General features: G+C 33.6%; 10 protein-coding genes and 1 pseudogene across 10 annotated transcripts; 4 read left to right on the top strand and 7 right to left on the bottom strand.

Moving 5' to 3' along the window:
* Window positions 1-42,522: 42,522 nt before the first annotated feature.
* LOC120332169 (pseudouridine-5'-phosphatase-like) lies at window positions 42,523-45,468 on the bottom strand. The gene is made up of 5 exons (XM_039399361.2): window positions 45,333-45,468; window positions 44,671-44,889; window positions 44,400-44,459; window positions 43,717-43,892; window positions 42,523-42,850 (listed from the first exon to the last, which is right to left on the bottom strand). Exons 1-5 carry the CDS (start codon window positions 45,391-45,393, stop codon window positions 42,665-42,667), a joined length of 702 nt encoding a protein of 233 aa, XP_039255295.2. The 5' UTR covers window positions 45,394-45,468; the 3' UTR covers window positions 42,523-42,664.
* On the bottom strand, window positions 45,454-49,263 carry LOC120332168 (polypeptide N-acetylgalactosaminyltransferase 4-like). The gene has a single exon (XM_039399360.2). The coding sequence runs from the start codon at window positions 49,202-49,204 to the stop codon at window positions 47,480-47,482; it is 1,725 nt and encodes a 574-aa protein (XP_039255294.2). The 5' UTR covers window positions 49,205-49,263; the 3' UTR covers window positions 45,454-47,479.
* A 21,563-nt stretch (window positions 49,264-70,826) lies between these two features.
* On the top strand, window positions 70,827-78,381 carry LOC144431182 (uncharacterized). Its single transcript, XM_078119001.1, has one exon. It carries the CDS (start codon window positions 71,718-71,720, stop codon window positions 77,046-77,048), a length of 5,331 nt encoding a protein of 1,776 aa, XP_077975127.1. The 5' UTR covers window positions 70,827-71,717; the 3' UTR covers window positions 77,049-78,381.
* Window positions 77,115-77,915, top strand: LOC144431220 (uncharacterized). The gene has a single exon (XM_078119055.1). The coding sequence runs from the start codon at window positions 77,115-77,117 to the stop codon at window positions 77,913-77,915; it is 801 nt and encodes a 266-aa protein (XP_077975181.1).
* A 2,020-nt stretch (window positions 78,382-80,401) lies between the features above and the next one.
* On the bottom strand, window positions 80,402-87,591 carry LOC120332376 (nuclear distribution protein nudE-like 1). Its single transcript, XM_039399610.2, has 9 exons — window positions 87,427-87,591; window positions 87,029-87,182; window positions 86,680-86,828; window positions 86,092-86,228; window positions 85,264-85,337; window positions 84,725-84,845; window positions 82,796-82,896; window positions 82,411-82,535; window positions 80,402-81,916 (listed from the first exon to the last, which is right to left on the bottom strand). Exons 1-9 carry the CDS (start codon window positions 87,537-87,539, stop codon window positions 81,850-81,852), a joined length of 1,041 nt encoding a protein of 346 aa, XP_039255544.1. The 5' UTR covers window positions 87,540-87,591; the 3' UTR covers window positions 80,402-81,849.
* Window positions 87,592-99,900: 12,309 nt separating this feature from the next.
* Window positions 99,901-101,064, bottom strand: LOC144431198 (uncharacterized). Its single transcript, XM_078119029.1, has 2 exons — window positions 100,676-101,064; window positions 99,901-100,262 (listed from the first exon to the last, which is right to left on the bottom strand). The coding sequence occupies exons 1-2, from the start codon at window positions 100,844-100,846 to the stop codon at window positions 100,071-100,073; spliced, it is 363 nt and encodes a 120-aa protein (XP_077975155.1). The 5' UTR covers window positions 100,847-101,064; the 3' UTR covers window positions 99,901-100,070.
* A 4,126-nt stretch (window positions 101,065-105,190) lies between these two features.
* On the bottom strand, window positions 105,191-109,088 carry LOC120333104 (TLC domain-containing protein 4-B-like). Its single transcript, XM_039400454.2, has 7 exons — window positions 108,855-109,088; window positions 108,402-108,488; window positions 107,981-108,039; window positions 107,421-107,515; window positions 106,712-106,785; window positions 106,353-106,505; window positions 105,191-105,823 (listed from the first exon to the last, which is right to left on the bottom strand). Exons 1-7 carry the CDS (start codon window positions 109,043-109,045, stop codon window positions 105,697-105,699), a joined length of 786 nt encoding a protein of 261 aa, XP_039256388.2. The 5' UTR covers window positions 109,046-109,088; the 3' UTR covers window positions 105,191-105,696.
* A 3,239-nt stretch (window positions 109,089-112,327) lies between these two features.
* On the bottom strand, window positions 112,328-114,356 carry LOC120332726 (uncharacterized). Its single transcript, XM_039400036.2, has 6 exons — window positions 114,186-114,356; window positions 113,768-113,895; window positions 113,616-113,683; window positions 113,228-113,299; window positions 113,078-113,161; window positions 112,328-112,803 (listed from the first exon to the last, which is right to left on the bottom strand). The coding sequence occupies exons 1-6, from the start codon at window positions 114,318-114,320 to the stop codon at window positions 112,658-112,660; spliced, it is 633 nt and encodes a 210-aa protein (XP_039255970.2). The 5' UTR covers window positions 114,321-114,356; the 3' UTR covers window positions 112,328-112,657.
* Window positions 114,357-115,826: 1,470 nt separating this feature from the next.
* LOC120332945 (uncharacterized) lies at window positions 115,827-118,137 on the bottom strand. The gene is made up of 6 exons (XM_039400295.2): window positions 117,976-118,137; window positions 117,482-117,609; window positions 117,329-117,396; window positions 116,931-117,002; window positions 116,769-116,852; window positions 115,827-116,485 (listed from the first exon to the last, which is right to left on the bottom strand). Exons 1-6 carry the CDS (start codon window positions 118,108-118,110, stop codon window positions 116,340-116,342), a joined length of 633 nt encoding a protein of 210 aa, XP_039256229.2. The 5' UTR covers window positions 118,111-118,137; the 3' UTR covers window positions 115,827-116,339.
* Window positions 118,138-124,596: 6,459 nt separating this feature from the next.
* LOC120332972 (polypeptide N-acetylgalactosaminyltransferase 4-like) lies at window positions 124,597-126,896 on the top strand (annotated as a pseudogene).
* Window positions 126,897-133,819: 6,923 nt separating this feature from the next.
* Window positions 133,820-135,677, top strand: LOC120332974 (polypeptide N-acetylgalactosaminyltransferase 4-like). Its single transcript, XM_039400321.2, has one exon. It carries the CDS (start codon window positions 133,820-133,822, stop codon window positions 135,533-135,535), a length of 1,716 nt encoding a protein of 571 aa, XP_039256255.2. The 3' UTR covers window positions 135,536-135,677.
* The last annotated feature ends 3,571 nt before the right edge of the window (window positions 135,678-139,248 follow it).

Consider the following 139,248-nt stretch of genomic DNA (forward strand, 5'->3'; position numbering starts at 1 on the left):
GATGCGTGCAATGAATGATTGAAAAATTCGGGAAATGCTGAGATATTGTGAATTGCAGCTCTTTCGCAAATGTTCCAAATATTCATTCTCAATTTATGATGTTTAAGTTTGCATATTATCTTTAAATTGTTAAATTGTATAAAACATGTGTTTTCATTTATTGAAGTAGGGTTCAATGAAAAATCGAAAAATTTGAGAAAAAGCTGATATGTGTGAAATCCAGCTGTTTCACAAATGTTCCACATCTTCAATGACATTCTGTTAAAAACCTATGGTCGTAGCCATTGCGAGCTGTAATATATTCCATCCTTTCATACTTTACCGTTGTCAATAGAACCATACCATCAATCTGATAATTTTTCAATATAAAATTATTTATATTGACTTGTTTGAATTGTTGAAGTAGCGCGCAATGAAAAATCGAAAAATTTGAGAAAAAGCTGATAAGTTGTGGAAACAGCTCTTTCGCAAATGTTCCAAATCTTCATTGGCATTTCACCGTAAAACCTTTTACGTTTATATACGTTACTGTCAGAAACCTATCAAATCCAATAATTAATATCTAATAAGTTATCATAAAACTATGTAAGAGATAATTGTTTTGATATGATATCACAAAACTTTCACGATTTTTGATCAAACTGATATGAAGTTTTGTAAGTTAGAGAGTTAAGGAGAAAGAATTAGAAACTCATTTTTAAATAATTGATATCCAAATCAAACAAAAAAAAGTTTGGGTTACTGTTTACTGTCACTAAAATTTTAAAAAAATTCATAAATTAACATTTTATCGCATTTTTAACAAATTAATGATTTTAATTTTGGAGATGCGTGCAATGAATGATCGAAAAATTTGGGAAAGCTGAGAGATTGTGAATTGCAGATCTTTCGCAAATGTTCCAAATATTCATTGACAATTTATGATGTTAAAGGTTGTATATTATTCTCAAATTGTACAAAACATATCTTTTCATTTATTGAAGTAGGGTTCATTGAAAAACCGAAAAACTTGAGAAAAAGCTGATATGTGTGAAATCCAGCTGTTTAGCAAATGTTCCACATCTTCAATGACATTCTGTTAAAAACCTGTGGTCGTTGCCATTGCGTGCTCTAATATATTCCATCTTTTCAAACTTTACCGTTGTCAATAGAATCATACAATCAATCTGATAATTTTTCAATATAAAATTATTTATATTGACTTGTTTGAATTGCTGAAGTAGCGCGCAATGAAAAATCGAAAAATATGGGAAAAAGCTGATAAGTTGTGGAATCCAGCTCTTTCGCAAATGTTCCAAGTCTTCATTGGCATTCTACTGTAAAACATTTCAAGTTTATATACCTTACTTTCAGTTACCTATCAAATCTTATCATTACTATTTAATTAGTAATCATAAAATTATATGAGAGATAATTTGAACAATGATTTTAAAATTTGGAGATGCGTGCAATGAATGATCGAAAAATTTGGGAAAGGGTGAGATATTGTGAATTGCAGCTATTTCGCAAATATTCATTGACAATTTATGATGTTACAGGTTGCATATTATCTTTAAATTGTATAAAACATGTGTTTTCATTTATTGAAGAAGGGTTCAATGAAAAATCGAAAAATTTGATAAAAAGCTGATATGATATAAAAGCTGATCACTAAAATTTAAAAAAAATTCATAAATTAACATTTTATCGCATAAATAACAAAACAATCATTTTAAAATTTGGAGATGCGTGCAGTGAATGATCGAAAAATTTGGGAAAAGATGAGATATTGTGAATTGCAGCTCTTTCGCAAATGTTCCAAATATTCATTGACAATTTATGATGTTTAAGTTTGCATATTATCTTTAAATTGTATAAAACATGTGTTTTCATTTATTGAAGTAGGGTTCAATGAAAAATCGAAAAATTTGAGAAAAAGCTGATATGTGTGAAATCCAGCTGTTTCACAAATGTTCCACATCTTCAATGACATTCTGTTAAAAACCTATGGTCGTAGCCATTGCGTGCTGTAATATATTCCATCCTTTCATACTTTACCGTTGTCAATAGAACCATACCATCAATCTGATAATTTTTCAATATAAAATTATTTATATTGACTTGTTTGAATTGTTGAAGTAGCGCGCAATGAAAAATCGAAAAATTTGAGAAAAAGCTGATAAGTTGTGGAAACAGCTCTTTCGCAAATGTTCCAAATCTTCATTGGCATTTCACCGTAAAACCTTTTACGTTTATATACGTTACTGTCAGAAACCTATCAAATCTAATAATTAATATCTAATAAGTTATCATAAAACTATGTAAGAGATAATTGTTTTGATATGATATCACAAAACTTTCACGATTTTTGATCAAACTGATATGTAGTTTTGTAAGTTAGAGAGTTAAGAAGAAAGAATTATAAACTCATTTTTAAATAATTGATATGCAAATCAAACAAAAAAAATTTGGTTTACTGTTTACTGTCACTGAAATTTTAAAAAAATTCATAAATTAACATTTTATCGCATTTTTAACAAATTAATGATTTTAATTTTGGAGATGCGTGCAATGAATGATCGAAAAATTTAGGAAAGCTGAGAGATTGTGAATTGCAGATCTTTCGCAAATGTTCCAAATATTCATTGACAATTTATGATGTTAAAGGTTGTATATTATTCTCAAATTGTACAAAACATATCTTTTCATTTATTGAAGTAGGGTTCATTGAAAAACCGAAAAACTTGAGAAAAAGCTGATATGTGTGAAATCCAGCTGTTTAGCAAATGTTCCACATCTTCAATGACATTCTGTTAAAAACCTATGGTCGTTGCCATTGCGTGCTCTAATACATTCCATCTTTTCATACTTTACCGTTGTCAATAGAACCATACAATCATTCTGATAATTTTTCAATATAAAATTATTTATATTGACTTGTTTGAATTGCTGAAGTAGCGCGCAATGAAAAATCGAAAAATATGGGAAAAAGCTGCTAAGTTGTGGAATCCAGCTCTTTCGCAAATGTTCCAAGTCTTCATTGGCATTCCACCGCAAAACCTTTTACGTTTATATACGTTACTGTCAGAAACCTATCAAATCTAATAATTAATATCTAATAAGTTATCATAAAATTATGTAAGAGATAATTGTTTTGATATGATATCACAAAACTTTCACGATATTTGATCAAACTGATATGTAGATTTAGAGAAAGAATTAGAAACTCATTTTTAAATAATTGATATGCAAATCAAGCAAAAAAAAGTTTGGGTTACTGTTTACTGTCACTAAAATTTTAAAAAAATTCATAAATTAACATTTTATCGCATTTTTTAACAAATTAATGATTTTAATTTTGGAGATGCGTGCAATGAATGATCGAAAAATTCGGGAAAGCTGAGAGATTGTGAATTGCAGATCTTTCGCAAATGTTCTGAATATTCATTGACAATTTATGATGTTAAAGGTTGTATATTATTCTCAAATTGTACAAAACATATCTTTTCATTTATTGAAGTAGGGTTCATTGAAAAACCGAAAAACTTTAGAAAAAGCTGATATGTGTGAAATCCAGCTGTTTCGCAAATGTTCCACATCTTCAATGACATTCTGTTAAAAACCTATGGTCGTTGCCATTGCGTGCTCTAATATATTCCATCTTTTCATACTTTACCGTTGTCAATAGAACCATACAATCAATCTGATAATTTTTCAACAAAAAATTATATATATTGACCTGTTTGAGTTGTTAAAGTAGCGCGCAATGAAAAATCGAAAAGTTGTGGAAACAGCGCTTTCGCAAATGTTCGAAATCTTCATTGTCATTCCACCGTAAAACCCTTTACGTTTATATACGTTACTGTGAAAAAACCTATCAAATCTAATAATTAATATCTAATAAGTTATCATAAAATTATGTAAGAGATAATTGTTTCGATATGATATCACAAAACTTTCACGATTTTTGATCAAACTGATATGTAGTTTTGTAAGTTAGAGAGTTAAGGAGAAAGAATTAGAAACTCATTTTTTAATAATTGATATGCAAATCAAACAAAAAAAAGTTTGGGTTACTGTTTACTGTCACTAAAATTTTAAAAAAATTCATAAATTAACATTTTATCGCATTTTTAACAAATTAATGATTTTAATTTTGGAGATGCGTGCAATGAAAGATCGAAAAATTTGGGAAAGCTGAGAGATTGTGAATTGCAGATCTTTCGCAAATGTTCCAAATATTCATTGACAATTTATGATGTTAAAGGTTGTATATTATTCTCAAATTGTACAAAACATATCTTTTCATTTATTGAAGTAGGGTTCATTGAAAAACCGAAAAACTTGAGAAAAAGCTGATATGTGTGAAATCCAGCTGTTTAGCAAATGTTCCACATCTTCAATGACATTCTGTTAAAAACCTATGGTCGTTGCCATTGCGTGCTCTAATATATTCCATCTTTTCATACTTTACCGTTGTCAATAGAATCATACAATCAATCTGATAATTTTTCAATATAAAATTATTCATATTGACTTGTTTGAATTGCTGAAGTAGCGCGCAATGAAAAATCGAAAAATATGGGAAAAAGCTGATAAGTTGTGGAATCCAGCTCTTTCGCAAATGTTCCAAGTCTTCATTGGCATTCCACCGCAAAACCTTTTACGTTTATATACGTTACTGTCAGAAACCTATCAAATCTAATAATTAATATCTAATAAGTTATCATAAAATTATGTAAGAGATAATTGTTTTGATATGATATCACAAAACTTTCACGATATTTGATCAAACTGATATGTAGATTTAGAGAAAGAATTAGAAACTCATTTTTAAATAATTGATATGCAAATCAAGCAAAAAAAAGTTTGGGTTACTGTTTACTGTCACTAAAATTTTAAAAAAATTCATAAATTAACATTTTATCGCATTTTTTAACAAATTAATGATTTTAATTTTGGAGATGCGTGCAATGAATGATCGAAAAATTTGGGAAAGCTGAGAGATTGTGAATTGCAGATCTTTCGCAAATGTTCCAAATATTCATTGACAATTTATGATGTTAAAGGTTGTATATTATTCTCAAATTGTACAAAACATATCTTTTCATTTATTGAAGTAGGGTTCATTGAAAAACCGAAAAACTTGAGAAAAAGCTGATATGTGTGAAATCCAGCTCTTTCGCAAATGTTCCAAGTCTTCATTGGCATTGCACCGTAAAACCTTTTACGTTTATATACGTTACTGTCAGATACCTATCAAATCTAATCATTACTATCTAATAAGTTATCATAAAATTATGTGACAGATAATTGTTTTGATATGATATCACAAAACTTTTTCAAAACACGATTTTTGATCAAACTGATATGTAGTTATTTAAGTTAGAGAGATAAGGGGAAAGAATTAGAACCCCATTTTTAAATAATTTATATGCAAATCAAACAAAAAAATTTGGATTACTGTTAACTGTCACTAAAAATTAGAAAAAATTCATAAATTAACATTTTATCGCATAATTAACAAAACAATGATTTTAAATTTGAAGATGCGTGCAATGAATGATCGAAAAATTCGGGAAAAGCTGAGATATTGTGGATTGCAACCTTTTCGAAAATGTTCCAAATATTCATTGACAATTTATGATGTTGAAGGTTGCATATTATATTTAAATTGTATAAAACATGTGTTTTCATTCATTGAAGTAGGGTTCAATGAAAAATCGGAAAATTTGAGAAAAAGCTGATATGTGTGAAATCCAGCTGTTTCGCAAATGTTCCAAGTTTTCCTTGGCATTCCACCGTTAAACCTTTTACGTTTTTATACGTTATTGTCAGATACCTATCAAACCTAATAATTAATATATGATAGGTTATCTAATAATTTTAAAACAATTCATAAATTAACATTTTATCGCATAATTAACAAAACAATGATATTAAAATTTGGAGATGCGTGCAATGAATGATTAAAAAATTCGGGAAATGCTGAGATATTGTGAATTGCAGCTCTTTCGCAAATTTACCAAATATTCATTGACAATTTATGATGTTAAAGGTTGTATATTATTCTCAAATTGTACAAAACATATCTTTTCATTTATTGAAGTAGGGTTCAATGAAAAATCGAAAAATTTGAGAAAAAGCTGATATGTGTGAAATCCAGCTGTTTCGCAAATGTTCCACATCATCAATGACATTCTGTTAAAAATCCATAGTCGTTGCCATTGCGTGCTGTAATATATTGCATCTTTTCGTACTAGACCGTTGACAATAGAACCATACAATCAATCTGATAATTTTTCAATATAAAATTATATATATTGACTTGTTTGGATTGTTGAAGTAGCGCGCAATGAAAAATTGAAAAATTTGAGAAATAGCTGATAAGTTGTGGAATCCAGCACTTCGCAAATGTTCCAAGTCTTCATTGGCATTCTACTGTAAAACATTTCAAGTTTATATACCTTACTTTCAGTTACCTATCAAATCTTATCATTACTATTTAATTAGTAATCATAAAATTATATGAGAGATAATTTAAACAATGATTTTAAAATTTGCGTGCAATGAATGATCGAAAAATTTGGGAAAGGCTGAGATATTGTGAATTGCAGCTATTTCGCAAATGTTCCAAATATTCATTGACAATTTATGATGTCTAAGTTTGCATATTATCTTTAAATTGTATAAAACATGTGTTTTCATTTATTGAAGAAGGGTTCAATGAAAAATCGAAAAATTTGATAAAAAGCTGATATGATATAAAAGCTGATCACTAAAATTTAAAAAAATTCATAAATTAACATTTTATCGCATAAATAACAAAACAATGATTTTAAAATTTGAAGATGCGTGCAGTGAATGATCGAAAAATTTGGGAAAAGCTGAGATATTGTGAATTGCAGCTCTTTCGCAAATGTTCCAAATATTCATTGACAATTTATGATGTTTAAGTTTGCATATTATCTTTAAATTGTATAAAACATGTGTTTTCATTTATTGAAGTAGGGTTCAATGAAAAATCGAAAAATTTGAGAAAAAGCTGATATGTGTGAAATCCAGCTGTTTCACAAATGTTCCACATCGTCAATGATATTCTGTTAAAAACCTATGGTCGTAGCCATTGCGTGCTGTAATATATTCCATCCTTTCATACTTTACCGTTGTCAATAGAACCATACCATCAATCTGATAATTTTTCAATATAAAATTATTTATATTGACTTGTTTGAATTGTTGAAGTAGCGCGCAATGAAAAATCGAAAAATTTGAGAAAAAGCTGATAAGTTGTGGAAACAGCTCTTTCGCAAATGTTCCAAATCTTCATTGGCATTTCACCGTAAAACCTTTTACGTTTATATACGTTACTGTCAGAAACCTATCAAATCTAATAATTAATATTTAATAAGTTATCATAAAATTATGTAAGAGATAATTGTTTTGATATGATATCACAAAACTTTCACGATATTTGATCAAACTGATATGTAGTTTTAGAGAAAGAATTAGAAACTCATTTTTAAATAATTGATATGCAAATCAAACAAAAAAAAGTTTGGGTTACTGTTTACTGTCACTAAAATTTTAAAAAAATTCATAAATTAACATTTTATCGCATTTTTAACAAATTAATGATTTTAATTTTGGAGATGCGTGCAATGAATGATCGAAAAATTTGGGAAAGCTGAGAGATTGTGAATTGCAGATCTTTCGCAAATGTTCCAAATATTCATTGACAATTTTTGATGTTAAAGGTTGTATATTATACTCAAATTGTACAAAACATATCTTTCGCAAATGTTCCAAATATTCATTGACAGTTTATGATGTTAAAGGTTGTATATTATACTCAAATTGTACAAAACATATCTTTTCATTCATTTCCAGCTGTTTAGCAAATGTTCCACATCTTCAATGACATTCTGTTGAAAACCTATGGTCCTTGCCATTGCGTGCTCTAATATATTCCATCTTTTCATACTTTACCGTTGTCAATAGAACCATACAATCAATCTGATAATTTTTCAACAAAAAATTATATATATTGACTTGTTTGAGTTGTTAAAGTAGCGCGCAATGAAAAATCGAAATGTTTGAGAAAAAGCTGATAAGTTGTGGAATCCAGCTCTTCCGCAAATGTTCCAGGTCTTCATTGGCATTCCTCCGTAAAACCTTTTACGTTTATATACGTTACTGTCAGAAACCTATCAAATCTAATAATTAATATCTAATAAGTTATCGTAAAATTATGTAAGATATAATTGTTTTGATATGATATCACAAAACTTTCACGATTTTTAATCAAACTGATATGTAGTTTTGTAAGTTAGAGAGTTAAGGAGAAAGAATTAGAAACTCATTTTTAAATAATTGATATGCAAATCAAACGAAAAAAAGTTTGGGTTACTGTTTACTGTCACTAAAATTTTAAAAAAATTCATAAATTAACATTTTATCGCATAATTAACAAATTAATGATTTTAATTTTGGAGATGATGATCGAAAAATTCGGGAAAGCTGAGAGATTGTGAATTGCAGATCTTTCGCAAATGTTCCGAATATTCATTGACAATTTATGATGTTAAAGGTTGTATATTATTCTCAAATTGTACAAAACATATCTTTTCATTTATTGAAGTAGGGTTCATTGAAAAACCGAAAAACTTTAGAAAAAGCTGATATGTGTGAAATCCAGCTGTTTCGCAAATGTTCCACATCTTCAATGACATTCTGTTAAAAACCTATGGTCGTTGCCATTGCGTGCTCTAATATATTTCATCTTTTCATACTTTACCGTTGTCAATAGAACCATACAATCAATCTGATAATTTTTCATCAAAAAATTATATATATTGACCTGTTTGAGTTGTTAAAGTAGCGCGCAATGAAAAATCGAAAAGTTGTGGAAACAGCGCTTTCGCAAATGTTCGAAATCTTCATTGTCATTCCACCGTAAAACCTTTTACGTTTATATACGTTACTGTGAGAAACCTATCAAATCTAATAATTAATATCTAATAAGTTATCATAAAATTATGTAAGAGATAATTGTTTCGATATGATATCACAAAACTTTCACGATTTTTGATCAAACTGATATGTAGTTTTGTAAGTTAGAGAGTTAAAGAGAAAGAATTAGAAACTCATTTTTTAATAATTGATATGCAAATCAAACGAAAAAAAGTTTGGGTTACTGTTTACTGTCACTAAAATTTTAAAAAAATTCATAAATTAACATTTTATCGCATAATTAACAAATTAATGATTTTAAATTTGGAGTTGCGTGCAATGAATGATCGAAAAATTCGGGAAAAGCTGAGATATTGTGGATTGCAACCTTTTCGAAAATGTTCCAAATATTCATTGACAATTTATGATGTTGAAGGTTGCATATTATATTTAAATTGTATAAAACATGTGTTTTCATTCATTGAAGTAGGGTTCAATGAAAAATCGAAAAATTTGAGAAAAAGCTGATATGTGTGAAATCAAGTTGTTTTGCAAATGTTCCACATCTTCAATGACATTCTGTTAAAAACCTATGGTCGTTGCCATTGCGTGCTGTAATATATTCCATATACAAACAATCTGATAATTTTTCAATATAAAATTATTTATATTGACTTGTTTGAATTGCTGAAGTAGCGCGCATTGAAAAATCGAAAAATATGAGAAAAAGCTGCTAAGTTGTGGAATCCAGCTCTTTCGCAAATGTTCCAAGTCTTCATTGGCATTCCACCGCAAAACCTTTTACGTTTATATACATTACTGTCAGAAACCTATCAAATCTAATAATTAATATCTAATAAGTTATCATAAAATTATGTAGGAGATAATTGTTTTGATATGATATCACAAAACTTTCACGATATTTGATCAAACTGATATGTAGTTTTAGAGAAAGAATTAGAAACTCATTTTTAAATAATTGATATGCAAATCAAGCAAAAAAATTGTTGGGTTACTGTTTACTGTCACTGAAATTTTAAAAAAATTTATAAATTAACATTTTATCGCATAATTAACAAATTAATGATTTTAATTTTGGAGATGCGTGCAATGAATGATCGAAAAATTCGGGAAAGCTGAGAGATTGTGAATTGCAGATCTTTCGCAAATGTTCCGAATATTCATTGACAATTTATGATGTTAAAGGTTGTATATTATTCTCAAATTGTACAAAACATATCTTTTCATTTATTGAAGTAGGGTTCATTGAAAAACCGAAAAACTTTAGAAAAAGCTGATATGTGTGAAATCCAGCTGTTTCGCAAATGTTCCACATCTTCAATGACATTCTGTTAAAAACCTATGGTCGTTGCCATTGCGTGCTCTAATATATACCATCTTTTCATACTTTACCGTTGTCAATAGAACCATACAATCAATCTGATAATTTTTCAACAAAAAATTATATATATTGACCTGTTTGAGTTGTTAAAGTAGCGCGCAATGAAAAATCGAAAAGTTGTGGAAACAGCGCTTTCGCAAATGTTCGAAATCTTCATTGTCATTCCACCGTAAAACCTTTTACGTTTATATACGTTACTGTGAGAAACCTATCAAATCTAATAATTAATATCTAATAAGTTATCATAAAATTATATAAGATATAATTGTTTTGATATGATATCACAAAACTTTCACGATTTTTGATCAAACTGATATGTAGTTTTGTAAGTTAGAGAGTTAAGGAGAAAGAATTAGAAACTCATTTTTTAATAATTGATATGCAAATCAAACGAAAAAAAGTTTGGGTTACTGTTTACTGTCACTAAAATTTTAAAAAAATTCATAAATTAACATGTTATCGCATAATTAACAAATTAATGATTTTAAATTTGGAGTTGCGTGCAATGAATGATCGAAAAATTCGGGAAAAGCTGAGATATTGTGGATTGCAACCTTTTCGAAAATGTTCCAAATATTCATTGACAATTTATGATGTTGAAGGTTGCATATTATATTTAAATTGTAGAAAACATGTGTTTTCATTCATTGAAGTAGGGTTCAATGAAAAATCGAAAAATTTGAGAAAAAGCTGATATGTATGAAATCAAGTTGTTTTGCAAATGTTCCACATCTTCAATGACATTCTGTTAAAAACCTATGGTCGTTGCCATTGCGTGCTGTAATATATTCCATATACAAACAATCTGATAATTTTTCAATATAAAATTATTTATATTGACTTGTTTGAATTGCTGAAGTAGCGCGCATTGAAAAATCGAAAAATATGAGAAAAAGCTGCTACGTTGTGGAATCCAGCTCTTTCGCAAATGTTCCAAGTCTTCATTGGCATTCCACCGCAAAACCTTTTACGTTTATATACGTTACTGTCAGAAACCTATCAAATCTAATAATTAATATCTAATAAGTTATCATAAAATTATGTAGGAGATAATTGTTTTGATATGATATCACAAAACTTTCACGATATTTGATCAAACTGATATGTAGTTTTAGAGAAAGAATTAGAAACTCATTTTTAAATAATTGATATGCAAATCAAGCAAAAAAATGTTTGGGTTACCGTTTACTGTCACTGAAATTTTAAAAAAATTTATAAATTAACATTTTATCGCATAATTAACAAATTAATGATTTTAATTTTGGAGATGCGTGCAATGAATGATCGAAAAATTCGGGAAAGCTGAGATATTGTGAATTGCGGATCTTTCGCAAATGTTCCAAATATTCATTGACAATTTATGATGTTAAAGGTTGTATATTATACTCAAATTGTACAAAACATATCTTTCGCAAATGTTCCAAATATTCATTGACAATTTATGATGTTAAAGGTTGTATATTATACTCAAATTGTACAAAACATATCTTTTCATTAATTTCCAGCTGTTTAGCAAATGTTCCACATCTTCAATGACATTCTGTTAAAAACCTATGGTCCTTGCCATTGCGTGCTCTAATATATTCCATCTTTTCATACTTTACCGTTGTCAACAGAACCATACAATCAATCTGATAATTTTTCAACAAAAAATTATATATATTGAAATTGTTTGAGTTGTTAAAGTAGCGCGCAATGAAAAATCGAAATGTTTGAGAAAAAGCTGATAAGTTGTGGAATCCAGCTCTTCCGCAAATGTTCCAAGTCTTCATTGGCATTCCTCCGTAAAACCTTTTACATTTATATACGTTACTGTCAGAAACCTATCAAATCTAATAATTAATATCTAATAAGTTATCATAAAATTATGTAAGATATAATTGTTTTGATATGATATCACAAAACTTTCACGATTTTTAATCAAACTGATATGTAGTTTTGTAAGTTAGAGAGTTAAGGAGAAAGAATTAGAAACTCATTTTTAAATAATTGATATGCAAATCAAACGAAAAAAAGTTTGGATTACTGTTTACTGTCAATAAAATTTTAAAAAAATTCATAAATTAACATTTTATCGCATAATTAACAAATTAATGATTTTAATTTTGGAGATGCGTGCAATGAATGATCGAAAAATTCGGGAAAGCTGAGAGATTGTGAATTGCAGATCTTTCGCAAATGTTCCGAATATTCATTGACAATTTATGATGTTAAAGGTTGTATATTATTCTCAAATTGTACAAAACATATCTTTTCATTTATTGAAGTAGGGTTCATTGAAAAACCGAAAAACTTTAGAAAAAGCTGATATGTGTGAAATCCAGCTGTTTCGCAAATGTTCCACATCTTCAATGACATTCTGTTAAAAACCTATGGTCGTTGCCATTGCGTGCTCTAATATATTCCATCTTTTCATACTTTACCGTTGTCAATAGAACCATACAATCAATCTGATAATTTTTCAACAAAAAATTATATATATTGACCTGTTTGAGTTGTTAAAGTAGCGCGCAATGAAAAATCGAAAAGTTGTGGAAACAGCGCTTTCGCAAATGTTCGAAATCTTCATTGTCATTCCACCGTAAAACCTTTTACGTTTATATACGTTACTGTCAGAAACCTATCAAATCTAATATTTAATATCTAATAAGTTATCATAAAATTATGTAAGAGATAATTGTTTTGATATGATATCACAAAACTTTCACGATATTTGATCAAACTGATATGTAGTTTTAGAGAAAGAATTAGAAACTCATTTTTAAATAATTGATATGCAAATCAAGCAAAAAAATGTTTGGGTTACTGTTTACTGTCACTAAAATTTTAAAAAAATTTATAAATTAACATTTTATCGCATAATTAACAAATTAATGATTTTAATTTTGGAGATGCGTGCAATGAATGATCGAAAAATTCGGGAAAGCTGAGAGATTGTGAATTGCAGATCTTTCGCAAATGTTCCGAATATTCATTGACAATTTATGATGTTAAAGGTTGTATATTATTCTCAAATTGTACAAAACATATCTTTTCATTTATTGAAGTAGGGTTCATTGAAAAACCGAAAAACTTTAGAAAAAGCTGATATGTGTGAAATCCAGCTGTTTCGCAAATGTTCCACATCTTCAATGACATTCTGTTAAAAACCTATGGTCGTTGCCATTGCGTGCTCTAATATATTCCATCTTTTCATACTTTACCGTTGTCAATAGAACCATACAATCAATCTGATAATTTTTCAACAAAAAATATATATATTGACCTGTTTGAGTTGTTAAAGTAGCGCGCAATGAAAAATCGAAAAGTTGTGGAAACAGCGCTTTCGCAAATGTTCGAAATCTTCATTGTCATTCCACCGTAAAACCTTTTACGTTTATATACGTTACTGTGAGAAACCTATCAAATCTAATAATTAATATCTAATAAGTTATCATAAAATTATATAAGATATAATTGTTTTGATATGATATCACAAAACTTTCACGATTTTTGATCAAACTGATATGTAGTTTTGTAAGTTAGAGAGTTAAGGAGAAAGAATTAGAAACTCATTTTTTAATAATTGATATGCAAATCAAACGAAAAAAAGTTTGGGTTACTGTTTACTGTCACTAAAATTTTAAAAAAATTCATAAATTAACATGTTATCGCATAATTAACAAATTAATGATTTTAAATTTGGAGTTGCGTGCAATGAATGATCGAAAAATTCGGGAAAAGCTGAGATATTGTGGATTGCAACCTTTTCGAAAATGTTCCAAATATTCATTGACAATTTATGATGTTGAAGGTTGCATATTATATTTAAATTGTAGAAAACATGTGTTTTCATTCATTGAAGTAGGGTTCAATGAAAAATCGAAAAATTTGAGAAAAAGCTGATATGTATGAAATCAAGTTGTTTTGCAAATGTTCCACATCTTCAATGACATTCTGTTAAAAACCTATGGTCGTTGCCATTGCGTGCTGTAATATATTCCATATACAAACAATCTGATAATTTTTCAATATAAAATTATTTATATTGACTTGTTTGAATTGCTGAAGTAGCGCGCATTGAAAAATCGAAAAATATGAGAAAAAGCTGCTACGTTGTGGAATCCAGCTCTTTCGCAAATGTTCCAAGTCTTCATTGGCATTCCACCGCAAAACCTTTTACGTTTATATACGTTACTGTCAGAAACCTATCAAATCTAATAATTAATATCTAATAAGTTATCATAAAATTATGTAGGAGATAATTGTTTTGATATGATATCACAAAACTTTCACGATATTTGATCAAACTGATATGTAGTTTTAGAGAAAGAATTAGAAACTCATTTTTAAATAATTGATATGCAAATCAAGCAAAAAAATGTTTGGGTTACCGTTTACTGTCACTGAAATTTTAAAAAAATTTATAAATTAACATTTTATTGCATAATTAACAAATTAATGATTTTAATTTTGGAGATGCGTGCAATGAATGATCGAAAAATTCGGGAAAGCTGAGATATTGTGAATTGCGGATCTTTCGCAAATGTTCCAAATATTCATTGACAATTTATGATGTTAAAGGTTGTATATTATACTCAAATTGTACAAAACATATCTTTCGCAAATGTTCCAAATATTCATTGACAATTTATGATGTTAAAAGTTGTATATTATACTCAAATTGTACAAAACATATCTTTTCATTAATTTCCAGCTGTTTAGCAAATGTTCCACATCTTCAATGACATTCTGTTAAAAACCTGTGGTCCTTGCCATTGCGTGCTCTAATATATTCCATCTTTTCATACTTTACCGTTGTCAACAGAACCATACAATCAATCTGATAATTTTTCAACAAAAAATTATATATATTGAAATTGTTTGAGTTGTTAAAGTAGCGCGCAATGAAAAATCGAAATGTTTGAGAAAAAGCTGATAAGTTGTGGAATCCAGCTCTTCCGCAAATGTTCCAAGTCTTCATTGGCATTCCTCCGTAAAACCTTTTACATTTATATACGTTACTGTCAGAAACCTATCAAATCTAATAATTAATATCTAATAAGTTATCATAAAATTATGTAAGATATAATTGTTTTGATATGATATCACAAAACTTTCACGATTTTTAATCAAACTGATATGTAGTTTTGTAAGTTAGAGAGTTAAGGAGAAAGAATTAGAAACTCATTTTTAAATAATTGATATGCAAATCAAACGAAAAAAAGTTTGGATTACTGTTTACTGTCAATAAAATTTTAAAAAAATTCATAAATTAACATTTTATCGCATAATTAACAAATTAATGATTTTAATTTTGGAGATGCGTGCAATGAATGATCGAAAAATTCGGGAAAACTGAGATATTGTGAATTGCAGATCTTTCGCAAATGTTCCACATCTTCAATGACATTCTGTTAAAAACCTATGGTCGTTGCCATTGCGTGCTCTAATATATTCCATCTTTTCTTACTTTACCGTTGTCAATAGAACCATACAATCAATCTGATAATTTTTCAACAAAAAATTATATATATTGACTTGTTTGAGTTGGTAAAGTAGCGCGCAATGAAAAATCGAAAAATTTGAGAAAAAGCTGATAAGATGTGGAATCCAGCTCTTTCGCAAATGTTCCAAGTCTTCATTGGCATTGCACCGTAAAACCTTTTACGTTTATATACGTTACTGTCAGATACCTATCAAATCTAATCATTACTATCTAATAAGTTATCATAAAATTATGTGACAGATAATTGTTTTGATATGATATCACAAAACTTTTTCAAAACACGATTTTTGATCAAACTGATATGTAGTTATTTACGTTTGAGAGATAAGGGGAAAGAATTAGAACCCCATTTTTAAATAATTGATATGCAAATCAAACAAAAAAGTTTGGATTACTGTTAACTGTCACTAAAAATTAGAAAAAATTCATAAATTAACATTTTATCGCATAATTAACAAAACAATGATTTTAAATTTGAAGATGCGTGCAATGAATGATCGAAAAATTCGGGAAAAGCTGAGATATTGTGGATTGCAACCTTTTCGAAAATGTTCCAAATATTCATTGACAATTTATGATGTTGAAGGTTGCATATTATATTTAAATTGTATAAAACATGTGTTTTCATTCATTGAAGTAGGGTTCAATGAAAAATCGAAAAATTTGAGAAAAAGCTGATATGTGTGAAATCCAGCTGTTTCGCAAATGTTCCAAGTTTTCCTTGGCATTCCACCGTTAAACCTTTTACGTTTTTATACGTTCCTGTCAGATACCTATCAAACCTAATAATTAGTATATAATAGGTTATCTAATAATTTTAAAACAATTCATAAATTAACATTTTATCGCATAATTAACAAAACAATGATATTAAAATTTGGAGATGCGTGCAATGAATGATTGAAAAATTCGGGAAATGCTGAGATATTGTGAATTGCAGCTCTTTCGCAAATGTTCCAAATATTCATTGACAGTTTATGATGTTTAAGGTTGCATAATATCTTTAAATTGTGTAAAACATGTGTTTTCATTTATTGAAGTAGGGTTCAATGAAAAATCGAAAAATTTGAGAAAAAGCTGATATGTGTGAAATCCAGCTGTTTCGCAAATGTTCCACATCTTCTATGACATTCTGTTAAAAATCTATAGTCGTTGCCATTGCGTGCTGTAATATATTCCATCTTTTCATACTTGACCGTTGACAATAGAACCATACAATCAATCTGATAATTTTTCAATATAAAATTATATATTTTGACTTATCTGGATTGTTGAAGTAGCGCGCAATGAAAAATTGAAAAATTTGAGAAATAGCTGATAAGTTGTGGAATCCAGCACTTCGCAAATGTTCCAAGTCTTAATTGGCATTCTACTGTAAAACATTTCAAGTTTATATACCTTACTTTCAGTTACCTATCAAATCTTATCATTACTATCTAATTAGTAATCATAAAATTATATGAGAGATAATTTAAACAATGATTTTAAAATTTGGAGATGCGTGCAATGAATGATCGAAAAATTTGGGAAAGGCTGAGATATTGTGAATTGCAGCTATTTCGCAAATGTTCCAAATATTCATTGACAATTTATGATGTTAAAGGTTGCATATTATCTTTAAATTGTATAAAACATGTGTTTTCATTTATTGAAGAAGGGTTCAATGAAAAATCGAAAAATTTGATAAAAAGCTGATATGATATAAAAGCTGATCACTAAAATTTTAAAAAAATTCATAAATTAACATTTTATCGCATAAATAACAAAACAATGATTTTAAAATTTGAAGATGCGTGCAGTGAATGATCGAAAAATTTGGGAAAAGCTGAGATATTGTGAATTGCAACTCTTTCGCAAATGTTCCAAATATTCATTGACAATTTATGATGTTCAAGTTTGCATATTATCTTTAAACTGTATAAAACATGTGTTTTCATTTATTGAAGTAGGGTTCAATGAAAAATCGAAAAATTTGAGAAAAAGCTGTTATGTGTGAAATCCAGCAGTTTCACAAATGTTCCACATCTTCAATGACATTCTGTTAAAAACCTATGGTCGTAGCCATTGCGTGCTGTAATATATTCCATCCTTTCATACTTTACCGTTGTCAATAGAACCATACCATCAATCTGATAATTTTTCAATATAAAATTATTGATATTGACTTGTTTGAATTGTTGAAGTAGCGCGCAATGAAAAATCGAAAAATTTGAGAAAAAGCTGATAAGTTGTGGAAACAGCTCTTTCGCAAATGTTCCAAATCTTCATTGGCATTCCACCGTAAAACCTTTTACGTTTATATACGTTACTGTCAGAAACCTATCAAATCTAATAATTAATATCTAATAAGTTATCATAAAATTATGTAAGAGATAATTGTTTTGATATGATATCACAAAACTTTCACGATTTTTGATCAAACTGATATGTAGTTTTGTAAGTTAGAGAGTTAAGGAGAAAAAATTAGAAACTCATTTTTAAATAATTGATATGCAAATCAAACAAAAAAAAGTTTGGGTTACTGTTTACTGTCACTAAAATTTTAAAAAAATTCATAAATTAACATTTTATCGCATTTTTAACAAATTAATGATTTTAATTTTGGAGATGCGTGCAATGAATGATCGAAAAATTTGGGAAAGCTGAGAGATTGTGAATTGCAGATCTTTCGCAAATGTTCCAAATATTCATTGACAATTTATGATGTTAAAGGTTGTATATTATTTTCAAATTGTACAAAACATATCTTTTCATTTATTGAAGTAGGGTTCATTGAAAAACCGAAAAATTTGAGAAAAGCTGATATGTGTGAAATCCAGCTGTTTCGCAAATGTTCCACATCTTCAATGACATTCTGTTAAAAATCTATAGTCGTTGCCATTGCGTGCTGTAATATATTCCATCTTTTCATACTTGACCGTTGACAATAGAACCATACAATCAATCTGATAATTTTTCAATATAAAATTATATATATTGACTTGTTTGGATTGTTTGAAGTAGCGCGCAATGAAAAATTGAAAAATTTGAGAAATAGCTGATAAGTTGTGGAATCCAGCACTTCGCAAATGTTCCAAGTCTTCATTGGCATTCTACTGTAAAACAGTTCAAGTTTATATACCTTACTTTCAGTTACCTATCAAATCTTATCATTACTATCTAATTAGTAATCATAAAATTATATGAGAGATAATTTAAACAATGATTTTAAAATTTGGAGATGCGTGCAATGAATGATAGAAAAATTTGGGAAAGGCTGAGATATTGTGAATTGCAGCTATTTCGCAAATGTTCCAAATATTCATTGACAATTTATGATGTTAAAGGTTGCATATTATCTTCAAATTGTATAAAACATGTGTTTTCATTTATTGAAGAAGGGTTCAATGAAAAATCGAAAAATTTGATAAAAAGCTGATATGATATAAAAGCTGATCACTGAAATTTTAAAAAAAATTCATAAATTAACATTTTATCGCATAAATAACAAAACAATGATTTTAAAATTTGGAGATGCGTGCAGTGAATGATCGAAAAATTTGGGAAAAGCTGAGATATTGTGTATTGCAGCTCTTTCGCAAATGTTCCAAATATTCATTGACAATTTATGATTTAAGTTTGCATATTATCTTTAAATTGTATAAAACATGTGTTTTCATTTATTGAAGTAGGGTTCAATGAAAAATCGAAAAATTTGAGAAAAAGCTGATATGTGTGAAATCCAGCTGTTTCACAAATGTTCCACATCTTCAATGACATTCTGTTAAAAACCTATGGTCGTAGCCATTGCGTGCTGTAATATATTCCATCCTTTCATACTTTACCGTTGTCAATAGAACCATACCATCAATCTGATAATTTTTCAATATAAAATTATTTATATTGACTTGTTTGAATTGTTGATGGAGCGCGCAATGAAAAATCGAAAAATTTGAGAAAAAGCTGATAAGTTGTGGAAACAGCTCTTTCGCAAATGTTCCAAATCTTCATTGGCATTTCACCGTAAAACCTTTTACGTTTATATACGTTACTGTCAGAAACCTATCAAATCTAATAATTAATATCTAATAAGTTATCATAAAACTATGTAAGAGATAATTGTTTTGATATGATATCACAAAACTTTCACGATTTTTGATCAAACTGATATGTAGTTTTGTAAGTTAGAGAGTTAAGGAGAAAGAATTAGAAACTCATTTTTAAATAATTGATATGCAAATCAAACGAAAAAAAGTTTGGATTACTGTTTACTGTCAATAAAATTTTAAAAAAATTCATAAATTAACATTTTATCGCATAATTAACAAATTAATGATTTTAATTTTGGAGATGCGTGCAATGAATGATCGAAAAATTCGGGAAAGCTGAGAGATTGTGAATTGCAGATCTTTCGCAAATGTTCCGAATATTCATTGACAATTTATGATGTTAAAGGTTGTATATTATTCTCAAATTGTACAAAACATATCTTTTCATTTATTGAAGTAGGGTTCATTGAAAAACCGAAAAACTTTAGAAAAAGCTGATATGTGTGAAATCCAGCTGTTTCGCAAATGTTCCACATCTTCAATGACATTCTGTTAAAAACCTATGGTCGTTGCCATTGCGTGCTCTAATATATTCCATCTTTTCATACTTTACCGTTGTCAATAGAACCATACAATCAATCTGATAATTTTTCAACAAAAAATTATATATATTGACCTGTTTGAGTTGTTAAAGTAGCGCGCAATGAAAAATCGAAAAGTTGTGGAAACAGCGCTTTCGCAAATGTTCGAAATCTTCATTGTCATTCCACCGTAAAACCTTTTACGTTTATATACGTTACTGTCAGAAACCTATCAAATCTAATATTTAATATCTAATAAGTTATCATAAAATTATGTAAGAGATAATTGTTTTGATATGATATCACAAAACTTTCACGATATTTGATCAAACTGATATGTAGTTTTAGAGAAAGAATTAGAAACTCATTTTTAAATAATTGATATGCAAATCAAGCAAAAAAATGTTTGGGTTACTGTTTACTGTCACTAAAATTTTAAAAAAATTTATAAATTAACATTTTATCGCATAATTAACAAATTAATGATTTTAATTTTGGAGATGCGTGCAATGAATGATCGAAAAATTCGGGAAAGCTGAGAGATTGTGAATTGCAGATCTTTCGCAAATGTTCCGAATATTCATTGACAATTTATGATGTTAAAGGTTGTATATTATTCTCAAATTGTACAAAACATATCTTTTCATTTATTGAAGTAGGGTTCATTGAAAAACCGAAAAACTTTAGAAAAAGCTGATATGTGTGAAATCCAGCTGTTTCGCAAATGTTCCACATCTTCAATGACATTCTGTTAAAAACCTATGGTCGTTGCCATTGCGTGCTCTAATATATTCCATCTTTTCATACTTTACCGTTGTCAATAGAACCATACAATCAATCTGATAATTTTTCAACAAAAAATATATATATTGACCTGTTTGAGTTGTTAAAGTAGCGCGCAATGAAAAATCGAAAAGTTGTGGAAACAGCGCTTTCGCAAATGTTCGAAATCTTCATTGTCATTCCACCGTAAAACCTTTTACGTTTATATACGTTACTGTCAGAAACCTATCAAATCTAATATTTAATATCTAATAAGTTATCATAAAATTATGTAAGAGATAATTGTTTTGATATGATATCACAAAACTTTCACGATATTTGATCAAACTGATATGTAGTTTTAGAGAAAGAATTAGAAACTCATTTTTAAATATTTGATATGCAAATCAAGCAAAAAAATGTTTGGGTTACTGTTTACTGTCACTAAAATTTTAAAAAAATTTATAAATTAACATTTTATCGCATAATTAACAAATTAATGATTTTAATTTTGGAGATGCGTGCAATGAATGATCGAAAAATTCGGGAAAGCTGAGATATTGTGAATTGCAGATCTTTCGCAAATGTTCCACATCTTCAATGACATTCTGTTAGAAACCTATGGTCGTTGCCATTGCGTGCTCTAATATATTCCATCTTTTCTTACTTTACCGTTGTCAATAGAACCATACAATCAATCTGATAATTTTTCAACAAAAAATTATATATATTGACTTGTTTGAGTTGGTAAAGTAGCGCGCAATGAAAAATCGAAAAATTTGAGAAAAAGCTGATAAGATGTGGAATCCAGCTCTTTCGCAAATGTTCCAAGTCTTCATTGGCATTGCACCGTAAAACCTTTTACGTTTATATACGTTACTGTCAGATACCTATCAAATCTAATCATTACTATCTAATAAGTTATCATAAAATTATGTGACAGATAATTGTTTTGATATGATATCACAAAACTTTTTCAAAACACGATTTTTGATCAAACTGATATGTAGTTATTTACGTTTGAGAGATAAGGGGAAAGAATTAGAACCCCATTTTTAAATAATTGATATGCAAATCAAACAAAAAAGTTTGGATTACTGTTAACTGTCACTAAAAATTAGAAAAAATTCATAAATTAACATTTTATCGCATAATTAACAAAACAATGATTTTAAATTTGAAGATGCGTGCAATGAATGATCGAAAAATTCGGGAAAAGCTGAGATATTGTGGATTGCAACCTTTTCGAAAATGTTCCAAATATTCATTGACAATTTATGATGTTGAAGGTTGCATATTATATTTAAATTGTATAAAACATGTGTTTTCATTCATTGAAGTAGGGTTCAATGAAAAATCGAAAAATTTGAGAAAAAGCTGATATGTGTGAAATCCAGCTGTTTCGCAAATGTTCCAAGTTTTCCTTGGCATTCCACCGTTAAACCTTTTACGTTTTTATACGTTCCTGTCAGATACCTATCAAACCTAATAATTAGTATATAATAGGTTATCTAATAATTTTAAAACAATTCATAAATTAACATTTTATCGCATAATTAACAAAACAATGATATTAAAATTTGGAGATGCGTGCAATGAATGATTGAAAAATTCGGGAAATGCTGAGATATTGTGAATTGCAGCTCTTTCGCAAATGTTCCAAATATTCATTGACAGTTTATGATGTTTAAGGTTGCATAATATCTTTAAATTGTGTAAAACATGTGTTTTCATTTATTGAAGTAGGGTTCAATGAAAAATCGAAAAATTTGAGAAAAAGCTGATATGTGTGAAATCCAGCTGTTTCGCAAATGTTCCACATCTTCTATGACATTCTGTTAAAAATCTATAGTCGTTGCCATTGCGTGCTGTAATATATTCCATCTTTTCATACTTGACCGTTGACAATAGAACCATACAATCAATCTGATAATTTTTCAATATAAAATTATATATTTTGACTTATCTGGATTGTTGAAGTAGCGCGCAATGAAAAATTGAAAAATTTGAGAAATAGCTGATAAGTTGTGGAATCCAGCACTTCGCAAATGTTCCAAGTCTTCATTGGCATTCTACTGTAAAACATTTCAAGTTTATATACCTTACTTTCAGTTACCTATCAAATCTTATCATTACTATCTAATTAGTAATCATAAAATTATATGAGAGATAATTTAAACAATGATTTTAAAATTTGGAGATGCGTGCAATGAATGATCGAAAAATTTGGGAAAGGCTGAGATATTGTGAATTGCAGCTATTTCGCAAATGTTCCAAATATTCATTGACAATTTATGATGTTAAAGGTTGCATATTATCTTTAAATTGTATAAAACATGTGTTTTCATTTATTGAAGAAGGGTTCAATGAAAAATCGAAAAATTTGATAAAAAGCTGATATGATATAAAAGCTGATCACTAAAATTTTAAAAAAATTCATAAATTAACATTTTATCGCATAAATAACAAAACAATGATTTTAAAATTTGAAGATGCGTGCAGTGAATGATCGAAAAATTTGGGAAAAGCTGAGATATTGTGAATTGCAACTCTTTCGCAAATGTTCCAAATATTCATTGACAATTTATGATGTTTAAGTTTGCATATTATCTTTAAACTGTATAAAACATGTGTTTTCATTTATTGAAGTAGGGTTCAATGAAAAATCGAAAAATTTGAGAAAAAGCTGTTATGTGTGAAATCCAGCAGTTTCACAAATGTTCCACATCTTCAATGACATTCTGTTAAAAACCTATGGTCGTAGCCATTGCGTGCTGTAATATATTCCATCCTTTCATACTTTACCGTTGTCAATAGAACCATACCATCAATCTGATAATTTTTCAATATAAAATTATTGATATTGACTTGTTTGAATTGTTGAAGTAGCGCGCAATGAAAAATCGAAAAATTTGAGAAAAAGCTGATAAGTTGTGGAAACAGCTCTTTCGCAAATGTTCCAAATCTTCATTGGCATTCCACCGTAAAACCTTTTACGTTTATATACGTTACTGTCAGAAACCTATCAAATCTAATAATTAATATCTAATAAGTTATCATAAAATTATGTAAGAGATAATTGTTTTGATATGATATCACAAAACTTTCACGATTTTTGATCAAACTGATATGTAGTTTTGTAAGTTAGAGAGTTAAGGAGAAAAAATTAGAAACTCATTTTTAAATAATTGATATGCAAATCAAACAAAAAAAAGTTTGGGTTACTGTTTACTGTCACTAAAATTTTAAAAAAATTCATAAATTAACATTTTATCGCATTTTTAACAAATTAATGATTTTAATTTTGGAGATGCGTGCAATGAATGATCGAAAAATTTGGGAAAGCTGAGAGATTGTGAATTGCAGATCTTTCGCAAATGTTCCAAATATTCATTGACAATTTATGATGTTAAAGGTTGTATATTATTCTCAAATTGTACAAAACATATCTTTTCATTTATTGAAGTAGGGTTCATTGAAAAACCGAAAAATTTGAGAAAAGCTGATATGTGTGAAATCCAGCTGTTTCGCAAATGTTCCACATCTTCAATGACATTCTGTTAAAAATCTATAGTCGTTGCCATTGCGTGCTGTAATATATTCCATCTTTTCATACTTGACCGTTGACAATAGAACCATACAATCAATCTGATAATTTTTCAATATAAAATTATATATATTGACTTGTTTGGATTGTTTGAAGTAGCGCGCAATGAAAAATTGAAAAATTTGAGAAATAGCTGATAAGTTGTGGAATCCAGCACTTCGCAAATGTTCCAAGTCTTCATTGGCATTCTACTGTAAAACAGTTCAAGTTTATATACCTTACTTTCAGTTACCTATCAAATCTTATCATTACTATCTAATTAGTAATCATAAAATTATATGAGAGATAATTTAAACAATGATTTTAAAATTTGGAGATGCGTGCAATGAATGATAGAAAAATTTGGGAAAGGCTGAGATATTGTGAATTGCAGCTATTTCGCAAATGTTCCAAATATTCATTGACAATTTATGATGTTAAAGGTTGCATATTATCTTCAAATTGTATAAAACATGTGTTTTCATTTATTGAAGAAGGGTTCAATGAAAAATCGAAAAATTTGATAAAAAGCTGATATGATATAAAAGCTGATCACTGAAATTTTAAAAAAAATTCATAAATTAACATTTTATTGCATAAATAACAAAACAATGATTTTAAAATTTGGAGATGCGTGCAGTGAATGATCGAAAAATTTGGGAAAAGCTGAGATATTGTGTATTGCAGCTCTTTCGCAAATGTTCCAAATATTCATTGACAATTTATGATTTAAGTTTGCATATTATCTTTAAATTGTATAAAACATGTGTTTTCATTTATTGAAGTAGGGTTCAATGAAAAATCGAAAAATTTGAGAAAAAGCTGATATGTGTGAAATCCAGCTGTTTCACAAATGTTCCACATCTTCAATGACATTCTGTTAAAAACCTATGGTCGTAGCCATTGCGTGCTGTAATATATTCCATCCTTTCATACTTTACCGTTGTCAATAGAACCATACCATCAATCTGATAATTTTTCAATATAAAATTATTTATATTGACTTGTTTGAATTGTTGATGGAGCGCGCAATGAAAAATCGAAAAATTTGAGAAAAAGCTGATAAGTTGTGGAAACAGCTCTTTCGCAAATGTTCCAAATCTTCATTGGCATTTCACCGTAAAACCTTTTACGTTTATATACGTTACTGTCAGAAACCTATCAAATCTAATAATTAATATCTAATAAGTTATCATAAAACTATGTAAGAGATAATTGTTTTGATATGATATCACAAAACTTTCACGATTTTTGATCAAACTGATATGTAGTTTTGTAAGTTAGAGAGTTAAGGAGAAAGAATTAGAAACTCATTTTTAAATAATTGATATGCAAATCAAACAAAAAAAAGTTTGGGTTACTGTTTACTGTCACTAAAATTTTAAAAAAATTCATAAATTAACTTTTTATCGCATTTTTAACAAATTAATGATTTTAATTTTGGAGATGCGTGCAATGAATGATCGAAAAATTTGGGAAAGCTGAGAGATTGTGAATTGCAGATCTTTCGCAAATGTTCCAAATATTCATTGACAATTTATGATGTTAAAGGTTGTATATTATTCTCAAATTGTACAAAACATATCTTTTCATTTATTGAAGTAGGGTTCATTGAAAAACCGAAAAACTTGAGAAAAAGCTGATATGTGTGAAATCCAGCTGTTTAGCAAATGTTCCACATCTTCAATGACATTCTGTTAAAAACCTATGGTCGTTGCCATTGCGTGCTCTAATATATTCCATCTTTTCCTACTTTACCGTTGTCAATAGAACCATACATTCAATCTGATAATTTTTCAATATAAAATTATTTATATTGACTTGTTTGAATTGCTGAAGTAGCGCGCAATGAAAAATCGAAAAATATGGGAAAAAGCTGATAAGTTGTGGAATCCAGCTCTTTCGCAAATGTTCCAAGTCTTCATTGGCATTCCACCGCAAAACCTTTTACGTTTATATACGTTACTGTCAGAAACCTATCAAATCTAATAATTAATATCTAATAAGTTATCATAAAATTATGTAAGAGATAATTGTTTTGATATGATATCACAAAACTTTCACGATATTTGATCAAACTGATATGTAGTTTTAGAGAAAGAATTAGAAACTCATTTTTAAATAATTGATATGCAAATCAAGCAAGAAAATGTTTGGGTTACTGTTTACTGTCACTAAAATTTTAAAAAAATTTATAAATTACCATTTTATCGCATAATTAACAAATTAATGATTTTAATTTTGGAGATGCGTGCAATGAATGATCGAAAAAATCGGGAAAGCTGAGATATTGTGAATTGCAGATCTTTCGCAAATGTTCCACATCTTCAATGACATTCTGTTAAAAACCTATGGTCGTTGTCATTGCGTGCTCTATTATATTCCATCTTTTCTTACTTTACCGTTGTCAATAGAGCCATACAATCAATCTGATAATTTTTCAACAAAAAATTATATATATTGACTTGTTTGAGTTGGTAAAGTAGCGCGCAATGAAAAATCGAAAAATTTGAGAAAAAGCTGATAAGATGTGGAATCCAGCTCTTTCGCAACTGTTCCAAGTCTTCATCGGCATTGCACCGTAAAACCTTTTACGTTTATATACGTTACTGTCAGATACCTATCAAATCTAATCATTACTATCTAATAAGTTATCATAAAATTATGTGACAGATAATTGTTTTGATATGATATCACAAAACTTTTTCAAAATACGATTTTTGATCAAACTGATATGTAGTTATTTAAGTTAGAGAGATAAGGGGAAATAATTAGAAACCCATTTTTAAATAATTGATATGCAAATCAAACAAAAAAATTTGGATTACTGTTAACTGTCACTAAAAATTAGAAAAAATTCATAAATTAACATTTTATCGCTTAATTAACAAAACAATGATTTTAAATTTGAAGATGCGTGCAATGAATGATCGAAAAATTCGGGAAAAGCTGAGATATTGTGGATTGCAACCTTTTCGAAAATGTTCCAAATATTCATTGACAATTTATGATGTTGATGATACCTATCAAACCTAATAATTAATATATAATAGGTTATCTAATAATTTTAAAACAATTCATAAATTAACATTTTATCGCATAATTAACAAAACAATGATATTAAAATTTGGAGATGCGTGCAATGAATGATTGAAAAATTCGGGAAATGCTGAGATATTGTGAATTGCAGCTCTTTCGCAAATGTTCCAAATATTCATTGACAGTTTATGATGTTTAAGGTTGCATAATATCTTTAAATTGTATAAAACATGTGTTTTCATTTATTGAAGTAGGGTTCAATGAAAAATCGAAAAATTTGAGAAAAAGCTGATATGTGTGAAATGCAGCTGTCTCGCAAATGTTCCACATCTTCAATGACATTCTGTTGAAAATCTATAGTCGTTGCCATTGCGTGCTGTAATATATTCCATCTTTTCATACTTGACCGTTGACAATAGAACCATACAATCAATCTGATAATTTTTCAATATAAAATTATATATATTGACTTGTTTGAGTTGTTAAAGTAGCGCGCAATGAAAAATCGAAATGTTTGAGAAAAAGCTGATAAGTTGTGGAATCCAGCTCTTCCGCAAATGTTCCAAGTCTTCATTGGCATTCCACCGTAAAACCTTTTACGTTTATATACGTTACTGTCAGAAACCTATCAAATCTAATAATTAATATCTAATAAGTTATCATAAAATTATATAAGATATAATTGTTTTGATATGATATCACAAAACTTTCACGATTTTTAATCAAACTGATATGTAGTTTTGTAAGTTAGAGAGTTAAGGAGAAAGAATTAGAAACTCATTTTTAAATAATTGATATGCAAATCAAACGAAAAAAAGTTTGGGTTACTGTTTACTGTCAATAAAATTTTAAAAAAATTCATAAATTAACATTTTATCGCATAATTAACAAATTAATGATTTTAATTTTGGAGATGCTTGCAATGAATGATCGAAAAATTCGGGAAAGCTGAGAGATTGTGAATTGCAGATCTTTCGCAAATGTTCCGAATATTCATTGACAATTTATGATGTTAAAGGTTGTATATTATTCTCAAATTGTACAAAACATATCTTTTCATTTATTGAAGTAGGGTTCATTGAAAAACCGAAAAACTTTAGAAAAAGCTGATATGTGTGAAATCCAGCTGTTTCGCAAATGTTCCACATCTTCAATGACATTCTGTTAAAAACCTATGGTCGTTGCCATTGCGTGCTCTAATATATTCCATCTTTTCCTACTTTACCGTTGTCAATAGAACCATACAATCAATCTGATAATTTTTCAACAAAAAATTATATATATTGACCTGTTTGAGTTGTTAAAGTAGCGCGCAATGAAAAATCGAAAAGTTGTGGAAACAGCGCTTCCGCAAATGTTCGAAATCTTCATTGTCATTCCACCGTAAAACCTTTTACGTTTATATACGTTACTGTGAGAAACCTATCAAATCTAATAATTAATATCTAATAAGTTATCATAAAATTATGTAAGAGATAATTGTTTTGATATGATATCACAAAACTTTCACGATATTTGATCAAACTGATATGTAGTTTTAGAGAAAGAATTAGAAACTCATTTTTAAATAATTGATATGCAAATCAAGCAAAAAAATGTTTGGGTTACTGTTTACTGTCACTAAAATTTTAAAAAAATTTATAAATTAACATTTTATCGCATAATTAACAAATTAATGATTTTAATTTTGGAGATGCGTGCAATGAATGATCGAAAAATTCGGGAAAGCTGAGATATTGTGAATTGCAGATCTTTCGCAAATGTTCCACATCTTCAATGACATTCTGTTAAAAACCTGTGGTCGTTGCCATTGCGTGCTCTAATATATTCCATCTTTTCTTACATTACCGTTGTCAATAGAACCATACAATCAATCTGATAATTTTTCAACAAAAAATTATATATATTGACTTGTTTGAGTTGGTAAAGTAGCGCGCAATGAAAAATCGAAAAATTTGAGAAAAAGCTGATAAGATGTGGAATCCAGCTCTTTCGCAAATGTTCCAAGTCTTCATTGGCATTGCACCGTAAAACCTTTTACGTTTATATACGTTACTGTCAGATACCTATCAAATCTAATCATTACTATCTAATAAGTTATCATAAAATTATGTGACAGATAATTGTTTTGATATGATATCACAAAACTTTTTCAAAACACGATTTTTGATCAAACTGATATGTAGTTATTTACGTTTGAGAGATAAGGGGAAAGAATTAGAACCCCATTTTTAAATAATTGATATGCAAATCAAACAAAAAAGTTTGGATTACTGTTAACTGTCACTAAAAATTAGAAAAAATTCATAAATTAACATTTTATCGCATAATTAACAAAACAATGATTTTAAATTTGAAGATGCGTGCAATGAATGATCGAAAAATTCGGGAAAAGCTGAGATATTGTGGATTGCAACCTTTTCGAAAATGTTCCAAATATTCATTGACAATTTATGATGTTGAAGGTTGCATATTATATTTAAATTGTATAAAACATGTGTTTTCATTCATTGAAGTAGGGTTCAATGAAAAATCGAAAAATTTGAGAAAAAGCTGATATGTGTGAAATCCAGCTGTTTCGCAAATGTTCCAAGTTTTCCTTGGCATTCCACCGTTAAATCTTTTACGTTTTTATACGTTACTGTCAGATACCTATCAAACCTAATAATTAGTATATAATAGGTTATCTAATAATTTTAAAACAATTCATAAATTAACATTTTATCGCATAATTAACAAAACAATGATATTAAAATTTGGAGATGCGTGCAATGAATGATTGAAAAATTCGGGAAATGCTGAGATATTGTAAATTGCAGCTCTTTCGCAAATGTTCCAAATATTCATTGACAGTTTATGATGTTTAAGGTTGCATAATATCTTTAAATTGTGTAAAACATGTGTTTTCATTTATTGAAGTAGGGTTCAATGAAAAATCGAAAAATTTGAGAAAAAGCTGATATGTGTGAAATCCAGCTGTTTCGCAAATGTTCCACATCTTCTATGACATTCTGTTAAAAATCTATAGTCGTTGCCATTGCGTGCTGTAATATATTTCATCTTTTCATACTTGACCGTTGACAATAGAACCATACAATCAATCTGATAATTTTTCAATATAAAATTATATATATTGACTTATTTGGATTGTTGAAGTAGCGCGCAATGAAAAATTGAAAAATTTGAGAAATAGCTGATAAGTTGTGGAATCCAGCACTTCCCAAATGTTCCAAGTCTTCATTGGCATTCTACTGTAAAACATTTCAAGTGTATATACCTTACTTTCAGTTACCTATCAAATCTTATCATTACTATCTAATTAGTAATCATAAAATTATATGAGAGATAATTTAAACAATGATTTTAAAATTTGGAGATGCGTGCAATGAATGATCGAAAAATTTGGGAAAGGCTGAGATATTGTGAATTGCAGCTATTTCGCAAATGTTCCAAATATTCATTGACAATTTATGATGTTAAAGGTTGCATATTATCTTTAAATTGTATAAAACATGTGTTTTCATTTATTGAAGAAGGGTTCAATAAAAAATCGAAAAATTTGATAAAAAGCTGATATGATATAAAAGCTGATCACTAAAATTTTAAAAAAATTCATAAATTAACATTTTATCGCATAAATAACAAAACAATGATTTTAAAATTTGAAGATGCGTGCAGTGAATGATCGAAAAATTTGGGAAAAGCTGAGATATTGTGAATTGCAGCTCTTTCGCAAATGTTCCAAATATTCATTGACAATTTATGATGTTTAAGTTTGCATATTATCTTTAAACTGTATAAAACATGTGTTTTCATTTATTGAAGTAGGGCTCAATGAAAAATCGAAAAATTTGAGAAAAAGCTGTTATGTGTGAAATCCAGCAGTTTCACAAATGTTCCACATCTTCAATGACATTCTGTTAAAAACCTATGGTCGTAGCCATTACGTGCTGTAATATATTCCATCCTTTCATACTTTACCGTTGTCAATAGAACCATACCATCAATCTGATAATTTTTCAATATAAAATTATTGATATTGACTTGTTTGAATTGTTGAAGTAGCGCGCAAGAAAAATCGAAAAATTTGAGAAAAAGCTGATAAGTTGTGGAAACAGCTCTTTCGCAAATGTTCCAAATCTTCATTGGCATTCCACCGTAAAACCTTTTACGTTTATATACGTTACTGTCAGAAACCTATCAAATCTAATAATTAATATCTAATAAGTTATCATAAAATTATGTAAGAGATAATTGTTTTGATATGATATCACAAAACTTTCACGATTTTTGATCAAACTGATATGTAGTTTTGTAAGTTAGAGAGTTAAAGAGAAAGAATTAGAAACTCATTTTTAAATAATTAATATGCAAATCAAACAAAAAAAAGTTTGGGTTACTGTTTACTGTCACTAAAATTTTAAAAAAATTCATAAATTAACATTTTATCGCATTTTTAACAAATTAATGATTTTAATTTTGGAGATGCGTGCAATGAATGATCGAAAAATTTGGGAAAGCTGAGAGATTGTGAATTGCAGATCTTTCGCAAATGTTCCAAATATTCATTGACAATTTATGATGTTAAAGGTTGTATATTATTCTCAAATTGTACAAAACATATCTTTTCATTTATTGAAGTAGGGTTCATTGAAAAACCGAAAAACTTGAGAAAAAGCTGATATGTGTGAAATCCAGCTGTTTAGCAAATGTTCCACATCTTCAATGACATTCTGTTAAAAACCTATGGTCGTTGCCATTGCGTGCTCTAATATATTCCATCTTTTCATACTTTACCGTTGTCAATAGAACCATACAATCAATCTGATAATTTTTCAATATAAAATTATTTATATTGACTTGTTTGAATTGCTGAAGTAGCGCGCAATGAAAAATCGAAAAATATGGGAAAAAGCTGATAAGTTGTGGAATCCAGCTCTTTCGCAAATGTTCCAAGTCTTCATTGGCATTCCACCGCAAAACCTTTTACGTTTATATACGTTACTGTCGAAAACCTATCAAATCTAATATTTAATATCTAATAAGTTATCATAAAATTATGTAAGAGATAATTGTTTTGATATGATATCACAAAACTTTCACGATATTTGATCAAACTGATATGTAGTTTTAGAGAAAGAATTAGAAACTCATTTTTAAATAATTGATATGCAAATCAAGCAAGAAAATGTTTGGGTTACTGTTTACTGTCACTAAAATTTTAAAAAAATTTATAAATTACCATTTTATCGCATAATTAACAAATTAATGATTTTAATTTTGGAGATGCGTGCAATGAATGATCGAAAAAATCGGGAAAGCTGAGATATTGTGAATTGCAGATCTTTCGCAAATGTTCCACATCTTCAATGACATTCTGTTAAAAACCTATGGTCGTTGTCATTGCGTGCTCTATTATATTCCATCTTTTCTTACTTTACCGTTGTCAATAGAGCCATACAATCAATCTGATAATTTTTCAACAAAAAATTATATATATTGACTTGTTTGAGTTGGTAAAGTAGCGCGCAATGAAAAATCGAAAAATTTGAGAAAAAGCTGATAAGATGTGGAATCCAGCTCTTTCGCAAATGTTCCAAGTCTTCATTGGCATTGCACCGTAAAACCTTTTACGTTTATATACGTTACTGTCAGATACCTATCAAATCTAATCATTACTATCTAATAAGTTATCATAAAATTATGTGACAGATAATTGTTTTGATATGATATCACAAAACTTTTTCAAAATACGATATTTGATCAAACTGATATGTAGTTATTTAAGTTAGAGAGATAAGGGGAAAGAATTAGAACCCCATTTTTAAATAATTTATATGCAAATCAAACAAAAAAATTTGGATTACTGTTAACTGTCACTAAAAATTAGAAAATATTCATAAATTAACATTTTATCGCTTAATTAACAAAACAATGATTTTAAATTTGAAGATGCGTGCAATGAATGATCGAAAAATTCGGGAAAAGCTGAGATATTGTGGATTGCAACCTTTTCGAAAATGTTCCAAATATTCATTGACAATTTATGATGTTGATGATACCTATCAAACCTAATAATTAATATATAATAGGTTATCTAATAATTTTAAAACAATTCATAAATTAACATTTTATCGCATAATTAACAAAACAATGATATTAAAATTTGGAGATGCGTGCAATGAATGATTGAAAAATTCGGGAAATGCTGAGATATTGTGAATTGCAGCTCTTTCGCAAATGTTCCAAATATTCATTGACAGTTTATGATGTTTAAGGTTGCATAATATCTTTAAATTGTATAAAACATGTGTTTTCATTTATTGAAGTAGGGTTCAATGAAAAATCGAAAAATTTGAGAAAAAGCTGATATGTGTGAAATGCAGCTGTCTCGCAAATGTTCCACATCTTCAATGACATTCTGTTGAAAATCTATAGTCGTTGCCATTGCGTGCTGTAATATATTCCATCTTTTCATACTTGACCGTTGACAATAGAACCATACAATCAATCTGATAATTTTTCAATATAAAATTATATATATTGACTTGTTTGAGTTGTTAAAGTAGCGCGCAATGAAAAATCGAAATGTTTGAGAAAAAGCTGATAAGTTGTGGAATCCAGCTCTTCCGCAAATGTTCCAAGTCTTCATTGTCATTCCACCGTAAAACCTTTTACGTTTATATACGTTACTGTCAGAAACCTATCAAATCTAATAATTAATATCTAATAAGTTATCATAAAATTATATAAGATATAATTGTTTTGATATGATATCACAAAACTTTCACGATTTTTGATCAAACTGATATGTAGTTTTGTAAGTTAGAGAGTTATTAAGGAGAAAGAATTAGAAACTCATTTTTAAATAATTGATATGCAAATCAAACGAGAAAAAGTTTGGGTTACTGTTTACTGTCACTAAAATTTTAAAAAAATTCATAAATTAACATTTAATCGCATAATTAACAAATTAATGATTTTAATTTTGGAGATGCGTGCAATGAATGATCGAAAAATTCGGGAAAGCTGAGAGATTGTGAATTGCAGATCTTTCTTTCGCAAATGTTGCGAATATTCATTGACAATTTATGATGTTAAAGGTTGTATATTATTCTCAAATTGTACAAAACATATCTTTTCATTTATTGAAGTAGGGTTCATTGAAAAACCGAAAAACTTGAGAAAAAACTGATATGTGTGAAATCCAGATGTTTCGCAAATGTTCCACATCATCAATGACATTCTGTTAAAAATCTATGGTCGTTGCCTTTGCGTGCTCTAATATATTCCATCTTTTCATACTTTACCGTTGTCAATAGAACCATACAATCAATCTGATAATTTTTCAACAAAAAATTATATATATTGACTTGTTTGAGTTGTTGAAGTAGCGCCCAATGAAAAATTGAAAAATTTGAGAAAAAGCTGATAAGTTGTGGAATCCAGCTCTTCCGCAAATGTTCCAAGTCTTCATTGGCATTCTACTGTAAAACATTTCAAGTTTATATACCTTACTTTCAGTTACCTATCAAGTCTTATAATTACTATCTAATTAGTTATCATAAAATTATATGAGAGATAATTTAAACAATGATTTTAAAATTTGGAGATGCGTGCAATGAATAATCGAAAAATTCGGGAAAGGCTGAGATATTGTGAATTGCAGCTCTTTCGCCAATGTCCCAAATATTCATTGACAATTTATGATGTTTAAGGTTGCATATTATCTTTAAATTGTATAAAACATGTGTTTTCATTTATTGAAAAACGGTACAATGAAAAATCGAAAAATTTGAGAAAAAGCTGATATGATATAAAAGCTGATCACTAAAATTTAAAAAAAAATTCATAAATTAACATTTTATCGCATAATTAACAAAACAATGATTTCAAAATTTGGAGATCCGTGCAATGAACGATCGAAAAATTTGGGAAAAGCTGAAATATTGCGAATTGCAGCTCTTTCGCCAATGTCCCAAATATTCATTGACAATTTATGATGTTTAAGGTTGCATATTATCTTTAAATTGTATAAAACATTTGTTTTCATTTGAGTAGGGTTCAATGAAAAATCGAAAAATTTGAGAAAAGCTGATATGTGTGAAATCCAGCTGTTTCGCAAATGTTCCACATCTTCAATGACATTCTGTTAAAAACCTATGGTCGTTGCCATTTCGTGCTGTAATATATTCCTTTACCGTTGTCAATAAAACCATACAATCAATCTGATAATTTTTCAATATAAAATTATTGATATTGACTTGTTTGAATTGTTGAAGTAGCGCGCAATGAAAAATCGAAAAATTTGAGAAAAAGATAATAAGTTGTGGAATCCAGCTCTTTCGCAAATGTTCCAAGTCTTCATTGGCATTCCACCGTAAACTCTTTTACGTTTCTATACGTTACTGTCAGATACCTATCAAATTTAATAATTAATATCCAATAAGTTATCATAAAATTATGTAAGAGATAATTGTTTTGATATGATATCACAAAACTTTAACAATTTTTGATCAAACTGATATGTAGTTTTGTAAGTTAGAGACTTAAGGAGAAAGAATTAGAAACTCATTTTTAAATAATTGATATGCAAATCAAACAAAAAAAAGTTTGGGTTACTGTTTACTGTCACTAAGATTTGAAAAAAATTCATAAATTAACATTTTATCGCATAATTAACAAATTATTGATTTTAAATTTGGAGATGCGTGCAATGAATGATCGAAAAATTTAGGAAAAGCTGAGATATTGTGAATTGCAGCTCTTTCGCAAATGTTCCAAATATGCATTGACAATTTATGATGTTTAATGTTGCATATTATTTTTAAATTGTATAAAACATGTGTTATCATTTATTGAAGTAGGATTCAATGAAAAATTGAAAAATTTGAGAAAAAGCTGATATGTGTGAAATCCAGCTGTTTCGCAAATGTTCCACATCTTCAATGACATTCTGTTAAAAACCTATGGTCGTTGCCATTGCGTGCTATAATATATTTCATCTTTTCATACTTTACCGTTGTCAATAGAACCATCCAATCAATTTTTCAACAAAAAATTATATATATTGACTTGTTTGAATTGTTGAAAAAGCGCGCAATGAAAAATCGAAAAATTTGAGAAAAAGCTGATAAGTTGTGGAATCCAGCTCTTTCGCAAATGTTCCAAGTCTTCATTGGCATTCCACCGTAAAACCTTTTACGTTTATATACGTTACTGTCAGAAACCTATCAAATCTAATAATTAATATCTAATAAGTTATCATAAAATTATGTAAGAGATAATTGTTTTGATATGGTGACACAAAACTTCACGATTTTTATAAAATGATATGTAGTTCTGTAGGTTAGAGAGACAAGAGCAAAGAATTAGAAACTCAGTTTTTAAATAAAGGATATGCAAAAGGAAAATATAGTTTGGTTACTGTTTACTGTCACTAAAATTTCAAAAAGTTCATAAATTAACATTTTATCGCATAATTAATATTTTTGAAATTTGGAGATGCGTGCAATGAATGATCGAAAAAATTGGGAAAAGCTGAGAAATTGTGAATTGCAGCTCTTTCGCAAATGTTACAATTATTCATTGATATTGTATGATGTTAAAAGTTGCATTAGCACATACTTGACCAATGCCAATTCGTTATTGGAGGGCAAAATTATATTTTTTGTTATCTCAATTTATATCATCATTTATTGAATAAATATTCCACATATTAATTCTATACCATTGTCAACTATTCGTGACAATACAAAATTATATATTAGTATCACTATGCTCTCAATATATATTATCATCAACAATATTTTAATCTTTCATCATAAAATTCAATATATTATTTTTTAAATATTGAACAAGCGCCCAATGAGAAATCGCAAAATTTGAAAAGAGCTAAAAAATTAAGAACCTCTTTCTCAAATTGTCCATATCTTCATTGGCATTACATGTATTGAAAGAATTCATATATTCAAACTTTAACTTTGTCAACTAATCAGGACAAAAAAGTAAAGTTTTTGTTAGCTCGCGATTATTATCTTTAAACTATATAAAACTTTTTCATTTACTGAAGTAGGGTTCAATGAAAATTTGAAAAATTTGAAAAAAAGCGCAAATGTTCCACATCTTCAATGGCATTCTGTTTAAAACCTGTAGTCGTTGCCATTGCGTGCTGTAATTTATTCCATATTTTCATACTTTATCGTTGTCGGTAAAATCATACAATCAATATGATAATTTTTCAACAAAAAATTATCAAAATTGACTTTTTTGAATTGTTGAAGTAGCGCGCAATGAAAAATCGGAAACAAAAATATAGTTTGGTTACTGTTTACTGTCACTAAAATTTTGAAAAGCTCACAAATTAACATTTTATCGCATAATTAACAAAACAATAACTTTACAATTTAGAGATGCGTGCAATGAATGATCGAAAAATTTGGGGAAAAGCGCAAATGTAAACCTGTGGTCGTTGCCATTGCGTGCTGTAATGTATTCCATCTTTTCATACTTTACCGTTGTCAGTGGAATCATACAATCAATTTGACAATTTTTCAACATAAAATGTTCAACGCAAAATGTTTTATAGTAGAATGCCAATAAAAACTTGGAACATTTGCGAAAGAGCTGGATTCCACAACTCATCATCTTTTTCTCTAATTTGTTGATATTTCATTACGCGCTACTTCAAAAATTAAAAAGGGTCAACTTATATAATTGTATGTTGAAAAATAATCATTTGAGAAAGAGCTGAAGTTCTTAGTTTTTTAGCTCATTTTAAATTTTCTATTTTTATATGGCGCTGGTTCCATATGTGACGACTCTTGTTTTATCTGTTAAATGATGTCATGTGATATTGTTTCCATATTTGGTGTTCTGGCATTGGGGACACTGGGGACGTTGTGACACTGTCGATCTGTTGTTTTATTTGTGTCTTGTTGGCGTGTGCTGTGGGTTATCAGGGATGTTTGTTTAGGGTTTTGTGACTGCAGGATGGGGATTTGTTGGAGGTTTCTATGCTAGACAGTAGGCCGATATTATTGTTTTAATACAGTGCCATTGCAGTTATTTTAGCGTCGTATTTTTGGTTGTTGTCAAGGAAATTAGCTATCATCAGTACTGTTCAAAGTGTTTTTATTGTGTATATTCTGTTTTCTTGCATTGTGCGGCCTGGTACTTGTCGCTTTATTGTATGCTTGTCGTTTTGTTTGAGTATTGGGTTGAGATTGTTAATTAATAAATAGAACAAAATAGTATAAATTGAAGTGAATATTGAGAGGAAACTTGACGTCAGATCATATTGGAAGATATTCTGAACTTGGATAATTATTTCATAGACTGCCGGTACGCTAAACATATTTAAAAATAATATATTTAATTTGTATGATAAAATTTTGAAATATTTTTTTTTGGAATGTATGTTGAGAGCATTTTAAAACCAAAATATGATATCGTTTTGTCAAGATTAGTTGACAACGGTAAAGGATGAATAGGTGGAATATTTATTCAGTAAACATTATTCAATATACGGTGATATGAATTGAGATAACTAAAAATATAAATTTGCCTTCCAATAACGAATTGGCAATTGGTCAAGTATGGGCCAATACATCCATTAACATCACACAATGTCAAAGAATATTTGAAACATTTGCAAAAGAGCTGCAATTCACAATTTCTCAGCTTTTTCCAATTTTTTGATCATTCATTGCACGAATCTCCAAATTTTAAAATTATCGTTTTGGTAATTATACGATAAAATGTTAATTTATGAACTTTTTTTTGAATTTTAGTGACAGAAAACAGTAACCAAAATATTTCTTCGGTTTTGTATATCAATTATTTGAAAATGAGTTTCTAATCTTTCACCTTGTCTCTCTTATACAAAACTACATATCAGATTATAGAAAATCGCAAAAGATATGTGATATCATATCAAAACAAGTATCTCTTACATAATTTTATGATAAATTATTAGATAGTAATTATTAGATTTCATAAGTATCTGACAGTACCGTATATACACGTGAAATGTTTTAGTGTAGAAAGCGAATGAAGACTTGGAATACAATATCCGAATCTGAATCTATTTGTAAAAGAGCTGGATTCCAAAACTCATCAGCTTTTTCTCAAATTTTTTTAATTTTTTATTGCGTGCTACTTCAACAATTCAAAAAAGTCAATTTATATAATTTTATGTTGAAAAATTATTATATTGATTGTATGGTTCCATTGACAACGGCAAAGTTTGAAAAGATGGAAAACTTTTCAAGCAAGCAATGGCAACAATAGGTTTTAAACAGAATGTCATTTAAGATGTTGAACATTTGCGAATCAGCTTTTACGGCCACGGAACACTACACTTTTTATCTCGCTTCGCGGAACACCAAAAAATGAACGGGTAAAATTGATAAAGAAAAGCGGTGTAATCTGTAATGTAGCGGTTCCCAATGGGTTCGTCGTGGCGAGTTGCCAACAGAATTGCGTTAAACATACCTAAAATATGATTGAATATTTTACATATATATTTCATTTATTATAAATGTTTTATTGTTTCTTAATTTAAATGCTGTGTATATAAATCAACAAATTCATTTACCTTTCTATGCCGTTTACTTTCCATCACGTAGTGTTTGTCTCTAATGTTACGTTAATGGAGATAGATGTACTTGCTGCAACTTCGCGAGCTGCAGTTCATTTATCTGCTGAATCGAGTTTAGCGAACACGAGTATTTTTTTTCAGCATTTCGAGTAAAACCCGGCGAAAATGGCGGAAGAAGAGTTGACCATTTGCATTTATTATTTAGGCCAAGGGGCGGCAACATACGGCCATCCGGTCCGCGACGATCCGCTGAATTATAGTAACAAAACAGCTGTTTTGACGATTATATTTTTTAAGCAACAGAGTTTATTGTGAGACACGTGTAGACTAAATTATATTATGACCCAACAAGTATATAATCCACAATTACTCGTATGAGCTTTTAAATATAAATGGACAAATGGAAACAAAACGCAGAAAAGTTGATGTTAAGTGAAAAGGGTTCAATGGCTCCGAAAATATTCATTCAAATGGAATTTTTTGAGATGCAATGCAATGAGGCAATAAATCTATATTCTATTCGAGAGATGTATGACTGCTTGATTTTTATTATAAAAAGTATCATTTGTTCGGTTTTCAAATTTCTAAAAATATGTGCGGTCCGCCAATGACTTGCAACCTTTAAAGTGACACAATTCACCTCTTTGCCTAGAAATGAGTGGTTGGACTTTGTCAAAAACTTCCGTCGTTCCATATATCCCTATTTTGGCCAAAAGCTAAACTGAAAATAAGAACCAAAATATTATTGGACACAATGATCGTTTGGACCAAAAGTTTGGGTATTTTGGGTCGTTGTTCTTGAACATAGTTTATTGAAAAGTCGCTTTTCTCTTCGATTACCGGACCAAATGCTCTAAAATTTCCAGTGGTTGAAAATGGAATTTTTTTCTAGAAGGCTATTACTTTCTTTATTTCTAAATTTTGTATGAAATCTGATATTTCGCTGTATTATATTATCCATGAGAAAACTAGCTGTCTGGTTTGATTCTTGCTACGCGAAACTCGAATTTTTTTTTTTGAGGGTAGCGGTAGCGTCAAGGGTAAGGACTGCTTCGCTCTGTGTAATGTGTCCATATATTTGAGCATTTCTTTGTTGTAATTTTAAATGTAATATGATATTTTTTGCACGGAGTAATTGAACTGAATTAGCCTACTGTAATTGATCCAACTCCATTGGAGGTTAATTGTTAATTTAGAAATATTCTAAATACCACTATAATCATATATACACTTTATTAATAAAGAAAGCGAAAATGCCATGTGGCAAACAGAATATAAACTGCGAAGAACAGAATCTCATTAAAATCAATTTGGCGCATATTACTGTGGCCTCACCTTCTCTGCCTTAGGTAGCACTGGACTATACAATTTTAGCTGAAGCGGCAAACGAACCACAAATATACATTGCTATTCAAACAAGGTGTAGAAAAACGATCCATATCGACACTCATTGTCCAACGAGCTAGACTGGCCTCTATCGACAAATGTTCCGAAAATCCCAATTCCTACACCATTATTATAACATCTCCGGCTATTTTTTTTTTTCATGGTGTTCACTCATAAGTCGATTGAAAAGGCGCAGCACGTTTCTGTCTATGGTTATCAAGTCTAGTTATCAAGATATTGATGTAGATGGGCGCGTTCGTTATAAACCTTCTAGGTTTAGCCCATTTCCCGATCTTTCAGTCGCCCTTTTTTTTTATTTGTGTTCTGTGTTGTAGACGAAGGATCGAAATAAAATTGTATTGTATATTTCATGTAATAATTACATAGTATCGGAATCGCTTTTTGAAATACAGGCGTATCGGTATCAACGTTTTTTCGTTGGTATCGGCACATCTATATCTGATGGTGGTTACGTGAAGCACTCTACGGAGGCGAGGAGTACAGAAGTACTATCATACAAAACTACACCCCTACGGGATTCGAACATGCGAACCCACTCAAGGTAATCAGAGATGCGTCGGCGAGCGGATTCCTAACGCTTACACGATGCGCCACAATGCCGAGACAATTTTGAAATCAATTAAAAGTAGTAGATAAAAAGATAAGACACAACAGCAATAAAATTCCCTGCCCGAACGTTAAAAGGAAATTAGATTATTTTACGTATCCATAATATGTATTATGTGCCCAGTTGAGATGAATAAACTAGGAAGTATAGAAAAAAGAGAAAAATAGCCATAAAAAAGTACAGTTTAAAACGCATAATTCATTGCACGAAGTTGCATCTCATTCCCAAAATTTCAAATAGAATCTGGTAAGGAAGGAAGCCCAAAAATGCCCAGATCTAAATCACAAAGAGAATTTAGCACCAATGTTGCTCCCTCGTGATATTCTTCTGGAATGTTGGGATCAGGAACCATAACAACTTGCATACCTGCGGCTACTGCTGCTTTTACACCATTGGGAGCATCTTCAATTACCAGGACCTGAATTGTTGTTATATTGAATAAGTACGGTATACATCGAAAACGAATATCCAAATGTACAGAGGACCACCATTGCATAATCCTTTGGGCAGGGTCGTCCAACCTTTTTGGCCAAAGGGCCACATGTAGTTTACTAATAATTGTGCAGGCCACTTGGCAACACGGCATTATGTTCTAGTTTTGCTACACTGACTACAGCTACAGGTTTATGAAAAAACAAACAATACCCGCACAACAAACTTTCACAATTACTATACCCCTAAAACGTTGTTTCCCATCATTTGATGGGGCGCCATCAGTAGTTATTTCCGAAAGTTTCGCCAAGACGCTCGATATTTCTCATCACAGACCATTGCCTCTAGTCGACTAGCCAACAGACCATTGCCTCTAGTTGATATCTGCTCCCAGTTGGTTTCCATTCAAAATGACACTCATGGCTCGTTTGAAAGGGCTGGAAGAGCGCATTTTAGGAAAATGAACAAATCGTTTGTATCACATCTTTGTATACTACATCACTCGAAAAATAGTTTTACTCAAACTTTTTTATTCAATTCTGAAAAATACAGCGCGGGCCACTCGAAATGCTTCCGCGGGTTGGACGCCCCTGCCGTAGGGTATGACTTTTTTGCACAATCGTCAATTACAGCTCTCAAGTTATAGGCTGTTGACTTTTAAATTGAGAATATATTTCCAAAACTGATGGGATAAGGACTGATTATTATAGAATAGTATCTGGAAGGAAATGCAGGTATAAAAATGAGATCAGAAACAATTCCCAACAAAAATGAACAAACAATTGTCTGGCATTATGACAAGAATCACCGACACCAAAAGGAAGCTTCCTATTTAATTGAGTAATGACTGACCTTATCTGGACTTGGTGGGGTGGGTTGAAATCTGCTGTTACTAACAATGTAGGCATCGGGATGAGGTTTTCCATACTTAACATCCGGGTCATCACCACAAAGTGTTATATGTTCAAATAATGAAAAGAAATCTTTATGATTGGTTGATTTTAGTGAGAAACCATCAGTCCCAGATCCTATTGTAAACAAACATAAGAGATGGTTTAGTGATCATAGTACATACTAAAATATAACATGATCATAACTGTCTATACTTGGTGAATCTTGCCTCTAACTCCTAGACAATACACCGGATATAGAATTGAAAGTACTTTTATGATGTTGAACAATGAATCTTAAAACACCCATGTATGAGGTGGATACAAAATAAACAATGATAGCAGGTTTTATATATTGCAAAATACTACACGGTTTCATTATAAATCAAAGTCTACCCATTGCCTGGACCTTGAAACCAATGCACAACATTATAAATCTCTGAATTAGAGAAGAATTTTTATATTCCAGCAAACTTTCAAACATTTTTAGGAAAAATTTTAATTAAATGAACTTGCAACACTAATACAACAATAGACCTACCTAGGTATTTACAGAAATGATTATAGATTTCACTAAGATCTCTATAATTATCATGCACATGCTGCTCATTTCATAAGTTGATTACTTTATTATAAAAAAATTACCTGTGCATATGGCAATTGGAATATTATGGTGTTTAAAATGTTTCACCAGCTTTTCAACCCCTGTACAGAATGAAAAATTACTTCATTAGTTCACTAGACAATTTTTATTATGATATTGAATATTGACATACCAAATCACTCAACATTGTGACAGAACATGATACAAAATCATTTTTCTGTACAATAACCAAATAATGTTAATTCAAAATTCAATCTAAAATTGTAAAATAGCCTACCAAATATAAACCATGAATTTAGAGGACACTTCTACCTGGTAATAGCTTTGCACTTGGAAATACCTTTGGCATTTCAGCTTTCAATAAACCAAGCCATTCATCTACTGTTATAGGAAGTCCCAGTGTTTCAATGACATATGCTGCAGCCACATGTGGCTTCTTTCCCATTATAGGAAGCTTGATAGACCAGTCATATACCTTTCCATATTTGGCACAAAGTCTTTGATAGACTTCCGTGTATAAATCTTCTGTATCTGAAATTGAAATTTGTGTTAGTGGGTGAGAAATGAATTATAGTATAATAAATTCTGATTTTTCGATTTCTTACAGAACATCACCATTGAAGAATTTGTCTACCATTAACAATAAAAATTAAGAGCATCAAACAACAGGAAAATAAATTCGTTTCCTTGCTTACCTGAACAATGGTCACTTATGAATAGTTTTAATTATCAATGAAATTCCAAATGTGTGCTACTACAATTGTGTAAATTTATTGTATAGAGATGTGGTGATTGCCGGCACACACAATATTGACTATTATTTCATCATATATCATATTCTTATTATCACAATGGTGTTTATATTACCATAAATTTTAAAGATAATATAATTTTCAAACTGGATAACATTAAACAATGAAGTGTACAGTCAAGAAGCTTTCCATAGGAACTAATAGCAAATTGAAGTAACATACTTAGCAACACTCCATCCATATCAAATATAATATGTGTCACAGGTTTATATTCTAATGACATTTTGTTGATTAATAATACACAGATACAAATATCTGTACTGATTTATTAAGATGTTAGAAACTAAAAAAAGACAAAAATACTGCTTATACTAAATATAGATAACATTTATTAAAAGATAACTTCAAAAAATAAAATGATTGCTGCATTTGGTATATAACAGACCTAATTCCGATGGAGTTTACATTTATACAAACACGCATAAACTGATAGTAAATAGTTCTTGATGCAGCAATGACACAAACACATAAATATGTTCTAAATAACTACCTAAACTATAGAAGCTGTACCATTATCAAATTTAAAGATATTTTTGAATTTTAGCAATATGAACGTAAAATTCATTTTGTCTATTTTTTTCCGAATATTAATAATTGTTACCGAACAGTACTAGAGGTTTGAATGGAAAGTTTGAGCTAATATCATCAAATAAGTACCGGTATATGAAAGCAATACCAAAAAGTATGTGCTATCGATTGGATTTCTGCGAACTACCTATTTGAAAATGTTAGAAATAAATACTTTAAAACTCAATCTCATCCATTAACTTTTAGTTAAGTTATCCATAAAAATTTTCAAATAAAACTTCACCACAGCAGAGTTAAAAATTATTTTATCAACTAACATTGCATTTTGAATCAAGCATAATTATTATCAAAGATTTCAAAATAAATACACACGAAGGCAAACAATATTACAAATTATATAGAATATAGTACCGTATTTAAAACAAAATGCTTCGAATTAATATTCAATTAAACACAAAGTGCTACTGCAAATGATAAGGTATATTTTCAACCTGAAAAATTTAATGCAAAGCTGCATTGTCACAGTGCATTATATCTGTGAAGTTGATTAAAGTCAGGTTGACATGACATGCTGGGCAAAAGTATTCAAACTCATAACATATGATTTTACTTATAATCTCATTTTTGTTATTGATCAAACAATGGGTGAATATAAATAGTAAAGTTGTCAAAATCTGGATTAGGTATTTGATAAGCACCCATATTACATATGAAACTTTCAGAGCAGCAATACTTAGAAATTACATTGTTGACATTTTGCTTAAATAAATCCTTTTTTTGTAGATACATAACAAAAAGCATTTGTGTGTACTACATACATACCGGTACTGACAAAATAATATTTATTATGCAGCATTGTCTTGTGTATATTGAACAGAGCAAAAAGCCAAACAGCAGAATAAGTCAAACTAAAATACAGTTAATAATTGTTCATGTTAGATATTGAAATATAAGATATACAGAATAAAAAGCATTCAGCTAAGAATAGGTGAGTTTCGATAAAATACAAAGCATAGAATTTAGAAAATATCAAGTAATAAATAGGCTATACAAAAAAGCCAAAAGCGATGCGGGGTCCTCTGATTTGTAATATAATATGAATAACTGATTTAAAATGTTAAAAATGACAAATCATTTACAAGACCAGAGAGCTGTCATAGGAATGCACAACATCATTTTCATTTTTGTAAATTTTTGTCCATCAATTCTTTCAATCATGAGAAATCACAAATATAAAATCTAGAAAAAATCTTACGCCACTAGGTATATAATGCTCAGTTCCAAAGTTATCCAATTCGTAACTACTTGATATTATTTCAAAAAAGTACAAATTTGAGACCATTGTTTCAAGCCGTTAAATGGTAATTAAAACAGAAAAAAACTAAATCTGAATATAAAGTAATGCACTATTATGATCTAATGGAGTTAATGAACTAGGACCACACACTTGATATGGGCAGTAGCAAACTAGCAATATCCATGATATATTAAGACTGCATTACGATACGATAGCTTAAGATAAGCCTGAACCAAAGATAAAAACAAGCCTCAAAAATAAATATAAAATTCTCAACAATTCCATTGAACTTCAGACAACACTGCATGGAAAACATTGTAAGTTACACAATTCTAGAGAGCTCTAAATGTAAAACAAAAACCCATGCATCCAGAATACCATGCCAAGCTGAAAGAACCTTCTCATTTTGATGTGACATTCTAAGTGACCTGATAGCTTCAGTGCGGTACATGCAATTGACACAATCCTCATGATAAAATTATTTTCACTCCATCCAAAACCACTGTTGAGCTTTACTGTTTTCATCACAATCTCTGATGAAAGTTAATGCATTTTGTCCTTTAACTTCGCCCTCTACGCATTTATTAGTTGCAGGATTCCTGAATAATTCACCATCTTGAATCCATATTTGTAATTCTGGTACTTCTCTGTGATCTTCTACACAATCAAGCATAGTTACACCATCCTCCGATTTCATTGCACTCATGCACATTTCTTTTTCAGAATTAAACCGTATTTCGTGTCTGGATGTATATTCGAAAAATTGATTCCCCCCTTGTCCATGACAGCCATACATTGCTACTTTTCCACCTGTAGGATTTGACGGAGGTGGGGCATAATCCAAACAATATGTATTGAACCCTCTGTTATGAAGAGACCCATAACTTCCTGGCTTGTCTTCAGGGACATGTAAATCTGGATATATATTTTCTAGATACCACTTGAAAGATTTACAATCGAGGTGTTCACGCAAACTTATCCTTTCACTTATGTCCCCATATTTTTCATATTTGGCGGGGGGATTTCTAATGTAAAAATGTTTTTTGTATTCATCCATCCAAACTTCTGCTGCACGAAGTGTGTTGGGCAAAAACTTGGGTCGTGGATAAGGTGCTTGTTTCGGAAAAACATGTCCTACATGAGAACATGGAATTGTTTCTAGCACTCCGCCACACATCCATACCCTGAAAGACAATTCAAGGTTTTCACCACCCCATATTTCCATGCCAGTGTCGTAAGTACCAATGTGCGAAAAATAGGCTTTACTGACAGCAAAGAGTCCACCAGCCATAGTTGGAGATCGAATCGGATCAACAGGTCCTTTCCTACGTTTTCGTTCTGCATATGGAATAGAATGCCATTGAAAAGTTAATCTCCAATCAAACCCACCAATTTGAGGTTCATGACCACCATAGTAATATTGGAATGTATCATAATCAATAGTGTCGATAACTGGAACAACAACTGCCGATTCTTCTTGCATTATTCGTTCAAGTAAAGGTTCAAGCCAACCATCCATGCATTCGCAATGGCAATCCAAGAATGTTAGAACATCCCCTGTAGCATGTGAAGCACCAAGCAAACGAGCTCGCACTAGTCCTTCACGCTTCACAGTTCGTATCAAGCGAACTCTTTCAATATCTTTTAAATACTTTTCTAATTGTTCTTTGAGATACGGTTTGTCACTATAGTCATCCACCAGAATTACTTCCCTCAACAAACCAGCAGGTGAAGAGTGAAGTACACTGAATATTGTACGAATTAGTGTTGTCCATCCTTCATTATAAAAAGCAATAACTACAGAAGTTGTTGGCATATTCCGATAATCAAAAGGAGGACGAGATATACATTGTTCATGTCGAGTATCCTTGATTTTACGATGGAGGGATATTTTTTCACTCACATACTGATTAACAGCATATATCTGAATGCTTTCCTCTTGTTTTTCCCTTTCACCAGGTTCCATCAGTCTTACAGCATGACCTCCTTGTCCTAAAGTTTTTGGGTCGTTTTTTGGTCTTCCCAAGACAGGTTTTTGCATGTCTTTGTACACACTATCAATGATTATCTCGGAACTAGAAGAGTCATCTCCTAGTCTCCTCATTGAATTAGTTTTGGTTCCAAGATAAAGAATGTAAATTATCACAGCAACTACAACAAACAACAGTAACTTGGCTCTTCGGGGTAATTTCCATGAAAAGGTTTTCATGGTCAAATTGGGAAAGTGTGTTAATAAAAATTTAATTAAAAAGATTTCTGTAAAATAGGGAGGTCGATGATTTAGTGATTAGACATAGAAATTTTTAAAAGATCTCAAACAAATAATATTCGTAATAATGGTCCATAAAATCCAATGAAATGTCTATCTGATCTATATAAATTATGATTGCTTAAATCCTAGTCTGGATTTCATTCCCTTTTTCCATGAGAAGTCAGGCGTGCAATCACATATCCCAGCGTGCAAACATAGAAGTCGCGGCGTGCAATCAGTGACCACCAGGGCTGGGAAGCCGGAGCTGGAGTAGTAGCCTGCAGCCATGGAGCTCTGACAATTTGGTGGAGCTGAAGCCAATCTTACAAGGAGTCAGAGACGAGGCTACCAGAAATTTTAGTGGCTCCAGCTCCGAACCATCTTACTATTTTAGAATATTTATAATTTTTTAATGCTTCATACAAATAACAAAATCTATTCTTTTCAGCTCTAAAATTCTCATAATGTTCAATTTATAATATTAAGTTTCAAGTTGAATTCATATATTCAGACCTTCAGATATTCAAAATTAGGAAACAAAAAATGTGTTACACACATGTGTTATCGATACAAGCATGACAAGATCCATCTTGCCAGGCGCCCTTGTTTCAGATACAGAAAGAGTTTGTTTTATTGAACCAAAAGACAGGACATTTTGGAATTGGAGAACTGTCACTTCCACAAAACTGCATTTGGGCAGATATTTCATGGTAATCTGGTAATAGTCACACTTAAAAACCCCAATGGATATGGAGCCGGAGCCCAGCTTCGAAGCAAAAAATGAATCAATCAATCAATTGGAGCTCCGGAGAATGGAGCCAGAGTTTGAATATACTGCGACTCCAGAGGTGGAGTCGTAGCCACTGTGATTTCGATAGCCCCGGTGACCACAACACGCCAACCGTTGGGAGCCCGTGAGAAAACCTACCAAAACCGTGTGAAAACCTCGATTCTTAGTGTGCAACTGACAGAATTGTGCTATTTGAAAAAAATCTTGAATAAATAAGTATTAAATTATTTGATAGGAACATCCCAACAGGGTCTTTGAGCCTTTGACACCCAGTGACGATGCATATTTTTGCATAGGTCAAAGGTCAGTATTATTAATGCTGTAATGGGTGCAAACAGAAAGCAATAAAAGTCAGAAAGTAGCGAAAAGACTCACGTTTCAAGACAGGCCCATCTCAGCATTTAGTTGTTAATCGACATGGGTTTTGGTGTGTTTGTGAAAGTCGAAAGGTGTTTGTGAAAGTCGAAAGATGTCTGGTATCGAATCAGTCAGTTTGCAATATTAGAACTGTAGAACCTGTTACCGGTACGGTACTGTGTTAGCACTGTCAGACTGTTTGTAGGTGGCCGTTCCATTCCACCAGATCCTTACTGCTGTAGCGTACCGTAGCCTACGACCTACCGGTACTGCAGTACTGTCAGATATAATTGCTGAATTGTGATGGTACCGGTACCGGTAGCTGGTGAGAAATAACGAATTTTCGGGCGTCCAAAATGTACGGTACCGTATTTCGCCCGCGTGCATTTTCGGGGAGCACTAGCGTAACCGGCGTCTACAGACAGACAGAGACAGGTAAATGGGCCTGGCACGGAATGTCTAGCTTCATAAAACCTCTCATTGCCATTTTACATGCACACTTACTCTCCGCCGGTACGGTACCGTACACTCAGTAGGAGTACAGGAGTAGGACAATTGCAGTCTTCCGGTCTTGCTGCTTTGTAACGCTACCAACATACGGTACCGGTACTCATAACAAATATTACTGACTCCACCACCAAAGTGACTATAAACTATATATATATGACTATATATAATTATAGTCACTTTGTCCACCACATAAGCAAACCATGTGTCAGTGTGTGGTGAATATAAATAAGACTTGTATAGTTGGCAACTCGGCTGCTTCGCTATGCTTGAGTAATGGACTACGTCATCGTTTTGCGCGTGTTATGTGAGCTGGTAGTTTTTGAAATATTTTTAAAACTGTGAGAAATGTTTAGTAAAATTGATAGTATTTATTAGTTAATTTGATTTTTTGTATATCGAGATGTTTTAATGATTGCATGAAGGGGAACATGTTGAACTATGTTATAGACAAAGGAAATGTTTAATTGCTATGGGGAGGTATTGTCATTATATAATGATGGTTAGACGATCTAAGAGGAAAGTCTGCATGGGACACAAGAGAAATTATCACACCATGCAAAAACACCTGAATATAAATATATAATCACTATTGTCGATTTATTGAATCATTATTTAAATTCAAAATAACTATCAGACATCACGCAATGACTTTGTCGGGTTTTTATTCACTATTCAATACGAAAATAGACAGGCACAATAGAAAAGTAAAAATATAAGAAGCTCAACTATCTTTTTCATAGATATCCGCGTTCCTGCGTCATGAATGGTAATATCGTTAGCTTAAAATTGGGATAGGTAATTCACAAACGGTGGGAGGAAAGTTCAAGGCCGGCGCAAAAGATAAAAATCGGAATAAAATCTTTAACATGTGTCTTTGTCTTTAACATATGTCGTCGATATGCACGCATATATCTCCCAGGAATATAAAGCCAAACATCGATTTTCGCCGTTGTGTAATAATTGGTCCTTGAAAAAAACGAGGACGGGCGGAAATAGCTTACCAATATTAGAATGTCTAGCGTTCTGGATGCCTGTTGTATATATATATACTAAAAATACCCGATATTCGACAATTCGTTAAAAATATTTGAATTATTCGTTTTGATATGATATTCTCTTTTGCCATCCCTTGCAATCTGTAATCACGCCAGTAATCTGGCGAAACGCGTGGGTGTCCAAACACCGATGCAATGAAACTTAATAAAACCTTCATTAAAATTAGTAAATTGCACTACCTCACGCAAGCGTAGCAGAATTCACGAATATTTCATATCTCGAACACAAAAAAAGTTACCTTTATTCGAACAGTTTTTGCGGTCTGAAAAGTCGAATAACCGTTTCGACATAGTAAATGCTATGATTATAGCCATTAGGGTTGCCATCTCTGGATACATTTATTTTCGAATCGAAAATTTTCGAATCGAATCTTCCCAAATCTGATTTCATTAGGCTTTTCTTTATTGCATACGTATGTTTGCTCAAAGTCACAAAAAAGCTCAAATCTAAAAGAGAAAAACTTGAAAATGGAATACGCTATATAGCAAGGATGATAAGGGTTTTTCAGTGAATAAGCCACACTCATGTTGATAATAAATGAAGCACAACCGGTGTTAGCAAAACGATGTAATTTGCCGACGTTTCCAATTTCTATACAGAAAAACTTCATCAGGGCATGATACGGAAAGGACACAAGTGGATATATAGAGAGCAAGAAAAAGAAAAAATATATGAAAAAATTAACATGGCGTCAACTCTAATCTAAAAGGGTGAAGATAATATGTATAAATAAACAAACTAGCGCAAGTTCAAACAAAAAGGGAACAATGATTTATACACAGGTGGAAAAATGTGGTTTCTTTGTCATTCATTGAATTCTTCTCTTCATTTATGTGATAAGATTCGAGAAATAGTCTTCTCCTGCATTGAGTTTCTTTTTCTAGTACCCTGCTGTTTTCCCAGTCGATGCTATGGTTATTAGAAAGGGCGTGTTTCGAAAGGGCCGACTTGTCAACACGCCCTTTCTAATAACCATAGCATCGACTGGGAAAACAGCAGGGTACTAGAAAAAGAAACTCAATACAGGAGAAGACTATATCTCGAATCTTATCACATAAATAAAGAGAAGAATTCGATGAATGACAAAGAAACCACACTTTTTCCGCCTGTGTATAAATCATTGATTGTTTAAATAGACCCCTTTTTGTTTGAACTTGCGCTAGTTTGTTTATTTATACATATTATCTTATCATCACCCTTTTAGATTAGAGTTGACGCCATGATAATTTTTTCATATATTTTTTTCTTTTTCTTGCTCTTTATATATCCACTTGTGGGGGCTCCCGAAGTATGCGAACCAAGATGGCGGACATCGGAATGAAATATGTGTACTAGGTTAGGGTTAGGCCATAATTTTAGGTATAAATACTACGGGAGGCTCTTGGCTAGTCTGATAATAGGACTAAAATAAGGAATCTTGGGAAAAAATTATCGCCTAACCCTAACCTGTTACCCATGTTACATTCCGATGTCCGCCATCTTGGTTCGCATACTTCGGGAGCACGCACTTGTGTCCTTTCCATATCATGCCCTGATGAAGTTTTTCGGTATAGAAATTCGAAACGTCGGCAAATTACATCGTTTTGCTAACACCGGTTGTGCTTCATGTATTATCAACATGAGTTTACCTGGTGGCAATCATTCACTATTAAGCCACACTCATTTCCATCATGATAAAAAAGATGTAGGTCATAGATATCACCAATAAACGCATTGATGAAAAACTTGCTGTTGCAACTTATCTGTGAGTCTTACAATACTGAGTTATTATTGTGGTATACTTGTATGAGGACTGAGGCAATTTGATGGAATTCATATGAGAAAATGAGCAGGGAACAGTTGTACTGTTATGTCATAAACACCGTAACAGCGCTGCTTTCCCTTGTCCCTCACCAGTATGTGTGACTGTGGTATTTCACTTATTGGTATATTGAATTAAGGCGGCCTTATTACCGATTCTTTATCTTCAAAATTTTAGTACAATATTTTATATTTATGCTAGCAGCATAGAGTAATACGACAAAAACATTCTATTTGCATCTGAATTACTACAAGAGAGCTATGCTCAAATATATGGACACGTAGCGCTACCTAGTGGCAATAATTTTTATGACGTCATAGCAAAAAAAGTAATACCCTCCTGGGGAAAATTTTTATCTTTAACCACTGAAAATTTCAAAGCAATTGGTCGAGTAATCAAAGAGAAAAGCGATTTCTTCAAAACGTGTCAAAGAACAACAAGAACAAGAACAACATAACAACAAAACGATCGCTATGTCCACTACGTGTCCAATAAATGGGAAATGCTTGCAAGAATATGATTGAAGACGATAAAATTAACCACGATTAAATTACATCAATTTCGGGAAAAACAATCGTTCACCCGACTACGATTGCGAACAAAAATTTCCATAAATATTAGAGACAATATTATTTGTGACTAACGGCGTTATTGGCTGACTCGGGCTTCATTATTATCGTGGACTACGTTTAATTTCGTAATTCAGAAAGTCCAAATGTGCATAATGCACGCCGCGCTGACGAGCGATGATTGGTCGACGCTTTATCACGATCAAACATGGTCGCTGGGGCTAAAGTAAGACGACATTTGCACAGTATGCTTGGTCTGGTATGAAATCTGGCACGGGTTTATGTAAAACAGTGCACAAGTTGCCATTCTTCAAGTATTATTTACTCCCACCTGTCCGTTATGACATTTGCTAGAAATAATCCGAAATGTTTTATTCCGCTTGTGTCGCGCTAACAAAAATAAAAGTAAAAACCACTTTTTTTGTAACAGCTGAAAAAGACGTGTACGCACTATTCCTTTTTTTTCCCTGATTTCGTTTACCGCCACTCGAGTGGAAGCCTGACAAACGCAAACAAAATAAATATATATTTTAGGATGAGAAACATGATTGTCAATTAACATTGCCGGCCGATGAACTCATTCAGTAATAGTTCTCATCAAATGTACGCGAAATATTTCACTCAGAACAACGTTTAATAAATTAAATTTCAATCAAAATTAAATATTATCTAGACGTCGGTAGCTGATTCTTTACCCAATCATGCCAGGGCGTACAAAACCTTATTCGCAGCACAGGTGTGCTGTTGAAAATTTTCATCAAAATTGTCACGAATTTTTAGGTATACGATCTATTTAAATTCGTGCATAATAGAAACTTGGGACATTTAGTGGAAAACTGAACTCGCAGTTTGGTGGAAATTACGCCACACAATCATCTCGATGGATTCGTAAAAGAGTGTGTTGTGCCGAACTTGAAACAAATGACGGCAGATAAGTAAAAAAGTCAATCACGAAAAATTCGTTTTCATTTATTTCCGTCCCGTTAGTTGGTGTTATTTGGAGTGACGCATAAACGCATTCGGCAGATTTAAAGCCACCGAAAACAACGATTTAACAAACGTTCAATGTTTGTTTTTTTCGGTAAATCGCTCTCTAATTCAGAATCGCGTAAATCTGATTCGAATCGATTCGGAAAAGATGTGATTCGATCCGATTCGTAAATCCAAAAGTGGCATCCCTAATTGCCATCAATATATATATATATATATATGCTCGGGCCTTGCACGGGATTCATAACGTGAAAAGATACGTAAAGCGGTTTATATATGACAACTTTAAAGCTATTTAATGTTTTCATCGATAATAATTTGTTGTAATGAAATACAGTTTGTTTGCTTTTTCCGTTTCTTTCGCAAGTGCCGACAATGACATTATTATATGATTTTGACAACGAGAGAAACATGTCAAAGTGTAACAAAAAAAAAAAGAATTTGGTTGTGCAAAATTGAATATGCCTGTGATTATAGATAATAACAAGGGCGTAACACGGACCGCGAAAGGGCGAGCAAAACCGAAGCGCGTTATCGCGGCCGCCCATTTTTTACAACAATGTGGATCTTTAATTGGCATAGCTCAACCATAATTGTGTCTCGTATTTCGGAAAAGGTGGACGAACCCGATGGTTTACCGAAACATCTGCAAATCTTGGTTACATCGATTGAAGGGAGTTTCGGCCGTTCAGTACTAACAATTGGCTTTTTTGCTGTCATCATTGACGAGGATAATGTTGCTGTCATCAAGTTAGACGACACTCGACTTGGCTAGCGGATACAGGCAAGTAGATGTTGATCCGTCTGACCGGTATGTTAGTCGTTGGTCTGACAGAGCGAAAACTGTTTTGAGCCTCCTTGAGAAAGGACACTTCCAATTTGTAGTCAATGCGCCTGCGATCTTCGAGAGGATGATGGACTGAGTGCTGCTTCGAAACTGAAGCTGAATAAATGTCACTTGTTTCGGCGATCAATTACTTACCTTGGATATGACATATCTTCAGAAAAAGTTCGCAGTGATCCTCACAACATAACAGCTATAGCAGAATAGGAAACGCCTCAATGTGTATCAGATGTTAGATATTTTTCTTGGGAACCGCCATATATTATAGGCGCTTTGTACCTCGTTATGCCACCATAGCATCGCCATTGGTCCGTTTGCCTCGAAATAACGTGAAATTTGAGTGGACTGACGAATGCCAGGAAGCATTTGAATCATTAAGCGTCCTTTGACGTCCGCTTCTATTAAGATTTTTCCATTGGTTCAAGGGGAGTTTATTTTGGACACCGACGCGAGTGGCACTGGGACTGGTGCTGTATTATCACAACTGCAAGGGGGAGAAGAAGATGTTATTGTTTATTTTAGTAGAACTTTTTTAAAAGACGGAATGACGTAACTGTATAGCATAAATGGTTGTTAGATGAATGTGATGTCACCGTATATTGCTATTTCGTAGAGTGTCCCAGAACTGCCAGTCGCCCGTTCACCCTTCAGCTTAAATGCCCACGTTAATGAAGATGCATTAAAAACCTCTATATGTTTTTGTTCGTAAATTTCCACAACACACAGAATACAAATCTTAAAACATTTATCCACACTAGTCTTAAAATGGTTTACATCGTCTTCTCCTTATCGAAAGATATCGGAGTCGTATTTATACGTTGATCATAAATCCAATTAAATGCTGTAAACGTGAGCTCGAGATTCACATTTTAACAGAAACTCCTATTATCTCAATAAGGGTAATTAGGTACATCGTACGGATGGGAACTTAGAGATAATTATTTCAATCAGTGTCAAAGGTCTTGAGAATATAAATTTTAATTTGATAATGACTGGGTGGAACATGTTATGTTTCTTAAACTGGTGTAATTTGATTCCTACGAAAGTCTTTGTTCGAATTTTGGGAAAAATTAACTTTGTCATGATGATTTCAACATGAAATGGAGTACATTTGGGGGTTAGTTGCTATAACTGTACACCGGGAAGGGATTTGTTGGCGGTGGTCCAATCAGTACGTAATTTTCTTCTTTATTTGTGGGGCAGACACTTTTCAGTTCTCACTGATCATGGTGCCTTGAAGTGGCTTTCAAATTTCGGAGAGCCAAAAGGGGAGGTGGCTCGCTGAATTTTTACACTGTTCACATATGAATACAGTATTGAGCATCGGGCAGGGACAAAACATGGTAATGCTGATGGGTTGTCTAGGTAAACAAGACGCTCTAAGCGCCCGGACTGTATATGTCTATATCATTGGGACCTGATATCATATTCCAGCTAATAGCACCTCTTCTCAACTCTGACTTTCTTGCTTACAAACGGGCTTTAACTGGCTGGACACATACACGGATGAAAGGATTCGATCTTGCGTAGCAGAAGACGATCATATGTCTGCAGTAGTTGCCTGGAAGCAACGTTCCCATCATAAACCACAACCACAGGATATATATTCTAACTGGTGATATTTTGTATACCTGGAAGTGGATTGGCTACCTGAAACATTGTTCAGTGCTGATGTTTATCAATTTTGCATTCTTGGTGCATTGAGGCGAGAAACCTTTCAGCATTTACACAGTGCTCGTACCTCTGGACATTTAGGCTCTATCACTGACATGGGCAAACTACGACCCGCGGGCCAAATCCGGCCCGTTGTGTGATTCAATCTTACCCGCTTGATGCTGCCATGAATTTCTGCTTTTAATCAATTCTGCATGCATTACATAGTTGTTGTTATTCAAATCTGTATGGTGCAAGTTGTACTTTAGGTTGTTACACACTTTCATGCTTTGTGGACAATAACAAAACTCTACGTTTACTCGCTCACTTGATTCGACAGCGTGCTTTTTCCACTTTTTTCTTTTGCACGCGCGAATGGGGCTGAATTTCAGTCTGGTGAGGAGATAATACCATGGTACGAGTTGCCCAATCCGGACGGACAAACTTTACGAGTGTCAAGCCTAATCAAATCAACAACCTAAACGGGACATAAACAAATACAAATTTTGTATCGATTTTAATAATAATGTGCCCACTAACCCTGTGGCAGCGGTGGAATTTTTGTATGCGTGTGTGCAGTTATCTGCACATTCAGTGCCCATTCGTTTTTGTGTAGGACCTTGTTGTCGATCGCGATCTATTTCGAAGATTTTAGTCGATCGCGGTCGAAAGCAGGTTGGCGACCCCTGGGCGAGACTATGGGTTACAGCTGTGGTTGTTTCAGTGATACCTTGTGTTTGTTATTTTCATTGTACCCACTCTGTTTTAATTTCATTGGAGTATTTGGTAGTATTAAGATTGTTTGGTATTAAATGCATTAAAATAACATTAGTTGAAGTAAATATTGAGAAGAAGATTGGCATCAGACCATTTTAGACGATTTTTCGAACTGGTAAAATCCATACATATAGACGGGCGATACGCTACACTGTATATACATTGGCCATCAAGTCAACTTCATACAAATACCTTACACAAAACATAAAGTGCATGCTTAAATACTATCATTCAGATAGGAAACCACAATCATGCATGTGTGATAAGAAAGACCCACAAGAAGAAACATGCGCATGAAAAAGTTAAAATGGGAACAGGTATTCACAGAAAATACCATCAAGGTCAGCTGATAATATAAACATAGCCATGCATGTCCCTATACCAGTTTTTGTACTAGACTAGGTCAACTTTACGTCTAATCACTGTAACTGGAAGTTACAGGAACAATAACAATATTATTACAGCAGTCCAATATTCTCATGAAAGCAACAATGTGCAAGTGTGGAGTGTTCCAACTTTTTGTCATCGACCATCACCAGAAGTTTATTTGCCTTGAAGTTTGATATTTAGTTGTTTCAAAATGATCAATACATTGTGATTAATTTCATACAAAAAGGAGAAATACTAGCGTGGTTTACAAACAGTAATTTGTTTTTGAAAAGATTTTTGAACTTCAACGCCTTTAAATTCAAGGGAAGAGAGTTCAGGAATGCTGACTCAGATATTTACTCATCAAAGTTATGAACAAATCAGATTAGAATTACTTCTTCGGTTGGGGGTATTTTTGACAAGTATGCTATGTCGTCAAAGCAGTTCAGTAGCGCATTATTATTGAAGTCGTAAGCTAATGATAATACTTCAAATTACATCAAATCTTTAACCGTGAGTATATAAATTTGTTTTTCTAAGAGAGAGCATTGTACAATTGGGAGATGGTCAGAAATACATTCTACCAAAACAGCACTCTTCATATTATTCTCATATAGCCTACATTTTTTGTCAAGTACATAAAACAACGCAAAAAGTAAACAGACAAATAAAATGCAGAGATAGGCTACCTGGAAGGCGAGCAAAACTTAAAATTAAGTTAAAATACGTACAAGTACGCGCCCACCCACCCAAATAAAAATAATACAAGCACATAAAAAAGTAAACGCGATTTAGAATCAGGCAATACCGGTACTTTTAACGCAATTTAAAATGAGAAAACGCACAGTAACCAAATATAAGAACAGGGGGAATGTACTCACTTAAGACTTGTTATTTGTTAAGATATGTTATTTGTTACGTATAGGCTACATAGGCATGGGTAAACTATGCAGAAAGACACTATAAAAAAAAAACTGAGCAAGCATTGCCTAACTATATGGACCACATATATATATATAAATAAATAGAGTGTGCTTCTCTGTCATTTCTGCGGGATCAATTAAAGAATTTATCGTTTTGACTATAGACTTTTTCCGGGGCGCGTAATACATTTTTATGGTATTTGACAGGAATCAATTATTTGCGTCGATTTTTGTTGCATATTCGCCTGATATTGATTCGTTTCTTATAATAAAGTATGAAACGCTAATAAATCCCATTCCACCATACCGTGCTAATTTTGGCTTTTTTTTTTCAATTTGCGTACGTCGTGGTTGAACAATAGGTCCAATGTATTAGTCAAGAGCGAACATTCATGACCACAGAACATTATCCAAGGGTAGGGTTACCATATTTTCGTGACTTCAAAGTGGAACGCCTCTAAAGACAACGCCCTTTTAGCTGCGATTTTGTAACTTTACATTTTCCGATTTTACTACATTTAGGCCTACATTTAAAGCTATCCCGACTGTCTTCATTGACCATATTGTCATCGAGAATTCATGCGCATAGTCTCGGTCCAAATATGGGGTTCAGTTCGAAAAATAGAAAGGAATTGACGTTAACGATAGCGGTACAAATATTTCGAATTCAGACTAATTAGTATTGGTTTTACACGATACGTTTTCTAACAATGTTAGCGGGAAACAACGAAACAAACGCATTCACCTTCAGTAAGTAGGTTAGCGCTGCACTACACAGAAACAACAGTATTGAGAACATGTTCGTGTACTATGCTGGAGGGCTGAACGACAAAGCGGGACTTTTGGCTGACTTGTCGGGACGGCGGGACAAGACGCTAAAAAACGGGACTGTCCCGCCTAAAGCGGGACGTATGGTAAGCCTACCCAAGGGGAATCGCTTCCCCCTTTACATGTATTTGGCCATATTTTATCGCCTGACTCTATATTTTGCTTAGCGATTTCAATATCATTGATCGTTATTATCTCTCGTTTTGCGTGATCAACTGAAGACTTTCATGAAATTACTCCTGTGGAGATTATTGCAGTTTTACGAGATCAGTCAAAAATAATCTAATTTTATGAAAATTTTGGAATATCTAAATTTGCAACTTGTCAATTTTGAAACCTAAATTTGGCGCCAACCAAGCAGGACAAGGCATAGGTTCATCAAATGCATGCAAATGAAATGTGAAAACAGTGATCCTACTATTTAATCAAAGATATACGAAATTTTCCAAATGAGGTTATTTTCAGTTTAGAATATATATATTCCATATTCAAAAATATTCTTCCAGAGCGTATTCTGAATAGTTTAGTATTCGGTTTTGGCCATCTCGCTGAAATACAAAACTTCATTTCAAAAATACACTATTTTGAAAAAGCATCGTAAGTTAGCTGGATCAAATCAAAAGTAATTTTTGTAAAATCAGTATCAGGTGGAAGCTTTTGGCACCATCTTCTTGACGCTTGGGTGTGATAGAACTAGATTCAAAACGTTGCGCACATATTTGTACTTTATTTGAATAAAACTATAAAGTCAATCCTTGCAAAAGCTCCTTTGGATATTTTATGCCTTTTCCAGTTTGCAACTTCAATAAAAATCTATTAGAGATTGATGAGGTATAGGCTTTTTCGCATGAAGCACTCTTTCTCAGTGACTTTAGCAAAGCTTTAATGGATTTTACATTCTTGCGTAACGGATATTATATCTTGTGATAACGCCATTTTAAGTCATTTTTTGCTGCTCCCAAATGCTGTAATCTGATGCTGATAGAAAATAGATGATAGACAGATAGAAAATGTAGCTTTTAAATCAAGATTATTTGGGAGTACAGTATTGTGTTTTATATAATGCTATATCAGATTATTTTACCAGCTGATGAACTAACTGAATGGGTCAAGCATGGTAGTCACGAGGAAAAAATCGGGTGCTGTTCGAATTTGCATTGACCCTAACCATTTGAAAGCATCTATTTTATATGAGCATTATCCAATGAGACATAATGAAGATATTATTGCAACCATGCCCACAGCTAAATAGTTTGCTTTATTAGATGCCTCATCTGGTTTCTGGCAGAATAGGCTTGATTACAAATGCTCATTGAAAACTACCTTTAATTCACCCTTTGGTAGCTTTGTTTTTTGAGTAGGCCTATGCCATTTGGAATTTCGTCTTGACCCGAAGTATTTGAAAAAACTCAATAGATCAACTTTTTGATAGGCTACCTTGTCGTATTGTTGTTGATAACATTCTCATTTGGAACTAAGAAAAAATTATTTGATCATATTTTGCTCATATACTTGAAAAAGGAGGAAGAGTCAATTTAAAACTGGATTTATCTAAAAGTAAATTTTTGACACGAGAAATTGAAAACACCATCTCCTCAATTACCCAAGCTATTCGTGATATTTCCGAGCCTATTGATAAACATGCTTTGCATCGTTCTATTGGCATGATCAACTTACCTTGCTAATATTTTGCCCAAATTGAGTGAACATACTGCTTATTTACGTGTTTTTTTTTTAAATGATGTTGAGTGGTGTTGTAATGAAAATGAACATAATGATTTTAATTGAAATTTCATGATTGTAACAAAAGTGTAACTTTAACATGTAATGCATCTCAGAAAAGGTTGGAAGCTGCTTGTTTGCATGATAATGTACATATTGCTTAGGTGTCCCATACATTAAACGAGATATGCACCTATTGAGAATAAACTACACGCTGTTGTTTTTGCTTGTGAAAATTTGTAAGGGTTCTCGTGTTCATCTTTTATTATCAATTCAATTGTTAATCTGAAAATCTACAGGAGGCAAACATTTTTATGAAATGAGTAACATGAAAGTACGAGGTATGCATTTTCATGATCGTATCTTTCGGTACCGCCCAGTACGATTTGGACTCCCGTTTTTTTTTTCTGATCGAAAGCTAATTCAACCAAATAATTCGACCCCAGTGAATCAGGGTATAAAATTAGCTCTTGAAAATCGGTCTAATAGCTGAAAAATACGGTAGCCTACTAATTGAAGAGTGGTGATAGTGGATTCAAAAACAGTTATAAAAAATTCGATTTTGGGGATATCGGGATAATCAAATAATTGCTAGTATTTGAATTGATTCAAGATAACTATTTTGCAGAAAACGCATCAAAGCTTAATATCCTTCCTTTTGTAGGACCGACTAATTTTAATTCAAAATCAGCATATCATATCGTGAAAGGGCGTAAGGATGGCGAAATCGAGTCTGGATTCGATTACAGAATCGATTCTCCGCGGAATCGATTCCGATGCAGTGTACGATACGCATCTAAATAAACTTCTAAATTTCATAGTCCCGTTTCTTTGTAGTCACACCTCGTATATGTATTTTTCGCTAGAAGGCTGTTACGTTTATTTATTTCAAAAGTCTCTGTGGGTTCTGAGGGAATCGTTTTTTTTTTTGTGCGATTGAATACCCATACCACTCAGTTTTGTATTTCTTGTCCGTCCACATATTTGAACATAGCTCTCGTGTTTGATTTCATATAGTATTATTTGAGCGGGTATGTTTCTCGGGAAGATATGTCGAGGAATCGAGATTCGGAATCGGAATCGAAAATTTAGGAATCGGATAAGAATCGAATACTTGTAAGGAGACATACTTGAAAGCAGTGACGGCGCGTCAATAGGGCCAACCGGGGCAATGCCCCGGTTGTTTTTTCGGTATAATAAAAAATATTCGAAAAATACCTCAATATCGGTTGCACAGACTGTCTACACTAGCCATATTCTACCGACATGGTTCATTTTTCGCTCGCAAAGCCTTCGCCTAACGTCGACGGGGCGACGCCGATTTTGCCCCGGTTGCTCATTGTATATCGTATTCTCTCTTTTATCTTCCACTCGCCGCGTTTGTCTCGTTTGTTTTCTGTTTCTTTTACTAAATCATCGGGGCTAGCCCCGAAATTATGACGACACAATGCCGGCGTTTCTTACAACAACGTGTTGACATATTCACGCACTCCTTCTCGTTCGTTGGTTGCTTGAAGAGTTGATAGTTTCCTCGCCTTCGTTTTTGTCGCCTGTTTCGCTATTTGAATCAGTTAGAGACCTTTAGTCCATTTGCTTTCGATTTTCCACATTCCTTTTGAGCTCCTCACTTCTTTCCGGCTTCGCATTTCTTAGCCTTAGACCTCATAATGAATAAGGTTGATGCACTACTTCGCACTCCGTTTTCGCAGCTGCCGCTGGAACAAATATTAGAGGTACAACGTCTTGGGCCTTATCAACCAAAAAATTGTTCACTGGAACAATCCCATGACCGAGGAGAGCGTCGGCGTACATTCTGCGCAGAAACTTGGTAGAAAAAACACGAATGGTTGTGTTACAGCGAGGACAAAAATGCACTTTTTTGTTTTTATTGCCTATTTTTTGCTACTGCCCGTGACTCACGTTGGTGTAAATTTGGTTTTAGAAATCTTAAACATCTTTCCGAGCGTGCCAGGGATCATCAATCTTCTATGGAGCATCTGGACAATGCAGTAAAATACCGAACATTCGGAAATGCTAATATTGCAGCACAGTTGGATGAAGGACGCGCGGTTTCTATTCGTCGGCACAATCAAAACGTCGAGAAAAACCGCCATGTTCTCGGTCGATTGATGTTTTGAAGTTAGGATAGGATAGGATTATACATATTTATCCCGGGGGAGAGGAAAGCCGATAAGACGGCTTATCCATATGGCGAACCACGGCCTCTCGTCCGGTTAGCATTCCAAGTCGGGTATGGGATTAGATTTACTGTATTGTTTTGTTTTCGGAAGCATGGACTTGGTGGTGGAGGAAGTTGTAACCGACCAGCGGTTACGTGAACCACCCAACGACGGCGAGGAGTCCAGCAATCCTCTCGCACATTACCATCCCTGCTTGGGATGCGAACCTGCGAACCCACGCAGAGTAGTTAGAGGTGCGGTGGCGAGCGTATTCCTAACGCTTAGCCCGTTGAGCCACACCGCCGCGCCAGTTCATTGGTTGTCACGAGCTGTCCCTCCGTGGGCACGATGAACGGGCTGGCTCTTCTAATAGAGGGGTATTTTTGGATATGGTGGAATACACCGCATCCCTAGATACAGTATTGAGAGATCATCTTGATGCCGCAACTGTTTCGAAAGGGACATCTAAGGATATCCAAAATTATTTGCTCGACTCGACGAATGTATAAAATTTATTTACAACATTTGGCTCTGGAAATTGAGAATTGCCAGTTCCTTTCGATTCAGTCTGACGAGTCAACTGACATCACTTGCGTTTCCCAACTGGCTGTGATTTTTCGGTTTGTGAAAGATGGTAAACCTACCGAGAGATTTCACAGCTTTGTACCAATCGTTGATCGCACGGCTTGCGGGATATCGGCTGTACTGAAAGAAGTGTTACAGCCTTACAACGCGAAGTCAAAATTTATATAAAAGAAGATTTTCCTCATGCGCATTTTTTACATTGTTATGCACACCAATTTAACCTCGTTATTAAAAATATGTATCTTGATACCCCTCTCGTCCGTATATTTTTTGCAAATGTTTCGGGGTTTTCTTCATTTTTTTCCGTTTCGCCGAAGCGCTCTGACCTCCTTCGCCAGATATGTAGCCGCCGTCTCCCAGCTTGTGCACCGCCACGTTGGAACTTCCAATCACGCGTGGTGCAGGGCGTGTCCGAAATTAGGTCTGAGCTCATTGAGTGTTTCAATGGCATGCATTCAGAGCTCTCCGGTTTGGGACGAACGCTCTGTGAGGGAGGCGGCATGTCTAAAGCGTCTGCTAGAAGATGGTGAGTTTTCATTTTTTCTCGCTTTTTTCTCCACAATATTCTATCACGTGGATGTATTATACGGCGCATTGCAGTCAAGGCTAATGGATGGAGCGTCTGTGCAGTCGTGTATTTCAGACTTCTGCGATGCTGTATCTCGTATCCGGGAAACAATAAAATACGACGACACATGGAGTGCTTCTTTACGCGCGGGCAAACAACGCAGCGTTTGATTTTGTCTGCAAAGAAATGCTGTGACATTCTGGTGAATCAAATAGGCGATCGTCTGCGCACTGAACACCTTGCCGCGTTCTCTTTGATGAACCCCAAAAATTTTTCAAAAATTGCACGTCAATTTCCCATCCATTTGTTGGCTACTGTCTCCAAATTTTACCCCATGATAAACGTGGGTAAATTGGAAAATGAATTGCGATGTATATACACCAATCAAACTTTTTTGAACATCACATCAACTTGCGCGCTCTATGGGTTCCTCATAGATAACACTCTAGTAACTACCTTTGCGGCGTCTGCAAAATTTCTGGACATCATTTTGACGACGCCTATTTCTTCCGCCGACGCAGAGCGAACATTCAGCACGCTGAAGCGTATTAAAACGTATCTCAGAAACACAATAAAGCAAGATAGATTAAATTCCTTGGCTGTTTTATCCATTCACAGAGACGGTATTTCTGTGATGCATGACTTTAATCAGCGCGTCATTGAGCATTTTGCTTCCAAGAAACCGCGGCGTGTTGCATATATGTTCAAGCAGTAGAAGTCTAGCAGCATATATATATATATCTATGAGTGAGCGACGCATGTCCTTATCTTTGCATTAACTTTCCTTTCTTCGTAGTAACGTTTTAAACCTTATTTTAGGTTTTGTCTGCTTTCCCGAAGTTTCTGTTAATATGTCATTGTATTTATCTGGGTAAATATAGCCTTTCCTTTTGAAAGAGGTTTCAAAATAAACTATGTCTATATTTATTAATCCCTTGACTTGGACCAGTTTTAACGACACTTTCTTATCGTTAAAAATTGTCGCTTTTGCCGATTGGTTGTTACCGATGGAATGGTTTTTATACTCATAAAATGATGGGAGAACTTACAGCGCTCATCCTGTCCCCGTAGATGGGAGTGACTTGGTCCCGCAGTAGCTTGCCCCGGTTGTCAAAATGACCACGCGCCGCCACTGCTTGAAAGTATCCAAGGTCGCAACGCAAAAATGGTTGGGAACCGGTGCTCTAGAGTCTAGAATATGTTCCAAACGACCTTCCTTGATGTTATATAACGTTGGGTTAAATTATCATGCATTGGAATAGCTATAATTGAAATACAGTTTAGGGGGAAGTGGGGAAAGTTGGGACATTTTTTTTTCTTTTGCATATTTTGAGCCGTCAATTCTGCATATTCACTTAAGCTGGCGGGACTAATACATAGAGGGGTAGATGTATAGCATAAATGGATGTGATGTTACCGTATATTGCTATTTCGTAGATTGTCTCTGACTTGCAAGTCACCCGTTCACTCTTCAGCTTCAACGCCCACGTGAATGAAGATGCGTTAAAAATCTCTATATGTTTTTATTTGTAAATTTCCACAACACACAGAATACAAATCTTAAAACATTTATCCACACTCGCTTTGAATGGTTTACATCGTCTTCTTTCTATCGAAAGATATCGGAGTCGTATTTATACGTTGATCATAAATCCAATTAAATGCTGTAAACGTGAGCTCGTGATTCACGTTATAAACAGAAACTCCTATTATCTCAATAAGGGTAATTATGTACATCGTACGGATGGGAACTTAGATATAATTATTTCAATCAGTGACAAAGGTCTTGAGAATATAGATTTTAATTTGATAATGACTGGGTGGAACATGTTATGTTCTTAAAACTGGTGTAATTTGATTCCTACGAAAGTCTTTGTTCGAATTTTGGGGAAAATTAACTTTGTTTTCATATTTTTAACATGAAATGGGGTACATTTGGGGGTTAGTTGCTATATTATCTCCCCATCTTACTAACTGGAAGTTTAAAGGTTTGGCACCCTCAAATAAATTGAAAATGTATAGAAAATTACAATACACAATGCTAAAATAATGATATATATAGGTCAAAAAATATTTACATGTATATGATCTACAATGAGACACGACATTGAAATAAAGAAGAGTTTATAGAAAGAGTAAAGATTGTAAAGTAGAATTACAGAAGGATGGCGTATTTTTATTTTAAAAATTTTGGTTTGGACGGTTAAAACATATTTTCAATTCAATGTATTTCGCTACGCTAAAATACTCAATGCTCGCGTTATCGCATTGTTACGATTTTGTAGACCTAGTTGGTCAATATATGCTTGTCCCATGTCGGGAAGAAAAAACGCATTTTTAAGTTTATGCCATCTCAGGGCTTTTTTGAAAAAATAACGCTTTTGGATACAATTTTTGTTTAACGAGCTTATTATTTCACCGTTCTATATGACGGCTTTGTAAATAATTAAAAGTATGACTCGCTCGAATCTACTTTTAGAAAGCATTTTAATTCAAACGAAATCTATTTAATCGAAAAGGAATGCTAACCACAAATATTCAATAATATAAATCTCTTGAAAGGTTTTGAAATCGGAATATTCAAAGTTGTTACCATCAATTAATTTATAAAATTAAAAGTCGAATGAAACGCCATGTATATATAAGAAGAAAAAGAAGTACTTTACCTTAGTATTAGTGGAAGAATGAAAAATGTCTGTTTCAATGAGGAGAAAAACCTGCAAATCATGAAACAAATTGTAGAATGACATGCTCCTGATCTGTATATCCATTAGGTACGCGCGACAATTCCTCTCTCTATTATTCGGAATAGAGCGCGTGATTTACCGTAAAACAGTCCATATAGTTCATTATTTTCAACAGTTCGTTTTTTGATTATGTTTTTCACCTCGAACATATATCATGTCCTAAAAGAGTTCATTTCGATTGTTCGACAACACAGTCCTTATTCGTAATTTTAACGTTTCCAGAGTCCGTTACCATAGTTCAACAGTTTTCAATTGAGATTATTGTCTTTTCATATTGTTTCTGATTATATCGGCTTGTCAGCAATTTGCTACTTTAATCGTTGTTCCGGGCAATTTGAATCTCCCCGACGTTCGTAAGTTGGTCGAATTTGATTTTCGCACGTTTAGTATAGACGGTTTCTCGGCAATTGTTGAAAGCTTTCGCTTGGTCAGCTTTTTCGTTGATTCCGTCCAATTGTTGCCAGTCCTGATTGTTGTCCGTACTTGTGGTTGAACCCTGTTGATCTGCTCCGTTTCAGAAGGTTAATTCAAGTCGGCTTTGTCACCATTTATAGCATGTATTATTGGTAAATGAATGTGATGTTACCGTATATTGCTATTTCGTAGATTGTCTCTGACTTGCAAGTCACCCGTTCACTCTTCAGCTTCAACGCCCACGTGAATGAAGATGCGTTAAAAATCTCTATTTGTTTTTATTTGTAAATTTCCACAACACACAGAATACAAATCTTAAAACATTTATCCACACTCGCTTTGAATGGTTTACATCGTCTTCTTTCTATCGAAAGATATCGGAGTCGTATTTATACGTTGATCATAAATCCAATTAAATGCTGTAAACGTGAGCTCGTGATTCACGTTATAAACAGAAACTCCTATTATCTCAATAAGGGTAATTATGTACATCGTACGGATGGGAACTTAGATATAATTATTTCAATCAGTGACAAAGGTCTTGAGAATATAGATTTTAATTTGATAATGACTGGGTGGAACATGTTATGTTCTTAAAACTGGTGTAATTTGATTCCTACGAAAGTCTTTGTTCGAATTTTGGGGAAAATTAACTTTGTTTTCATATTTTTAACATGAAATGGGGTACATTTGGGGGTTAGTTGCTATAGATGTAGCTTTTATTCAACGACTAAGAAATTTCCTTGCGGCACACATCTTACTACCAAAATGGTTTGAAAAACGTCTGTCAAGTGTCCCACTGTACCCCACTTGTGGGGCAAATTCGGACAGACCCTGGGGCACAATGGGTCAGTCTGTCAAAATTTAAGTATGCCCTTAAAAATAAGCAGTTAACCAGCATAATCGTCTAAAGAACAGGGAGACTGCAAATTTGAAGATTTAATATTCTTAAAATCAATGTTCAACTGAAATAGTTCAGATATTTTGACAAAAAATTTCGCAAACAAATTTGATTATTTCCTTCCTCGAATCTAAATCTGGAAATATTATTGATTCTCGAATATATTCCATATTGGGCCATGGGTCGAAAGAAACCATATTATTACACAAAATATAACGCATCTCTAAATCTCTAAGCACTTATTGTATCAAACACTCTCGAATTGTGCCTTGTAGGGCATGTCCCACTGAACCCCGGTCCATTGTTCCTCATAGGAAACAAATATTTTCAGACCGTCTCACGGCGAAATTCGGAAGGCACATCCACTCGCCAACGTTATGAATATTTTACAGTGGAGTAAAGCTGAAAAATATCAGACGGTGGTTTGTCTTGTTGGAAATGCTAAAGTAGAAAAAAGAAAAAATTGGATTGGTGAAATTTTAGTTTCAACCTCCCAAAACCAATTTCACCTCATAGCTTGCGCCGCTTTACCCGTCCGTTGCCCGTTTGCGGGGACGTTGTAACTGACCGAAGGGCGGATTGAAACTTCGAACCGCGGACAGGATTGCGGAATGCGGATATAGTACGAGTGTGAAAGCTGATTTTCCACTGTGCCCCATGTCCCAACGTGCCCCACCTTCCCCTACTTTTACTTTCTGACCAGAATTTGATTCACGTTTAATAGGCTACTTTAGATTTCAAAAAATCCAACATATATATATATATATACCTAATGCAAAAGCAAATAATAAAACTGCATCCATTGAATAGAGCCACATTAAATATGATGACATATTAACACAGATGCTGTGTTGTTCAAAATGTGCTTTATTTTACATTTCTGATATCCCGAATATGTTTTTCAGTTTGGATGTAAGCAAATGTGATGTAACAAAATGCGAGGCCGCAAACCTATCCTCATCTCCGAATATCGGACTACTACCAAATTGATTATTATATATGTAATGGACGCAGGTCGCATTTTGGTAGTTCTTGTTTATTTCTTTATCGTATTCGAGAGAGTGGGAATAGTAGCTATGTCGCAATATGTTTGTCTTGCACGCTATTGGCTGAGGCAATCGACCGACGACGACTCTTGTTCTATAGTTAGTTTCTTGTATTGCTCTCGGTTCTGCGTGAGCGGAGACGAGCTGTGATGGTGCAATCTGCAGTCATATGCTTTGCCGGTGTTTTAGGATTTAGTTGAGTGTGTTTTGTAGTTAGTAGATTTTGCTATGTTTATAATGTAGCTAGGGAATCATTATGTTAGGATATAGGATAGTCAGGGATTTATTGTGTATTAATGTTTACTAATTATTCTGTATTTTATTTAGTTATTTAATCCCGGAATCTATCAATATTTGTAATCAAACTCAGACTCTGACACAAACCCAGTGCTCAGTGTGTTAATCACAAACTCATACAAACTCTGTGCGTGTATTATTGAAATTCAAACTTTAGTTGATCCACAAACTCTATGTGCATTGTGAATGCTATTGCCGTATTCTGTCGTGATTTCAAGCGGAATATTACAACAAAGTTCTTCCAATTCGTGTGATCTTCTGAGGTGTTGGGTTCAAAAGTTCAAGACTGTGAGTGGGGACTTAATGTTACGAGTTTGCATTGCAAATTGTAGGAGAACCGGGACGTGGTACTTGACAGTGGTTGGGTATAAACGTAGCGCAGTTTGAGTATCCAATTCCGGGCGTTACACAATTACAAATAAAGATTCGTCTCCTACGTTTTACGTAGAGAATTTCAAATACATAGTTATTCTACAATTTCGAAGAATAATTGCATTCTATCGTGGACAATTTCATAACGGAATAAAGCTATTCATATTGCGAGATGTCTGATGAAGATGGTATTGTTTCTGAACTGCGAATGAAAAAGAAAAGATCTCGTGCGGGATATGAAAGCCACTTTACAAAGCTTCTGAAAACCATTGAGGATCTAATGCTGGACCCACAGAAATACAAAGAGGTTGTGGGTGCAAAAGAAGCTGTGGATGCTGCATTTGAGAACTGTATTAATGCTTGTGAAGACTTTCGAAATTCTGTCAATACCGGTCTGGAGATGGACAAGCTTGAGTTTGAAGAAGCGACTGTAAAGTGTGATGAAATTTTCAGAAAGAAAGCGGTATGTGATAAATTATATGGGGAATATTTGCAGCGATACAATGCTGCCGCCAGCAAAAATAACTCTGTGTCTAGTAAATCAAGAAAAACAAGTGTTGCTTCTCATAGAAGTAAATCTTCAAATAAATCATCTGTGAGATCATCAGTAGCTGCCAGAGCTCGTTTGGATGCCAAGCTAGCTGATCTTCAAGCTAAACGTGAACGTGAACAAGCTACTTTGGAAAAGGAGAAATTGAACATTGAAAAAAGAGCTTTGGATGCGGAATATCTTGCAGATGAAGCGAAATTGATAGCTGAGAGTTTCGAAGAAACTGAAGGATCTATCATGAGTTCTAATTTGGATAGCAATCAATTGGAGTATACAAGTTGTGCCTCTGAAAACTTGGTCAGTGGGATAGAGCCATTGACAAAACCTAAATTTGTGAACATTTATGATCCTAAATCTAATGTGCCTTTTGTAAAGACTGAACCCTCATCATTTGAGTTGCAGCCGATTCCTGAAAGAAAAATAGAGAACATTCCTATATCAAGTCCTGCTGTGGTTTCCCCTGTAAAGACAAACTTTTCTGATGTTCGTGTGCCATTGATGACGTCAACATTGACTAATGCTATAAACATGTCTAATCCTGGACTGCAGAGATCGTCCGAAGTTCCTGTCACATCGTTTGTACAATCTGGACATTGTGTTTACAATCCGGTAATGAGTGGCATGCCGGTGTCGAGTTATGCCCCGGCCACAGGTGGTGTGTCGGTGGCGAGCCAATTCCCAGTCACGAGTGGCGTGTCTGGAATGGGTGAATATCATCGTGTGAGCAGTGTTCCTGTCCAGAATGTCTACGGTTCGAGTGTAGCAGTGACATCTTTGAGCTCTCCTGCAATTCCTGTGTATCCGGTGGTTCCTACATGTCCAGCATCAATGGGTGAACATCTGAAAGTTGATCTACCTGAGTTCGATGGTGATCCACTGAGGTATCCAGAGTTTCTGAGTGAATTTACAGCAGCAGTGGATGTGGAAAATATTCCAGCAAATCGTAAGCTTATTATTCTTTTAAAATGTACGAAGGGCATTGCCAGAGAGGCAATTCGGTCATGTGTAATTACTAAACCATGGGAAAGGGGTTACAAGCGGGCCCTAGACATTCTCAATGAGAGGTTTGGCAAAAAACATATGATTATAGATTCCTTTATGAAAGAATTGATTGAAGGAAAACCTCTTCGTGATAATAACTCTGCTGACTTGCATAAGTTAGTAACATTAATGGATAATTGTGAGATTGTTTTTGACCAATGGGATTGTATGGATAATCTTAATAATAGTGTTAATTTGAAAAAGATTTTTTCCAGGTTGCCTGAAGATTTGCAGTCTGGCTATGCTAAGATTGCAAGCGGCATTTATGAGGTGGGGAGGGAACCAATGTTTTCCGATTTAAAGGATTATGTTATGCAAATTGCTCGTGGTGCTTCTACCATGTATGGGGAGATTGTCTGTTCGAATAGGGAACAGAAAAAGTCGAGAAGTCCTAAACGAGGGACTGTTCCCAAGACTAGGGATAGGGTGTCCTCCTTTGTGACCGATTCCAATGCTATACCTAGTAGGGGGGCCATTGCAAAGTTTGATTGTCCTTTTTGTGGGTCAGGTAATCAACATCCATTATGGAAATGCCTGAAGTTTAAGAAAATGACTCCTAAAGAAAGATCATTGTGGGTGGGCAGAAATGAATTGTGTTATAATTGCCTTTTGAGTGGTCACAAAGCAAATGAGTGTACCCGCAATGTGTTATGCAATGTTGATGGATGTGGCAAAAAGCACAATGTGCTGCTGCATTTCCCACCTCGGCAAAAGCCGGGTGGTTCTACTAATCCTGTAAGTTCTTGTTCAGGAAAAGAGACGAGTGCTCCGGTCAGTGGGGCCGGTGAGAAAGCTACATGTGGAGCAACTTCCTGTAGCGTGGAGGCTACGGGAGGGGTTGGGAATGTTAGACTCAAAGTGTTGCCAGTCACGGTCAGGGGTAAGGCCATAGGAGGTAGGGAGATATCAACCTATGCCCTGTTAGACCCGGGATCTACGGTGTCCCTTTGTACTAGTGGGCTCATGAGGGAGCTAGGTATAAGTGGGGTTAAAACCAATTTTTCTGTGCAGACTGTGACTGGTCATAAAATCCAAGAGGGGTTTGAGGTAGCGTTGACTGCAACGGGTGCAGGCAACTCCCTAGTGCTGGATAGAGTTCTAACTGTTGAGCGTTTGCCAAACTTAAAATCGAGTATTCCCAGTGTGCGTGATACTGAATTGTATTCACATTTTTCCCATGTTGATATTTCTGATAATACGGATAGGGAGGTCAAGCTTCTTATAGGCTCAAATGTCCCAGATGCCCATGATGTGTTAGAGGTTAAACGCGGGAAAAGGGGACAGCCCAGAGCGGTGAAAACCTTGTTGGGGTGGACACTGTTTGGCCCAGAGAGTGTTTCTAATTGTGATAATAATTTTGTGAATTTTATTCATTGTGATGATAATATTTTACATCGCCAATTGTGTCAAATTTATGAGCATGATTTTAATGATAATGCATGTGAATCTGCATCCTCACTGTCTGTTGAAGACAAGCGGGCATTGTCTATCATGGAAAAAACTGTTTGTAAAGTTAATGGACATTATGAAGTGGGACTCCCATGGAAGAATAAAGAGGTAAAACTTCCTAATAATCGTACCATGGTTGAGAAACAATTAATGTACCAAAGGAGAAAATTTATTCGAGACCCAGAATTGTTTGAGTGTTATAAGAGCGTGATAAATGATTACTTGGACAATGGGTATGCGAGAAAAATACCTAATGATGAATTGGTGACTAGTGACAAAACTTTTTATTTGGGGCATCATAGTACGAAACAATCAAAATTCCGTGTAGTTTTCAATGGGGCCGGAACTTTTCGTGGGGTTTCCTTAAACGATAATTTATTACAAGGACCAGATTATGCGAATAATTTGGCTGGAGTTCTCTTGAGATTTCGACAAGAAAGAATTGGTGTGATGGCAGATATCAAGGCTATGTTCCATCAGGTGAGAGTGAGGCCAGAAGATTGTGACTCGCTTCGGTTTTTGTGGTGGCCGAATGATGATTTGTCATCTCAAGCAAGTGACTATTCCATGTTGGTACACATATTTGGAAGCCGTTCAAGTCCATCAGTTGCAGGTTTCGCCTTGAGGAAATGTGCTTCAGATAATGAGCCGGGTGTTGAACAATCGGTAGTTGATACTGTGCTGAAGAATTTTTATGTTGACGATTTGTTGAAATCCTTAGCAAAGAGTGGTGACGCTATAAACTTGGTTAAGCAATTGTCTGTTCTACTGGAAAGTGGTGGATTCCATCTGACGAAATTTATCAGCAATTGTCGAGAGGTGCTTGAGCAAATTCCAGAAAGTGAGCGAGCAAAGACTTTGGTGAATTTGGATCTTGATAATCTACCGGTGGAACGAGCCCTGGGGTTATATTGGGATACTGATTTGGATAAATTCGTGACCAAGGTGAATGTGAAAGACAAACCAACTACAAGACGGGGTATGCTTTCTACCATGAGCCAGATATTTGATCCGATTGGATTTCTGCAGCCATTTATTTTGCCTATGAAGAAAATTCTGCAGAAATTATGTACACAAGATTTGGGGTGGGACGATGAAATTCCTGATGGTGAAAAGGCTTGCTGGATGAACTGGTTGCAAGATTTACCGCATCTGGAAAGTGTTTCTATTCCTCGTTGTTTGAAATCATCAGATATGAATGACCCTAGTGAAATTCAAATGCATATTTTTTGTGATGCAAGTGAAACCGGATATGGATGTGCATGCTATATGCGAATGTTGAACAAGTCTGATGGAACCGTGCATTGCAGTTTTGTTATGGGAAAGTCAAGAGTGACACCTTCAAAACCAGTGACTATACCAAGGCTAGAGTTGACTGCGGCAGTAGTAGCAGTGAAGTTGGGTCAGTTTGTGAAGACTCAGCTGGAGTACAAAATTGATAGAGTAATTTATTGGACCGACTCAATGTCAGTGTTGCAGTATATCACTAATACGACAAGACGCTTTCATACTTTTGTGGCGAATCGTCTTGCTGTTATTCATGAGGGATCAGAGCCTTCGCAGTGGAGACATATTGACACGAAATGTAACCCGGCTGATATTGCATCTCGAGGTTTGAAACCGTATCAGTTGGACAAGGCAAAGATTTGGTTTGAGGGACCTGTTTTTTTGATGAGAGAAGAAAGCCTATGGCCAAAATCAAAACCTATTCGTGGCATATTAAATAATGACCCTGAATTGAAGCAAGATTTATCTGTGTATTGTGTCAGAGATAACTTGAAGGAAAATCCAATCAAGCATTTGCTTTCGAGATACTCTACTTTGGAGAAACTTCAGAGATCGACAGCTTGGCTTTTGAGATATCGATCTTATCTCAGATGGAAGGTGGCTAAATCTCGAGGTGATGGAGATGTCGGTCAGCTGAAAACAGGACATTTTGAGATTTGTGAATTACACTGTGCAATTGATTGCATAGTAAGATTTGTGCAAAGAGAGCAGTTTGGAAAACAAATCGATGCTTTGCATAATCATTCATCTTTGGAAGAAAAGATTGTCAGGACGCCAAAGAAGTCATTATCAAGAAATGAGCAGATGAGATCAATACAGAAACTGAATCCTATTGTTGTGGATGGGATCTTGAGAGTTGGTGGTCGTCTTGATCGTTCACATTTGCCATTGGAAAGTAGATATCCAGTAATTTTGCCGAGTGATAGTTATGTTACTAATTTGGTGATTGACATGTATCATGAAAGAGAAGGTCACAGTGGTACTTTGCATGTTTTATCTGCAATTCGTGAGAAATTTTGGATTATTAAGGGACATGCAACTGTGCGTCGAAGATTGAGCAAATGTTTTACTTGCTGTCGATGGAACTCTAAGGTGGGGGAGCAAGTGATGGCACCGTTACCAAAGGTTCGAGTGACACCTAGTGATCATGCCTTTATGGAAACTGCCTGTGATTAATTTGGACCAATATTAGTGAAGAGAGGCAGGAGTGAGGAGAAAAGATATGGATGTATGTTCAGTTGTATGGCCACACGAGCGGTTCATATCGAGATTGCTAAGTCACTGGATACTTCATCGTTCATAAATGTGTTTCAGAGATTTATAAACAGACGTGGACGACCAAGGAAAATGTACAGTGATAATGGAACAAACTTCATTGGTGCTGAGAGAGAACTTCGTGAAGGGATTCAAAATTGGAATCAAAATCAAATTTCTAAAGTTATGCAACAGCAAAACATTGAATGGTGTTTTTCTGTACCTTTGGCTTCACATACAAATGGAGCATGGGAAAGAATGATAAGATCTTCTCGAAAATTGATGAGAGCAATTGCTGGGGAGAGATTATTAGATGATGATGCTCTGCATACATTTACAACACAGTGTGAAAGCATTTTAAATGGGAGACCAATTTGTCCGATTGGAGATAGCCCGGATGATCTCGCAACTTTGAGTCCTAATATGTTGTTACTTGGTAGGCCTAATCCGAATCTACCTCCTGATCAATTCATGAAAGCAGATGGATATAAGAAGTCGTGGCGCCAGGTACAATTAATGACAGATTGTTTCTGGAAGAGGTGGTTGAAAGAATATTTGCCAACATTGCAGTTGAGGCAAAAGTGGCACAAGCCTGTGAGAAACTTTGCCATTGGAGATATTGTTCTCATTGTGGATGAAAAGACTAAGAGAGGATTCTGGCCGAAAGGGTTAATCGAGGAAGTATTTCCTGATTCAGATGGGCATGTCCGCAGTGTACGTGTGAGGACTGCGGATTCTTGTTACATGCGAGACATTCGTAAATTGTGTTTGTTAGAGGGAGTTGTGTAATTTTTGTATATATTGTTTTTCATGTTTTCATTTCGTGAAAATGAGACATGCGTCCTTTTGGTGGTCGGTAATAACCGTGGGATGTAGACGGTTCTTAGGGGCCGGTGTAATGGACGCAGGTCGCATTTTGGTAGTTCTTGTTTATTTCTTTATCGTATTCGAGAGAGTGGGAATAGTAGCTATGTCGCAATATGTTTGTCTTGCACGCTATTGGCTGAGGCAATCGACCGACGACGACTCTTGTTCTATAGTTAGTTTCTTGTATTGCTCTCGGTTCTGCGTGAGCGGAGACGAGCTGTGATGGTGCAATCTGCAGTCATATGCTTTGCCGGTGTTTTAGGATTTAGTTGAGTGTGTTTTGTAGTTAGTAGATTTTGCTATGTTTATAATGTAGCTAGGGAATCATTATGTTAGGATATAGGATAGTCAGGGATTTATTGTGTATTAATGTTTACTAATTATTCTGTATTTTATTTAGTTATTTAATCCCGGAATCTATCAATATTTGTAATCAAACTCAGACTCTGACACAAACCCAGTGCTCAGTGTGTTAATCACAAACTCATACAAACTCTGTGCGTGTATTATTGAAATTCAAACTTTAGTTGATCCACAAACTCTATGTGCATTGTGAATGCTATTGCCGTATTCTGTCGTGATTTCAAGCGGAATATTACAACAAAGTTCTTCCAATTCGTGTGATCTTCTGAGGTGTTGGGTTCAAAAGTTCAAGACTGTGAGTGGGGACTTAATGTTACGAGTTTGCATTGCAAATTGTAGGAGAACCGGGACGTGGTACTTGACAGTGGTTGGGTATAAACGTAGCGCAGTTTGAGTATCCAATTCCGGGCGTTACAATATATATATATAGTATAGAACTTATTTTGTTAAATATTCAAAAATTTTCAACGATTTTCCGCCACTCATTCCACCGGGCTAGATGTCGCCTTCCTAAGTTAAAATACCGCTGACACACATGCAGGGGCGTGTAAAACTTTTCTGCTGCCCGGACGAGTTTCTGATAATGATGCCTCTTATACTATAGGTAACTTCAAGGAAAATTCGGGGTATGATCAAATTATAGATGTTTTGTATATTGAGAAAAAATAAATTAAAAGGTAAATGAGAGTGAAATGTTTGTATTATTAATATATATTTAAATTATCAAACTAAGCAACAAACCCACCCCTTCAACGTGCTGCCCCAGTGTCGTAAGCATGCCCTTGCTCATATGACATGCGCGAACCTCGCCTAACAAAGCGCACATTTTAATTAATGTACCGGATAATTAACAAATACTTATCAACTGAATCATTAACAAATATTTAAAGCCACGAGTGTGAAAACGGAGTGATGACTGGAGGTAGGTCATCGGTGTGATCATACATACGCACAAATGTGGAAAGTTGGTATAACTTAGTTTGAAAGTTTTACAGCCGATTGTGAAGCGTATTCAAGCCATCCGGTAACGATTCAGCCGCTGATATATGAAATCATTTATACAAAGTCTAAACTAGTGATCACTGATCGCCGAACTGCTGCTCGTGAACAAATGTTTTGTGGCCATACACCGACCTCAAACCTGCACAAAACAAAAATTGCTCATAAATTTATCACCTGTGTCTGTGCACTTTATTTATATTGTAACAATGGGTGTTATACGGCGTTTGTTGTGAATAAGCATAGTAAGCACATGTCCGTTATTATATTTCGGTTACCCGCCTACTGCAAGTTGTAAATATCAGTTTAGTTCACTTTTTAAAATTAGCCTTAGAATATCTAGGGAACTCAAGAAAGTTGGCGACGAGCGTCAAACGTTTCAAAGTGCTTGGATGGAAAAGTATCCCCGTTGAGCACTATTTCAAACCAGTTGCGAGATCGCCATAAAGTTTCCAGGTCTAACTCTAATAAACTAATCAGAAAGCAGATATACGTCATTAATATACTTTTCCTGCGCAGGAGAAATGATACGTGCGAAAGTAGATGAATACCAGCCACAGATCCCTGCATGAATAAATGATGGTATAATTTACTGAATGCGCGACCAAGGCAACGATATTTATATGGCAATGGGAGAAAGCGTATGCGGTCATCTAATTCTAACTGTCTACGACGTATACAAGCGCTGTTTGTCGCAGTTAAAAATTTAACCACGTTATATCGACTGAAGAATTAAGTAATACGGTACGAGAAAAGGGTTTTCCCACTCTGAATAAATAGATCATGATCATCTATTTTTTTTATCAGTCCAAGTACATGTTGAATGTTCTACTCTGAGAAAAAGTATTAACTACATCGTTTCCCATGTGCCTGATATAGTTTTACAGAATTTGAACGCATGGTGCATGCAAATTCCCCAAACTAAAATTTTGCATAAAATAAATGGGTCAGTGGTAAGATGTTTCTCGTTACTGAAGGCTGAAAGGTATCTCAGATGAAAATCTTCTACTGCTTCCTAATTCCATACAAAATGCTGATACCATAGATTTAAAATAAAACGTTGTAATTTGCAAAAAAACAGTAAGTATGGTAATAACTTTAAGTTAACATATCTTCATGTACGATGAGTCTGTCACCTATTTAAAATGGCCTAATAGCAGTGCATGGAAAATTAAGACTATGTTAGATGACTACTATATTCTATAACAGAATTGAAACAGAGGTTCGTGTTTCCCACTTTTACAGACAGACAAAAATGTTCAGAGACCCTGCACATTTGAAGGGAAAGATTATCAATAAATTGAACCGAATCCCATATTCCCATTGTATGTTAAAATTTCAAAATAGTATCAATAGCTGATAAGAATGAACCTAATAACATCCAGAGCAAATAATATTAGTTAGACATGTACAATCTTTGTGACGACTGTTCTTGCAAAAAAACGACAGGCACAATAAGTAAGATGACAGTTTATAGAGATTGGAAAGGTAAACATGGTAAAAAGAAAGTGATTTGGGCCTCATTCAATATTGCTTTATGATGTAGTTACCAGGAGCAAACATAAACCAGGTTTGAGCAGCAAGCAAACTCCTATGTTGTCTCAGTGGCTCACCCTATGTAATATCCAGGTTTGGCCAGACATTGAAGAGCAAGTTACTTGTGAAGCATACAAACTACAACATCCAATAATATTTTAATAAACAAACCAATGTCAAATAGATAAAAATATAACTTAAAATAAAAAGTATACCTTAAAATAACAGCATAAGCTAAGCATAGAATGATATTGTTCTTTGTGATTACTTAACATATAAAAATACTCTGATAAGTAAAACTGGAACCACCTGCAAAAACCTTGCATTCAAAGAACAATACTGATAAATACATAAGTAGTTGCAAAGGACGGCTAATTGCAATAAGCATTTTACAGAATAATATGTTGACCAATATAAGCAACAATGATGCACAGAGTTGCGCAATCAAAAAATGTTTGATTTATTAAAAGACGACCCAATGTGAACATTGAACGCTTACAGTCTCACCAACTGAACAAACAATACATTAAGTAAAGCACTTTTTGTCTAAAATAATAATTGTTTCAAGGGTGTACCATATATATCCAGGATGCCACAATAACTAGCCAAACTAAATAGAGACTTCTCAATACACCAAGCAAATGCATGTGTGAATGACAGGCACCCTACATGTGTGAAATACTGAAGCAAACAAAGTACAATTCTTTACTTATGGAAATATGACTGAATAAAGCATTTATGACAGATAATACGTAATCTTTAACTTTTTATTGTTCTCTCTTTGATGATATGATGTCATTGTTAAACCAACCTAACAGCCATATTACACATCTACCTTAACACTTTTCACTCCAGGTATCGCATTTTATTTGGATCTGTTTGCATTTTTGGCATTCAGCCCATTTTTGCTGTTAGTTGTTATTTTGAAGCAATATAGCAGAAGAATGATGGAAATATATTAAACACTAATTTTCATTGATGTTGTAATTGCATTCTTTGAGTTCGATATCCCAGCAGTACCATTGCTGCAAAAAAAGAATCATATTATAGGGTTGTTATATATTTACTGAACACGGCGGTATTCATAAAAATTTTCACCTTTCAGTGCTAGGTAAGAATAGTTACAATTCATGATTGAAATATTGCCTTACGACATTTAGAATTGAACAATCATTCATTGATTGCAAAGACTATGAATCATATTGAAATCAACATATTTCATACCTATCCATAATGATTTTTAATCAGAATGGTTTAAGACTGATAATAAAAAGAACCCATATCGTATCACAATATATCAACAGCACAAAATAATCGCAAAGATCTAACTATATTATATGCATAATGAACAAATCTAAAATGATGGTTATACAGGTATTCATACAATAAATTTACTCTAGTATAACAACGATAATTGGCAACCTTGGGAAATGATTTAGAGTCAAAGTTGAGAAGTATTCATTATGAGTGATTACGATCTTTTCATCAAAAGAGAAATTCAATAAACTACAGATTTTACCTTCTTGTTGCTTGGCGTTCCCAACCTGGAGACTCAAGCTGAGAAACATTTGATTTTGACACTTTCTGTGAAGACGGACTTTCCCGTACAAAATTTCGGCAAGATGAAAGCTTTGTTTCAAGTGCCTGAAAAATGATAGAAAGATAGAAACTGATTAAACTCTAAAAGCAAAAGGCATAATGATGGTAGCATCATTTTAAGGTTACATTTTCTAATTTGGTAGCGTCAAAACATAAAAAAAATTCCGGGAAAAATATTTCTAACATACTGTCAGCATCAATAATTTTTCATCCAAGCGGCTGGTTGTTTTAGTAAATGAAAGAGACAAATCAGAATATATTCTCTAAAACCACATGCCAAGTACATCCATATTCAGTGGACTTACACCAACTTTCCTCAGTAATTCACCCACAATATTTAATGCTGAAACACGAGCAGATGGAGTTAGAGGAGCAGGTTTAGGCGTTGAACTTTGAGGTAGAATTCCTAAAAATAAAAATAAGTCAAAGAATAGAATATACACTGATCATATAACAGCAAATCACCATGAATTGAAATAGCATGCTTATTTTCAAGTTGTTAATTAGCAACAACAGAAGATTGTTCATAATTCTCAAGCACTATGCAAACCTCAAATAATGATAAAAACAAACTTTTTTGCAAATAAGTTTCAATGATGTTTCAATTCCAAAATTTGAAAATAAAAATAAGGAAGATGAAGAATAATTATAATTTATGAAAACATAGTATACCGTCGAACTATCTTGTTTCAGACACTAATCCAATATTTGAAACAAATTACGAAAAAAAATTTCTAGCATACTAAACTAATCTATTATTAGCAGAGACACCGGTAAATATTTCTATAATTTTTGCAGTGTTTAGAAATTACTTTATAAAAAAAATTGTTTTATTAGTAGAAGCAGTATGTGGATGAAGAAAAGAATCTACGTTTATAGAGATGCGTACTAAGTTTTATGACGATCGACGATGTCATCTTCCCATTGCTCGACTGGGCAAATCGGCCCTTTCTTGAAATGAAGGGTGTCATTCTTCGGTGCAAAAGCAGCACCAATGAACAATGCAAGAATGTACATCGTGAGCTCGTTTACTCCACCCACGTACTGTAATATGATAGATCAACAGATAGGAGGCTTGGCAAAAAGTCATGCACAAAATGTCATCGTAACAAAGTTATTAAAACACATAGGCCTACAGGTGCTACTCCAAAAAAAATTCTTCATACTTGGACAACAATACTTGGCAACATCTGGTAGAATGAACTTTGAAAATAGATGACTTGAAGGCGGAATATTGAGCAAAAATATGCAAATATAAATCTATATAACAAAAATCTAGCATATATACATATATAACATAGCCCCACCTATCATAATAATAAGCACTTCAGCGAAAACATCAACTATACGAGACACTCAAAAACCACTTGGGTTATACAGTCAGTAACTGAACCAACAGAGAGTATGCCACAAATTTAATTTCACTGAGATTCAACGTATACTTGGTATAGCACTGAACAGAATAGATGCCTATATCTGCTGCATTCTGCTTTATGCTACAACTTACAAAATATGATATTTCCTCATTTAAAATCAAAGTTCGACGATTATGTTACCAAAGGTTTATTTGTTGGATAATGACAAATTAATAAAGGACGTTTCATTACCCCTTATCGACAGTCAGGAAAATCTATCAATCATGCTAGATACTACAAATCGAATTATGTACAAAATATAAAAATATGCGCCTGCCACATAGCTTGTAGGAATTTATCTTTGAAGTAGCACCATGAAATATAAAAATTGAGACAAGCCAGGCCATAAATCATTTCTTGTAATCATGCATTCCAAGTAAGAGCATTCAAATATTTACCAATACCGTAAAGCAATCATTTTTAGATTTGTGAAAGGGGGAAAACAAATTAAATTAAATTATCTATAAACAATGTCAAAAAAGTAGGATAAAAGTACATGCTCATGCATGTGAAATCGTCATATATTCCAGAAATTTTCCTTTCAATTAACAACGCAACAGTAATCCTACCGATTAATATATTTAGTGACTTTTGATCATTTTTATTTAACTTTAACCAATTCAATCTACCTTGTTTTCACTATTTACCAAATATCACACACCACAAATAGATTTATTTACCCGAGTCTCTGATAATTCTACTTACAACCCACCACTCACAACTTTCCAGGCACCAATCTATTAGGAATACTAAGCCCTACCTACACCATACACCCTAACATAGAATTACCCATCTACAATGCAAATCAACATTCATTACCATTCTGTTCTCTTGTTGGTGTTGAAGGTTGTGAAATAGTATTTGTTCTTGCAATTGCTGGCGAGGACCCACTTGGTTGACGTGCGAGTGCTGGTAATGCTGATGGCTTACTCGGTGTGCTCTGTGTAGAAAATTAAGTTGTTATTAAATAAAAGTGGATCAATGCAAATTGAGAAAGATTTTGTATAACAAACTATTATGAAAAACAGATTCTAACTTCGATTTCTAAGGATGTAAAGAAAACTGAACAGAGGCATCCATATTATTAATTTAGAATACATATTTTGCAATAACTGTAATTAATATGCAATCGAATACACATACACAACAAAAATCTGATAGTTAGATAAGGCTGCAATTCTCTTGTTCCTCAGTACGCCTATTAGGTTCATAATCATCTGCTGGCATTGCCAAATCTGATTTGATGTAAATAAAAGCTCCTTGCCCCCTACTGTACAAGTAATAAAGCAAATAGCAAAATAATCTTGATAACAATGGGGAAAGGATTTATTACTGAATTAGAAAATTAATAAATATACTTGAATTAATTTGGTGTCATTGTGTTCTGTTGGAACATCTTTTCTTTGTCTTACAGCGAGTTCTTGGCTTAGATCTAAAAGAAATAAATATGCATATTAAGGAAGCCATATATCTACCTAAATAAGGACTTATATTTTTTGATAGAATATTTGATATAGATATGATATCATATCACCTTTTCCAAAAAATGTTCTATCAAGGAAGGACCACAGAAAGACCACCATGAGGACTGGTTTAATATATTATGAATCCTGAAACAAGTATGATTACGATATACTTTTACTGAAACACTATTCTGGAAATGTATCCTGAACTTAATCAATAAATAATGACGTTTGTTATGCTGTATAAGTGTATAGCATTCTAAAATGCATCATTTAATAATACATCTGTGAGGACCAACACAATATATGGTATCGATAAATTCCCTTTGCAATTTCAAAAAATTTTAAAATTTTATGAACACCCTATACATATAGATCACCGTGAATTGCTATTACAGAAGAAAATTCACCATTGTATAGAAGAACCATACTTTCGACCAAATATATACAATGCAATAATATGAGGGAAATAATGACTAAATGATGGATCCATTTATATATACAAAGTGAATTGAAAGTAGATCAGAAATAGCCTCAGGGTTAACATGATATAGTTCATGAGTTTAATGAGGCACTTGCTGATTCACACCTAATAAGTGTAGAGTAGCTATCAGCACTTTGAATAAAGAATAGCTCACAACAAATAAGTGAACATGAAACTGCAAAAAATTAATACTTTCGAAGTATATATATACCAAGTAAATAACCATAAACAATACATACCTCTTGCTTCATCTCTCAAACGTTGAACCGTCACAGCTAATGCTTCTTTTTCATCTAATTCACTTTCCAGAAAAGCGTTCCGCTCCAGTGCATGATTAAGCCGTTGTTCAAAATCTTCTAACGATACAATAGTTGCTCTAGAATAGAAGTGATAAAAAGAGGTTTTTATTTAGACAACGCCCTTTTAAGTGCTACCCAGCAACCACATTGGCCCGTGAAAAGTATTCTAATTTTTTCCATATTTTACTGAGCTATGTATCCCCTAGCACAATGGATCTTAAACTTTCGGCGTGACGGAGCCCGTGAAGGGGTAGACTATTATTTACGGAGCTCCACAATAAATTTTGATTCAAATTACTTTATTTAATTAATGACTCGGATGTATTTACAGTTGTCAGATTTTATTAATGCCATTAATATTATTGCTTCTTTGAACAGTTAGTTAGTTTGAAAAATTAGCCAAGTCAGTATTTTAATAAGTAAATGAATAGCTCACGGAGCTATGTTTTTGAAAGGTCAACACTCAATATTATTTCTAAGAATTTTGATGTAATACAACTTCACTTCTTAGAATGAGATTTGTCTTACCTTTTGGTTCTTTCTAAATCATCGTTGGCTTGTTCTAATTCTCGAATATATTTAATATTTTCTGCTTTTAATGCTGTTTCCATGGCAAGTGCACTTTCCAAGTCAGTTATTTGGCGATGACTTTCTGCTTGGTGCATTTCTAGTTTTTCCTGTTTTGAGAAAATGTTTGCAAGGAAATTTGTAAAAAGCATATTTGGTATATATTATGTAATATGTAAGAAGCATAATATACACAATGATAATTATTAATTTATAATAAACATACCAAACCAATACAATTGCTTAGCGAGGAAGTCCAGAAAAATAACTGTAATCACAATATAGGAATAATATTGAAAAAGCTAATTACTTTCAATGATTCACATTCAAGATTTAATTTCATATTTTTCTGTCTCATATCTTTTAATTCTTTTTCATTCATTTCATTCATGGCTTCAAGTTCTTTTTCTAGTTCCTTGCTTGACTCTGTAAATTCTGCCATTTCATCTTGAACTTCTCCTACACTGAAGATATAAAAAATAATAATACTTAAATTTTATAATGCATAAAAATGTTTATCCAGAAATATTTTCAGATATTTATTTTGTATAAAGTACTTTATTATATATGACATATGTATATATAAATATACTGCTGGTATTGCAACAGGCCTACTTAAAATGCAGTGGTTCAATATACAGTGTCTTTTCACCAGACAAACCATTAGCTTTTGATGTAGCTAAGATTTCAGAACTCCATAAAACTTACATCTTTTTATATTGATGAGCCTGATTTTTCCAATATTGTAATTCCTGTTCAGGGTCAGTAAAATTTGTTTTAAATTCCTCGCAATCCGACATTATGCCGTTGTTAACTTTCATTAAAATATTAGAAAATGTTTTCTATTATGAATATATAATTTTAATAACAATACACCTGCAAGATATGAATAAAAGGAAATATTTAAAAAAATTGTCATTTTAACTAAACAGCTAAAGACCAGGCGATCAAAATGTTATGCAATTGGCAATTGCCCATATTTCAAACAGTCTAATCCCCAATAATTACAATCATGCTGAAATCATAGCAAAAATACTTCTTTATTTAGCATCCTCAAAATCCACTTGGCAAATTCTAATAGTTTATGTTGTTGACTTGTTGATAGTGTCAAATACTAAGTTATATATACACACTTGCACAGCAACATTCTTGACAAGATGCTAGTGATTTAGGATAAGACAAATTGTACACAGAATCAAAATAACGATCAGATTTACTCTAATACTTTAGTCCAACAGAAGGATATATCCGTAGTACTAAGCTTGTTATAAAAAAAAAAGGCTTCAATAGTCTAAATATATATTCACTCAATACTAATAAGCATTAGACAGAAGCATCAAACTATAAACTAATCAATAACAGGCTGAATTGATTGAAATAAAAACGGAAGCCTAATTAGGCTTCTAGTCGTGATCAGTCTTGGACTGATGAACATCTATATCATGTAGTAAATATTGATTACACCTACCATACTTATAAAAATAAGATAGAACATTTCAACAGAACGAATAGTCACTTATAGGCAACAATTCTATATGTTAGGCATTAATCAACTTAATTAACATTAGCCTTAGCTGATTCACTGTTACAATAATAGGCATATAAAAGTTTTTAAACAGCAGTTAACCAAATGACAGAATGTACCCAATGAAATGACCAATTTTGCCCAATGTGTTATACCATGAGTGCCATTTTGATAGCAAAAAAATCAATGAATATTTTTGCATGCATTATGCAACAACAAAGTGTAAAATCAGACATAAATATTTCAGTATTGTCTACAATGCCTTTTCTATCATTTTGTATGAATAATCAAATATATTGCAATAACAGCACCACATATTCAAAAATAATATTATTAACAGCGTCAGCATTGATCTTAATAGAATGCAAGAGTTGAATGATTTATGTAGGCCTATAGAATATCTTATAATGAAAGTATAGAGCTGTTAAATGGATACTTTATTAACAAATTTAGCAACCGACGAGTTTTTGAACCGTTTTCATCAGATGTAACAAATATCCACAATGAATATTTTCACAAGACGTTCTTATTTTTCTGAGAGTCGTAATCAATATGGAAGTTCATTATTAATAATACTAAATGGTTACAAAATCAGCGTTCTATACCTGTACCATTTTAAGCATTTCACTATACTATACCGATGTGCCTATCCCTATTACAGCTACAATGGACAAAAGATGACCTGACCCCATGGCTAGCATTTGTTTTCCTATTGTTCAAATCTGCCTTGGAATGTATTGATGCTACATGTCCACATGCTATTTGACATGAGGTCAAATTCAACTAAAATGATTCAACTAAAAATGGGGAGTAGCTCTTTTCAAACATTTGTATATATTGTGAAAAATTTATTGTGAAAAACAGAAATTGCTGCTTCAATTAGTAGTTAAAGATGATTCATGTACCAAACATTTGCTTTATGATATTGGCTGAGTCTACAATCACAAAAATAACGGATATATTATCCCAAGACTAGGAAAACCTGGTTTTTATGTCCATACAGTCTATCTCTTTTTTATTTAATATACAATCATATTGTAGTATTCCAAACAGAAGATGAATATCTTTATAACAGAAGCTTAATAAGCCAGAATAATCCACTTAAAAGATTACTAAATCATGTTTGAACTATGGCAGTATTCTTCTGAAGTGGCCCTTTCACTAAAACATGGAAATTAACAGATCCAAACTTTTCACGATAAGAAATAATAGTAAACAGAAACTCTTCATAAAGTAGGCAAGGCATATATGCCTTATTATTAATAAAGCTAAAATATGAATTTCGACAAATATATTTTTCATTCCTCTAATCAACTGACAAGAGCTGCTGTATACAGCCTTTGTTGGAATATGAACTTTAAACATTAAATTGCTCCTTACATCGTATTCCAGCCTAAGGGTAAATAGTACTTTGATGACGTTTTGAAAAAATATTTGTGGAATGCTTAGGTGCGCCTCGTATTTGTTAGCAAATTAACCCGTCTGTTATGTACTTATACATACTTAAAGCCAAGGGTCGCTTTTGAAAGAACCTCATAGTTCATTATTAGCAATATCTGAATATAATAGAAAATACATATAACTAGACATGCATGCAAGAAAAAAAGTATCAAGATAATCCAAAGATGACATTATTATATAATAAGTTATATAACATTAAATAATGTGCAGTAAATTTACTAATGATAAACATTTAACAGTTCTGGCACAAATTTAAAAAACTAATATTAAATGACTATATTGTATCATGTAAAGATTAAGTCATTTATACATGTGAAATACTTGGAGTTCCTCTCTATTTATAAGCAACACATCTTCTCTCAACTTTCAAAAGTTGAAGAAATAGTCAACTGAAAAGTCAAATATTACCAATAGCATTGGCAACTCAGTTTTGAGACCCACTGGGCATCATACATAGCGAAACAAAAAACTTAAATTAGTAAGATCATTATTCCTCTCTATAACTTGCTTTACTGTTATTGGGCCTAGTAAGTTATTAAGACTACAGTTATGTATTAAATCATTACCGGTACTTTAATTTTAGAACTAGAAAAAAAGAGCATCATCTGTTATATAGCCTAGCCTATTCAATATTGTGAATTCATTTCATTTGACAATCATTACATGACCAATAAGAAAAGTGATCGAAATAATATTCAAAGTTAGTTGAGCAATCTTATAAGAACTAATTAACTTCTATCGAAAGTATACACATAGTGAATTATCATATTATAAAATAAAATAGTGGATCATAGACATGCCACTAGAGCAGAAGTGGGCAACTTCTCTAGTCGGCGGGCCAGATGTGGGAAAATGAAGTTCTCGGCGGGCCGGATTATAACATGAATAGTATTCAATATCTTAATCACATATTTAGTCGCTAATGCAAGAAAGAAAATTATAAATTTCGTTTAAAGTAAAGTTTAAACTACAAAAAAATACAGACCAAAAAATTTATCATAATGTACTAAAAGTGTAATAATGTAATATCATAATGTACTGATGTACAGCCTGTGGGGCGGTCAAAATCTCGTCGCGGGCCGGACGCCGGCTGCATGTTGCAAATACAAAAAATTGCTAATAACCTACCGGTAAATCTAAACATCAATAGCCAATCACAAGTTAAAAAGAATAGATAAACAATGCAGAAATGACAAAATAGAACAACTGTTGATTAGCAACATCTAGTGAGTGCCAGCATGATTAAAGTATTTTTCTGACATGTAGGCCAGCCTATCCCAAAGGGTACACCGCAGCGACTTGCTAAGTCTTAAGAGCGCCCCAAAAAATTAACAAAATTGTGTTAAACATACGGTAACGAATATATGATTGAATATTTTACATATTGTATTCATTATAAATGCTTTGTTTCTTATTTTAAATGCTGTGTATATAAATCAGAAATTCATTTTACCTTTCTATGTCGTTTACTATATACAGATATATAACTTGGCGTCTGCCTTTATTGTTACGTAAGAATAGACTAGACATAGACACTACTTGCAGGTATTTTTCGAACTGCAGTTTATTTATCTTTTGAACCTGATTTAGCCGACATGAGTGATTCTTTTGTGTAAGTGCACCGTGATTTTATTTCCCTGATAATTTGGCGCCAAACCAAAAAAAAGTTTGGGAACCGCTGATGTAGGCTATATAGCTTGGCGTCATTATTGATGTGCATATATATCTTTTTACCTTTAGAATTCAAATTTTCTCCTCAATGAATAAGAAATTATATTTCAATATAAAGTTTTTTCCGCCTTTTGTTTTCAAACAGTTGCATTCCAGGAATTTCTGGAAGTTAATTCTTCATGTACTTTCAGACTTTAGCTATTATTTGTATTTAATGGGGCAAATATAATGATTTTCAGAAGGATTTAGAATATATATATCTATTTGAAAATCCAGGCATTTTGCATTGAACATAAAAAACACATTTACTGTAACTACACGAATCACATGGATTTCTTTGCTAAACTTTTTAAATATATTAAATAGCAAATATCAGTAATATTGGGTTAGAATTGATGAAACTTCGGTATGTGATTGAGATCATGTTAAACAAGTAAAATCACGTACTGAAGTAGTTTGATGATGCTGAGATCGAACACAAAAGTGGCACCAAACTAATTCAGTATAGCACACTATCCAAATTCCAAGAATTTCCCTCCAAGGAAAGGAAGGAATTCAATGATGACGTTACTAGAGTGCGCTTCTTTGTAGTATTTTGCGCAACTTCATTATACTGCATTATTACCGATATTGAGGGACAACAATGTCCAGACGTCTCCCAAAGAAGGGGTGTCTGATCATCTGTAAAATGGGTTTCTCTGAAACGGGACAATGTCACCCGATTTGTATAGTGTGCTGTACTGTAATTCTGAACGAAAATTTATTTCATTCTTGCCATCTCTTGTCTCATTTTATACAGCAAATTCTGAAGTTGAAAGATATTCATCAATATTTAACAACATCATTCGACCTTCTATGAAATCACCTTAAAATTGGCCAGAACCAACTTAACAATGTAGACGACTTTAAAGAAATGCAAAATTTGGAAACACAAAAAATAAGCAATAGTCGGGTCTCATGTACTTTCTTACCTGAATAACTTCTAGTGGGCGTGGCGTAACAATTTTTGGATATATGATTCCTGACCCCCACCTGATGACGTCATCCAAAAATTACGTCACTGGCTACTCTCAGACTCTTAACTCAGCTGTCTTCTCGCACAAACTGATTAGAAGGCATTTCCCAGTCAGATCTGTCAGACTGTGCTTCAAATTGCAGATCACTCCATCCTGCCATCACTTTACAGCTTTAATACAGTTGATACTGTATACAGGTACCGTACCGTACCGGTATGCTGTCTGATACCGGTACGGTACCGGTAACGTTTGTCTGTATGTTCGCATCTCATTTTGACACCCCCAATACTGCAATATGACTTTTGTGCTACCAACCCCTCTCCGCCTTTCAAGTCAAATATAAACTTCTCGAATCATTGAGGACGAGGTGTAAATACAGACCCAAATGCTAATGGTCCGGATAGCCTACATGACACACATCCCACATTCTAATCTTGAACTAATGAAAGCTGGAAAGGTTGAGACAATTTTTTTTACATCTTTTGAGTTATTTTGAACCCTATAAACTACGCCGACAATTCCAAATCCCGAAACCGGGGGCCGTGTCCCCCAATGGGCCACAATACCAAGCACATTATTGATTTTAATGCAACTTTTGAACTTGGTTGGCATAATTTTCCTTTGTTTCAAAATTCTCCGTTTCCCAGTTCTTTCCCAGTTTGGTAACCGGATGAGTGTTCAATTTACATCCGCTAGGGGCGCAACGCGAATGTAGTATTTTTACCACTGTCTCCCCCCGAGTTCGCTGATTTACCTAGAAAATTGCCTAAGGGTATATAAAATGCCCTTTGCAAGATATCTACAGATCCGTTCCGGTAGGTTTGGGTAGATATTCTACGCCGTTTCAATAATTTAGGGGCCGTTCCGGTATCTATGGGAACTGCCCCCTTCCCAACTTCACTGTTTTAACTGGAGCCTGGAGGTATATCAAATTGCCTTTACAATATATCTACAGGTCCATTCTGGTAGGTTTAGGTAAATTTTCTAAGCTGTTGGGCCCGTTCCGGTAATTTAGCGGCCGTTCCGGTAATTAAAGGAACCCGCAGACAAGGTGTTTTCATTTTCTTGTGCATGAATTGTTTGATCATAATGAAATTTGGAATTAACAAATCAAATTAACACTATAAATACTGAAATACCTCTCTGCTCCGCAAATTCTAACTTTTGTTGTTCAGTAGTTTGTTGACAAGGCATCTGGCCTGCAGATAGCGGTCAAACCTCTAACTAAACCTAGTTTACTTCCCCAGGATAAATAATATGTAAATCTTATCTTATCTCATCTTAATCAAGAAGACAGTTTCACAGAATTCTCCATTTTTAATTTGTGTGTATCATGGAGTTTTCAAAATAAACTATCTATCTACAAAAGAAGACAGCTTCATTAAACATTACCAACGAATCAGCATTATCATCTGAGAACTGCAGAACTAGGGACCTCGAAGTTGGAGATTTAGTCTAATAGGTGTGGGAGAATCAGTACAGCAGTCTTAGCGCCTAACGCGGAAAGCCACACGGTGCGCGATTTTAATGACACTATAATCAAACAATCCATACGTACATTTCGTGTCCAATAATTAATAGTAAAATTAATATTTGTTCTGTTCATATTTATGAGCCAATGCTCTAGGTAGGATAGTAACTGTATCTTTACCGTGGATTATATTTGGCGTCCTTCTTGTTCGATCTTATGTCTGCATTTGTTCTCCAGATTATGCCAAGTTCGAATTTGCTATATTGGCGAATACTGGTAGGCAATGGGGCCATTATTCTTTTACCGTCTAGTCAATTTTCAGCATTTATGATAACCAAGTGTAAGCAATTGCTTATCAACTTTTTTAATTTTTAGCTGTATATATATATATATATATATATATATATATACTATTGTAATGCTTTTCAATTTTTTATGTTAAAAATTAGCCGTTGTATTTTTTACTTCATTTTTTAGCAGACCTATGACCTGTGCCATATTTGACAGCATGTAACAAGAAGGATAATATTAAAGCTAAAACAATATAGTGGTTGAACTCTTTTCCGATGTGACGCCTTGGTTGAAGTTGCTGAGAAGTCATTATCTAATAGAAGTGGTTGTAATACCTACCGACAAGGCAGGGAACTCGATATCTTACTATAAATGGCATCAATGTTTTCAGTAATTCTGGGAGCAGTTAATCTAATTTCAAATCTATCTAACTCCAAAAACTCTAAATGACTTCAATTTTGGTAAAATATAATCTTTTGTCACACTCTCTTATTCTTGAAGTGATCATTCGTTTGAGATTAATAAATGTCGGTCTTCAGATTACTGATCTGCAACCACAGTATAATCAAGCCATATACTAAATACTTCATCAGTTTTGATTTTCAATTTTAGTGACTTCAACCGCCTCAAAATCGATAGGACAAAATTTCATCAACCGTACTTCTTCCTTTTAGTGTTTAGCTTTTTAGTGACCTCAGCCACCCCATCACCCGTCGGAAGAAATTCCATCCACTTCTTCCTGTTAGTGTTCAGCTTTTCAGTGACCTCCGCCACCTCATTATTCGACGGAAGAAATTTCATCCACTTTTTCCTTTTAGTGTTCAGCTTTTTAATGACTTCAACCACCTCATTATTCGTCGGAAGAAATTTAATCAACTTCTTTCTTTTAGTGTTCAGCTTTTTAATGACTTCAACCACCTCATTATTCGTCGGAAGAAATTTCATCCACTTCTTCCTTTTAGTGTTCTGCTTTTTAGTGACTTCAACCACCTCATTATTCGTCGGAAGAAAATTCATCCACTTCTTCCTTTTAGGGTTCAGCCTTTTAGTGTCTTCAGACACCTCACCACCCGTCGGAGGAAATTTCATCCACTTCTTCCTTTTAGTGTTCAGCCTTTTAGTGTTTTTTAATTTTTCACCTTTGCGAACACTTCAACTTCCGTTTTTCCTCCACTTCATCCGTTTCTTCCTTCAGCCTTTCAGTCTTGTCCGTAGTTTGGTGATGGTTTCTTCATTCGCTGCAGTGTGTCACATGCAACGACTTTCCCCATCAGCGCGTTCGAACACGCATGGCCGAAACTGGCGACGGGAAGATAATGATCTTTTTTCTTAGATATTAATATATATATATGCGCTTGTATGTAAGCTTATCATGTTAAACATAGCCCAAATAATACATCACCACTTGACGTACTGTTTATGCGTGGACTGCTTGCAACTCGCAAAAAGAAGATTGATGAAATAAATATTGAATATTTGACACCTATCCCACACGGAAAAAATACGAAGTGGGATAGGCAAATAATTTTTAAAATTGTGTACGTGACGATGGTGGTAGAATAGAATACCAATACTGTATTTTTGTTATTACTCTCATCTCTGACGGGCATTGTTACCCGATTGACACGCTGTGCTCCACTATATTATTTAATCTTTTTATTTTTTTTTCTTACTTTCTGAAAGTGAAATACGATGATAAGTCGCTGGGATGTTCACGTAACAATTGACTGTTCATGGTTAGCTATTTGCACGTCAAGAGTAGATTCATTTATCAGACCGATATTACAATGTGACTGCCAGAGCAGCTAAATACAATCATAATTAAAATAACTCACTTATACAGCTAAATACAATTATAAAAAAACTGACGAGGGCGATTCAGGACTTTCTGCAACATGGACATATAATGTGCATAACGTCGTATGCTATACTTTCTGGCAAACAGGTTCTGTGGCTCCATTTTCGACAATTTACATACATACTGCTTGTTTCTTTTTGAATCATAGGAAAACATTCCTACGATGTCTGTGTATCAATCATAGTTAATCTGGCGAAAGAAGAGATTCAGTGTGACTTCGGCATCTCCTATGCTGTTGTGTAGATCAGGGCTTTTCAAACTAGGGGCCGCGAAACGAATTTTAGGGGCCGCAAAAAGAGCACCAGTTTTACACAAAGTACTATATCTATTGTACTTTTCCAGACTCTTGATTCGAAATAAAATCATTAAAAATAATGTGAAACAAAAATTTCAGATTCCTAATGAACACATCATCATACTGTGTAAATAAGACAGTGTCTTCAATTTTATTTCGACAATAACACTAGGGTTTATTCTGGGGTGATGTAGAGAATAACGAGATTTTTATTATGCCAAATATGAATAGCCTAGGGATTTCCATTACTTATAAATAGCAAGTCTTCATTCAAAATAACTGTAGTGTCTCGCCTCTATCTTCAATGTTCTTTATCTTGCTAAGCTTTCCTCAAGGCAACACACGATATTTGCACACAAAATAGGAGGCTTTTACTGCTACAATTCAGTATGCACAAAAGTAACTGATACAACTTAATAAACAGCGAATAACACCATACAATAGAACCAGCACCAGCCACGCCGTCAATGTCCTTCTGCTCCCCTTGGCATTTATAAATCAATCATGCAATTCATGACCATCGGACCATGAACACTACATCCCTCCTTTTGTTGCGGGTAGATGGTAAACTAGACTTATTTCATTACAAAGTCTTTAAATCTGGAAGGCAGTTTTCGTTCTCGCCTTGGACGCTCATAAGGCTGAGTAATTGGTTCCTCCGAACTTGGCCTGGTCCACGGCCTGGAGCAATTTGCGACTCTTTGGCATTATTGTCAATTTTATTCTGGATGTCTTCTTCGTATTTCTTTACAAATGTTGAATTGCGACGAAATTCTTTTCCCTTTTCATCTCTGACTGTGACTTCCCCTCCTTCCTTCTTGACGATTTCACACGGATATTTATTGAAGTTTGTCGACATCTTGTCAACTTTCTCTTGCTTAACGAGCACCGAATCTCCGACCTCAACATCTTGTAAAATTGATCTGTTGTAATCTGAGTAAAATTTCCCTTGTAGCTTGTTTCTCCAGTCTCTGTCTCTGTGTTCTTCGCCGGTTATGTTGTATTTTGGTCTGATTTCTGGAAGCTTTGTTCTCATCTCTCGACCAAACATCAAATAATATGGCGATACTCCTGTCGTTGTATGCGGTGTAGACCTGTATGCAAGTAGAAATTTGTTTAATTCAGATTTCCAATCTTTACCTTCTACTTGGGCTATTCGTATGGCTTTCATTAAACTTCGGTTTTGTCTCTCCACCTCGCCGTTCGCTTGTGGTCACAATGGAGTAGTAGATTTATGTTGAACTCCATGTTCGTCTAAAAATGATTTGAATTCATTAGATACAAGCTGTGGTGCATTGTCAGTTCTTAACGTAAGTGGAATTCCGTAACGTGAAAATATGGTGCTCAACGCTTCTATTATTTTCTTACTTGTTGTCGACCGCACAATTACAATTTCATAAAAACGACTGTAGTAATCTACAATTAGCCTACCAGTATGTTATCACCAGAAGGCAAAGGTCCTAAAACATCGGCACAACAATCTATCCAAGGTCCACTGGGTGGTCGTGTTCGCGTCATTGGTTCAGGCGGACTATACGAACTTGTTACCTGACATCCATGACATACTTTACATTTTCGTTCAGCATCACGATCAATGTTTGGCCACCACACTTTACTTCGAAGTCGATTTTTCGTCTTCACAATTCCTTGGTGTCCTTCATGTGCAAGCTCTAGAACACGTTTTCTGAGTATCTGTGGAATTACAATTCTCGTACCACGTAAAATTAATTGACCACAAATACAAAGTTCATTCTTCACATGCAAAAATGAATTACCACACGTTGACCAATTCTGTGATTTAATGCAATCTCTCACAATTTGCAATTCAGGGTCTTTAGCAGATGCCTGCTCAATTTCATGTGGCGTCAAAGCAATCGGGCAACTACTTTGCACAACCATTCGTATGAAGAAATCATATTCCGCTGTTGTATCACGCTGGACAGGCGCATTAAGACGAGATAATACATCAGCAATATTATTCTTACCCGGTCGGTATATTACCTTGAAGTCATACGCTTGCAATCGCACTACCCATCGTTCAATCCTTGCTGAGGGCTTTGAAGTTTTAGAGTATATGCATTCCAAAGGTTTGTGATCGGTTTCAAGTTCAAATTTCCTGCCAAAAATATACAAGTTAAATCACTCACATGCCCACACTATAGCCAAAGCTTCCTTTTCCGTCTGGCTATATCGTCTTTCTATGTCTGACATTGTCCTCGAAGCATACGAAATTACTCTCCAAATTCCGTCTTGCAGTTGGGTTAAAGCGGATCCTAGTCCTGTCGGTGAAGCATCTGCAATTATTCATGTCCTGCAGTCAGATCTGAAATAAGCTAATGTGTTTGCATTAGTTAACGAACGTTTCAATCTTTCGAATGAATTTTCACATTGCTTATCCCAATCAAATTTAGAATTTTTCTTAGTCAATGCACGTAAAGGCGCTGCAATCGAAGAAAGGTTTGGTATAAACTTTGCACAATATTGAACAAGACCCATAAAAGATTTTACTTCTCTGGCATCTTTTGGTCGTCGTGCATTTCTTACTGCCGCCACCTTTTCCTCACAAGGATCAATACCTTGACTTGTGAGCTTATGACCAAAAAACTTGATCTCAGGAAGTCGAAATTGACATTTCATACCATTCAGTGTTAGACCGGCTTTGTCCAATTTATCAAGAACATTAAATAATCTTTCATCATGTTCCTTCACATTCCGCCCATGGATAATGATATCGTCCGTTATGTTTGCGACACCCCGACAGTTCTTCACAACGTCTCTGATTATTTGCTGATACTTTTCTGGTGCAGATGATAAACCAAACATAAGTCTTTTGTATCTAAAAATTCCATTATTAGTTACGAACGTTGTGATATATCGGCATTTCTCATCAAGCAATATTTGATGAAACCTCCATTTCAGATCTAACTTCAAAAATACGGCGCTTCCGCTCAAGTCGTGGAGTAAGTCTTCAACAGTCGGTATAGGTTGCCTTTCACGGAGTATGGCTTGGTTAGCTCGGCGCATGTCAACACAAATTCTAATATCTCCATCCTTTTTATGATCTACAGTTAAAGGCAAAATCCAGGTACTTGGACCTTCAGGCGCTTTTTCGATTATGTCTGCTTTCAGCATTTCATCTATTTTTGCATCTACTTTGTCTCGCAACGCATATGATATACGGCGCAGAGGTTGAGCAATTGGTTTAACAGTTTTGTCAATATTCAAAGTCAATTTGTAATCTTTTAAAAGGCCAATTCCTTCAAACAATTTTCCATACTTGGGAAATATGTCAGAATTTGAAGTATCAATAGTTTTGGAACTCACTGCATTCACGGGCCCCACTCTTAATACATTAAGTTTTGTTGCAGCTTCTTTTCCTAACAAAGTGTGACAATTGCCTTTGACAACAACAAAACCAGTCCGACATTTACTTTCATTATTCAAAACGAAAACATTAGCAGTAAACGTACCTAAGACTTGAAGTGGTTTAGTACTTCCATAAGCGTAGAGTGATGGTATCGAGCATTTTCTCGAATTACACACAATTCTCTCACTCTTCAGCCATTCCCAAGTATTGCTTCCCAAGAAATTTCGGCAAGCACCCGAATCAATTATTACATTCGACAAATTAACTCCTCCCACATTTAAAGTAATTATTCCATCATGGTAGGAATTGTGATCTCTCACGGTGAATGTAAACTCACTATTTTCGTCATTCGAACAATCAACACAATTCGTATCATTCAACCGCTTACCGTTTTTATTTATTCTCGGTTGGTTTCGGCATTGCTCATTATGTCCTTGTTGCCGTGCAGGTTTACCTCGAAATTTACCACATCGAACTTTGAAATGTCCCATTCTTCCGCATTTTGAGCATCGTTTACCTCTTGCTGGGCACATCTTATCTCTGGAAAAATGTCCGATTCGGCCACAAGAATAACATTCCCTTTCCTTTCCTGTAACAGATGTATAACGGCTTGGATTATTTACTTAATTCACCTGGTGCGATTCTGCGTCAGCTTCAACTGCTTTCGCCTGATGATCAACAGCTTCCATAGCCCTTGCAATTTTTAGCAAATCACTTAATTCGAGATTTTCCTTTTCGAGAAATCTTCGTCGCATGGAATTGGACCGACAATTATCAATCACTTGGTCCCGTATGTGATCATCTTCTTTATCATCGAAGCCACATGTTGTTGCTCTTTGACGTAACCTACAAACAAACTGATCGAACGTTTCATCACTGGCCTAAATGTCTTTCAAAAGGAATATTGGATTTCGGAGTAAAATATTCATCAAGTAAATTTAAAGTTTCGGTAAATGTTTTCTCTTCATCGAGTCCCGCTAAAGTATAAAAAATATTTTGTACCTTTACACCAGCGGTGAACAAAAGCAAAGCTTTCTTGGAGCTATCTTCCGTCGTTCCCTTGGCCGTCAAATATAATTTAAATGAACGTCTCCAACGTTGCCACCGTTGGGAAATACCGTGCGGGTCTCCACCGGAATCAAATGGTTGCATCGTTCCAATGTTATTCTGCATGATCTTGGATGGCTATATTCATGCTATATAGAATAGATCTGTTTCAATCAAAAAAAGTTACCAACGATTTTCTTTATCGTCCAAGTCCAGCAGGTCTTCGTCAATTGTAATTCAATATCCTCGTCGCCAGTTGTAGTGTCTCGCCTCTATCTTCAATGTTCTTTATCTCGCTAAGCTTTCCTCAAGGCAACACACGATATTTCACACAAAATAGGAGGCTTTTACAGCTACAATTCAGTATGCACAAAAGTAACTGATACAACTTAATAAACAGCGAATAACACCATACAATACAACCAGCACCAGCCACGCCGTCAATATCTTTCTGCTCCCCTTGGCATGTATCCTTGCGCATTTATATCGCGCAGGACTAAATCAATCATGCAATTCATGACCATCGGACCATGAACACTACAATAACTGCTATCGACTAGGACTCAGTGGTTTTCGAACTTCATTGTATTGTGACGCCCTCCAAAAATATGCTCAAGTTACGGTGACCGTACATTTGAACCCACGTACATTTGAACCCATGTGTATATCCACGGGTTTAATCTATATGCGGGTGCTAAAACCCATGGGTTAGGGTTAGTATGGGTTCAACTATCCGAAAAACAAAAAAAATTCCATAGGTGCAGGTACAGGTGCAATTGTCATGGGTTCAAATGTACGTGGGCTCAAATGTAATGGAACCTCAAGTTACGACTACCCGTGAAAATACGTATTGATACCTTTCAATAAAAGACTTTTTTTGCAATGAGTTTCGTATAAAGGAGCAAACAATACATAGCGACAGTCAGTGAAATCATATTTAATGGGCCTTGGTAGAAAAGTCTGCTTTATATAAAAATGAAATCACAAAGGCGATAGGAGACGGCAACGCTTTTTGAACCAAGAAAAATAATCTTTATCTACAAAAAAACGAACTTTTTTATTGTAACACCATCCCAGGTAAGATCGATATATTCTTCCTTTTTTTCTGTAAAAGTAGAAGATATGGGTTGTTTGAAAGGTTCACGAATCACGAAATTTTTCGACGTCCTATAGCAAAATTGAAACGACGCACTTCCATGGGATTAGGTCAAAAAAATAAATTGAAGACTTAAAAAGTCTTTTTTAAAGGTGAGCGCTTAGATTAAAATCATTTCTAAAATTCAGGCTTGGTTTTATTTTCGGGGAAACACAGTAGAATCACCGCGCTTGCATAACAATGCATATTCTGATCGTAAGACGCGATTTGCGTGTGCTTGTATAACAATACCGGCTTTAATAATCGTTAAGCTAGCGGTTCCCGAAGGCGATTTGCTAAGTGCGCCTCAAAATATGTAACATATTTTATTTATTCTAAATGTTTTATTGTTTCTCATTATTGCAAATGATGTGTATACGAATTAATTTCATTTTACTGTTCTATGTTGTGTACGCTCTGTTACGTCGGGTATCCTACATGCTGAAATTTCGTAGGCTGCAGTTTATACCTTTGCTGAACATGAGTTATTTTTGTAGCATTTTGAAGAAAAACTAGGCAGAGATAAGATAAGTACATATTAACGATGACAAAATTGTGTTTTATTATCAGGCAGCATATTTTTCGTGTAGGTGCGCCATGAGTTTTTCCCTTGATAATTTGGCGCCACACAAACCGCTGTCTTATGCTAAGTTTGATCAATAAGAGTGAACAATTCCGGAAAAAGACCATGCCGTCGGTGGCCAGACATCGTATTTCATCATTTAGGCCTGCCTAAACAAACATTGAACCAAGGCTGGACTTGCTATGCAGCAAATAGTAGTCGCACCCATTACACTGAATAATTGAGTAACGTTAATCTGAGTAAATATGTTTTTGTTATTGAGTAGGCCTACTAAAAGTTGAGAATTAGCTGTGTCAATAAAACATCAAAAATGCATATTTCGAGCTGTTTAGCATTATTAGCGCGAAGGAGGGCCGCGGAAAATTTTAATATATTAAAAAGGGCCGCGAGCTCAAAAGTTTGGGAAGCCCTGGTGTAGGTAATAACTGGTGCTATCACCTAACTAGGAATATGGAATGATATTGCGTGATTCAATGTCGGGTCGGCTTAGTGAAAACTCAGAAGGAGGAGAGCGACATGCAGGAGAACTCACGGATGCCAAATTCTTGGTCGGAATAGACAGCTAAGTAGGCTCACTCAAATATATTAGGGACTCGCGTGTTATAAAGAATGAGATTAATACAATTAATTATTAGTATCAAATTTTAGATAAGAAACCATATCATTTAATTAACCGAATATGAATCTACTGCGACTACGGAAAATAGATATTGCGAAAGACTTTTCTAGAACACAACAAAGTGTTCATAAATAAAAAAAAATTGAAGTAGATTTTGGAATTTTTATATTCGCTAGTACTAATTAATAGTTACGATTGTGGTGTCCACTATCGAAGAAACTTCAGCTTTTTTGGAAGCTTTCAGTTTTTAGATTTCCATCTATGGTGCTCTTAAAACTCGAAGAATATAATTTCACATATTTTAGTATAGAATTGAAATAACTTCCGAATTGATTTTTTGTCGATTTTATTGAAGAATGAGCAGAAGTTTTAAAACGTTATATAAACATCTCCATCCGACACATCAAAATACTGAATGTACTATTGATTCCAATTTAAGTCAATACATGTGGCTCGAAAATATATAGTAGATACGACAAAAAGGAAATTAGCTAAAAAGGGTTCTGGTAACTACGACAAACAAGATAACCAACTACAAGAGATATACTATCAACGATAAAGAATGATTGAACAGCATAACTACCTGAAGATGAATCCAGCAAACCGCCAATACTTGTTTATTCAGATTAAAGGCTAGCTATACTACATAGAACAGGGTTTCCCAACCTGGGGTCCGCGGACCACTGGTGGTCGGTGACGACTACACAGGGGTCCGGAGCGATATTAAGAGTCTGAAATATATACGTTTAACGTATATCCATTGTTACATAGACATTCATAAACGAGATCAAGTCGCAAGTTCACGCAATCTCAAATGGTACATGTTACAAGACCTTAACAATGGGAGTGAAAAAGTTGTTGTAAATGTACACGATCGTTGCTTTCAGCGTCTGTGAAGTAGACCTCTGTCATCGTCGGTAATAATTGACTGTATGCGTTATTGAGGTATCACCAGTCAAGAACATGAGCGACTTTGCCAAGGTCATTTGAGCCCCGTTGCTGCAAGAAAGAGGCGTGAAACCCAGTTAAGTTACTTGTGAGAGACTATCCAAGCATACACAATTAAATTGGTCCGTTGTCGTAGAGTTGGGCCTACGAGTTTGCTTGTCACAAATTGATCCGTCACATTATTGTCGTTTGTGTTGTTGTGTTCTAAATCCACATGACACATTATCCTTCCTCCTCGGTTGGTTACGCACATAAATTGGCAAAAGATAAGGGTCCGTAAAAATAATATCCACAAACAGGGGTCCGCGGTCCAAAAAGTTTGGGAAACTCTGACACAGAATATAAATCTACATTACAATCAACATTTGCATGTTGAACATGTTCGAGATAAAGATTTACGAGATTTGGGATGAACGTGTCATATCAAATGGACTTGGACAACTTGGATTTAACTATTTTTTTTTAACAAGAGGCATTTGAATAAAAGGACCCGTGGCCGTGAATCGTTCCAAATTCTTGTTGTTGCTGGGTTCGTTATTGCTTCTAATTCAAATTTTATTAGTTAAGAGTTGTTGAAGGCGCTGAAATTATTTTACAAAATTTCTCGATAATCCATCGAAATTTTGCTGAAATATCCTAATTCATGGAAATTTTTATTATATTAAATGGTAACAAGTTATTCCGCTATGTTTGTCCTCCTCTGAAACACTTATCTGCAAATTATTCCAGTAAATTAGGTGCTCAGAAAACTCGAAGCCGTACCGTAATGTTAACGATGTGCAATCTTGGCTTCCATATAATTGAGTATTGCTATCTTGTAACTATATTTGACTGTTTACACTTATTTATCACGAATCTAACCAATTAAAATCAACAATTATATTTAGAATGAAAAAGAAAAAAAAGTTGTAGTCTGATTTTTTTTTATCCGTTGTCAAATTTAAAATTTTTGTCAAATCCAGTGTCAAAACCGGAGTTTTCGCTGATACCCTTACCTGTGGCATTCAGCGCCACTGCATATATGGTGAAAGCAAGACTTGAAGCACTCCGCTTAAATCTATATTGTAACGAAAACTGCATACTGATGAATCGGATTATCATTTTGAATTGACAAACCGAGGTTCCCCATAGAAAGGTTTAGTATTTAAATGAATTTGATTGTTTTACCAAAGAGAATCATAGTAGTCCTGAATTTGTGAAATTTTATACATTTTGACGAATAAGGTCTTTTAATTAAGACTGTCATTGGAGAAATAAATATTCAGACAGAAAGGTATATTTATCTTGCCATTTAGTCTATTCGTGGGTATCACAGTACTGAATTCAGCCGCTCGATTATCATTCAGTTTTCGAAAACATGTATTTGTATGTTTTCATATCTTCACTTTGTTTCAGGTTTCCCAATACGCGGCATTCATATGTTATTGTATATTATTCCACATCTAAAACATGGATGCTTTGTGATCTTGTCAAAGTCTTGTAATTTTATCATAGAATTAAAAAAGAAATATTCCAGTTTCCAGTTAGATATCTTCGACGCAAAGCAAATAAATCAAATACACTCGAGATAAAATTGAATTGAAAGTAATATATTTATATAAAACACAATTTGGCCTTTTCCCATGCATGGCAACAGTTACCTATGTGGAACTTGAATCCTATTTCATCCATTGCTTTGCGCGATATCAATTTTAAGTCGATTTTTTCTTTCTTAATGTCTTTATAACCGCTTTGCTGATCAAAGAGAACCAATACACGTTAAGTATGTCAAACACGACCGTAGCGGAGAGAAAAATGATCTTGTTCAATGTAGATATTCTATGAAAAATAAAATACACATTATGGAAGTTAATCAGGCACTGAGACAAACATGTCCTAATGAAAAGAAAACGACGCGCTATCAAATTGGATGCAAATGTGTGGAGATTATTTGTTTATTTTTGTATTGTTTACCTTGCTTGGCAGTATGTATGCTCCCCAATATATTGCACTATGTTAATTTGATCTTTATTAAAACTAAGTTACTAAGTTACTAAAACTAAGTTAAAACAAGAAATTTGTTAATACCCAGCAACTTGAAATATCGATACTCTTTCTATCACTAGCTAAGTTCTCGTGAATTAATTTCGGTGGTAATAAGTTATTTGATTGAGGAAAATTCCAAATATTTCATTGATGAATTCAAAATAACAACTCAGTTATATTTGGAATTGTTGTAACTTGTGAGACCTTCTGAAGCGCGAGCAATATACTCTATAGCTATATGTAGAAATATTGCTGTGGCGTTGAAGATGATATTAGTTAACTAGTTTGAATTCATAAAAAAACCTTTAGGTATATTTTATACCTGGAAAAGGCTTCAGTTCCGGTGTTGTTCAATATTGCGCTATAGCAGAACGGAATAGTGGCAATCCGACCGATGAAAAATAGTACCGTAAAAATGAGACCGTTGATTATGTATGCGGGACTATCTTTTTTCTTCCACGTTAAAAGTGCCCACCTAAAAGCAGAAAAATTCGATATGTAGACTATTTTTGTGTTGTTCATTATCCAACTTATTGTTAAATCTTTAATCGGGATTTGCTTAATCGTGTGTGGCCTTCGATAATAAACCACGCTATATAGAATACAGAATACTATAAGGAATTAGGCTTGAATTGTCGTAAAGGTATCCATATTTCTACCATCACCGTATAAAAGTGTTACCTTGTATGCATAAATGGTGTAGATATATCGTTGAACATTCGTAAGCAAGTGTGAAATGCATACACCTTATTTACCTAAAAATTAAATCTCAGATCTCACAGTTGTATTTTGTACGTATATATAAACCAAAAAGAGAAAATCATTCGAGTTCAGACTATAATAAGCTATTTCGAATGTTGTTATATTTTACCCATGACAACCTTCTATAATCGCATCATTGAAATATGCATAGGTATTTTTGAATTTTCAATTAAAAATTTTATAAATTTAGGTAATCTACAAGGTCATATTGATTTGAGAAGTTGTGTATTACTCCAAGCAGTCATTCGAAAATATTTGAAGTATTACTGTATCGTAATACGCCATAACAAAAGAGCAATGCTCGAAATATGAAGACCTATGCCCAATAACTTACCGACACAATAATATCAGTTATCTCACGATTTAAAATAAAACAACGAAATATTTGATCTCATGCGGTTCAAAAGAAATTTGAGCAAATAAAAGTAACGATCTCCTAGTGACTTATTCCAAGTTTAATTTCACAAATTTTGAAATCACTAGTCCATTAGGTCTGAAAAAGTGATTTTTTCCGCACGAAAATGTCGCATCAACGGTAAGACTAACAACGACTATTTAGCAAAACGATTCATATGGCAATTTCGTGTCGAATTACACTTTCAAGTTAGCTTCGGGCACTGTAACCTACCACCACCATTCCACAGCCAATTATTGCCGCAACATGATGCCAATAATATTGGGTTTTCATTTTCTGAGTATCACAATACACCAGAAGTAACATGTCTGTAACAAAGCGGTGAAAAATTATTAAATTTGCATTCCGGGTTATTCAGTACCCATTCCGGGATATTTATATATGTAAATGAAATTTTGTAATTCTTAAATAAAATTCTCTCAAACAAATAGAATATATGGAATACGAAGGCATGTTTTTACACTTTAGCATGGCTTTAAATATGCTTAAAATCAATTTAACATACACACAACTGACGCGACTCAACTTCCTTTACAACACATTGTGGTCAAATAGCCTAAGCAGATTAAAATAATCGAGATATATAAATTGAGATAAATAGTAAACTTTCTTATGTCATGTGCCATAAACTCCATATTACATGATGTTTACTCAAACAAACGTATAGATTATGCATCATGTATTACTTACTCATCATCCAGCGGAACGATTTATATTTTGCTACGAGATAAATTGTTTCTTGTTTTAATAATGATTTAGGAACCAATACTTACCGGAAATCATGTATCCGATTACGAATGATGACAAAAGTCGGGTAGCATGGCTATCATACCTGTTAGCAGACAAAATGTCGAAATAGTGCATATGAATATAAAATTTTTCCCCCACGTTTGATGATAAATGAATTTAAAGTGAGGAAAGTCGCGCATACGTGAAACAGATAACGAATGAAAAAATACATAAGTGTAATTATTCATCGACTTATTTCAACAACTCAAATTAACGAAAAACTCAAATGAATTTTTATATTTGTGCAACATAGGAATTGTCATCTGCGTAGTCTTCGCAAAAGATCGACAACGGGATTGGGTAGCGGCCTGCCTGATGTTGACAATAAGTCACTGTTCACAAAATACGTACGTATTTCATGGACTGAAATCACAGTACCAACAATTCAATTTAAAAGAAACGTACCAAAACACGTCGCTTCTTAGGTCTTCTGTTAAGAGTATATATGTAGCACTCGGTCCAATTATTAGAGCACTAATAATAGACGCAAAACTGTAAAATCAAAATAAAATGATATAAAAACTTCGGTAAGGATGAATGAGTAAAATATCAACCACATTTCAAAATATTTTGCATAAATGGCTAATTTGGAGATAGATATAGAATAGATTTTCTTGTCAACATATTTTACAGCCTGCCGCATTAAAAACGACTCTGAATTACTACACCATTTCATCAGTGTGCCATATCATAATATGTAAATAACAATGATAATTTCAAAATATTTAATCCCATTATTGGGCCGCTTATACATGCTCCGACATCGATCATGTGATAAATCCCAATTACTACACTATACAGTAAATTGTATTAATGATTGTATCTTAAACCTTGCAATTTGCTAACGTTGTTCATTACCTTATTTTCCACGTCCATTTGTCTTCTTCTGACATTTCCTCATAGTATTTAGGAATAACTTTCTTTGAGACAATGGCAGAAACATAGACGCCAATAAACAACATTAAAATGGAAGTGGCAACAACGGTGGCCGAGTAGGTAATGATTTCAGTTTCGAGCAACATACTTACATTTGCATTAAAGTTCGGCATAAAATATTAAAAATAAACTTTTTAATTAATGTACACCATAACCTAGAACATTGAAGTATTTATTGATCATTGAAGTTTGGACTGAGCTAAAGATAATTAGAAGCTGTCGTAGCCTACTACATACTGATCACACATCGTAACTTTTAACAAGCATAGTTCAAAAAAAATTGGATCGTTACAAAATTTAGTAATCATATATTCAACCACAGTATAGCCCCAACCATCCCAGGAAACGCAAATTTTCCCCAGGAGCTCCCAACAACCATCATGAGACGGACGCATTATATGATTATAAAATAATGTCTGTGTTCCGAATGCCCAGTACGTCCACTTTAAAACGTTTCTAATCAATAAAATAAAATAACGGAAATGAAATTTATCAAAAATGATGTGCGCAATGATAGAAAAGAGAAATAATACTGCATGATGCTAATATTTGTTTCCAGATTTGTCAAGAGCCTGAGCATATACGTTATATAAATCCGAATGCCACATTCCTTTGGTTATCGTCTCTTGAGATCATTTGACAATGGGAGACAATTCTGCGGTGAGTTTTATTTAATTATATATACAAGGGTGGTCCAACATGCAGGCCCGTGGGCCACATGTGTCCCGCCGCTTCATTATCTGTGACCCGCGTCGCATTTGCGCGAGGGTGAACAAAAAATCGCATTTGGTGTTGTTTCGTCATTTTTACCTGGCTTTTCATTTTTTTAGTTGGGATTTAGGTTGGCTAGGCCTGATAACTAAATATTAATGTTATGGCCGAACAATACAATTTCCACCGGGTGTTTTTTTGTAACCAGCCTAAACAGTATTACAAAAAATGCTGCCTATATGTCAGAAAATTTAGTAATTATCCTCCTGTATCTCAAATTTGTTAAAATTCGGCAAGCAATCAATCTGCAGTTCCTTCTAAGTTATTTTGTGAACATGAGTTTAAAAATAAAGCCAACCAATTCAAACTTATTTTTGACTGGGTGTGGGAGGGAAATTACCACAATGCTTGCTTGATATGTCCGCAAGTTGTGTCGGTGACAATCTAATACGGCAGTTTCTCCTTATGACACTTTCTCCGTTATGAAAAGTTTGAAATATTACACTAAATATAGATATAGTGAGATTTTTGCACGTTTCAGAGAGTTTTTTATTTGTGGTTTTTGCACGCTTCAGCTTTAAAAAAACAATGTAAAATAATGATCAATGTATTTGACAAGGTCGACAACCTTGGACCACCCCGATATATATCATGATTAACAGATTCCGCTCTTTAGCGGAGTGATATTACCTTTTTCGTTCGTTTTACTTTTTAGCAAAATATTTCTGTCATATTTGACAATATCTTGCTATATATAGCTTTCTTCATTCACTGCATGTGTATTCCATGTCAATGCGCTACCAAATGCAATTTACCAAATACGTTACTTTCAACGATGTAATCATTTTGAAACACAGAATAAAATAGTCCCAAATAAAATTTTGAGATGGACTAATCAGGGACAACAGCAATATGTATATGCCTGCTAATTCCAAACTGACCGATAAAGGTACACAAGAGAGCAGTGCTTGAATATTTGAACAAAGGAGGCCAAACGTCATATAAAAGTGCTTCCATATCTCATAAAAATTGTTCCATCCCCATATATTTCGAAGGAATTTTGAAAAAACTAACCGCCACTCTCCGGTGATTCCTATCGTTATGTATACTCGACTATGCAAATAAAAGATATTTTCTCAACAACAACCAACCATTTATCTGAACGATCTATATATACATTTCGTGCCAATTTTTATATAAAGATATTTATCATATAATCACATCATATAAGGAAATATTTGTTTCGCGCGATTTATTGACTTATCATCCGCCTTTATACGAGAAACCTTCAATTTCTAAGATAATATTACATCAAAGCATAGGCCTATTGCACGCATCCGCAGCGCTATCGACTACAGAATGCAACGTGCATTTGAATTGAAACTAAAAGCAAATACTAAAAACTTCATGACCTAATCAATAAATCACGAGGTTCGTGACATTACTAGTATATAATTTCAAAAATTTTGCTTGCCAAAGAGTTGTTGTTCTGAACCTCCAACGTAAATATTTCATAACTGAACTGGATATTGTGTCTAGATTGTAAGATGAAAGTACGAATACAACCTGCCTGAGGCCACCGTTTCGTCCAGTCAGATTCGCTAATAAGAAATAATAGCTCGCATTCTCGTGACATTTGAAACTCAAATGCATCGATATTCTGGCTTGGTGCTCGAGTTTTGCACACAAATCGATCACCAAATTAGTACGACACTTGCATATAAAGTCAGGAGTAGCTAAGTGAACAATTTTGCCCTTGTTTTGCCTGACATCGTGCAGTTAATTGCAGGAAGCGACAATGCTTGCCATGATTCAGAGTCGTACACATATTCTTAATTACAAAATTTACTGATTGCTTCCTTTAATTGTTTACATCCAATGTTTGATTTATCGCAACAGACATAACATGATTAGCACAAAATTCCAGTTGTTTTCGCTCCAAATGGGTCTGAAAGTAAGTGTCCGCGTAATTACTTTTTGCCAAACCTAATGATTTTTAATTGTTAAAAATTTCGGGTTCAAAAATTTGTTATAGTGTTACCGTGACAGTGAAATTTAAATCTACGTACTAACTGTCATAGGTACTAGTATTAGTGTATTTAGAAATATATGGTCCTGAATAGAATGCGTGACGGCGTTAACCTCTTGAGCACTGAGTTCATCAAGCATTCTTAACTGTTCCTGAAAAAAGAGGCTCGCACACGCCAGCATTTTTGTTATCAAAATTTAATTTTCTAAAAATTCCCCGAAGATGGAGTCTGTGTCAGAGTTGATAGTAAATTTTTCCCGACTCCAAAGCCATTTGAGCTCATTGGCGGACTCTAACATTTCGAAACTTTGTACATGAAATATACAACGTATCCCAATTTATTTTAAAACGAAGTTCTTGATTTGTCTTTCTGTCTGTTGGAGCCAATGATGACTTATATGCCGGTGCATATGATTAGTCATAATTCATATAATAAACTACAACTACACTAGCAACAAAATATCTACCACCAACTAAATTTGGGACCACCCCTCCTGAAATGAGAAGCTGGGAAACATACTGGCTGGAACCTCGTGTAAAATCTTCTTGCCGCGGTGCTCATCAAATAGCAGTAGACCAGAGGTTACTAATTTGAAGACCTGATATTAATAACTCCTTGAGAAGCCACATATAGGCTATAAAGCAAATACATATGTCTCCACACATGAGCGAATTTATAAATTGTTCAATTGATAACAATGAACAGATGGTATAGAAAATCTACAACATTATGGGGTAATGTTTCTTCTCTGAGTACTGCAATGGAAGAAATTAAATGAATGCTAATAAAATTGAAACGAAAAGTGGACGCTCAGAATATAAACAAAAATTGATGTGATGAGTGTTTAAATTGTACAAATCACTGATACGTCATTTATTTCATTCAAATCGCTTATCTTGGTTACATTTTCTCGTTATTTATTTAAACACAAAATTAGAATTTTAAAGTTCTTCACGTAAAAGACGTTATATCGCAGGTCGTGTTTTAATTTTTGTTGTCTACACATCCTGAAAAATACAAAGGGACTTCGTTCCAGTCATTCTTCAATTCGATGAGTTTGTTGAAAATCTTAAGAATTGTTCTTGCATCAGGGGGCATCGTACGGCTTGAAATCCAGAAAATTTTCTTTCCTGAAAGTAAAATATATTTTTAAGAAATAGCAGAAATATTCTTTTGACCTATTTAATTCTATTCCGGAGTGAGTAAACTAATGGACGTAGGGGGAGTATTTGAAAAACACAATATGCACAGAATAAATACATTCGACGTTATCACGTTTGAAACGTTGCCTGATAAATATTGGACGCACAATCGTTTCTGTACGTCTTGGGCTTTCCGAGAGTATTTGAAGTAATTATATTGAATATTGAATGCTTTTGGTACTATATGAAATAAAAGAATTACCTTTTCTAGTGCATACCAAATACATTGCGTAGTTGTCGTAGTCAGTGAAATAACGATACTCGTCATTGAAAACTTCCATGCTTTCTAAAAAACGAATTTGACTTGAAAGAATTTGTTAAAGCACTTAGAGTGCGATTGCACAACGCTTACCTTCCAGTAACGCGTGACTCGGTGCAACACTTGGTTTGATTTCGTTTATCAAGTAGTCCATCCATTTTCCAACTGAAAAAAACATATGTTTATTTATATATATATATATACTAATCAAGTTCAGTTTTTCTATACAAACATTTGAAATACGTTTTCTTGAAACACCTAGTATAATAGTTTTAGTGAATCTGACTAAAATAGGTAATTTTGTTTCGAAGTTTTAATTTTTCGTTTATGTTCTCTTTCACTTGTAGATTTCTAACAGTCGTGAAGCAACCTTTCAATCCATATCACAATGTTTGACTGGTTTGGAATAGCTGTCAACTCGTTGTTAGATGCTAAACATCGCCTTGCTTTGATTAAAAATCTCTAGATCAGATTTACTCACCATGCTCTTGATTCCAAATGAACCCACCAGAATTTTGTTTTATGGAATCAATGGTGACATTTGTGTTCCTATAAGAGAACAGTTTTCATTGTACATTGTACATATATCAATGACATTTAACTCATAAAAGCATCCAAAACTCAATGACACACCTTCCCGCGTCTTTGAAAATATAAGAGATTCCATTGCTTGTAGGTCGAATATCTTGAATTTGGTAACATGGCACAACTCTGTCCGAAGGAGTTCTAACATTCAAAATTCCGTACCACACTCCAGTCATCTTCGAAAAATACACAAAATAGGATATACAATTGAAAATAAATATATAAATATCTACATATACATGTAGAGTTATTATTCCTAGTCAAAAACACAAATGTAATTTTTGCTGTTTCATATCAACGTTTTATAGTATTTATCCTATGGTTGGAATAATTGGTAATAGCGCCTTTAGAATACATTCCTTTGTGATGACTATACTTGATATGTATTATTAATGAGAAGATAATATAGAAATTTTCTGATATAAACCATAACGATATACCGATATTGTAAGGAGATGTGTCCTACCTTGCTCCAGTCAATATCTTGTTGCGCAGGAGGTAGTTCGCATTCATTGCCGTCTCCCTCGCCCTCTGCCGTTACATGTGGGACACAAACAGGTACAACAAACCACAAAATAATGGTATAAGAGAATATTTTCATGGTGTCAGTTCATGGAAATGTCGCGCTTAAAATGAGAAGCTTGTGGATTAGTACCCGTTATTATTGGTTCTACACAGTAACAACCTTTAACCCAATTATTGGCAATACTCGAGGGCAGGAAGGAAATGCGAAATATTCGGATATGAACATTCCTACTTTAAACCCTTGGATTTATTGTACTGCACTGCATTTCCAGCCACAAATGTAATGTAAATATGGAATGATTAATGTGTACAAATCAATAAAATTACCTAGAGCTCTACAGTTCTGATGAATTATTGTTTTATATGTGTTTCATAAGCAAAGCAGCTAAAGTGCGATTGCACAGCACGTACCGTCCAGTAGCTCGTGACTTGATGCAACGCTTGGTATGAAGTTTACTGAAACCTTTTTTTGTCGTAGGATGGAGGTATCTATTTGAGTAACAAAAGATTTTGTCGACTGATATCATATACCCCGGGATACAAAAGTTAATATACTGGCAGTGAAGTGCTGCCCGAAAAGAAATAGGCTAACAGAGTTTTTTTAATATTCTGTTTATTTCAAATGCTACAAATCTTATATCAGTATACCCATTGTCTTGCGCTGTTACACTAATGGTCTCGAGGTGGTAAAGTTAGCTGAATTAAGTCGTGAGTTACACTTTTCTGAAAATGCATTTGTGACATTTCATTGAATCTTGGAAGATGCGCTATCTATCATTACATCAGCGCAATAAAAGTTATCTTGTGCAAATTTCCACAATGTGTATGCTGAAGGATGCAATGATCCAAAACCCTCGAACGCTTAACTCGAATAGAAACATCTGAAAAGCTCATGTATGATCTTGGTAGAATCAACAAAGTATTTCAATATTTGGTAGAATGCAAGATAAAGGCCGTCGCAATTCCTAGGCATTTTTAATTTCTTGCATTTATTGATTTTCCATTTAGCATTGTTGAAAAACTCTTTGCCAATATAGCTAGTCTAGTTTAGAATTAAAACAATACCCAAATACCTGAAATACGACTCCTCAAATTTCTGTTTGTCGTTTCTGTTTGTTAGCAAGAGCCGTGGGGTAATTCTTGTGGAATTCAAGGAATTGGAAATTGGAATCACTTAAAATAAATTTAAAAATGAAATCTCTTCGCGGCACACCAAAATCTTTTCACGGCACACTAGTGTGTCGCGGTACCCTGGTTGGGAACCACTGAGCTAGAAGAACTATGTAGGCTGAGTTTTGATGAATATTGAAACGCGAAGCCGAAGCTATCCGAATCACCCTCTTTATACACTCTCAACATGCGTCGATCATTTAAATGCTGAATTTGGAATTTCAGGATTGGAATTTCACTCAATAATGCAGAGATTTTTTGTCATAATAAGCTGAAAATTGTACACATTTCGCGTGTCTCACTAATCTCACTTTGCATTCCGGCATATAACCAAACTTTCTCTTATGATCAACACATGAGTTAAAATAACAATTGTGTTTTTACATAAATGGCAGATGCAAGACTATCACATTTACAGTCACGTAAACAATTTTCCTCCATTTTTATCGTCAATATATTTCCCAACGGCATATTTTGATATCCGCATATAGATTACACGCGCGGACATTTGCACACGTGGCATTTGCACCCATTGAAATTTGTGCCAACAGATATTTGCAGTCAGGGAATTTGCACTCATCAACATTAGCAACCATGGGTGTTTGCATGTATGGATCGATTTATTTGGATTCCCGGCCGTCAACTAGTTGTGTTCCTAACAAGATCATAACTTCAAAGAATATTTCTTCTAAATTGCTTTTAAATTCGTTTCGTACATATTTTCTGTACACATACCGAGGCAAATGCATCAAGTAATATGGATTGAATTGACAAATTGGGACTTCGTGAGGCACAAGTATCCAAATACAAATAAATGATTTCATTCACGTTCCATATCTTGATTTCATTTTCCCATTATTTATTAAACACAAAATTAGAATTAGGATATTCTTCAAATAAAATATGGTATATCGCAGGTCGTGTTTTAATTTTTGTTGTCTACACATCCCGAAAAATACAAAGGAACTTCGTTCCAGCCATTCTTCAATTTGATGAGTTGATTGAAAATCTCAAGAATTGCTCTTGCATCAGGACGCTTCATGCGGCTTGAAATCCAAAACATTTTCTTGCCTTAAAATAGAATATATATATTTTTCCGAAAAGGCCGAAATATTCCTGATGAGAAAACTAATGGATTCGTGATCGATATTCAGAAAATAGAGTACAGAACAAATACTTAATACTTTCTCTGAAGTAAATCAGACGTACAATCGGTTTTGTACGTCTCGGCCTTCCCGAAATTATTTGAAGTAATTAAAGTGAATACAGTATAATTTTGCCTTTCGAGCAAATAAATTTCATCAGTGGTAATATAAGCGAAAACTGAGGTAAGGTTATCTCATGAAATAACTACCTTTTTTAGTGCATACCAAATACATTGTGTAGTTGTCGTAGTCAGTGAAGTAACGATACTCATCAGTGGACAGCTCCATGCTTTCTAAAATCGAAATTTGACTTTTATTATCCGATAAATGATTTTGTTAAAGCACCTAAGGAGCGATTGCATAATTCTTACCTTCCAGTAGCTCTTGACTTGGTGCAACACTTGGCTTGACTTCGTTTCTCAAGTATTTCATCCATTTTTCAACTACACAAAACATATGTATATATATAGATATATATAAATAGGCTTATATACTCTATTTTATCAAGTTTAGTTTTCTTTAACAAACAATGGAAATCCATTATAAGTTTCTCAAAACACCCAGTGGGAAGGTATTTAGTAATAATGTCGAAATTTCAATGTCGTTTTTGTTCTTTTTATAATATGCATTTTATCAGTCGCGAATGAACCTTACCCATCTTTCAAACCTTATCACAAGGTTTGACTGGTTTGGTCTGGTTGACAAGTCGTTGCTAGATGCTAAATATTGTCTGCTATTGATTGAAAATCTCTAGATCAGATTCACTCACCATGCTCTTGATTCCAAATGAACCCACCAGAATTTTGTTTTATTGCATCAATGGTGACATTTGTGTTTCTATAAGAAAACAGTTTGCATTGTACATTTACCAATATATCAATGACATTTATCTCATGAAAGCACCCAAAACTCAATGACACACCTGTCAACGTCTTTGAAAATAGAGGTGATTCCATTGCTTATAGGTCGAATATCTTGAATTTGGTAACATGGCACAACTCTGTCCGAAGGAGTTCTAACATTCAAAATTCCGTACCACACTCCAGTCATCTTCGAAAAATACCAAAATAGGTTATACAGATGAAAATAGAAAAATCGACTTACCCATTTCGTGTATATGTAGAGTTATTATTCCTGGCCAAAAACATAAATTTAGCTTTTGCTGTTTCATATTAACGTTTTATAGTATTTACCGTATGGTTGGAACTTCCGTAGAACGTTTAACATAATTGTTAATAGCGCCTTTGGAATACATTTTTTTGTGATGACTATACTTGACTGGTAAAGAAGAAAACAAAGAAAAATTTGTCATTCAATGCATTATAAAATCTCCTTCTATTATTGAGAGGATAATATAGAAATTTCCTGGTATAAACCAATAACGATATACCGATATTGTCAGGAGATGTGTCCTACCTTGCTCCAGTCAATATTTTGTTGCGCGGGAGGTAGCTCGCATTCATCGTCGTCTTCGTCGCCATCTGCCGTTACATGTGTGGCACAAGCAATTGCAACAAACCATAAAATAATGGTATGAGAGAATGTTTTCATAGTGTCAGTTTATGGAAATGTCGCGCTTATACTGAGCAACTTGTGGATTAGTACCCCTTATTATAGGTTCTACACAGTAACAACCTTTGGATTTAAACCAATTATTGGCAATACTTGAGGACAGGGAGGAAATGAAAAATATACGGATATGAACATTCCTACTTTGAACCCTCTGATTTGTTAAATTGCACTGCATTTCTAGACACATTTAGCCACAGATGTAATGTAAATATGAAATGAATATTATGTACAAATCAATAAAATTACCTAGAGCTTATGAATTATTGATTTATTTGTGATCCATAAGGAAGTAGCTTTAGTGCGATTGCACAATAAGTACCTTCCAGTAACTCGTGACTTGGTGCAACACTTGGTATGCCGTTTACTGAAACAATTTTCGTCATAGGATAGTCCTATCTAATTGTGTAGTAAAACATTTTGTCGACTGATATCAAATAATCCAAGATGAAAAAATTAATATACTGGCAGTGAAGTGCTGCCCGAAACCAAATAACCAAATAATTTCAATCTTCTGTTTATTTCAATTGTTAAAAATCTTTTATTAGTACTTTTCTGAAAAGGCATTTGTGACATTTCATTAAATCTTGGAAGATGTGCTTTCTATCATAATATGTCTATGCTGAAGGATGTAATGATGCAACCCTTCAAACGCTTCAAGTTCATATTGACTTGAATAGAAACATCTGAAAAGCTCATGTATAATCTTGGTTGGATCAACACAGTATTTTAATATTTGATAGAATGCAGAATAAAGACTGTGGCATTTCCTCGTCATTTTCAAGCTCTTGCATTTAATTGATTTTAGATTTACCATTGTTGAAAAAACATCTCGCCATATACGTAGAAGAACTATTTATTAACACTTTTATGCTCGGTTAAGATGAATTTTGAAACGCTAAGCCGAAGCTATCCAAATCACCCTCTTTATACACCCTTAACATGCGTCGATCTCTTAAAAGCTAAATTTGAATTTCGGGTAGTACCCGTTATTATAGGTTCAACATTGCAGCAACCTTTGGATTTATATCAATTATTTGCCATACTTGAGTATAGGGAGGAAATGATAAATATTCGGATATTAACCTTCCTACTTCGAACCCTTGGATTTGTCAAATCATACTGCTTTTACAGACATATTCAGATCTGAAACACAGATGTCAATAATGTAAATAAGGAATGGTGAATTTGCGCAATTCCAAATAATTTTGGTCTTGATCAACTCTACTCTTCACAAAAAGTAATGCTTGACTGCAGTCACATTTGAATGCTGGTATTATCATTACGGAAGTAAGTTTCAGAATTTCGAATCGAAGCGATTCGAATCAACATCGATTCGAAGCAATTTAGGAAAAAGGGCTTGATTCCATTTAAAAAAAATTCCTCAAGGCAACTGCACGACACACCGGCGCTAACGTTATATCGACCAAAAGCGTTTATTATCCTTGCGTTTACAGCTTTCCAAAGCCGTGACACTCCCAGGGTCGTTATATTTCATATTGGTAGCAGCTTTCGAGGGACCAATGGATTCGCTCCATTTTGTTCGACTACTTAAAATGTTACAAAGTTTCACAAATATTTTGAACGTGTCTTCAAATTATCTACATAATATTATTATAATAAAACATCATTGCCCCATACCTTATTAAAAACATGTCTGCGATGCTTGCCTCGTTATCATTGCTTCTTTTTAAATCATGGCGCATACGGTACTATAACTAGCGATTATAATTTGGATGAATTTTGAAGGTCAATTTTAGAAGAAACAATCGCTATAAACCCGTATCATTTGCAAACATAATTGTATGTAAGTAAATATGTAACTGAGTATACTTTTATGTAACAAAAAATAAATTTTAGCCGTAATATATTTGGTAGTTGATATATCCATGCAGTGTGTTTTTCTGGTAACTTTCTTAATTCTTCAAGCTCATTATTGTTATTTTATCAAAATTTATACTATTTTTCTTCCAAATTTGAGGAAAGTTAACGATAATATGATGATATACTAAATAGAATCAGATTCGGAAATATTCGAATCGGAACATTGTGATTCGAAATTCTATTCGAAAAAAAAATATTCGAAACTTACATTCCTAATTATCATAAATTTCAATAGAAATATTTAGGTGTCTGGCCTTATTTGGTTAACTTTGAAAATCCACAAAATTGTGTGGTAACGGTTTAACTGTGAAATTTTATTCGTTAATTGCGAGATTCTGAGAAACTTGAGCTAAGTCTCTTATTATACTACCCACTCAAGGGGGGAATGCTGGTTTTGCGTTACCCCATCAACTGAGATCTGAAATGATGCAACATCGTCACAGTTCTTTCACACAAAGCACAGCTATGTATAGTTTAGGCAAAATGTTGTTGTTTTGTGAATGTTTTTTCTGTCGGGAAATAGTACTCATAGATGGGAGAAGTCCCTGAAAGGCTATTATTTTTTTTACTATCCTTAGATTCCTACGTGATCTGAAATTTCACGCAAACACATTGCTATATTGCTGTAATGCCTGAGAACACGTCATGCTTGTCCGCCGATATACGTGCTCAGCTCTAAGACTTCAACGGTACCGATGCGCGAACTTTGTCTTTCCTTGTTTTCTAAAAGTGTCTCTCAGCACAACCTTCAGGTTAATTTGTTTCACTCCAAGAGTAAAAAAAACTACCATCACAGCATTGCATCAATTAGGGTTACTACTTACTACAACTCTGGCGTGATTTATTTGTGATTTAAATACAGTCATGATTGTCAGCATTATTTTCCTCTAACACGTAACACTGACGTACTGGGGAGTCAATGAAATTACAATAAAGTGTGTCGATCGCAACTGTTTTGTTTAATTTTCAATATATGAGCGATACGGTGGAGAAACCTATGGGTGTAAACATCCATGACAGAAAATCGCCCGTGGGTGCAAAAGCCCTTGTCTGGAGTTTTCCAAAAGTTCTAAAAGAAGCTTATTTATGTGAGAGGGTGAAAATATAATAAATAATAAAAACATGGATGACGAGCATAAATCACAGTATAATGAATGCTGGAATCTTTATACTCGACTACTCTAAAGAAAGAAATCAGATTTATATATGTATATCCAAAATTTGCCTCTCACAAAAGCAACATCAATGCAGTCTGAAAAACAATCAATAAACTAATTGATAAAAATATAAAACTAAAGTTTGTCTTTCGATTGGACTCGAATGCAGTGGTACAGAAATTGAAAATAAATTTCACAAACACTTTTCCCGAGGGGCACAAAGTTTGCTTGACAAAATGCCACATCCAGTTAGATGTGACATCAAACACTTATCAAATTTTTTGGAAGAAAATAATTCTCATCCATGTTTTAAGGCTAATTACATTATTAGGAATCGATGGTATTCCATTCAAAATTTTGAAATATGTTCCGGAACATATCATTGATATCCTGATATATATATACATATTCGACCTCTCACTATCTACTGGATTTCAATAGAGTAAAATTTCTTCCTATTTTCAAAAAGGGTAGTGTTTCAGAACTTGGAAACTATATCGTCGTATATATTTGTGTCATGAATTACGGAGTTTTTCGAGGATCTTTATCTAGCCCCTTATTCTTTCTAGCTCACATAAACGACATGCCTATATGTCTGGACTCCTCTGAGTCTAGCATGTTTGCTGGTGACACTGATTTGATTTGGGTAAAACTTGGGAACAACTATCCACAGTTACAAACCAGGAACTATCTCTTAATGCCAACAAGACTATGTGTGTTGTACTATTACTTCCAAGCAAACTTAAAAATGTGAGTTATTTAAAACCTTTACTGCTCAATGGCAAAGAAATCGAAAGAGTGAGTGGAATAAAATATTTAGGAGTAATCTTCGATGAAAATCTTCGGAAATCTTGTATCAATCAATCGGCTGTAGGCATACTAGCAATGTTTCAATCATTATTACTCATGTTACTCAGCCTTGCTCCGCGGGAACAAAATACTCGTCTCAAAATTGCAAAGAATAAAAAAAAAATTATGAATTATTTTTGGGAGGAGAAGATGTGAAAGTGTGGACGATTACTTCAAATTGTTAAGTATACTTAAGGTTGAAGATATGATTGAGGTTTTGTCATGAGCCAGCATTTTCTGCGTTTTGCTGGACCCAAACTCTGAAATTATCTTTCTTTGAATTTGAAGAGGTTGAGGTCCAAAAAATCTTTTCAGGAACAAACTATTAAAAATTACCGTTTTTAACTACACTGATATATATTCTTTTTGCATGAAATTAGCTACAATGTGTTGGTGGTTTTGAATCAATTAAACCTCAAGAAAAATGAATTTCTTGTTGATAACCCATGAACAAAAATTTGGGCACCTCCTCATTTGCACATTGTTATTTTCATGGAAATATTGAACAGTTATAATAATATTGTTTTTGTTCCTGCGACTATTAATTATGTACGTGTAAGTGTGTGTGTAAAATAATTTTGGGTGAGTGAGCACGTACCACTTATTTTTGACAAAACCTTCAATCTTGTATTCCGTACGTTTTAAACGTTATTTACCGTTTTGCTTTTGCTCCTTCTTTCATAAACAGTTTTTATTTATTTGCTTTTATTAATTATTTTCAGTCTGTTATGCGGATTTTGGAGTCGAACTCGAAATAAACTTCGATTATCTTTCAAATGAATTCAATTCGCACAAGATTGACAATATTCGAACAACAAATGATTGGAAAATCAATGGACGTCTCAACGATTTTTCACCAGGTAATTGCGATAAGATTTCAAAGTATTCCTCTATTTAAAAGTAACTCGAAAAATGACTTGATGTCACCACACTTTTTTATTTGCGACATGTTTTTATATTGGTCTCCTACTCAACTGTAAGTTTAAAGTCGTTCCCTCGAAAAATTGTATACATAAGCATACATAATTAGGAAAATTCGAACATGAAAGAGTCAAATCGAAGAATATTCTCACTTACCACAACTTTTTGTTACTACAGTACTCAAGGTTGCAATGGCAGCACTGACAGACGCCATGGTACCGTATCCTGTAATACAATTACATCTTCAATAAATGCAGAAATGTGTGAGTTTGGTCAGATTTGCACAAATCATCGTGTGAGTGCTCGGGACATCTTTCTAGTTTATTGTGTTTATAAAATCCTTCAGAAACTACACACGCAAAACGATTATGTAGCCAAATACTCAAGCATAGAGAAGCAGCAATGTGTAACAATATTCACCATACCACACACGGTTTGCTAGTTTATTGGAATTAGTGGTATTTGGTATTAGTATGTTGCTCGCGTTACAAAGCAGGAACACCTGAAGACTGTAATCGTCTCACGGAGGTGTAGGAGTGCATGTGGAATGGCAATGGCTGAATGGGGAGAGATTGATATTGTGGATATATCAGTTATAATTTATATAGACCTTTTATTTGATTTTATAGACCACTATTTTAAATAATATTTGTTTGAGGTATATATTTTAACATTAATGTCTAATCAGTCACGAATAGCCAATATCGAATAATGCACTGTTTCGAATACATTCGAAATTATTATTTTCGAATAAACAATATCGAATATATTCGAAAATAAAAGAAGTAATAGAAGCTTTTCTTAGTGGACGGAATTTGCATACGATAAATAATGGAATAACTGTTAACTGCAACCTTCCTATTTCCAAGACATTTTATGCCCACATATTGCTGTTATATTTTAAAGTAGTAACAGTTGTGTTTTTCTTATATGCGAAAATACGAATCAAAAGTTAATTACAATCGGGAAGTTCATCACACATTTTATGTCCACAGTTCGCTGTGGTACTTTAGAGAAGTAATGCTTTTATTTTTTCGCAAATCGACGCAACCATGAGTTACGTTAAACAGAATAAAATTAATACAGCAAGGCATTTTAAATATTGGTATCAGTCATGAATTTCAATGTTTTGCGCAACAGAAAAATCATTTAATTAAAAATCGATACTTTTACCTATTATTATTAAAAATTATTTGCCGAAACGCGGGAAAAAGTTTAATTATTTTTCCTATTGAATCAACTTGTTTTTTCCGACTTGTGACAATTTATCGGGTAGAAGATAACAAACAGAAAATAACAAACAATCAAAGTGCCGATTTTATTTCATCGTCATTACAATTCGTGATGAAGTGCAGAAAATCGACTCCCTCGAAAACGGAACGCTTTGCTGACTGCGAAAAGCGGCTATTTTTCGGAATTATTCTAAAATTAGCCGAAGAAGTATTCGAATACTTTAATATTCAAATTTGATTCGATTTGGACAACCCTGCTAATCATTATAACATTGAAATTCCCATTTAATTTCCCACTTTAATTTTTACCACACTTCCACCATTTGACTACGAAAACCTTTATATGAAATATAACCAGAAAAGCCAAACTAATTTTGTTTGCTGTTATAATTTACATTCTTAATCTTGGAACCCAAACTAATTCAATGAGAAGACTAGGAGATGACTCTTCTAGTTCTGAGATAACCAATGATAGTGTGTACAAAGACTTGAAAAAACCTGTCTTGGAAAGACCAAAATACGAACCCAAAACTTTAGGACAAGGAGGTCATGCTGTAAGACTGATGGAACCTGGTGAAAAGGAAAAACAAGAGGAAAGCATTTAATCAGTATGTGAGTGAAAAAAATATCACTCCATCATAAAATCGAAGATACTCGACATGAACAATGCAAATCTCGTCTTCTTTTTGAATATCGGAATATGCCAACAACTCCTATTGTTCTTCCTTTTATATAATGAAGGATGGACGACACTGATTCGTACAATATTTAGTGTACTTCACACGTCACCTGTCGGTTTGTTGAGGGAAGTAATTCTGGTGAATGACTATAGTGACAAACCGCATCTCAAAGAACAATTAGAAAAGTACTTTAAAGATATTGAAAGAGCTCGCTTGATACGAACCGTAAAGCGCGAAGGACTAGTGCGAGCTCGTTTGCTTGGTGCTCCACATACTGTAGGGCAGGGATGGCGAACCACTGACCCGTGGGTCACAAGGTGACCCACTGCGTTTTATTCGTGACCCGCCAAAGCACGAATAAGTTTAAAAAAATGCTAACCTATAAACATTGATGAAACCGGCCTTAAATGAATCTAACAATAACTAAAATATTATAATGTACCGTCAGGGCTGCGATCGCTAATATTCAAATTAATTTCTGGACAGGTATGGTAATTATCAAAATCCCTAATCTCGTACGCGTTAATCAGCTATTGACTCTGACATCGTTTATGACATACCAATGCAATTGATATGTTCATTTCTCGCAACGTCTTGTCTCTTTTGGAAATGCTTCTGCAGACTGTCTTAGGGGTTATACGAGAACTAGATGTTACTTCGCATTTTATTAGTTTCTAGCCTATAATGCCATTGAGAAAACAAAATCTTTCAGACTTGAAATTAAAAACCTAGAAATCTGAAATAACAATGGGGCAGTTTAAAAGTGCCTTAATGTGGTTGAAAACCGATCGAAAAATATAACACTATCAGAGTGGAATTCCCTCCCGAACTCTTTGGAACCGTAAAATAATTTGCCGCATCATCCTAAACGTTTTTGGTAATTCATATGTGTGTTTTCTTACACTAATTTAATATATTCGAGTGCCATAATAAGTCTCTGATAGAAGTGCCGCATAAGTAAAGCCCAAAACACCAACAGAAGCTTATAAGATTTGTTTCAGAAGTTTCTTAATGATACAAGCATTGACTGAATATCTGTCACCCACTCACTTCTGTTCCGCGATAAAAATATAATTTTTGACCCATTCATTGAAAAAGGTCCGCCATCCCTGCTGTAGGGGATGTTATAACATTCTTGGATTGCCATTGCGAATGCATGGATGGTTGGCTTGAACCTTTACTTGAACGCATAATGCAGGATAAGTCAGCAGTTGTTGTTCCAGTTGTCGACAATATTGATTATGATACATTCCAATATTACTATGGTGGTCAAGAACCCCAAATTGGTGGGTTTAATTGGAGATTAAATTTTTGATGGGATTCTATTTCATATGCAAAACGAAAACGTATAAAAAGACCTGTTGATCCGATTTGTAAAGCCTATTTTTTGCACATTGGTACTTACTAAACTGGTAGGGAAATATGGGGTGGTGAAAACCTTGAATTATCTTTCAGAGTATGGATGTGTGGTGGAGTGCTAGAAACACTGCCATGTTCTCATGTATGACATGTTTATCCAAAACAGGCACCATATCAACGACCCAAGTATTTGCCCAACATAGATCGCGCAGCGGAAGTTTGGATGGATGAATACAAAAAACATTTTTATGTCAGAAATCCCCCCGCTAAATAGGAAAAATATTGGGACATAAGGGAAAGAGTAAGTTTGCGTGAACGCCTCAATTGTAAATCTTTCAAGTGGTATCTAGAAAATGTATATCCAGATTTTGATGTCCCTGAAGACAAGCCAGGAAGTTATGGGTCTCTTCGTAACAGAATGTTCAATACATATTGTTTGGATTATGCCGAACCCCCGTCACCCCGTCCTACAGGTATAAAAAATAACAGTGTATAGCTGTCATGGACAAAGTGGGAACCAATTTTTTGAATATACATTTAAACACGAAATATGGCATAATCCCGAAAGAGAAATGTGCCTAAGTGCAATGAAATCAGAGGATGGTGTAACTATGCTTGATTGTGTAGAAGATCACAGAAATTGTGATGAAAACAGTGAAGCTCAACAATGGTTTTGGGTGGGATGAAAGGAAATTTGCGCTACAGAACCACACACACAGAAGCTAACAGATCACTCGGAATGCCAAATCAAACTAGGAAGGTTCTTTCTGCTTGGTTTCTTGGCGCATGAGTTTTTGTTTCACTATTTGAGCTTTCTAGAACTGTTTAACTTCAAATGTTTTCCATGTAGAGTTGTCTGAAACGCAATAAAATTGTCGAGGACTTTTTATTTACCTTTGGGGCTTTTTTTTATCTTTTGTTCAGACTAATCTGAAGCTATTGTATTATAATGCAGTCTTAATATATCAAAGATATTGCTAGATTTAATTTTCTTTTTTACAAATATCATTGAATATCTTTGAACAATGGTCTCAAATTTGCATTTTTTGAAATAATATCAAGTACTTATTTATTGAAAAACCCTTGAAATTGAGCATGATTCAGTGGTGTAAGATATTTTCTAGATTTTATATTCGTGATGTCTCATGACTGGAATAAATATTTGACAAAAATTTACAAACAAGAAAATGATATTGTGCTACACTAAAACAGCTCTCAGGGCCTATAAATTAATATTCACTGAATTTAATGCTTTATATACATTATCAAAACTGACCCATTCTTAGCTGAATGCTTGTTATTCTGTACATCTCATATTTCAATATCTAACATGAGCAGTTATGAACTGTATTTTAATTTGACTCATTTTCCTGTTTGGCATTTTTGCCATTTTTATTATACATAATGATATTTTAAAAAAAAAAAACGTGTAAATGTTGATTGTAATTCAATAAAAGAGAAGGCGTATATTTGGGCGCTCGAAGCGATAGAAGTGTTATATGCTAATATAAGGACTCCGGACACAATCACTTTCATTAATATAAATCGCGGCGCACTGAAAGGCAATACATTAATTTATTAACATTAATTTACAAGTAAGAGTTATGAGTAATAATTTACCTACGGCTCTCGCTAATAAAGAGGAACGATAAACGTTAAAAATCTTTGTGTTATGGTATTTTTTGTTTATTCTGCGCCATCATATCTGTTCAATTCCTAATTTTAAATAAAGCGCGTTAACAACGTTTTTTTTCAATTCCTAAATGTTAAACCAAACAAAATAAGACAGGTAAATAATTTATTCTATAAAATTTTCTAGAGATTTTCGGGGGAAATATTTTTTTGACCACGGCGAATGCCATTATTGCCGACTCATTCAATCAGTAACTTAACTCTAAGCAACACTGAGTATTCACGCAATGAAGAATTTGCGGAGTTTTTAATTATTATTTAATACGCAAATATCACAGACACGACAGAAAATTCAAAACATAAAAAATTAAAATATTAGCATTATAAATATCGCATTCCGGGGTCAGTAATGATAATATTGTTCGCATAAAATTGGGACTGTAATTTACACTGTAATTTGGGACTGCGATATGGAAGATCAAATCCTAGCAGAAGATAAAATCAGAATAAAATTAATTTGTGTTGTGAATTCCCTCCTTAATAACTGTCATTAAAATCTTTGCCGATGTGAACTCACAGTTCTGCCTGAAATATAAAACCAAACTTCGATGTCCGCTTTTGCATGAGAATTAATACTTGGGAATACAAAAAGTGCTAGCTTACCAGCATTAATTAGGATGTCGGCCGACCAAACGATCTCGGCGACAAAAAAAATCAGCGGTTATGATGAAATTCAAAAGTAAAAAATGCCGCGTTATTACCGAGTTTTCAGTCATTTAGTAATTTCGACAATATTCTCATCATTCGTTAAAAATTTTTGAATTATTCGATTGAAAAAATTGACTTTGCCCATTACTAATCACGGCGCATATGTAAATACTCACTGAATGACAATAAAAAAAATCGACTCGATTGACATTAAATTATGACAGGTAATATTTTCACATTCAATGCATATTTAATCGCTGCTACATGCGAGTTTGTTTTGTGCATACTCGCATAAACGATTTTTTTCCACTGAAAACCGCGAGTTGTCCTTTTTTTTCAAAATTAATTTTAATAGTTTTATCGATTTATTTTTAAATACGGGCACTAAGAAGCGATTTCTCAAAAAATGGATTGATATTTCGCCTAAAACTCAAAATTTGTTTGAGAACCCCTGGCATATATCATTTGTTTATTTTCTATATTCGTGCTGTTTCTAAACTGTAAAGATTTCATTTTGTTCTCTTGTATTTCGTGTACATTTAACACGATTGTGCAAAGCATCGGGATGCAAATATTTATTACTGGCTAATAAAATTCGCGAGAGTGCGGTTACATTTGTTTCTCTCCTGCAAATGGCTAGCACATTTATGAAACGATGAAGAGCGAACAAAACGACACGGTTGCCGCTTATTACGGATTAACGGTCGACGATTAGTAGGATGTTTGAAATAGGACGAGCAAAGTATTCACCAAACGACGCCTGCCGAAGGGAGGCGAGCTACACGCAAGTCTGAATTAAATCAACAGCGTTTCATTGCGAACGACACACACTTTTTAGTTCTTTAAACACCTAACGGGAATTGTGCTTTTGGAGCACTGTTTCAATTTTAAGCCCCCAAAGCCCCGTTGAAAAATTCTTTCTGCGTCCATGCTAAGTATGTTACTTTCAATTTGATATGCTGTTTTGGCCAAAAATGACTGTTAGAGTAGTATCTTTTAGTTCCTATGCATAGCTCTTGACTGTACACTTCATTGTTTAATAACATTTAGTTCTTAGAATATAATATCTTCGGCATTTATGGCAATTTCAACACTATTGTGATAATATGAATATGATATACCATGAAATAATGGTCAGTGTTGTGTGTGCCTGTAATCACCACATTGTTTAGCTAAGCAAGGAAAGAAACGGATAGCTTTATTCTCAGCTTTTCGTGTTGTGTTCTATAATATAGAAATTTTTAAAGTTCGTTTGAATAATCTATATTCTCATTTGATTTACCTTTAATGTTATATTTTGTTTTATTTTTTCTCTGTCATTTGAAGCCCTAATTTTTATTTTTAATGGTAGAACAAATTCTTCAATGGTGGGTTGTTCTTTGAGAAATCAAATTGGAATTCGTCATACTAGAAAGTTATTCTCGAGTTGTTGAAGAATTTTCTATTTTGAAACTAATAATTGAAAATAACTTCAAAGTACTAAATGTTTTCATTTGTAAATCTATCCTATCACAACTTCCAGCTATCAACTCTAACAGCAGATGAGGCTGAATACATTTATCACACAGTAGCACAAATTCTAATAATAGATACAGAAGATTTATACACAGAAGTCTACCAAAAAATGAAAAATATACGACTGGTCTATCAAGCTTCCTATAATGAAAAAGAAGCCACACGTGGCTGTAACATATGCCATTGAAACAATGGAACTTCCAATAACAGTAGATGAATGGCTTGGTTTATTGAAAGCTGACATGTCAACGGCATTTCCAAGTGAAAAACTATTACCAGGTAGAAGTGTCCACATTCATGGTTTATACCCGGTATTTTACAATTTTAGATTGATTTTTGAATTAACATTATTGTATATGAAAATGATTTAGTTTACGTTTTGTCACAATGAATGATTTGGTATGCCTATATCGAGATGAATATTGTCCAATGAAGTAATTTTTCATTCTGTACGGGGGTTGAAAAGATGGTGCAACATTTGTAACAACATAATATTTAAATTGTCATATGCACAGGTAATTTATCATAATAAAGTAACCAATTTTAAAGTAATATAGAAATCTTAATGAAATCTACAATCATTTCTGCAAATACTTGAGTGGGTCTACTGTTTTTTTAATGTTGCAATTTTATTTAAAAGACTATTTAAAACAAGTTCTAGATTTAGTTGCAAAAATTATTTTTCAATTTCGACATTTATAATATTGGTTTAAAGATCCAAGAAATGGGTAGACTTTGATTTATAATGAAAATGTGCCGTGTTTTGAAATATATACCAACCTTTTATCATTGTTTATTTTGTGTTCACCTCAATACGTGAGAGTTTTAATTTTTATGGTTGAACATCATAAAAGTACTTTCAATTCTAAATCCGGTGTATTGATTAGTTGAGGCAAGTTGGAGGCAAGATTCACCAAGTATAGCCAATTATGATCATGTTATATTTTAGTATGTACTATGACCACTAGAGCATATGTTATAATTGTTTACATTAGGATCTGGGACTGATGGTTTCTCACTAAAATCAACCGATCATAAAGATTTCTTTTCATTATTTGAACATATAACATTTTGTGGTAATGTCTCGGATGTAAAGTATCGGGAACCTCACCCTGATGTCTACATTATTAGTATAGTGACATCAGATTTCAACCCAGCCACCAAGCCATTGGTGCTAAAATCTCTTTGTGATTTAGATCTGGGCATATTTGGGTTTCCTTCCTTACCAAATTCTATTCTATTCTATTCTATTCTATTCTATTCTATTTAAATTGCTCAATTTTGGGGGCTGTTTTTTTTATTTATAAATATGCTTCTCTTCTTTCTATACTTCCTAATTCAATAATCTTGATTAGGCACATAATGGATATTATGGATACGTAAAATTGATATTGTTTTATCATACGAATTAGGAATTTGATGTTTATTTCTGTTGCGTTCTATTATCTTTTTATTTAATATTTTCACTGGATTCATCTGACTTTAAAACTGGCTCGGCAGTGTGGCGCATCGTGTAAGCGTTGGGAATACGCTCGCCGCCGCATCTCTGATTACACTTCGTGGGTTTGCAAATTCGAATATCGTGGGAAATGCTTATGTGCAAGAGTGCGCAGGGTGATTCACGTAACCGCTGTTCGGTTACGGCTTCCTCCACCATCAAGTAGATATGTACCAATACCACTTTTGTCGCCGATACCGCTCCGATATAAAGAAAAAACGCCGATACCGATACGCCGGTATGCGGTATTTCAATAAGCGATACCGATATTACTATAAATGCAGAAATCTGCGAGTTTGGTCAGGATTGCATAAATCACCATGTGAGTGCTCGGGACTTCTTTCTAGTTGATTGTGTTTATAAAATCCTTCGAAAGCTACACAAAAAATCGATGACGTAGTCACTTACTCAAGCATATAGCGAAGCAGTAGTGTAAAAGTATATTCACCATACCACACATGGTTTGCTAATTTATTGGAATCAGCGTAATTTGTTATTAGTATGTTGGTCTCGTTACAAAGTAGGAACAACTGAAGACTATAATCGTCTCACGGAGGTGTAGGAGTGCATGTGGAATGTCAATGGCTGAATATGGAGACATTGATGTTGGGGATAAAGCAGTCATCATTTTTATAGACCTTTTATTTGATTTTATAGACCACTATTTCGAATGATATTTGTTTGGGATATATATTTTAATATCTAATCAATAATCACGGATAGCCAATACCGAATAATTCACTATTTCGAAAACATTCTAAATTATTATATTCGAATATGAATTATCGAATATATTCGAAAAGGAAATCAACTAATGAATGCTTTTCTTAGTGTGTGAAGGAATTTGCATACAATAAACAATGGAATAACTGTTATCTGCAATTTACAAGACATTTTATGTCCACATATTGCCGTGATATTTCAGAGAAGTAATGCTTTTAATTTTCCTCATGTACGAAAATACAAATAAAAAATTAAGCATAATCGCGCAGTTTTCCACACAATATATGTCCACAAATTACCGTGATATTCTAGAATAAAGTTGCTTTCATTTTTTCTCATGTACAAAACTACGAATCAAAAAGGAATTATAGTTTACCATCACACATTTTATGTCCACAGATTGCCGTGATAATTGAGTTGTAAATGCATTTATGTTTTCGTAGTAGTATAAGTATAAGATAATACAGATACAAAATTATTTATAATCGGGCAGTTCACCACACATTTTTATGTCCACAGATTGCCGTGATATTCAGGAATAGTAATAAATTCATTTTTTCGACGCAACCATGAGTTACGTTGAACAGAATAAAATTAATACGGCAAGGCATTTAAAATGTTGGTATCAGTCATGGATTTTGATATTTTGCGCAACAGAAAATCATTCTAGTAAAATGTCGATACTTTTAACAATTTTTAATAACAATTATTTGCCAAAAAGCGGGAAAAAGTTTAAATTATTTTTCCTAATAAATCAGCTTGTTTCTTCCGATTCGCGAAAATTTATTTGGTATTTATTTGGTATTGAATTAATGTTTCTTTTGACGAATTCAAATTTTATTGATTTTCTGTAACTGTAAACACATAAAACGATTTTCCTGTTTTGTGGTTGCTAACTACGCTTTATCGCGTCATGTTAATAAGCAATCTCTTTGTTGTATTTACGCTCACCGACCATGACGTTACAAAGCAAAAGTGAGTTCCTATTTGACTCGCGCAATATTTAATTTATATTTTTAAAATTGGATTTATTCAACAAGTCATGATGATATAATTTTTATTCAATAACGTTTGTTTGATTTCATCTGCTTTACAACTCAGCAAACGAGGTGTCGCTGACACGATGACTTACTTTATAGTCTTTCGCGGCCCTGCGTCAATTGCGGAAATATTGTATGTTTGTTTGTTTTATATTTTTATTATTATGTTTGTTTAATTTTGTGTGTACAATATTTCAAGCACGACGAAATAAATATCTGAATCTGAATCTATCGTAGCAATTACGGCTTTACAAAATTTTCAATTTTTCTACGTAATGAAAATGAATGCGTCTGGAGATTTCCCTCGAAAACGAAACACTTTGCTGACGGCGAAGGTGGCTAATATTCGGTATTATTCTGAAATTAGGCAATGAAGTATTCCAATACTTTGATATACGAATATTGCTATATATTGAATATTGCTAATCATTATATCATCGACCTTTCCATTTTATAGAAATGTTTTCACTTAAATTTTTAACACACTTCCACCATGAAAACCTTTACATGGAAATTACCACGAACAGTCAAACTAATTTTGTTTGCTGTTATAATTTACATTCTTTATCTTGGAAACAAAACTAATTCAATGAGAAGACTAGGAAATGACTCTTCTAGTTCTGATATAATCATTGATAGTGTGTACAAAGGCTTGAAAAAACCTATCTTGGAAAGACCAAAAAACGACCCCAAAACTTTAGGACAAGGAGGTCATGCCGTAAGACTGATGGAACCTGGTGAAAGGGAAAAACAAGAAAAAAGCATTCAGATATATGCTGTTAATCAGTATGTGAGTGAAAAAATATCACTACATCGTGAAATCGAAGATACTCGGCATGAACATTGCACATCTCGTCCTCCTTTTGATTATCGGAATATGCCAACAACTTCTGTTGTTATTGCTTTTTATAATGAAGGATGGACAACACTGATTCGTACAATATTCAGTGTACTTCACACGTCACCTGCCGGTTTGTTGAGGGAAGTAATTCTGGTGGATGACTATAGTGACAAACCTTATCTCAAAAAACAGTTAGAAAAGTATTTAAAAGATATTGAAAGAGTTCGCTTGATACGAACCGTAAAGCGTGAAGGACTGGTGCGAGCTCGTTTGCTTGGTGCTTCACATGCTATGGGGGATGTTCTAACATTCTTGGATTGCCATTGCGAATGCATGTATGGTTGGCTTGAACCTTTACTTGAACGAATAATGCAGGAAGAGTCAGCAGTTGTTGTTCCGGTTATCGACACTATTGATTATGATACATTCCAATATTACTATGGTGGTCATGAACCACAAATTGGTGGGTTTGATTGGAGATTAAATTTTCGATGGCATTTAATTCCATATACAGAAAGAAAACGTAGAAAAGGACCTGTTGATCCGATTCGCTCTCCAACTATGGCTGGTGGACTTTTTGCTATCAGTAAAGCTTATTTTTCGCACATTGGTACTTACGACACTGGCATGGAAATATGGGGTGGTGAAAACCTTGAATTATCTTTTAGAGTATGGATGTGCGGCGGAGTGCTAGAAACAATACCATGTTCTCATGTAGGACATGTTTATCCAAAACAGGCACCATATCCAAGACCCAAGTTTTTGCCCAACACACTTCGTGCAGCGGAAGTTTGGATGGATGAATACAAAAGGCATTTTTACATCAGGAATCCCCCCGCCAAATGTGAAAAATATGGGGACATAAGTGAAAGGATAAGTTTGCGTGAGCGCCTCAATTGTAAATCTTTCAAGTGGTATCTAGAAAATATATATTCAGATTTACATGTCCCTGAAGACAAGCCAGGAAGTTATGGGTCCCTTCATAACAGAATGTTCAATACATATTGTTTGGATTATGCCGCACCCCCGTCAAATCCTACAGGTGGAAAAGTAGCAATGTATGACTGTCATGGGCAAGGTGAGAATCAATTTTTCGAATATACATCCAGACACAAAATACGGCATAATCCCGAAAAAGAAATGTGCCTAAGTGCAATGAAATCAGAGGATGGTGTAACTATGCTTGATTGTGTAGAAGATCACAGAGAAGTACCAGAATTACAAATATGGATTAAAGATGGTGAATTATTTAGGAATCCTTCAACTAATAAATGTGTAGAGGGTGTAGTTAAAGGGCAAAATGCATTAACTTTCATCAGAGATTGTGATGAAAACAATAAAGCTCAACAGTGGTTTTGGATGCAGTAAGAAGAAATTTGCGTCACAGAACCACACACACAGAAGCTAACAGGTCATATAGAATGTCAAATCAAATTGGGAAGGTTCTTTCTGCTTTGCTTCTTGGTGTATGGTTTTGTGTTTCACTATTTGAGCTCCCTATAATTGTTTGACTTTGAATGTTTTACATGCTGTGTTGTCTGAAATTCGAATTAATGACAATTAGAAAAAAATGTGTAACTGTTGATTGTAATTCAGTAAGAGAGAAGGCGTATATTTCGGTGATCAAAAGAAGAGAAGTGTTATATGCTAATTTGAGGTCAATACAATATTTATAAGGCATCAATTCATAGAAATTCGTGAGAAAACATATATTGACCCGAATGAATTACATATGATAAAAACTTGTAATCGCTTGGTGATATTTCATAGACCAGAAAATATTAAAAAAATATAATTACAGAATCAAGAAAGCAGACAAAACTTACATAAAGTATAAAATCTAGATGATTGGTGCAACGCCCGCTAAAACAAGTATACGTTTTGAAATATGAACACAGAATGCTATAATTGCCCTTAGCCTAATGCAAAATTACGTCGACAAGTTCTCAGTACGTCACCGGCGCACCCTATCGGTCGATTTCTGCGGGGCTAACTTTTGAAAATTCGTGTCGGGCAAACGAAGTCCACTCTATGTAAGCGATAAACGCCGAGAATCTTAAAAATTATATAGAATTAAATTCGCCACAAAAAATCTTTCGTGATAACCCATCTTTAAGTCTTATATATATATCCCGTGTCTTGTTTATGGATTGACAAAGTTCGTGTATTTCCCTGTTTAATTTAAGAACCGGCAAATTTGCCTATGCCGTACATTAAAAATGATTCTTAGGTGTAAGTTTTATAAAAAGAATGATTTTAGGTTTGTCCATATATTGGACTATAGACTTTGTAGATTACTGTACTTTGATCGATATATTTATTCATCATTGTTTCAATAGCGGCAAATGATACTCTGAGATTTTATGTAAATATAAAACTAAATGATATAACTTGAGAAAAAGTTTCCGTTAAAATCCCAAATGTTATTTATGAAAATACGTCTATGAATCAACCATCCTATTTAATTTTGCTATAGGAGTCACATGTAATTGAAAAAAAGGCCCCTCGGATACATGGATTATTTTGATTTTCCAAAACCAACATTTGTGTGATACTCACAAGACGCAATACAGCTAAACTCACATACAGATCGTTGGTCGTTACCGAATCTAGCTGTGGCTTCTCCAGACACTATAATGTCATATAAATGTAGGAATGATTCTCTAAAAAATGATCATTGTATTGTTACAACATCTTTGAACTTAGGAAATATAAAAGCAGAAGAATTTATATCGTTTTGACGGTTTATATATATAAAGTTTCCGAACCTTGTTTTAACATATGTACCTCGCGTAACCAATACTATAGGAATCGATAGATTTAACAACAGTTTTACATCTGAACTCATTCACGCACTTGACAAATCAATTACTACATTTGTTGGGATCGTGACAAGGGCGTTACCATGGTGGACAAAAGATCGCACACTAGTCTTCCGACGAAAATGAAGAGGACATTTCGCGAAACAGATATCATTAACAACAACAAAAGAAGAGAGCTAGTTCTCGTAAAATATTACTAACAACAAAACCAAATTGTTGGCTAGAATTCTGTGACTCGGTTAACCAATCCAGTTTTCAAAAGTGTGGAAAATGGTACATGCATTTACAAATTTACACAGATATTACAATATCAGTATGCCCACGGATCAAAATGGTGCTTTTGTCCCAAATGATTATGACAAAGCTATGACTATTAGGTTTTACATTTTGAACAATAAGCGGTACTGCAAATTTTAAAAATGTGTTTTTGGATATTGTTACATCGAGAATCGCATTCACTTGATATTTGTATTGACTTAAACATTGCGTCTGTTTAACTTGTGTAGTAATTTATTTGTTATTGTTGACGCCGTAATTTCCCTTGATTGACAGTGTGCTTCTACACACTTTGTTACGAAACAATTGAGAGAGTCTTCGTGCCAATTGCTTGCCCAGACATGTCTCGCTTAGACATGGATAGTTTCGATAATTTGCTTTAAATAGCGCTTTACTTTTGCAGGGAATGGCGCTCGTTTCGTTGTAATTTGTAAATAAGTTAAACTTGTTCAGCGACCTTGGCTTTCTGTTTTGACTGTAGGACGATTAAATAATGTAGATTATGGCTGCCCACATAGACCTAATTTAGGGATATTTTATGAGCATTAAATGGCCTTTTGTGATTGATTTTACAGTTATAGTTTATTTAATTGATTTGTTTGGATTTCCTTGACGAATGATTTCATGTTCAACTTATGATAATTTAAGCCTGGAATAGCAGACAAATTCGGTATGTTATAATTTGTAACTCTTTCTGATTTGAAGACTGCAAGTTATTCAATAGTAATTTGGTTCGACTTAATAATTAACTATGTTTGATAATTGTGTTCATAAATTTGAGTAGGCTTTCTAAAGGCCGAATTGTGTATGATTATTTATTTATTGCAAGTATTTTGTATTGATTTGTTTTTACGTTTGTATTAAGATAACCGTGTCAACTGTATACTTCGAGTTGTGTGTTTTTCTGGATTGAGGATACAAACTTGGGGCTTGAAAGACCGCGTTATTGAACTGTTAATAAATATCTAGTGTGCAGTCGGTGTCGTCCAGGTCACAAAGAACGGCTGTTACATTAAAGTTATCGAATTTCCGCAAATAAAGTTATCGAAATTTGCATATAACGTTTGATATTGCATAAATAAAGTAATCGTCGAATGCCGACAGGAGTTCGGTATAACGTCAAATTGGAAGAAATCATCCTACTGTTGAACATTTGAACTTTTGTTGCTTGTTCGATGAGCACTGTAATTGTACATTATGGATGCACAATCTGTTTCGAAATCAAATTTAGAAGAGTTACGTGCTCGTCTGAAGGAATTATATCAAGATGCTGAGAGACTTATGTCAGACTACAAAAATCGAGATTTGTTGAAATTGAAAAGTGCTGACATTGACAAACGGTTCACCGAGTATTCAAATGCTCATGAAATTCATGTGAGTACTTTACGTTCTGAAGAAGATCGAAGAAATGTCAGTGAATTTTTCCAGTGTGAACTGCGCGAGTTTCAAGAATTTAATGTGCACTTACGTGATTGGTTCAAAAAGAGTGACGCTGATGGTCATAAATCATCGACACATAGCCCCAAAGCACGTTCTATAATTTCTGAGAAAAGTTCCCGTCGTTCGTGTGCCAGTTCAAGTTCGAGTACTAAACGTACAGAAGCCATTTCCATCAGAGAACTTGCTCATGCTAGTATTTGGCAGCAAGTAGAAAAAGATGCCGCAAAAAAGCGAGAAATTGATGCGAAAATGGCAGCAGAGAAAATGAAATTAGATGCCCAAATTGAAGCTGAAAGGCTGGAACGTGAGGCTACAAAAAATGCTAAAAGGTTGGAACGCGAAGCTATGGAAAATGCTAGAAAGCAAGAGCAGGAAGCCCGAATGAAGGCTGAAAAGCTTAAACGTGACGCTGAAATAAGAGCTAGACAAATCGAAGAGGATGCTCAAAGTGGAACAAAGCGTTTGGAATTGCAGCATGCATATGAATCAGCCTGTATAGCAGCCGATGTATGGGAAAATGCTTCTCAGGGAGGCGAAGGTATG

This window comes from Styela clava, chromosome 13 (genome assembly GCF_964204865.1).
Source record: "Styela clava chromosome 13, kaStyClav1.hap1.2, whole genome shotgun sequence".
Taxonomy (NCBI): Eukaryota; Metazoa; Chordata; class Ascidiacea; order Stolidobranchia; family Styelidae; genus Styela; species Styela clava.

Coding starts and splice junctions, on each gene's coding strand:
- LOC120332169 (XM_039399361.2), bottom strand. CDS start 45,393: ATGTCATTAGAATATAAACCTGTGACACATATTATATTTGATATGGAT. Junction 44,890..45,332: donor TATGGATGGAGTGTTGCTAA/GTATGTTACTTC, acceptor TTTCAATTTCAG/ATACAGAAGATTTATACACG. Junction 43,893..44,399: donor TCCAATTGCCATATGCACAG/GTAATTTTTTTA, acceptor TGTTTACAATAG/GATCTGGGACTGATGGTTTC.
- LOC120332168 (XM_039399360.2), bottom strand. CDS start 49,204: ATGAAAACCTTTTCATGGAAATTACCCCGAAGAGCCAAGTTACTGTTG.
- LOC144431182 (XM_078119001.1), top strand. CDS start 71,718: ATGTCTGATGAAGATGGTATTGTTTCTGAACTGCGAATGAAAAAGAAA.
- LOC144431220 (XM_078119055.1), top strand. CDS start 77,115: ATGGCCACACGAGCGGTTCATATCGAGATTGCTAAGTCACTGGATACT.
- LOC120332376 (XM_039399610.2), bottom strand. CDS start 87,539: ATGAAAGTTAACAACGGCATAATGTCGGATTGCGAGGAATTTAAAACA. Junction 84,846..85,263: donor ATGACACCAAATTAATTCAA/GTATATTTATTA, acceptor TTTTCTACACAG/AGCACACCGAGTAAGCCATC. Junction 81,917..82,410: donor GAACGCCAAGCAACAAGAAG/GTAAAATCTGTA, acceptor CTTTTTTTGCAG/CAATGGTACTGCTGGGATAT.
- LOC144431198 (XM_078119029.1), bottom strand. CDS start 100,846: ATGCAGAATAACATTGGAACGATGCAACCATTTGATTCCGGTGGAGAC. Junction 100,263..100,675: donor TGTTCACCGCTGGTGTAAAG/GTACAAAATATT, acceptor CATCTGTTACAG/GAAAGGAAAGGGAATGTTAT.
- LOC120333104 (XM_039400454.2), bottom strand. CDS start 109,045: ATGCCGAACTTTAATGCAAATGTAAGTATGTTGCTCGAAACTGAAATC. Junction 107,516..107,980: donor AATCGGATACATGATTTCCG/GTAAGTATTGGT, acceptor GCTTTGTTACAG/ACATGTTACTTCTGGTGTAT. Junction 106,506..106,711: donor ACACCATTTATGCATACAAG/GTAACACTTTTA, acceptor TTCTGCTTTTAG/GTGGGCACTTTTAACGTGGA.
- LOC120332726 (XM_039400036.2), bottom strand. CDS start 114,320: ATGAAAATATTCTCTTATACCATTATTTTGTGGTTTGTTGTACCTGTT. Junction 113,300..113,615: donor CATTTGGAATCAAGAGCATG/GTGAGTAAATCT, acceptor TGTTTTTTTCAG/TTGGAAAATGGATGGACTAC. Junction 113,162..113,227: donor GAGTCACGCGTTACTGGAAG/GTAAGCGTTGTG, acceptor TTCGTTTTTTAG/AAAGCATGGAAGTTTTCAAT.
- LOC120332945 (XM_039400295.2), bottom strand. CDS start 118,110: ATGAAAACATTCTCTCATACCATTATTTTATGGTTTGTTGCAATTGCT. Junction 117,397..117,481: donor ATTTTCAAAGACGTTGACAG/GTGTGTCATTGA, acceptor GTTTTCTTATAG/AAACACAAATGTCACCATTG. Junction 117,003..117,328: donor CATTTGGAATCAAGAGCATG/GTGAGTGAATCT, acceptor TGTTTTGTGTAG/TTGAAAAATGGATGAAATAC.
- LOC120332974 (XM_039400321.2), top strand. CDS start 133,820: ATGAAAACCTTTACATGGAAATTACCACGAACAGTCAAACTAATTTTG.